The sequence below is a fragment of the Nuphar pumila genome, chromosome 17, assembly GCF_984573655.1.
Source record: "Nuphar pumila chromosome 17, dmNupPumi1.hap1.1, whole genome shotgun sequence".
In the NCBI taxonomy this organism is placed as follows: domain Eukaryota; kingdom Viridiplantae; phylum Streptophyta; class Magnoliopsida; order Nymphaeales; family Nymphaeaceae; genus Nuphar; species Nuphar pumila.
This window is the reverse complement of record NC_143265.1, coordinates 9,670,267-9,814,445: the sequence shown is the minus strand read 5'-3', so window position 1 is coordinate 9,814,445 and position 144,179 is coordinate 9,670,267. Positions and strand designations below refer to the sequence as shown.

The 144,179-nt window shown below is 38.4% G+C and overlaps 3 protein-coding genes across 5 annotated transcripts in view; all 3 read right to left on the bottom strand.

Moving 5' to 3' along the window:
- Positions 1-1,246, bottom strand: part of LOC149811596 (fimbrin-2-like) — a 7,410-nt gene extending 6,164 nt beyond the window's left edge. Inside the window, exons 1-2 of the mRNA XM_089992738.1 lie at positions 1,076-1,246; positions 769-936 (exon numbers count right to left, since the gene is read on the bottom strand). Of these exons, the coding sequence (XP_089848864.1) occupies positions 769-936; positions 1,076-1,162 (255 nt within the window). The 5' untranslated portion in view covers positions 1,163-1,246. The remainder of the gene's footprint in view (positions 1-768; positions 937-1,075) is intronic.
- A 15,339-nt stretch (positions 1,247-16,585) lies between these two features.
- LOC149811595 (rho GDP-dissociation inhibitor 1-like) lies at positions 16,586-19,035 on the bottom strand. Its single transcript, XM_089992881.1, has 6 exons — positions 18,859-19,035; positions 18,733-18,801; positions 18,498-18,564; positions 18,026-18,244; positions 17,047-17,171; positions 16,586-16,945 (listed from the first exon to the last, which is right to left on the bottom strand). The coding sequence occupies exons 1-6, from the start codon at positions 19,033-19,035 to the stop codon at positions 16,874-16,876; spliced, it is 729 nt and encodes a 242-aa protein (XP_089849007.1). The 3' UTR covers positions 16,586-16,873.
- Positions 19,036-39,421: 20,386 nt separating this feature from the next.
- Positions 39,422-124,185, bottom strand: LOC149811594 (phosphoglucan, water dikinase, chloroplastic-like). 3 transcript variants are annotated; one of them, XM_089993382.1, is made up of 19 exons: positions 123,865-124,185; positions 112,386-112,992; positions 111,771-111,857; positions 111,529-111,660; positions 109,910-110,035; positions 109,648-109,826; positions 73,391-73,475; positions 58,452-58,616; positions 58,292-58,344; positions 57,167-57,375; positions 56,955-57,073; positions 51,291-51,361; positions 50,966-51,083; positions 50,680-50,766; positions 50,478-50,564; positions 50,309-50,385; positions 40,956-41,124; positions 40,662-40,770; positions 39,422-40,443 (listed from the first exon to the last, which is right to left on the bottom strand). In XM_089993382.1, exons 1-19 carry the CDS (start codon positions 124,077-124,079, stop codon positions 39,542-39,544), a joined length of 3,597 nt encoding a protein of 1,198 aa, XP_089849508.1. In that variant the 5' UTR covers positions 124,080-124,185; the 3' UTR covers positions 39,422-39,541. The 3 variants fall into 3 exon arrangements, with proteins under 3 accessions (XP_089849508.1, XP_089849510.1, XP_089849509.1); XM_089993384.1 differs by having other exon boundaries at positions 40,956-41,115; XM_089993383.1 differs by having other exon boundaries at positions 51,291-51,358.
- Between the last annotated feature and the right edge of the window lie 19,994 nt (positions 124,186-144,179).

Here is a 144,179-nt window from a genome sequence, read left to right as displayed (position 1 = left end):
TCCTCATATTGCTCTCACTACAGCCAAAAGTGTTCACGTTTGTTCTGGAATAGAACATACTGAAATCAATAACATAATCTAATAACCATAAGAGCAAAATCAACCAGAACTTATTTGACTATATTTCTGCAAATACTTGGGCAACACTGTGCAATTGGAGTCGTAAAAGGACTTCTAGTTCTTTATTTATTTTTTTCGAAACAAAGTTAACTCAAATTAAAATATAGGAAGAATTAATACAAAAAAACAGGGAGTGATGAGGTATCATTCCCCGAGTTCTTTCCTTATTTCAAAATGGCTAAAGGAACATCATACTAAGTACGGCGAAATCTCTGGCTATAGTAACATGAAGTACAAAAACCAACATGCATCTATCTAATTTATGCATATCGCAGATGCTATAATGAAAATGCATGAATCCGGAAGTAAAATTACATACATTAAATTTTATTTCTTGACAGAAGATTTTTATCCGTGTACTCATGCCTTTAGTGTTATCCAGTAATTTTGATCATCTGGGTCATGCACAAATTTTCACAAACCAATAATCACAAACCCATACCTTCTTATTTCCACTGCCACAATGAGAATAAATTTTTGATGTCTAAGATACGCTACACTCAGACGAAACATTAACCAATGGGCCTAGATACGAGTTAATGCTCTATGCTTCTTTTGAAAAAAAAAAGGAATGAAAGAAAGAAAAAAGAATTGAGAAACCGTAATTTGCAATAATCGCCTAAAAAAAGGAAAGGAGAAAACGCTTACCCTGAGAAAGATCTCAAAGTCTACTTCATCTATATTCTTATAATTTTGTTCCACGAAGGATGCCCTCTCCTCCTCAGTCAGAGACTTCCCCACCTCTTTCATGTTTGACATCCTTGATGGCAGGTCCCCTATTGTCACTTTACCACATTCCCTCCTTATAGAAACAAACTTTAAAACACATAAACCAATCCAAAAAAAAACGAGGAACATGCCACCACCATCCAATCCCCAGTATCAGTATTCAAACACAATAAAAAAAGAATAAATGGGCAAACCCCAAGTCAAAATAATGACGGTTTCCACTCACATGAGACTTTAAACTCCTCAACTCCACTTGAGTGAACTGGTTCTGAAGCCATGGATCTGAAACCAAGACACCCACAAAGCCAGACATCTTGGGGGTGAACAACAAAGCCTTCAAAACTAAAACCCACAAAGATGTTCTGCACAGCACCTCTTTGCTAAGGCAAAAAAATGGAAACCCAAAAAGTTGAAAGCCACACAGAGCAATAAAAAAGATGTGGGCACCAGAGAAAACACAAAAGGAAGATGTAACATGAAGAGAAAAGAGATCTCAGTAGGGCGATAGGAAACCGACAAGGAGAAGGGTCGCCTTTTTCTTTTTTACTGTACTCTGCATAAAGGTTTGAATTTGCAGGAGCCATTAGAAAACGGTATTCTTGTACATTTGAATTCTGTGGCTCTTTTTCACCTTTTATTTATTGCCCTGTGCTTTCTTCTTTTTCTTGTTCTATAAAAGAGGAAAATGTTCAAACCAAAGGTCAAGATCACCTGGTGCCGATTTGACAAAATTGAGGGTATATTTGGAGTTTACTGGAAAATTTGAAGGACCATTAGAGTAAAACGCTGGCTATGTAGACATTGCAAATAAAAATCACTAGGAATTGTTTTTCAAACTCATTCATGGCTCATGATATCATTTTCCTTAGAAAAATATGCGCCTCTAGGGAAATTGATAGTTACACATTTTAATTGACCGTCATAGTAATGAAATTCATAAACTTTTGAGGGGAAAGTATATATATACCAAGTTTGTTGTGTCACCGATGGCAGTAATATCAAAATGAGCACAATGTAACAACGTGATATTGGTTAGGTAAAGGATGCTAACAGTTCTGATATGGATTCATGCCACCCTTTTGGATATGGACTCATGATTTGTCAAGACCAACAAAGAACCAACCACTAAGAAGGCTCACCAAGTTGTCATGGACTTTTTTTTTTATGATGAGGAACCCTCGCCGAGAATTGAGTCACTTAATAGGCTTGCCCCTCTGTGAGGTAAAACCCCAAGTGGGGTTCATGACCGCTCTGCCTTAACCCACCTAAGAAACAGACACACACGTACGCCAGCAAGGCTCGATGTGGTGTCTTCGTCTCAACGCCCTCACAACCAACCCCACCCCCTCCCACATGGCGGGGTGGTCTTGATCAGGTCCCTAAGTGCAACACACTAAGGAAAATATATTAAACTTAAAAAGCAATGAGTAACCACCAAGGTATCCCATGTGGTAAGAGGGATCGAGTGCCAAGCTGAAGGCCCAGGTTCGAATCATTTTGCCCATATCTGCTAGGGGTCTGTCTAACCCCAGCTTGCCTTAAAAAAAAAGCAATGAGTAAATGTAAACCTAGACGCTAAACCTTGGTATTCAAGGTAGATAGGCACATAGGAGCCATATTCAATAATAAAATGGTATGAAAAAAGGAAAGGAACAAAACTGAAAACCATTTTATTTGCAGTTCTCCAGTGCAATAATGAGGTTAGAAATACCAAGGGGGGCTCTGCTTGTTTGGTAGGAGCAGTTAGTGCATGTCACCTTGTGTTGGGACGTTGCAGGTTCAAAATCCAATGGTATAATTGTATAACTGGTGGGGGTCTTTCTAACCCCAGCTTGCCTTTCAAAAAAAATAATGAGGTTAGAAACTCGGTTCTATTGAATGAAAAGTAGTATACATGACAGATGAATTCCAAATTGTTTTTAGGCTTATATTGTTAGGGAACAATGGTGTTGCCCAAACAGTGTGAGGGGATGGAATTGGAAACTCCAACACCACATTTCAAAAACATTAGCAAGAGGATGTTTTTGGCAACTCCAACTCAACACCAAATTTAGGTAAAACTATACTTTGACAACACATAAAAAGGATGTTTATATCCCAAAGCAAGGCTCCCAAACAAAGCCTCATTCTTTTTATCATTTTCCTGCTTTCTTGAGGCAAGGGTGGCCTACACTTGAGACCAAGATCCTGTGCTGATCAAAAGGAGAAAGTGGAGAGTTTTACAACTGGATTTTGATAGAGATGGGACCCAAACACATTATTTCCTTAGGTGGGGTTGCCTGGAATTATTAACAAATAATAAATACCCAAAAAAATCCGAATGGCCCCGACCCTATCATCATGCCTTCCTCACACACCACAAATTAGCCAACCTTTCTTTTTTTTTTGTTTTTTTGAAAGGCAAGCTAGGGTTAGGCAGACCCCTGCTAGATATCTCTTAAGCCCCATGTGGCAGAGGGATTCGAACCTGGGACTTCAGCTTGGCACAGGACCCCGCTTACCACATGGGATACCACCTCTGTGGTTGGCCAGCCTTTCTTGCAACATTGATCTTCTTCCTCTCTTTACTGAACACCAACTATGGGTTATGGTTGGCTTGAGTTTCAGGACCTAAATTGATTGGCCGGTACCTTACAACGTTTGGCATTAGGGTAAAGTAGGGGTGGCCATCGGGCTGGGTACCGACGGGCTTTCAGGTACCCGGCCTGTTTCGAGTCCGGCTCAGGCTGCCAAATGCAGCTGAGGCCCGATTAAAACTGGGTTAGGCCTGGCCCGATTATTTAATCAGGCCCATGTGTAAACTGCACAAGGCCCGACAAGCCCGATCTCTATTCTTTAATTTTAGAACCAATAAATTAGGCTTCTCGTCTGATTGAAACTGGATGATTCTTGCACGAAACGGCGAATAATTAATGCAAATTTTGGTTTATTTTGGTAGCAGCAAAACAAAGAACCAATATATATATATATATATATATATATATAGAAAAATGAAAACCTACAAAATGGGTATGGTGCTAAATAAAGCATTTTAATGGATTTTCGATACTTTTTTGTTATTTTGAGCATACATATGTGATCTATAAGTTTGTTTTTTATAAGAATCACTTCTTGGATTCTTTGATTCCAATGCATGGATAGGTTTTTATAAGATTTCAAAAAATTAATGACCTACAATTTTTATAGTTTTTTGAGGCTCCAAATATCATTTTTTTCATCTAAAAATGCATGATCTAAGTGTTGATTTTTAGTAAATCAATCATGCTGAACACTTCTATAGGGTCGAATTTTAAAAAAATACCAAAAATTAGCATGTTTCATTTAGCAACATGCTCATTTTGTAGGTTTCCATTTCTTATATATATATATAGAGAGAGAGAGATGATCCAAGTAATTTTGGACTGGTACAAATCGAACCCTAATATTATTGATGTTTTCAATCTTTTCTTTACATTCATTTCATGCCTTTAAATCTGAACAAACATCAAATGGATTGACATTGGGTGGGGCTTGCCACCTGTGTTTCTTTGAAGATGTGCAGGATAGTTGTGCAAACTCAGGCCCTGTTAGAATGCATTTCCATTTTGTTAGAAGGATCTTGTGCCAAGGGAAGCCACCCATGGATTTAGAACTTGTGACGTCCCCTCAACAGTTGCCCCTACCAATTGAGCAGAGCCCTTGTGGGCGAAGAAAAAAAAGATAGCAAGCACTACTCTCCGTGCTGCTTCATAAAAAGCAAAATTGGAAATAATAGAATTTATACTCTTAAACATTTTTTGAAAATTGTTAGCTTGCAAGCCATACAATTAAACCATCACCTTATGATATAAAATATGTTTTATTACTAGTTAATGGCTGAGCTGAACTGAAAATTCATTGCTTGTGTTAGGCCTATTTTACGAGTTTGAGCCACCTCTTTATGAGCCGGATCGGAGCCGAGTCATGAGTAGCTCATTTGTTTCCCAACCCTTTATGTATCTGACTTTAGTTTAAGACAAAAGGAGTAAAAACAGTGGCACCTATGGTCACTGAAAGCAGATCAGGTGATCTAAAAGTCATTTGGTTGTTAAAATCAAAACCAGAATTATGATATAAATCAGATTTTCATATAACATGATATGTAAATAAAATATTTGATTAAAAACGTAACAGGGTTCAAGCATGTCATTTACGGTTTTAAACCAAAATCCAGACAAGAACAACAGATCAACCATATGCATTGAATAGAATAAAAACAACAAAGAAAGTATGTTATTATTCTGCAAAAGGCTAAGGCATATAAAAATACTTTTCTTTGAGAAGATTCTCCCCCACATACGGTGCAAAAAGGTCTGGCATCCTTCTCCCAGAATACAGTAGCCTCGACAATCTTAATCGGTGCACTCTGATGGTAGATCGTACTTCAAAAACAACATCAGCGAACGGATGATGCAAAACTTTCCTTTTAGGGGAACACCCACAGGAAAAACTGAGAGAGAGAGAGAGACATAGCAGGGAGAGAGAAAACCAAAAAATGGGTCTTCGTCTGTGTAACCCCAGCTCTCTAACCTCGTTTTATAACTCCTGAACGGTTACAAAATGCGGATGTGACCCATTATACATTACGAAGTGACGTGACCCAATAACAGATCGATTCGTTATCCATTTCTCTTAGCCTATTATTTAATCCAAATAAAAACAATAATGCAGGACAAAAAGAACATTGGACTTAGAAAGGATATGGCCCTAAAGGGCCAATTACCCGAACCCGGCTTGGCCCGGCTCAACACGGCACGGCGTGACGGGCGGGCGTGCACACGTGTGTGTGGTAGTCATCCCTTCCCCTTGTTCTTTAGAACAAGTGTTAGAATCTCTATGTAGGTTATAAAAGCCTACAACTTTTTTTAGATTCTTTAATATGGGACTATTCCACATCATCAAAGTCCAAACACACTCCATAAAGGAGTGGTCCCCATATGTTTTCTTTATTTGAATTACCTCATCATCTCTTCCTATATCCAACATTCTTCCACAAATTCAAAGAATGAAAACAGGAGGAAACAAAGATACAAGATGAAGTAATCTACAACAGGATATATCATGCTTTCAGTAATGGTACCTTCTGGTTTAAACCACTACCTTAGTTGACTAATTTTACCCTCACAAGAACAAAGTGAACTAAAGTCTTGAACTTGAACCTTTAGTGTAGAAGTGTTCATTAGCAACAACACGATAAAGGTTTTGGTTGTAATCTTTAGAGGCAGTGCGTTAATGGTCATGCGCTCGAATCCTGTTTCATGAGTGACTTTAGGAATAACCCAATTCCTTAAATTGCGGTCACACAGTTACACTCATATAGGTGGGCTTCTTCAGAGATGCACTGCTAACATCTCGCCAAGAAGGCTTTGAACTCATTCAAAGTTTTCACTCTTCCTAAACTTGCACCTACAGTACATTTCTATAGTAATCAGGGGAAAAGACACAGATACTTAGTATCATATTAAGAAGGTGATATCAAGTTCACTCTATAGCTTGTTATTACCACATTGAACCTAGCTTGTGGGATCTCCACTCAAATAGGTTGGGTTGCCACTGTAGATGAACTACTGATGGGTTTTAGTTTCATCCCTTCTCTGGATTTCAGGACTAATGACTTATCTAGTTCTTTCGTTAATGGATCATTTGTGTTCTCTTTGGATTCAACATAGTACACAGCAACCGCTAACTGAGACATCAGTTCTCTTACAAATTTTATTATGGCTTGGATGTGTCTTCTCTGTTTTTTATTATATTTTATGCTTTTGATCTTTGCAATTATGGTCATATTGTCATAATGCACATATATTGCAGGAATTGGTTTGCTTATTAAAGAAAGTTTCTCTAAAAGTCTATTTAACCATTTAGCTTTCATTCCTGTGATATCTAAAGCACAAAGTTCAGCCTCAAAAGTAGACCATGACAAGATGGTCTGCTTTACTGATCTCTAGGCGACTGCGTCGCCGCCCAAGATAAATATATACCATTTACGCCATAACTCTCAGAGTTCATGGCAATCTAGCTCGCATCACTATATCCCTCAAGAACGACATGGAATCTCTTATAGTGCAAACTCAAGGAAATAATTTCTTTCAGGTACTTAAGTATCGTGTCCAATGCCTTCCAATGAGTGTGATTTGGACAACTTGTGTATCTACTTAATTTTGTCACCGATAACGAAATATTTGGTCTCGTGCAATTTGCAAGATACATCAAACTTCCAATAATCTAGAAATACCTTAATTGAGACACAGGAACACCAGTCGTATTCTTATAAATAGGAGTAGAAGGGTCATATGGAGTTGCTACAGATCTTTCTTAGTTATAGCCAAAAAATTTAAGTACTTTCTCAACAAAGTGAGATTGAGAAATAGTTATTTCATCAGTTGAACGAGTCAGCTTTAAGACTAAGATTACATTCACAATTCCTATATCCTTCATATCAAATTTACTACTAAGAAACGACTTTGTCTCATTCACAATTCTTATATTAGAACCAAAAAATAGAATATCATCTACATACAAGCATAAAATGATACATACATCACTTTTAACTTTGCAATAAACACATTTATCAGATTCATTGACAACAAAGTCAAATGATAAGATAACTTTATCAAATTTATCATGATATTGTTTAGGAACTTGTTTTAGTCCATATAGTGACTTAACAAGACTACAAACTTTATTTTCATTACCAGGAGCCACAAAACCCTCAGGTTGATCTATATAGATCTCTTCTTCAAGATCGTCATGCAAAAAGGTAGTCTTCACGTCTATTTGATGAACCGAGAGATCATAAATGGAAGCCAATATTGTAAGCACCCTAATTGTGGTCATTTGAGTAATCGAATAATAAGTATCAAAATAATCTATTCCTTCTTTTTGTTTGAACTCCTTGACAATTAGTCTAGCCTTGTACTTATCAATGGATCTATTTGGTTTTAACTTATTCTTAAAGATCTATTTGCACCCAATAGTGGAGCTACCTCAAAGGAGGTCAACCAGTTTCCAAGTGTCATTAGAGACAATGGAGTCCATTTTACTCTTTATGGTTTCTTTCCAATGCCTTACTTCAGGTGAAGCCATTGCATCTTGGAAAGTGGGAGGATCATCCTCGATCAGGTAAGTGATATAATCATTTCTCAAATCCTTGGTAATCTGTGGCCTCTTGCTCCTTGGTTCAACCACTTCCTTGGACTTAGTTGTTCCAGAGTGAGAATAAGATGGTTCAACCTCCACATCTATTATTCTTTCCACATGTTTGAGACTGGAATCAGAAGTTAAAGGTACATCTGAAGAAGAAAGATTCTGAGGTACAACAACTTTCATGGGAAATACATCCTCAAAGAATGTAGTTTCTCAAAGCTCAACAATAGAGTTTATATCTATGTCAGATATCTCAGACTTAATTACTAAGAACTTATAGGCATAGTTGTTCTCTACATAACCCAAAAAGACAACATCTACAGTTTTAGGACTCAGTTTCTTCCTGTTGTACTCTGGGACAAGTACCTTTGCAAGGCACCTCCACACTTTATGGTATTTTAAGCTAGATTTCTTATTTCTCTAGAGTTCAAATGGGCTATTATCCTTATACTTCTAGAAAACTCTATTCAGAATATGGAAAGTCGTATTTAGAGCATCCCCCCACATATAGGTAGGTAATCCAGAACACCCAAGTAGAGCATTAATCATGTTAGTTAGGGTTCTATTCTTTCTTTCTGCAATCCCATTAAATTGAGGAGAATATGGAGCGGTAAACTCATGAACTATGCCAACAGTTTTGCAATATTCATCAAGTTTGTTAGAGGTATATTTTTCCCCTTTATCAAACATCAATCTTTTAATTTTTCTTCCAGTTTGTGTTTATGCTTTATTCTTAAAAATAAGAAATTTATCAAAAGCTTCATCTTTTGATTTTAGCAGATATACATAACAGTATTTGGTGTCATCATATACAAAAGTGATAAAATACTTTTTATGATTTCTAGTTAACACTCCATTAAACTCACATATATCTGTGTGCACCAGATCCAATATTTCAGAATCTCCAACAATCGTATGGAATGGTTTCCTACATTGTTTTGCTTGCACACAAATCTCACTTTTTTTTTGTTTTATCTATGGAATGTTCAGGAATCATCTTTAAGTTCATCATGCGTTTTACAGAATTAAAATTCACATGATCCAATCTATTATGACACAAGTGAGATGATTCTATATTATAAGCAACATTAGACAATGAATCAAAAGAAACATCATTCTCTAATTTATTATTGCAACCATGTTCAACACAAAGTTTAAACACACAATCATCTAAATACCCCTTGCCAATAAAGGTTCCAGAATGTAAAATCATAACTTTATTACATTTAAAATTAAATTCATAACCCTCTCTAACTAGACATGAACCACTTAAAATATTTCTTCTAACTACAGGCACATGGTGTACTCTGTGTAAAGATAAAATTCATCCTGAAGGAAACTTCAGGTCCACGCATCCAATCTCTAACACCTTTGCAGCCGTGGAGTTGCCGATAGGCACGGATCTGTCTGCAGCAACCTGGTATGAGACAAAGACAAATTTATCAGCACAAACGTGCACATTAGCCCCAGTGTCAACCAGCCACTCAGTCGGCTCATAAACATGATAGTAGGGGTGGCAAAATCTGACACGACCCGCCAACCCGCTTCTTAGCCGGGTTCAGATTTGACTTAAACGGGTTCGTGTCATAAACGGGTCAACCCGCCTAATCCGTTTATTAAACGGGTCGGGTTCATGTTAGGGGTATGCCAACCCGGCTGACCCGTTTAATAAATTGGTTAGGCGGGCGGGTCAACCCGTTTACCCGAACCCAACCCGCCAACCTGTTTACCCGATCCTGACCCGCCCGCCGACCCGTTTACCCGTTTACTCGAACCCGACCCACCAACTCGCCCGCCAACCCATTTACCCGAACCCGGCCCTCCAACCCGTCCGCTAACCCGCCAACCCATTTACCCAACTCATTTATTAAACAGGTTAACTGTGTTGTGTCAGGTTGCCCGTTTAATAAATGGGTTGTGTTCATGTTTGCCACAGCCGACCTGTTTAATAAACGAGTCGGGTTCGTGTTAAGGTATGCTGACCCGCCAACCTGTCGACACGACCCTCCAACCCGACCTGATTGCCACCCCTACATGATAGATTTGCGGGTTGACAGAAGCATACACAGTACTGGTCTCAACGACCTCAGTCACCATATTGACTTGAGGCGTACCATCTATGGTCCTATGAGCCTTGGCCTTCTTGGAAGGACATTCCTTAGCCCAGTGCTCAACCTGTCCATAGTTCTAGCACAATTTGTTCTTTACTTTCTTCTGGATTTTGGCCTTTGGTTTAATTTAGTTTTTCATTGCAGGTTTCGCTTTTTATCCCTTGCCTTTAAAATATCCGGCCATCATATTCACTTTAGGTTGTTCAGTTGGCATCACCATCTGTTTCTGACTCTTGTGCTCTTCCTCAATGACTATGGCAACCATAAGATCATCCAGAGATATATTTTCTATACGGTCCTTGAGAGACATGTCAAAGTCTACCCAAGTCTTAGGAAAATTGTCCACAATGGTCATTACTTGAAACTTCTCAGGAAGTTTCATATCAGCCTCAGCCAAACTATGAAGCAACAACAGAAACTCGTGTGCCTATTCAGTGACTGACTTTCCCTCAAACATCTAATATTTCAGAAACTTGGCAACCGAGTACTTCTCAAGACCTTGGTCTTTGATATTGTACTTTTTGTCAAGTTGATCGCATAAGGCTTTAGCAGTGGTAGATGAAGAACAATATACATCGAACAAAGTGTTGGACAAAGCCAACAGAATGCAACCATGACATATATCATCCTTATCTTTCCACTCTACAGCAACATTAACAACAGCAGGATCAAGATCAGTCTCAGAAATCGAAGGGCATTCGAGTTCTAGATCAGATAACAAGCTTATAGTCATGAACCAGATTTTTATGCGCTATTGCCAGTGCTTGAAATTCTGACTGGTAAATTTTTACGGCATACCGGACATGTATACTTTCGGTATAAAACCCGATGCAATTGACATGCTTAGAATCTTCTCTAAGATTGTTAGAATCAAAACCAGAATCATGATATAAATCGGATTTTCATATAACATGATATGTAAATAAAACATTTGATTAAAAACATAATAGGGTTCAAGCATGTCATTTACGGTTTTAAACCAAAATTCAGAGAAGATCAACAGATCAACCATATGCATTGAACAGAATAAAAACAACAAAAAAAGCATGTTATTATTCTGCAAAAGGCTAAGGCGTATAAAAATACTCTTCTTAGAGAAGATCCACCCCCACATACGGTGCAAAAAGGTCCGGCGTCCTTCCCTTAGGATACAGTAGCCTCGATGATTTGAATTGGTGCACTTCGATGGTAGATCGTCCTTTAAAAACAACCTCAACGAACGGATGATGCAGAACTTCCCTTTCAGAGGAACACCCACAGGGAAAACCACGTGTGAGAGAGAGATAGCAGGGAGAGAGAAAACCAAAAAATGTGTCTTCGTCTGTGTAACCCCAGCCCTCTAACCCCATTTTATAACCCTTGAATGGTTACAAAACATGGACGTGACCCATTACACATTACAAAGTGACGTGACCCGATCCGTTATCCATTTCTCTTATCCCATTATTTAATCCAAATAAAAACAATAATGCGGCACAAAAAAAGCATTGGACTTAGAAAGGATATGGCCCTAAAGGGCCAATTACCCAAACCCGCTCGGCACGGTGTGGCGGGCAGGCAAGCGCGCGCACATGTGTATGTTGTAGCCATCTCATCCTCTTGTTCTTTAGAACAAGTGTTAGAATCTCTATGTAGGTTATAAATCCCACAATTTTTTTGAGATTCTTCAATATGAAATTATTCCACATCATCAAAGTCCAAACACACTTCATAAAAGGGTAGTCCACACATGTTTTCTTTATTTGAATTACCTCCTCATCTCTTCCTGCATCCAACATTGGCATCCTCACCATCCACAGATTGTATAAAGATTGTGGGGCTCCTCGTGACTAAGGATGGCAGTGGACCGACGCAGGGGTGGGAGACTATCCTGCTCCATCTCAAAATTTTGCCTTCCATCCCTGCACAGGTTTTGATTTTAACCTCCATCCTCGGTCCATTCCCATTTTCATGTTTTTCATTTCCAATCCAAACTGGACAAGGCGGGATGGGACTCTGTTTCCCCCATTCTTCCGCCATTTCCGCCTTCCGCCATTAAAAGAATGAGAGGAGAAAAATGAGAGCTCGTTAGAAGAAGGATAGAGGAAAGATTTGAGAAAGGGTTTTATTTTAGAATTAGGAATATATATATATATATATATATATATATATATATATATATATAATTTTATAATATGTATAAGAGTATAATAATAATTTTCTTAACAGGAATTGAGGACGGGACAGGATGGGTGAGGGTGAGGGTAAGAGTAAGTCCATCCCTGCACAGGTTTTTATTTTAACCTTCATCCGACGTTCATTTTTTGTTTCATGTCCTCCATTCTTGGTCCAAACGGGGTGAGGCCAGCCTAGGCCCCATTTTTTCCCGGTCTGCCATCTCTACTTGTGAGATGAAGCAATGGACGGTGAAAATGTCAAATCATTTTCGATCACCTGATCTGCTCTCATAATTACTAGAGTAATTTTGACATTCCCACACCCCCCAAGGGGCGTATGCTCTTTCTTGAGTCTTGTAGTGGGTTTTTTGTGGGGTTTTATTTGGAATTGTTGTAAGAATCCACATTCACCAAGGGGTTGATTCTTGTCTTTTGGGTCTCGTGGATGTTTTCATTTTTGGTGCCCCCAACACTGTCATGTTCTTCGGGACCAGTAAACATTAAATTTAATTACAGATTGAGGAACAATTCATGTAACTTTCTGTTTTATGCAGTTATGCTTGTTTGTAGGATTTTGGCTGCCCCATTAGCACAGTCAGACATGTTGTCTTGGTCATTTAGTTAAAACTACAAGCTGATCTCACTCATGCAAACTCCATATGTCTTCATTGGTACAACACCCAAACACCAAAAATGCAGATCTAAGGGTGATGCAGGGGCCCAACGCAGGATCTCAAGAACTAAAATATGATCTACAACCAATTTTATTTAGTTTTTTTGGCTAAGCCAAGGGAAACAAATCCCAACCCTTCACCCCCTCACGAAATCATGGAACATTGGCTGGCCTCCAGTTGGTAAAACCCTTGAGGTCGTCCCTGCCCACCAGGGAAGGGAGTACATCCAGCTTAGACCTTTCCGGAAAAGGCATCCCCTGTGGGTTTTGAACTCATGACATCCCATCAACTTGGTGACCTTCACAAGTCACCCCTACATAAGCATAGCCCTTGTGGGCAATCTACAACTAATTTTATGCTAAACTATGTTCAATTAAAGTTTACTAAACATGCGTGTAATGTATTATAGTTCATTTCTCATGGATATAAGTTCAGTAAGTCGAGTCAAATAAGATCGCTGGTCCAGTTCACATTCGGATCCCATTAAGGGGAACCCTTAGCTTGACTATCTAAATTAAAAAAAACCATTGAAATTACCATGAACAAAAGTAACCAATACACCTCTATCTATATGTGATCATTGACAGTATAAACATCTCATGAACTTTTCCGAGGAGGCACTTGATCTTGGGGCCGTTTGTTACACTCCCACTCAAGGAAAGCCTTCTTCCTTTCAAAGAGCCATTTTGGAAGGAAAGTGATTTCTAAGGGGGTGGTATGAACCCATTTTTATATGAAAACTGCTTTTTGGCATTTATTAAGTGGGTCCCACTATATATTTCTCATAAACATGTTAATTTCATCCTAGAAAAGATGCCCTATTTTCCATGAAAGATAGTCTTTCATATGGGCATGAAACAAACACCCTTTGGAGAAAGGTAAAAACAAATTATGGTCGCATTGTGCCAACCCTCGCATTTCACATATCAAGTTCTTTTTGATAATCCAAGTAAAAAAAAACCCTCCATCACCCACCAAACATTGGCTGGACTCCAGTTGGTAAAACCCTTGGTCTCCCCTACCAACCAAAGAGTACACCCAGCTTTGACCTTACAGGGAAGCCACTCATGGATTTCAAACTTGTGATGTCCCGTCAACTAGGTGACATTTACAAGTGGCCCCTACAAGATGAGCAAAGCTTTTGTGGGCCATCGAGTGTATCCATACCAGGTACTGGCACACCTACTACAAACCTAATGTGAAAAGGTTATACTAACTGCAGTCCATTCCAAGGCGCAGGGGAAGGGTGGACTGGAGACAATCCTAACTTTCTATTTTTGCATGAGATGGTCACTCTTAGGTAGGTCTGGTAAACAAACCAAGCAGCTCGCAACTCAGCTCAGTTTGGTTTGTCATAAACTCATTCATGATTGGTTTGTATAGCTGGAAAGCCGAGCCATGAGCAGCTCATTTAGCTTAAGCGAGTCGAGACCGAACACCCTGTGTTTGGAGAGCTCGTATAGATAAACTATATATATTTTAAGTGTAATATATAAAAATAAGAATGCATAAAATTAATGCAAAAAGAGAATGATGAATGAAAAATATAACATAAAATATAAACTATTAAGTGTAATATATATATATATATATATTTATTTATTTATTTAAGAGTAATATATATATATATATACATATACATATATATATATATATATTTAAGAGTAATATATAAAAATATATATCCCATGCATAAATAATATGGAATGTTTTTACATGAGCCAGCTTGTGTTCGGCTCGACTAAACACAAACCCGAGCCGAGCCATGTGTTGGGTGTAAGAAGAGGAGGTGAGAGAGAATTCAAATGAAGAAAACGTTGGCTCTTTTCCTTTTTGGAAAAGGTTGGACTTGATGATGTGGAATAGTCTCATATTGAAGAGGTTTGAGTTTCTTGTGGGCTTTATAACCTACATGTAAACTCTTACACTTGTTTCTAAGAACAAGAGGATTAGATGACTACCACACACACGCGTGCACGTGCACGCACCCACCCACCATGTTGTGCCGAGTTCGAGCCCTTTAGGGCCATATCCAATCAAGACTAAAGTACATTTTTGCCCAAAGTTTTTGTACCTTTTTACTCATCGTAGTCCGTGTCCATTAACGGGTCTTGTCTCTTCGAACTTCGTAACGGATCTCGACTCTTCGGATTTCGTTAACGAGTCTCGGCTCCTCGAATTCCATAATAGGTCCCTTCCACGTTTTGTAACTGTTCGTAGGTTATAAAACGTGATTAGGGTTAGGGTTACGAATATGCTGTAACACAATTCTGAGGAAGAAAGCTCTCGCTCTTTCTCTTTCCTGGGTTCAGAGAGGTTGTCTTCGAAAGACGATCTGTCGGAGTGCACTGGTTCTAATCGTCGAGGCTATTGTATCCTGGGGAAAGGATGTCAGACTCTGTTTGCACTATATGTGGGAGCGAATCTTCTCTAAGGATAGTACTTTCATACACCTTAGCCTGTTATATAATATTAACATGTTTTCGTTGTTTTTATTGTGTTCTTTGCAACTGTTTGTTCTTGTGTTGTCTGGATATTGATATTATACAAAAATCGATATGCTTGCTCCTTGTTCCTGTTTCGATCGACTGTTAATCATGATTTTTATACTGCCGTATATCCTGATTTATGTCATGATGTTGATTGTGAAACTGTGTGATAAAAAATATGATCCAACACCATGAGCTCAGTCCATTGGTAAACAAGCCGAGCCAGGCCTTGTTCGTCTCTTTTACCAGTCCTACTCTCAGGACTCAAACCACTGATCTCTCACAAGCAGACCTAGCACTTCCACCATTGCACAATGAAAGAGTATTCTTGTTTAGAATCCATGTGCAAGAGTACCAAATATTAAAGAAATCCCAAACAAACTCAGAAACTAGTCTTAAATACTTGAGAAACTCCCCTTTCATATCTGTTTATTTTCTGATAAATGTCACAGAATTTAATTTTGCAATGACGAAATATCAATGTACTGCTTGACAAGTGATGCTGAAATCTGCCAATTCTCGTCTAACATGAAACTACAAATTGTTTTACTTTCAAATTCATTTGAAGTTGATAAGTCATAGATTTCATTAAATATAAAATAATTACTTTAAAATAGTTAATATTTTTATGTAACATATATTAAGCTATCATTACTTTGAATAACTCATCAATCTTTTGAGATATTCATACCAAACTAATGTTATTAAAACCTCTGCATAGTGCATACCAATACCAGTACCCGTACCCTGGCAACTATAAACAAAATCATAAATTGTCAGAAGTTGAAAAGGGACATTGTTGTCCCTAATCAGGTGACTGTCCCACACAGGAAAAGTAGAGAAATTTTAGATGCAAACAGAGAAACAAAAAACAGGCAAGATAGGTAACTGCAAAACAATAAGTGTCCAAATAAAGACAATATAGAGGTAGGGCAAAACATTTCTAACCTTGAAAGCTCTGCATGATTCAGTGAAACAATAAAACATCGCAAACAAACATTCCCCATAACAACAAAATCGCAGGACCAGTTGATCAGAAGAAGCCAACTTGATTGCTTAAAATTAGGGATTATCATGCTGCATGCATGTTCCTGCTTTACCATTTTGTTTTCAGGACAAGAAATTCTCCATGTACAGGCTGTCAAGCCAGCCAACACTAATTAACTACTGGTGGCCGGAGTGGCTTCGCAGCCAAAAAACCCGCCAACATAAAACTCAAGCGCATCTGAATCAGATAACCGAGCTCCGGTCACCACAATCATACAACTCAGTGCTACAACTATGAATATCTCCATTAAAAACCGTCCAATGAAAATGGTTAACAACATACAGGACTTAATCTACATACATCAGCAACTGTGTTGTGGTGAATTCTCAGATAAGTCAATCAATAATGAGACTTGTTGCCAAGATCAGGAAACTCAGGAGGGCTACGCCCATTCTTTTCTAATCTCAAAGTTGTAATTCATGTCCAAGTAAACCTTGCCATCATCATCCACGAACTGTGAAAACAAAAGAAGAAAGATTCAGGCATGAGTTCAAAATTAGTTAACAGATAGAGCTGACTGAATGAAAGGCTCACCAAACTGGAGTACCTACGTACCTTTGTTCTGGCTGAATAGGAGCCCCTTGCAAAAATTCCAGAAGGAGTGGTTTCTTCCTCTAGTTCATATGTGTACGGCTCTTGCTGTGGACTGAAGGTTCCCAGCATCACTCTTGTATTGTCCACTGCAACAGTTCATAACAAATGTCCAATTTCATAGACTAAATAGACTAAACCCCCGATTTTGAATATCATGACAGAGATCAATAGCATACTCTTCATTGTAAACAACTACAAAGAAGCAGCCTGAGAATTTGCCAATGGTTGTAGAAATGATCCACGTATTCCAAGAAATTCCATGATCATATTAGTAACACCTAAAAAGATGACCATAACAACAGCTGTGCATTTCTACTTTTATGTGTTCAGAAATACGCAATTTTCAAACTAAAGTAGCATGTACTTCAAGAAGAACCGTCAATCCTACTACCAGTAACAGAAAGCATGAAACAGTACATAATCAAAGGGGTAGCATATGATATCAAGCAATCAGCCATGATGTTTTATAAGACCATGAGGACACCTCAATCTTTCACATAAACCAAAGGTTAACAAAAAGACTATTCAGAACTGGATCTGATACACTTCAACAAGATGAAAATGCCAAACAGTCCAAGTATTGGAGGATCTCATTAAGACAACCAGCACATCAAGAAGCTGCTTTTAGTAGAAAACGTAAGGCCTGAGAAACATGGGTCTACCAAATGAGCTACAAACCAACTTAATAAGCAAGCAATGCATGGTTCAAATAACTCAAGGTATGAGTTCCTAAGCAGTTAGTGATATGGTATCCAGCTTAGCACCTCTTAGTCATAGCCCAAATTCAGCAAAGTTTTGCACTGAAAAAGAAAGCAGTTCTTAGCTCTCTTTACATAAATAAAGAATTACTGCACCAAATTTTCCTTCTGTTGAGGAGGAAGATAACAACCAGAGTAAAATCAGAGAAGTTAAAACCAAAATCAAGAATAAGAAATCTTGCCTCTCATGCCAGTCTTCCACACAGTATTACTATATTTAAGTCCAGACACAATGTTGTTGGAAACCTGGAAGGTGAACTTCAGATGATAGGGGCTTCCATCTCTAAACACAAAAGCACAACCCTTGGCATTGGGCTCAAAAGGAATCGGCAAACGCAGATCAGGCCGACCCGGCAACACTATTGTAAGACTCATTATCTTAACCTCTGGTTCAAGAGACTCTGTTCCAATGAAAAATAAAGAGCAGATCACACCTCCACTGAAACTTCTATCTTGTTGTATGAAGCTCAATTTAGTTTCATAAACCAAAAACAAAAACAGATAATGTAAAACCACAAAAAAAAGGAAAAAAAAACTAGTACTCTTCCAAATTATCAAAAAAACTGAAAAAGGAAAAACAAATGTAACACAAAAAATTAAATAAATCAATCAATAAATGAATGATGAAACTGATAATTAGTTACATCAGAGTACCTCCAACTTCTGATAAATCCACACTTCCAAGCAGTTGTTCTTTCCATCTCCTCAGACTCTCATCTTCCTAACATTTATACCCATGTTCACACAGCAATTTCAAACAAATCAAAAAAAGTATTAGAAAAAAATACATCCCAACAAAATTTTCCAAGAAAAAAAAAATCTAAGTAATAAAAGGAAACAATACCACATTAACACTTTAATGTCAAAATCCACACTTTTTTTCAGATACCTTATCTTTCTCAATTTGATCTTTGAGGGTGCACTGAGGACCAAGAACAATGGTCTTATCATCCTTGGACTTAACAGACTCACCATCATCATCAGCATCAGCATCAGCATCAGCATCATCTTCAACATCATCACCATCATCAGTAGAACACAAGGAAGCATGGCTGGGCCTCCTGGTTAGCTTCTCCGCACCATACCCATCACCAGAAGGGCCAGCAGGCCCACCGTTCTCCTCCAAGGCTTCATTTTTATCCAATTCTGCGCTGAACCCAACATTCTTCACGGCCTCCACGACAGCAGACATTCCTACCCTTCACTCTTCACCCAATCTATTTCACAAAAAAGCACCAAGAGGTACCCATCAAAGGAAAACCCAAGAAAACGAAGAAAGGGGCCACCTTTCACAAAAATAAGAGGATACCCATTAGAGAGAAACCAAGAAAAACTATGTGGGGAGGCGTTTATTCATCACCAAAGCCATGAAAACTCAAGCAGAGATGAGGAGAAGAGGTGGACCTTTTTTGACGGGTCTTTGCTAAGGGAAGGGGGTAAGTTTTGGTAGTTAAGAGTTCCAGAAAGAGCACTCCGGAGAGGAAAGTGCGGCCTGGTTTTGCCTGCCTTTTCTTGGATGCAATGTGAGTTTGGAACTCTCAGCAGCTAAATTTAGAGGGGGTGAACGGCCGCTAAATTTGGAGAGAGAGGAGGAAGTCCCGGATCTCGTCCTTGACCCGGTGAAGTGAGGATCAATCCAGGCCGATCCGGATGAAAGGATCGGTCCGATACGAATCGGCGTCTGTTCAGCTAGGAATAGGGTCCAGTGGGTAGGGATGGCAGTGGACCGGGGGGCTGAGGTCTTCACCCTCCTCCCGTCTCAAAATCCTACCCTCCTCCATCCCTCATGAGTTTTGATTTTAACTTTCATCCTCGGGTCTTCATGTTGGGTACGGTTTCTTCAGGTTATAAATCCAAAAAAAAGTAAGTTGGCTATTGTTGTTTGACATGGCTACCCGAAACGCTTTGCTAACCGTGTTTTACGAAGCAGGAAACACAATGTTTTATCGGGAGAGGGAGAAACTTATCAAATCATTTTCCTCTCGCTTCTCTTTTGCTTCTCACTGATCTCCTTCACTTTTTCTCTTGTTGTTTGTGTTTTTCATGTTAATATTCATTGTTTTCCATTTTCCACTCGCTTCTCTCTTGTTTTACTCACGTTTCTTACATGTCTCTTCTCACACGCTTCTATATTTTTTCCAAAACGAATCTCGCTTCACGCTTCACACTATTCAATACTTGTTTTCCCCTTCACTCTATCCATTTTCCATCCTGGTAATTATATATGGTTTGAGAGCCTAAGTTCGCATATAAGACAATTTGATGTAGTGTAGATTGCCGCTGCTCATGCTTAAATTCAAGGCTCACAAGCAATGTATTTTAGATCCTCAAAGATCTAAAACACATTTCCCATCAAGTCACGGTTCTTAGATCCAACTGGCCTCGGTTCTCAAAGCTAATCCCTTGGATTTGAAATCCATCAAACACGTCTTAAGCTCATCTACTACTAGAGAAGGAAAAAAAATGTATTTTAGATCCTTAAAGATCTAAAACACATTTCTCATTAAGTGGCTGTTCTTTCGATCCAACTGGCCTCCGTTCTCAAAGCTAATCCCTTGGATTTGAAATCCATCAAACACGGCTTAAGCTCATCTACTAATAGAGATGGGAAAAAAAAGTCCCAGCCAGAAAACAAGATAGCCGTTAAGAATCGTCTGGGTCACAATTAAGCTTTATGACTCCTCACGTAACGCTTAATCTCCTGGCTGGGTCAGCATCCACGGCTCGGCTCCAAGCTTAGCCGAGCCGTTTAATAGAGCGGCTCCGCAACCTCTTGACGACGCAGTGCCACTTCTTGTCTTTTAAATTTTGTTTAAAACGTCTGTTTTTCTCTTTTTTGTCTTCTTTTCCTTTTATCTTCGTGAACACAAAAGTCCTTTAAAACGTTCACTTGGACCCTCTTTGTGGGGGCACTTTTGTCTCAACGGCCATTATCTTTAATTATTTATTCCGCTCTCTCCAAGAAAGTTATGGGCAGTGTGATTTTTTTTTTAGATAGAGAAGGTAGACCCCACCTCATAGTTACAAAAGTTAAAAACAGCAAAATCTCGGCAGGCAAAAAACTCTGGAGATTTTGAAAATTTTCATAAATCTCTTGTTTTTTGGGCAAAATCTCAGGAATAAAAAATAAATATAAAAACATAAAAAGATAATTTATATAAGAAAATATAAATAAAGCACATTTAAAAATAAAATGTCAAGGGTTTTCACGATAAATATCTTTTAAAAATATAAATATCATGATATTTGTCATGGTTTGAAAATTTCGCAAGAAATTGCCATTTTAAAATTTTAGGCAATTTCTCGCGATATATCGGCAAGATTTTTTATAAATCTCGTGATATTTGTCGCATAGCCCTACCAACCATACCATTTTGGGGTTCTAACTTGCAACCTCACAACACAAGGTGACGTGCACTAACTGCTCCTGCCAGACAAGCAGAACCCCTGTTGGTGAGTCTCATTGTGGTTTTTGCATCTACCATAACTAAGTCACGAGATAGAAAATAAAATTTTTAGTTTATTTAAGAATCTGAAATCCTTTGGGGTCAATGTCACACAACTCTCCGTTATGGGAAAAATCTCACAATAAATTAGAAAATTATATTTTGGGAAAATCTTTAGAAAATATTGACTCATATAAAAAAAGAATATATAATTGTAAAGAATATTAAAAATATAAAAGTTATAATCTAGTATTTACAATGCATTAGTAACTTAGTAACCCCAACAAAACCACAATATCTATAAAATAAAAAAAAATTAATATCATTTTGTTTTTAGAACATAGCTCGTCCACTTTTGTCACATATGTCCGAATAATGGAGCCAATTCCTTATCAAACATGGAACAAACAGAGGAGTCAAGTGCAATGTGATTGCACACTTTTGTTGTACCCCTGCACTTGATCACCCACCATCTTTGGGATACAGCCCGTCAGTTGCAGGTTCCAACAGCATATGGAAGCTGATCAGCTACAGCAGCACACCAAAAGTGTACAAACACATTGCACCTGATCTGCTCTTGAACAAAGGAAACGAATATCATCCTAAAAGAGTCTAAGTACCAAGTTAGTGTCTGAAAAGATCGGGTGCAATATGATTGCACAAATATTTGTGCATTAATCACCGTCTCTCTTTGGGACAGCCCAGTCAGGCTTGAAAAGATCAAGTGCAATATGAGTGCACGTCTCCTTGTGGTGGGACGTTGCAGGTTCAAAACCCAGTGGTATGTTGAATAATAACTGATGGGGTCTGCCTAACCCAAGCTTGCCTTTAAAAAAAAATACCAATGGAAGGAGCAGAGCACACCGAATTGGAACGCCCATGATATTCTTCCACATGGACCGTGCCTTTAAACACTCCACTTTTATGGGTACATCAATTTCACAAACGACATTGTAAACACCGAGTGAAGCTTACCAAACTCTTTTTTGTTTACCGATTTCTTACTCGACATTTTTCTTTTTTCTCGTTGCTATCATGAGTGGACTGTGGAGGAATGAATGCACAGAGAGAGAGAGAGAGAGAGTATTAGGATGAGATGATTAATTTACTTTTTTTAATAAAATATGCTAATTATCTATGATCAAAGTAATGGAGTTGGTTAATCAAGGATATATATATATATATATATATATATATATATATAGATATATATATATATATATTATGTCATGGTAAACACTTGATTTATATAGATCTAAGCTCCAAAAGTAAAATCTAAATGTTGGGCCATCTTTAGTATGTTCTATTTATTATTTTCATGTGTCAAATGTAACTCAAATATTATGTTTTATACCATATTTTAAACCACCTCTTATTTTGATGAATTGTGAGCTGTTGATTTTCACCGTCTCAAAAAGTAATTTTTTTTTTGACAGAGAAAGCTGGGGTTAGGCAGACCCCTATCAGTAATACACTTATACCAATGGAATTCAAACTTGCAATGTCCCCAACACAAGGTGATGTGCACTAACTGCTCCTGCCAGACAAGGGGAGTCCCTGTTGGTCAAAAATATAATCTTATAGAGCATTGAACTTGATAAAATCTTCTAACATAATAAATAAACCATGTTAAACACATTTGCATGGTTAGATTTACTATTTTGTCTCTACATCTGTGCAATCAAATGTAGGCACTACAGTATAGTAGCATAGTTCATAACTAATATATATATATAGGAAAGTAGGACCATATGCCCAATCAAAAGAATGTCCACAATCTACAACCAACATCGATTGAATGGCTCCCCTTCTCCAATGATTGAGCATCTCATTGATTGATTTAACTTTTATAATTTATTTAGTAAGAAATATGTTTTACATGAAGACTTTATGGCATATAGCCATGCTTTTCGAAACATGAAAAATCAACACCTTACAATGCATTTTGAAACTTTACAATACAATGTAATGTTGGCCGTTTATTTTTAGAGCTTTTAAAAACAAATCTAAACATCGAAAATTCATAATTCAAAACATGTTGCTCACTAAATGAATAATAAAAATCCAATATGTAATTGATGAAAAATATGATCAATAGCGAAGGAATGTCGTCGATGATCATCGATATTAGATTTTGGACCTTCCTTGGTTGGACAGTCCTCCTTATATATATATATATATATATATATATATATATATATATATATATATATATATATATATAACTAAACATATTAAGCCCCATTTCTCGTTCTGCCCTATAGGTTTTAAGCGTTTTATGATAGATCTGAATCGTTAGATGTGTTTAGCATCATCAATTTAATGAGAATCGACTCTTGCATCATGCTTTTTTGACGAAAATACATGTTTTATAAATCATGAAAAACTGGTATCTTTATAGCCATTGATTTTGGATTCCCGAAAAAACCTGTATACAGATCAGATTCCAATGATTCAAAAGCCTGTTCCCACTAAACAAAACCTATAGATCATGTTTACGGAGTTAGGTCTGGTTAGGCCCCTTCAAAAATCATAGTTTTTAGCATTTTTTCGCACATCTAACACCGTGGATGTGATCTATAGGTTTTGTTTAGTAAGAACAAGCTTTTGGATCGCCAAATCTGACATGTATACAGTTTTTTGGGTGATCCAAAATCAATGGATACAAAGGTACCAGTTTTTTCTGGCTCATAAAATCATGTTTTTTTGTCAAAAAAACATGATCCAAGAGTGATTCCCACTAAATTGAGCATGCTAAACACATCTAACGGTTCATATCTATTATAAAACACTTAAAACCTATGGGGCAGAACCAGAAATGGGGCTTAATATGTTCAGTTCTCTCTCTATGTATAGAGAGAGAGACCTTAAACAGTGGACAAACATGTAACCAAGAAAAAGACAAGTCTTTTAATAGCCGTAGTGACCACAGTAAAAGGATTGTAACTAAAAATCTTGCTCCAAATTTTCATAATCATTCCCCTATTAGTATAGCTCTTGCACTTGTGCACCTTGGGTTGTCTATCATAATTTTATTCGAGCCAAAATGAAAGGAAAGTTTGTACTTTTGTTCTTCTGCGGCTGTTCCCTTGCATTGCCATTGCATGCTAAGTGTCATGACGCTGCAAAGTTTCTATTTAATCAGCCTACTCAGTCAAGTAGGCCAATTTTGCCCATCCCATTCATTGACGGGCTCCTCCTAACATGTCGAAATTTATGCATTAGAGTCTTGAGAATAGCACAGTCAATTTTGAAGCCAATTTCAAGGATAGGTTTAGTTCTAAAGAGACGAAAAATGGTTTGGATAGCTCAGAATTTTTGAAAAATAAATCCCCACATAGTTTCATTTTTTTCAAGTCGCCTGTCACTTTTTATATCCCTAAGCACCTAAGTTTGGTAGCATTGCACTGATAGTTTAATCTTTGGATTTCTATGGGGCGCTTGCTCTCACTTCACTGATTTATTCAAGTTCAACAATTTATTGGTGTAAGTCATTCCGTGACTAACAAATCACCTTCAATGATGAGAAGGGTGACAGGAAGACTGTTCTTGAAACTCACAAATTCGATACCAGGACTGAATTCTGAACTAAATTATCAGAGAAAAACTGAACATGAATAAAAATTAAATTATTTAAGAAAACTAAAAATAACAAGAAATAATAAAAGACCAGAAATTGTTTCATAATATATAAACTCTTACCCCTCTTATCTATTTATAGATGAGTGATTTCAATTCTAACAAACTATCTATTCTAATTAATTTTTAATAATAAAAAACTTTTAAATTGAGATAAGTTTCTTAATTCCATATATAGTTCAGATTTATAGATTTAATACCCAAATACAAAAGACCTCCAAAAAAATCCAAATATAAAAATGATTCAAAATGGATCTTGTGAACCCTGATCATGTCTCGCTCTCACTGCATCAAAAATTCAAGGATCCAAAAAATTCTGCATTTTCATTGGCTTCTGAAGGCGTTTACACATGCTGGAATCCACAATTCTAAGCTTAGAGGCTGGAAAACCTTCGAGATTTGCATCATGGTCAATTTGCCAAGCTTTCAAAAAGCCAAACAAGAACTAGTAAAATGCATGCTTGGAAGCATCATCATTATGGTATGTGTGCTTCTGAAGTCCTCATATTGTGCCTTTTAAACCAACTAGTTGTCTAAAGCAGCTGGTGAGAAAGAGTCAATTCCACCTTTTTCATGTCAAATAAACCAATCAGGTCACCAATGTGTCTATATCTCCAGTTTGGTTAAAGTCCATGGTGTCTGTGTTTATGAATGGTTCTTGTTTTGTTTGCACCATTATTTGCATGTATCCACCATATCTTCAAACCAACACAAGAGTTGTTTTTGGTTATATTCTCTAAGACACACTTTACAGAGCATTCTGGTTCATTATGGTGCGGTTCCATACAACTAGAAGTCAGAGAAGCCATCAATCTGAAAACAGGGTGCTACAGCAATTTCAACTAGGTCGTGTGGTTGTCGTAAAAGATGGACAGGACGAAATATGTTGCTTTGCTCTGTTATCGTGAAAGCTGTAAATATAATATACAATTGCTATATTACATGAATACAAACTTGCCTTTTCTCTCTCTCTAAAAGGGAGTGATATCCTAAACTAAGACTAAGTCATAACACCACAAGAGTTGCTCTTGCTCTTAATGTCCATGCTGCCTTTTGTTATTTCTGAAATTTAAGTTTTTAGATTTTGCTTACAAGGGTGTTGGATTTTGGCTCAAAACTACTTAAGTTTTTTCTCTATTTTGCTTATTTCCTTAAGGTTGTGGGTGTTATGTTATCTACAAAAGTTTAGTCTCGTATTAAAAGTAAAAACTTTTTTCGTCCTTTTGTATAAAGGGGTGGTACCTTAAAGAGCAAAGACCTTAGGGGCATTAAATCTTGGGCTTGGGCATCTTTTTATTCTTGAATCTTGATCTTTACTCTTGACCCTTAATCTTGGATTTGGATTCGAACCAATCAGACTTAGCTTTGACTTTTTTTTTATACTATCCTCAAGTCCTTTTTCACCTTTTACCTTACTTGTAACAGCAATTAATCTTATTCGAATCTTTTTGGATCTTATCTGAATATGTTTGAACCTTACTATCATAGTCTTGCATGGTTATTAAAGGACCAAACGGTCCAATAACCACCTCTTATTCTTGGCTTGTTTGATTGTTGACACCGTCAAGGTCAATCTTAAACCTTACAGGATCATTTTGAACCTCTTTGGCCAAATGTTTCGGCCTATTAAAGGTTATGGAGATCGGGGCGTATATAAACTCTAGCCCTCTCCCATTTCTATCATCCCTCAGCACTCTCTTCTCCTCTCCTCTATCTCTCGAGCTCTCCTCTCTCACGAGCTCTACTCTCTCTCTCTTCTTTCGGAGTTCATGTTTGGATCCACATTCAGTTGTAATTTGAATTCTTCTATAAGATCCAAATCCAATTGCAATTTGGATTTCTATCTAATTGTTATTAAGATTCATTTCTAAGTTCCAGATCCAGTTGCATTTTAGATCCATTTTTTAGATTCAAATCTAATTGTAATTCGAATATATTCTTGATATCCAAATTCAATTGTTGTTCGAATTCATTCTTAAGATCGTTACTGTTCGGATCTATACCCATATCTGAACTTTCATACTCAATTCGAGCTTACATCATCATATCCCAGTCAAGAGATTGTTCAAGGTGATTCATGTTAAAATTATTGGTCTAAAGCAGGGCGTTAATCAATTTTTTTTAGTAGGCAAAAGCTCAATTATATCTTGGAAACATAGTTGCACAAGTATACATTGCACCAAGAACTTGATTTTAAGTAGGGCAACTATCGCTTGAAGGATAGCTATGTGTATACGCATGCCTCTGTGCATACCTTACCCACTAAGTTAAAACATATTTTCCAATAAAGGGTTCTGTATACCGGGTTAAGTAAGTTGGCTTTAAGCCTTCAAATTTGAGGATGTCACGAGTTGATATTCATGGTGTGTGTCCTTTATTATAATGTCGAAGCCAATGAAAAACTATCCTGGGTGAGCAAGGAGTCCTTGTGAAGTTTTACATTATGGACACTGAAACAAAGTCATGGTCAACATGACAGTGATTTGTCCCTATTCTCAGAAAAAAAATCCGTAGATTTTGATTGATTTGCATGAGTTTGTACCTCAAGCAAAGCATCCCACGTAGTTTTTATCAGTGAAAATGATTCAATTTGGGCTTTTACTAAGTAGTTTTTTTTGTGTAGTACAATCACAAGGACAATAAGAATGGCCCATTCAAAAGATATATAACTCTTTAGTTGGAACCAAGGTTGTCTGACTAAGTGAAAATGAAAAACACAGAAAACTAAAGCTAAAAGCAAGGCATTTTAAAATTTGTAGGAAGAGAGAAGAGATGCATCAATGTAAAAGGGAAACTAGAATAAAAAAAAGTAATATGAGAATTAAATCGTAATTGATCAAAAAGCAAATAAAAAATAAAATAAAAATAATTATTCTTACCTTTCATAATTTCTTTTGCAGACACTCACATCGAAAGTGCATATTTCTTACTTGCGAAACTTCAAAGAAATCTAGATTCTCTTACACTTCTCGTACATGCTTCCTATATGTTTTTTTCATGTTTTTTATATGCTTCCTCTCATGCATCCACTCACTTTTTATGTGCTTTCTCTAAATACGAAGCTTCTGGGTTGGAAACTCATAGGGAAAAGTTGTTTTGACTTAATCAGACCTCACATATGTGTTCAACATGGTCAAAATAGTAGAAACTGACCATCATGGTCAGATGTGTAACAAAAATTGCAAAAAGTAAAATTATTACAATTCTTTTACTAAAAGGTTCCTTACCCACAGGGTTAGCAAACATTACCTCGTTCATAAAACAGGGGCACAAAGGAATAGAGATGACAAAAGAATATAAGAACATGTAAAAGCTCATTGGGAACGCATAGAATAGTCCAGTATCTCTTTATAATTGTGTAGTAAGAAGTTCTTGAATCTCCAAGGATATTGGTCTTTCAAGTATGATAAAATTCCTTAAAAACTCGACTCCAGGGCTAGACTAAGGAGGACTCATCACAGATCTAATCTAACAGTGGGATCATGTTTAGCATATTCTACTTATTTTCATGCGTTAAAGTTGACTCAAATATGATGTTTTATACCATATTTTAAAGCACCTTTTATTTTGATAAACTGTGAGTTGTTGATTTTCACCGTCTCAAAAATAGAATCTTATAGAGCATTGGACATCACAAATTCCTCAATCATAATAAATAAACCATGTTGAACACATCTGTCACCTCCTTAGTCGAGTCCTCCTTTCAAGGCCTAAGTGATAACTACTAGGGGTGGCAATAGGGTCGGGTCGGGTCCGCGGGTCAGCATACCTCAACACGAAGCCAACGTGTTTTATTAAATGAGTGGGTTGTGGCAAACACAAACCTGACCCATTTATTAAATGGGTAACCCGACACGACACGGTTGACCCGTTTAATAAACGGGTTGGCGGGTCGGGTTTGGGTAAGTGGGTAAACGGGTTGGCGGGCAGGTTAAATGGGTTGGTGGGCGGGTTGGCAGGTCGGATTCGGGTAAACGGGTTGACCTGCCCGCCTAACCCATTTATTAAACGGGTCAGCCGGGTTGGCGGGTTGGCATACCCCTAACACAAACCCAACCCGGTCAACCCATTTACGACATGAACCCGTTTAAGCCAAACCCGAACCCGGCTAAGAAACGGTCGTGTCAGTTTTTGCCACCCCTAATTACCATAAAATTTCTTCAAAATCAGTGACAACTCCCGATGCATTTTAAATTGGAAAGGCTCCACACAGACCCGTGGATCTCCTTCAAGGTGAAGGTGAAGGGTACCAGCAGAGACTTGAACTTCCAGGTCGGACAGGCTCGGGAGTATATCAGGCGATAAGCCCCCATTCTCTATTTTTTTTTTTTTTTTGACAGAGAAAGCTGGGGTTAGACAGACAAGAGGTAACGTGCACCGTCCCAACACAGACCCCTACCAGTTATACAACTTTACCATTGGATTCTAACTTGCACCGTCCCAACACAAGAGGTAACGTGCACTAACTGCTTCAGTCAAACAAGCGGAGCCCCCTTTGGTGATAAGCCCCCCTTGTCTTGAGTTATAGTATCCCCCACCTTAGCCAAGCAACCCGGGACCCCTGCCTCCATATTTGATCTCATCACGTAATCCCCACTCATTTACCTGCTCCACCAGAATATTATACCGATCAACAATTTGGGGATCTATAGCACAATCACCCTCAACGGATTCAATTCACCGTTCCTTTTAGAAGAAAAAAATACACAAAAATAGTGTCCCCTTTATCCATGCCCAGGTGACATGGGCCTTGGGTTTGTATTAACTATGGGGACATGAATGCCACATTCACCCAAATGGACAAGGTTTCTACTCTGGCTTTACTGTTGGAAACATTAAACAGATGATGCAAATGAGCTACAAGCAGAAGCAAAATTTGACAATTATTTATTTTTTACAAGAATAAATTGGCAATCCTTTTTTTTTTAAATCCAAGCTAGGGTTAGGCTTACCAGATTCAATTAAATAAACCAGTTACAATAATCCAAGAGAGCCAATTAGGGGGTTTGTCCTTTCAGAATTTCTGGATCCATGTAACACCCCAATTTGTGACCTCAAGAGTCAAAGTTCGGTTGGTATTACTTTTCAAAAATAAAACATACAAAGTTCACACAGAGATAACATGACTAATTTTTTTTTTTTAATAAAATCATTTTCTTTGACAAAGTTCATCATTCATAATATACAAAAATAATAATTAAATGAGTATTTAATAACAAGAAAGAAAACTAACAAGTACTTTGCTGCACATCCGAGTAGTTGATAATGTTTTGTCTACACTAGTGTGTTTGGAACCTACAATTATAATTATACATGGAGTAAGTTTATAACTCAGTAAAGAATATTTATAAGCAATAAATGACTTTAAATTACAATTGTAGTGAGCTTTAAGCCCTTAATCTGATTTTAGTTTTCCATTTGTATGTTTTATATTTTTTTCTTAACTCTCTCAATCTAACACTCACTCACAGTAGACTATAATACTAAGTTAGTTATACTGGTCATAGCCGTCTATGTGCGTAACAACATGGGTAAAACACTTCGATTCTACATTATTGGTCAAACTATGAACGATACGCTCTTAGTGATATTCAAATCACCAAGCACTATATTGAAACAATAAGACAGACCCCACCAGTAGCTAGCCGGGAAGTCAGGCTTAAACTCGACATAGTTCATGCTACATCCTAACCATAATGACTTTTAACCATCCATAATTGTCTAGAGTCTCAGATACTATGTGAATATAAAACTCTAAGTCATATCTTAGGCTCATTATCTTCAACCTTACTTTAAAGCCTGTGTTTCACTCATTCTCCCGAGTGTCATCGTGAAATAATCATGATGTATCGCATTCTTAATCTCAAAATGATATTGGGGTTTATACTTTGTATCATACTAAACATGCAACGAGATAGAATTTTTACGTCATTAAATCACTGGTTATTCACTCTCCATGGTGGTTGCACTCTGACCGCGAACCAAGTAGCCCTTTCCACGGGTCACCACTTTTAAGATTTAAGGGGTTAAGCATGTTAAGCTCAATATAAATTCAAATGACATTACCAAATTCAAGGAATTCAAGGGTAATCACAATCTCATCAGAATGCATGTTACTTGAAGATTATAATATAGATATGTTATCATAAAATAATCTTTTTCTAATATGCATAACATATCAGAACTTGCTTGTGTATATAGTCATCTCATTGCAAGTAACTCATGCATGATCATTCTATGCATATCATGTTCACACTCAAGAGCTACATTTATAAACATGCTAATATACAACAATAATAATAACATGCAACGCAATATGAATTATACAAAACTAATATTACTTATAATATCTCTTACCTCGAATATGAATGTTGTACTTTGGTCGCAATAAGTTTCAAATGGATTTAACAATAAAATCTAATCATCACACAAACATATTTATATTAATACATATATATTCTTTATATTTTGACAAAATTATCAAAATATCTCTCCCAAGTTTACTCATCAGACCTCGACTTATGTGCCCCTGATTTGACCAAAATCATAGGACAAAAAGATTTTTCTCTATTATGCGAGTCCAACGCACCAAACCTCACTTAATTTTGAGTTTAGAGTGCAAAGTTATACCCATTTTACTTAATCATAAATTGGGTACACACAAGGGTAATTTGGTTATTTTAACTCTTATGATTTGACCTGACTCATCCTAAGTCAAAAACAGATTTGGTCTGAGTTTAAAATACTAGGTTTACTGATCCTAGTCTTGACCCAATTGGGTCTGGTTTGAAACTCAATTGAATTCTCCAAAATTCATAATAAATTATAAATTGAATCCAAAACTTATACAAACAGTCTTGAACTGGATCTAGACCCAGTTCTAACCTAGATCCAGTATTGTTCCATCTACTCCATATCAGATCCAGACTCAATTTTTGTCTAGATCTGGTTCAACTTGGATCGGTCCAAACCGACTGAATCAAACTGGACCCAGATTCGATCTTATCAAGATCAAACTAGATCTAAACAAGGAACTAAGACCCTGTCAAACCTGACACGGTCAGAACCGATTCGGTCAACTGAGTCAAGTTTGAAACCGTTGACTAGACTTGGTCTGGACTGAACCGACTCAGTCTGGGTTCACACCCAAACTGGTTCGGTCCGACGGAGTCAAGCCGATTCGATCAACTGAATTTTCTTTTTTTACTTGGATCGATCTGGGTTGCATCCAGACTGACCCAGGACTCGGCAAACCCAACTCGATCTAGTTTACCAGCCAGACCGAGTTGGTTCTGTCGACCCATCTGGGGTTTAAGGGGGAAGGGGCACAACCCCTTCTCATCCTCCCTATCATGGGTTGTTGGCAATCTCTCTCTCTCTCTCTCTCTCTCTCTCTCTCTCTCTCTCTCTCTCTCTCTGTATATATATATCGGCAGCCATGGTTGCTGTTTTTTGTTTTTTATAGGCAAGATGGGGAGGAAGACATGGTAGTTACCTGCAGTGGTCGCCTCTCCCTCCTCGACATCTCGAGGTAAGCTCTAACTCTCTCTTTCTCAAACTCTATCTCATTTTGTTTCTCTCTCTATATATATCGAAAGGAGGGACAAGAGGGCGTAATAGAGCTCTCACGGTGCCATACGCTGATCATGGGGGTGAGGTTTATCCTCCCTTTTCATGGCGATTGAGAGAGACGGTTGGAAAAATGTCTTCCTCATTCGCTTGCCCTCTTTTTTTATCTTTTTATTTTTAACCTTCCTCCCCACCCGACCGTCAGGTGGGTTTTACAATCCACCAAACCCCCCCCCCTGGCTAATCTTGCTAGATATCTATCGGTATAATTGGAATTAAACTAGCGCTAATTTTTGAAATGTACACAAAATACGTCTGACCTCTTGCAGGATGCATCGAGGCTGATCTCTGCCTTCTAGGAACTTAACGGCTTTGATCACAAGGTCGACCCTCTCAGATTCAAAAATAAGCTTGGAGCTCTGCTCTAACTCCTCAAGAACTGAGGGCCATCCGCGCCATTCCTTGTCATCCAGGCTTTCACTTTTAGAAAAACAACCTGCTGCTATGAAATTTCCAGTTTGGTTTCGAATTGTGTATCCGAACTTCCATGCGTTTTGAAAGATCCCACATACATGGACCTGAATCCAATCCGGTTGAGGCGGGAACCAGCAGGCTAATCGCCTCCATCGTGTAGCTGCATCCTCTCCCGAGTTGTTGAGCACCTTCATGACATGATCTCTGATAGTAAGTATGCCCTCTCTTTGCAGCTGCTGCACTGTTTTCCCTTCACCACCAAAGGTATGCGAATTCCGAAGCCTCCATGTGGTCCAGATAATGACTTGGAACGTTCTCTCCCAGCTCCATCGCGTTGTCTTTCCTGTAACTTTCATTGCAAACCAAGATATTATGTCATTTTTAATTTGACCAGATGGCTTCCATTGGACTCCAAATAGGGTAGTCACCATTCTCCAGATACCTGCAACCACTGGACATAGCAGGAATAGATGTTTGGAGTCTTCACAAGCTACTTTACATGGTGGTGGAGTCGATCATGGGTGAGTAATCTGTCTTCTAAGGCCCACCTCAAGGTTATAGCCGCCCTGAAGAACATCTTTATCCAGATATATTTGAATATCCCATTTTTCTGTTCATGAACTCTAATGGACTCCCATGCTGATTTGATCAAGAATTCGCTTCTAGGTAACCATGTAAGTATCCAACGAACCAGCTTTGATTGTACACCTGGCAATTTGGTAGGAAACTTCGACGGTCGTTGTCTTTCAGTTTATTTACTTTTCCAGGGTTAAGCGTGATGATTTTTATGGAGAGAAAAGTTTGGTAAGCATATTAATCATGATTAAAAGGAATTATTGTGTGTGTTCCCTTGCGACTTACAGTGTACAGTTGCGCTTAGAGTCTGTTTTGCTTTTGTTGAGTCTGATGTAAGCTGCCCGGTTCAGGTGAATTAATACCCCGAAGGGGCAGCCCGTATACTTGAACTGTAATAGCCTGCGGGCAAAATTGTGAATGAATCAAATGCGTTGAGCTTTCTTTTGTTCACCCTCGTTGTGATTGCTTCTTGTGATTGCAACTTCTCTCCCTCTATTCTCTCTTGCTCTCTTGCACTCTGATCATAAGCTTCCGCGACCGGCAAGCGAGCTGACGAGTAGGCTTGCGGCGGTAAGGAAGGACCGTCGCGCCGCGCTGGCCCATTGAAGGAAATAGGCCCGTGACAAGTGGTACCAGAGCCCGTTCTCGTGCTGGGGAAGGGACTCCAGAGTCGGTGTCGACAGACACGCCGACAGGCTGCGATTTGTGAGCAAGACATCGTGGCGCCTTATCAACACTTGCGCAACACCAGAGGCAAGGCAGTTGCCGAAGCTGAGGAGATGGGTTCACCTCAGGGCCAAGAAGAGTTGGCTGCAACTGTTAATAAGCTGGTGGAAGATGTGACTTCGCATGATGAAGCGATTTCACGTGCATGTGATTCATTCAATGGATTGAATGATGTGGTGGCGAGCCTGCAAGAGCAGGTGAACTTACTAATGGGGCAGGTCACTTCGTTGACGACTACAGTGGCCGATCTTGAGTTGAGAAACCGTACGTTACAGCGGACGGTGACCCTGAATGGCGGAAATGGTGAGAGATCGTCAAGGATTGATGTACCTAGACCCGCAAAATTCAATGGTTCTCGCGACAGCAAGGCCATTGAGAACTTCTTGTTCCAAGTAGAAGACTACTTGGATATCCAAAATGTGACCCTTGAAGATCTGAGGATCAAGGCTGCAGCGGCCTTACTTGATGGTGATGCTATCGCTTGGTGGAGGCGGAAGCGCAATGACATGGAGAGGGGTCAATGTGTGATAGACACCTTTGACGACTTCAAAGTAGAGTTGCGCAACTACTTCATGCCAAGAAATGCGCAGAGACAGGCTTACCGGATGGTTCGTGAACTCAAACATACTGGTTCGTTGCAAGACTATGTCCGAACGTTCCAGAAGCTTATGCTGGAGATACCTAACATGCCAGAAGACGACATGCTCAACTGGTTCATTGTGGGACTTCAACCATGGGCACAGTCCGAAGTGGAAAGGAGCAACCCCCGTATTTTGGAGGATGCATATGTGGCGGCGGAGCGCTTAGTTGATACTCAGCGCAAACCTTTCACCCCATCAACCAAAGTTGGGAAGAAGCCTGACCACGGAGGCAAGAAGGATGAGCAGCGCAACGATAAAGGTGAGGCGTCGACACGCCATCAACCCGAAAAGAAACAGAACTACACGAAGCATAACAACAGCAACAAGGGTGCGGTTGTGACATGTTGGTTCTGTGGTGATAGACATATCGCCCGGCAATGCCCAAAGCGCCTTGTAAAGGACGACGGGCAAGCCAATGCTGCACAAGAAGAATGCAGCGATACTGAAGGCAGTGACGCTGAGACCATGCAACCGAGGATGGGCGCCATGCGATCGATTAACGCAGCTAGAAGTTGCGCAGCTAAGAACATGCAGGTCAGTAAGGAACTTATGTACGTAGAAGTCATCATGAATGGAAAGTCTACTTCGGCAATGGTAGACTCCGGGGCCACACACAACTTTGTCTCACGGGAAGAGGCAGAGCGGTTGGGCTTGAAAACTGGGCCAAAGCAGAGGACTATCAAAACAGTAAACTCTGAGGCCAAGCCCATTCTTGGTGAAGCAAGAGATGTGGCTACTCAAGTGGGGAGTTGGGTCGGCAAAGCCAATTTATCTGTGGTGCCCCTGGACGATTTCAAGGTGATTCTGGGTATGGAGTTTCTGCGAAGCCAGAATGTGATGATGCTGCCAAAGTTTAACACGTTGACGATCATGGGATCGGACCTGTCCCACACAGTGCAGTGCCTTACGCAGAAAGGCAAGTCTTCAGTGTTATCAGCAATGCAACTGAAGAAGGGTGTCAAGCATGGGGAGCAGACATTCCTAGTTGCAGTGCGTGCAGATGAAGGGAAGGTAGAAGCAGCAGTGCCGCCGACCCTAGCCCCTCTATTGGAGGAGTTTCGGGGGGTGATGCCTCCGGAATTGCCAAAGCGTCTTCCGCCAAGACGCGAGGTCGACCACAAGATTGAGTTGACCCCGAGAGCAAAGCCTCCCGCAATGGTTCCATACCGTATGGGGCCAGCAGAGTTGAAGGAGCTGCGCAGGCAGCTAGACGAGATGTTGGACGCAGGCATTGTTCGTCCATCAAAAGCCCCATTTGGTGCCCCGGTCCTTTTTCAGATGAAACATGATGGCTCTAAACGGTTATGTGTGGATTACCGGGCCTTGAACAAGGTCACGGTGAAGAACAAGTACCCATTGCCATTGATAGCAGACTTGTTCGATCAGCTAGGCAGTGCCCGTATCTTTTCCAAGCTAGATCTGCGATCGGGTTACTGGCAGGTGAGGATTGCCGAAGGTGATGAGCCGAAAACAACTTGTGTCACCCGCTATGGTGCTTACGAATTTCTAGTAATGCCATTCGGGTTGACAAATGCTCCAGCCACATTCACGACTTTAATGAACCAGATTTTCTACCCTTACTTAGACAAGTTTGTGGTAGTCTATCTGGATGATATCGTGATCTACAGCAGTAACATGGAGGAACATGTCGGGCACTTGCGAACAGTGTTTCAGGTGCTGAAGGAGAATGACCTCTGTGTTAAACGAGAGAAGTGTCTCTTCGGGCAGGAGGAGATCAGCTTCCTTGGCCACGTTGTGGGGCGTGGTGTGCTGCGTATGGATGGGCAGAAGATAAGGGCCATCCAGGAATGGGTTCCGCCAAGCAAAGTGCCAGAATTGCGGTCATTCCTCGGCTTGGCAAATTATTATCGGTGTTTCATCGAAGGTTATTCCCTCATTGCTGCGCCCCTCACAGATTTGTTAAAGAAAAATCGGGTATGGCTCTGGACAGGAGCGTGCCAAGATGCCTTCGAGGGCTTGAAGAAAGCCTTAGTGAGAGAGCCAGTACTGCGACTGCCTGATCATTCGAGACCCTTCGAAGTCCACACTGATGCCTCAGACTTTGCCATTGGCGGAGTTATTATGCAAGACGGGCATCCGATCGCATATGAGAGTCGTAAGCTGAAGGATGCAGAGAGGCGGTACACAGTGCACGAACGTGAGATGACCGCCATTGTGTATTGCCTCAGGACCTGGCGGCACTACCTTTTGGGTGCCGAGTTCGTCGTCAAGACGGACAATGTGGCCACGAGCTATTTTCAGACGCAAAAGAAGCTGACGCCCAAGCAAGCTCGATGGCAGATGTTTTTGGCTGAGTTCGACTTTGCCTTAGAGTACAAGGTTGGAAAGACCAATGTTGTGGCGGATGCCCTGAGCCGTAGGGCTGAACTGGCAGCTGCGCGTGCGGAGTCTTCTGAAGTGCATTTGGAGGGTGCACTGCTGAGCCGCATCCGCGAGGGTACGCAGCAGGATCCGACCGCACAACACCTTGTTTCTCTAGCGCAGGCAGGGAAGACTCGGCGATTTTGGCTACAAGATGGCCTCCTCATAACAAAAGGGGGACGCATCTTTGTACCACGGTGGGGAAGCCTTCGCCGAGAGCTACTCAAGGAGTGCCATGATACACTATGGGCCGGCCATCCTGGTCAGGAGCGGACCTTAGCACTCCTTGAGCGCGGCTACTATTGGCCGCAGATGAGAGACGACGTTGAGGGGTATGTGCGAACATGCCTCATCTGCCAGCAGGATAAGGGGACAAATCAGAAGGCTGCCGGTCTCCTTGAGCCTCTACCAATTCCAGAACGTCCATGGGATAGCATCTCCATGGACTTTATTGTTAGTCTGCCAAAGGTAGAGGGCCTCAGTTCTATTCTAGTTGTGGTGGATCGTTTTTCAAAGTATGTCACCTTCATCCCGGCTTCTAAGGAGTGCCCTGCAGAGAAGACTGCAGAGTTGTTCGTAAAGCATGTGGTGAAGCACTGGGGCATACCAAAGAGCATTGTGAGTGATCGTGATGCTCGCTTCACGGGCAAGTTCTGGCGTGAAGTATTTCGGCTACTGGGCTCTGAGTTGCTGTTTTCAACTAGCTTCCATCCGCAGACAGATGGGCAGACAGAGCGCATCAACGGGATCCTGGAGCAGTACCTTAGGCACTTTGTTAGTGCCAATCAGAAAAATTGGGTGAAGCTCCTTGATGTGGCACAGTTTTGTTATAATCTGCAGAAGAGCGAGTCTTCTGGCCACAGTCCGTTCGAGATAGCCACGGGGCAGCAGCCACTGACCCCGCACACTCTTGCCACACAGGAAAAGGGAAGGCCATCATTCGCCTATCAGTTTGTTCGCGACTGGCACGAGCAAAATGAGTTAGCGAAGGCATTCTTACACAAAGCGGCAAAGAGAATGAAGAAGTGGGCAGACAAACACCGTCGGCCCGCAGGGTTCCAAGTTGGGGACCAAGTGTTGGTGAAGTTATATCCTGGTCGCACAGGCATCTTCCGCGGGCGGCACCGCGGACTACTCAGAAAGTATGAGGGACCCTTCACCATCAAAAAGAAGGTGGGCAAGCTAGCCTATAAGCTGGAGTTGCCCCCAGACTTCAAGGTGCACCCGGTGTTCCACGTGTGCAACCTCAAGCAGTTCCATCCAGATGATGGAGACCCGGAACGCAATGTGCCGCAACGCGCTCCCATCATGCAGAGGGCCCCGGCAGCACAACGGGCCGAAAAGCACCTCAGTCAGATCCTTCGCCACAAGGTCAACTACTTGGGGCAAGCGAAGAAATACTTGGTGCAGTGGGAGGAAACAGCGGAACCAACGTGGGAGCCTGCATTTCGAATGAACAGCCGCTACCCGGCTGAAGTCAGGGCTTACCACGAAACAGATGGCGCCGAGGACGGCGCATGATTTGAAGGGGGGAGCATGTTCCCTTGCGACTTACAGTGTACAGTTGCGCTTAGAGTCTGTTTTGCTTTTGTTGAGTCTGATGTAAGCTGCCCGGTTCAGGTGAATTAATACCCCGAAGGGGCAGCCCGTATACTTGAACTGTAATAGCCTGCGGGCAAAATTGTGAATGAATCAAATGCGTTGAGCTTTCTTTTGTTCACCCTCGTTGTGATTGCTTCTTGTGATTGCAACTTCTCTCCCTCTATTCTCTCTTGCTCTCTTGCACTCTGATCATAAGCTTCCGCGACCGGCAAGCGAGCTGACGAGTAGGCTTGCGGCGGTAAGGAAGGACCGTCGCGCCGCGCTGGCCCATTGAAGGAAATAGGCCCGTGACAGTGTGATAGGTGAAGATATCTACATGTGCAGGAAGTTTACCAACGGGGCTCGGAGTGGTTGGTAGGAGCTGTCAGTGCACGTCTCATTGTGGTGGGGCGTTGCAGGTTCAAACCCCAGTGGTACGTTGAATAGTAACTGGTGGGGGTCTGTCTGTCTAACCCCAGCTTGCCTTTCAAAAACAAAAAAGGGAAGTTCATCAAGACCATCCATATCAAATGCTAACACAATGGCAAAACCTTTCATCTTATTATATCTAATTGTGTTTACATGAAACACCATTATTTTACATCTATTGTATGTTCGATATGTATAAGATCACCTCCGTGCTAGAATGCTGCACAAACTGTCCTCAAGGCTGTGGGCGTGTCTGAACAATGTAGATATCTTCACCTATCACACAACCTTCAACATCCTGTGGTCCACCAAACTTCTGTTCCAGGAAGAATCCAACAGCACCAAGCCTCTGCCCAAGCTGCCTCCGAAAGATCGGATCTACAGAGAGCGGCTTCTTGCTGTAATCAACTGTCAACCTCAGAACCTTCCCGTCTGCTGGTCCGGCCTTGTTCACTACCAACTCCACACTGAAATTTGCAAATGCTAACGTCGCCACGCTCCCATCAAACTTCCCCACTGCCAGACGCCAAGGCGTACCACGCGTTCCCGATGCCAGCGTCTCACCAAGCCCAGAAGCAACCTCTGCCTGAACCAGTTTGTAGTCACCATCAGTAGGACTCACTGTGTGCAAAACAAAGGAAAGGTCAGGATATAGCATCTCCTGAACAAGAACAGCCATGGCTGCCTCATTCTGAGGTATGCCAGCAGCTCGTCTACTTAGTACAGCTCTCCGTGTATACAATGATGACCACACTCTAGCAACAGCACCACCAAAAATGTCGATATTAGAAGGTTTTACATTGGGAATAGATTCATATAATCCAGCTGCTGACATTCCGGCCAAGTCTTCTACATTGGCACTCGAGCGCACAATGAGGCTGGAATCACTAGAAAAGCTTTTTGCAATCTCTTGGATGGTGTCCGGGGAGGGGCGTTGTGCTGATAAGAGTGACTGCAGCTCGGTGCATAACCTGTCCAGTTCACCGTCTTCCACTTCCGCTGTCTCCAGCTTTTTCAATAGAGATTGAAATGCTTCCATGGCCCCACTACTTCTGAGAGCAGATTCCATGGCCCCAAACGGAATGACTACGCCAAATGGAACACAAAATGATGCTGGAATGCCTTTATCACTGTAAACTGATAACAAAGGAGAAACAGAATCAAGAAATGGGCTGGCCAAAATGAGGCACTTTGGCAGCGTTTCATGAAGTCGGATAATGACCAGGAGAAGTGCTTAAAAGAAAGAGTAGGCCATAGCCTCATATCCACACTGTCAGAGTCAGAAACAAGATGCAAAAGGACCCTCATCCAGTATGGAAACAAGGCAAGAAAGGATTGCCAGGTCAGGGTATTACCCTTCACAGAAGCTGCTGCTAAAGACATAAGTTGACCGCAAGCAGATGCCTTTGCCCCAGCTGTCTCTACAGTAGCATTTGTTAGATCCAGAACTCCAATGTCAAATACCTGTTGATACAGCGTTAAACCAGACTTGGAACAGATACCACCAAAACAATAAAGACATAATTCCCACAATGGATGCATGGGCGTACATGTAATAGAAAATGAAGTTCTGCTCAATTTAAGTGCACAACTGTGTCCGAGTGTGTATGCATGCATGTGCTGTGTCTGAGTTTTAACAAGGATATGACCTGACTTAAGGCATCCATTGCAAACCAGGTAGAGGGACTAGCTTCAGATGCCTTTCCCTCAGCCAGGATTCCATCAGCCGTCAAATCAACTAAAAAGCTAGTCTCCTCAAAAACACCTGAACAGGCTGATATATCAACACCAGTGGATGATGCTTCCAACCTATACAAACTGCAAATATTTAGCGACAATAAAAGAGTAGATGTCATCATTTATGGGGAAACACCATTGAAAAGGCAAATATTCACATTATTCAATTATAATAAACAATTGCTCTCTCCCTACATATGTATATAGAGAGAGAGTAATGGGTATGTGCTAAATGAAATATGCTAAATGAAACGTGCTAAATGAGTTTTTCAGTTTTTTTCATTTTATTTGTAAATTCTGACCGTACAGATGTGATCTATGTACTTGATTTTTAGGGATCAACCCTTGAAGTGTTAGATTCAGACACATGGGTGGGTTTTTATAACGTTCGAAAAATCAAGGGTCCAAAATCTTTGAAATTTTTTGAGGCTTCAAATATCATTTATTTTATCGAAAACACATGATCCAAGTGTGGATTCCTAGTAAACCGACCATGCACAACACATTTATAGGGTCGGAACTACGAAAAAATACTAAAAGAGCAGAAAAAACCCATTTAGCACATACCCATTAGTCTCTCTCTCTCTCTCTCTCTCTCTCTCTCTATATATATATATATATATATATATATATATATAGAGAGAGAGAGAGAGAGAGTATATAGAGAGAGAGAATGAGCAGTGTAACATTGAACATTGTTTTTATCGTACCCCATCGAACACTGTTTCAGATTCACCCGCCTCCCCCTCCCCGATGCCACCCTCATCCCCAACCACACCCTCTGCCTCCCACCCTCCTCCGCCACCACTTCCCCGACCGCCGACGTCGTCCCATTCCCGGGCCACCCACGTCGGCACCAAGGCCCTCCTCGAGGGAAGCCACATCGTTCTGCCTCGCTCGACGCTACCCTCATCCCCAACGACACCCTCTGCCATCTCCGGCGAGACCCTCAAGATTATCGACGTCCTTTGACCACCAACATCGTCCCACCCCCAAGACGCTTGCACCGGCACCAAGGCCCTCCTCACGCTCTGCCTCACCCGACACCACCCTCATCCCCAACCACACTCTCTGCCTCCCACCCTCTTCCACCACCACACACCCGAGATCCGCGCAGGTGCGGCCATCCTCATCAAGAACCTCATTGACTCCCCAAAGTCTCACTTTGCCCTCGGTGAGACCCTCGAGATCGGCGGCGGCATTGTCAATGTCGTCCCACCCCCAGGCCGCTCACACCGGCAACAAAGACCTAGCGCTCTACCTCGCCCGACCAAACCGCAACCTCGCTGCCGTCGATGGCCGCATTGTGAATAAAATCGGACGGTCACGGTCTGTTCAATGGGCAATAAAAACAATGTTCGACATTACATTGCTCTCTCTCTCTCTCTCTATGTATATATATATAGAGAGAGAGAGAGGGAAGGGGACTGTCAAACCAAAAGAAGATCCAAAATCTACAGCCAATGACGATCGGATGGCTCCCCTTCTCCAATGCTTGAGCATCTCATCAATTGAATCTCATATATTTGTTCTTCATAATTTATTTAGTAAGAAATATGCTTTACACGAAGACTTTACGTCGACATATAGACACGTTTTTCGAAATGTGAAAAATCGATGCCTCACAATTTATTTAAAACTTTACAATACAAAACATTGTGGGCCATTGATTTTTAGTGCTTTAAAAAATGCATCTAAACACCAAAAATTCATAATCCAAAACATGCACAACACATTTATGGGGTCGGAACTACGAAAAAATACTAAAAGAGCAGAAAAACTCCATTTAGCACGTACCCATTAGTCTCTCTCTCTCTCTCTCTCTCTCTCTCTCTCTCTCTCTCTCTCTATATATATATATATATATATAGAGAGAGAGAGAGAGAGAGAATGAACAGTATAACATTGAACATTGTTTTAATCGTACCCATCCGAACACTGTTTCAGATTCACCCGCCTCCCCCTCCTCGATGCCACCCTCATCCCCAACCACACCCTCTGCATCCCACCCTCCTCCGCCACCACTTCCCAGACCGCCGACATCGTCCCATTCCCGGGCCACCCACGTCGGCACCAAGGCCCTCCTCGAGGGAAGCCCCATCGTTTCTGCCTCGCTCGACGCTACCCTCATCCCCAACGACACCCTCTGCCATCTCCGACGAGACCCTCAAGATTGTCAACGTCCTTTGACCGCCAACATCGTCCCACCCCCAAGACGCTTGCACCGGCACCAAGGCCCTCCTCACGCTCTGCCTCACCCTATCAGATTTGATTGCATATCAGATTTGATTTCGTATGTACCTGGTTCAGCTTCCACAATGGCGGGAGAGAGAGAGAGAGAGAGAGAGGAATGCACAATGGCTGGGGCGGCACTCGAATAGCTCGACCTCCAAAACCCTAAACATTTTAAAGAAAAACATATACAATGATATTACAAGAATGCCATTAATGAGGTTATATTGAGCATGTATTTTCATTTAACATGCGTATGGATCTGGATCCAGATCCATACGCAAGTTGTATTTTAACACCCTCCCTCAAGTTGTACGTGATTTTGGAGCATGTACAACTTGCTCTTCAATAGCCAAAATTGACGTCCTGTTAATCCCTTGGTAAACAGGTCTGCCACTTGATCTTCTGTTCGAACATGACATAGTTCTATCTCCTTCATCTCGACTTTCTGCCGTATAAAATGTTGATCAATCTCAATGTGCTTCGTTCTGCTATGCTGGATAGGATTACATGCAATGTTTATTGCGCTTTGATTGTCACATAAAAGAAATGATCGAATAATTGTCTCCCCAAGATCACTCAATAAGTGTCTAATCCATGTGGCTTCTGCCGTGCCTGCAGCTATCGATCTGTATTCAGCCTCTGTACTCGATCGTGCCACTGCCTTTTGTTTTCTACTGCTCCAGGACACTAAATTGTGCCCAATATATACACAATATCTAGAGACAGATCGTCTCTCATCTGGATCCCCTGCCCAATCTGCGTCTCTATAAGTGATGAGTTCATGTCCTCTATGCAGATTATCGTTCTTGCGATAAACAAGTATGTCTCCTATAGTTCCTTTTAAATAGCGTAGAATGCGCTTCACAGCTTCCATATGACCCTCCGTTGGAGCATGCATAAACTGGGATACCTGATTGACAGCATAAACTATATCAGGTCTGGTAAAGGTCAAGTACTGTAACATCCCCACGAGACTTCTATACATTGTAGGGTTGACACAAAGATGACCATCTTGAGAGCTCAGCCTTTGATGTAATACACTAGGAGTGCTGACTGGTTTGCAATTTGTCATCCTGGCTCTTTCCAGAAGGTCAAGAGTGTATTTTTGTTGCATGAGTGTCAATGTGTCTTGTTGTCTGTCAACTTCCACACCAAGAAAGTACCGCAACTCCCCTAAATCTTTCATCTTGAAAGTTTTCATTAAAAATTGTTTCACGTCTTGCACATGATTATCTGAGCTCCCAGTGATCACAATGTCATCAACATATATAAGAAGAAGTATAACAATGTCTGCCTTTTGGTAAATAAAGAGTGAGTGATCCAGAGAGCATCTTCTAAAACCATAACTCTGAATTTGCATAGAGAAACTTTCAAACCAGGAACGGGACGCCTGTTTCAACCCATACAGAGATTTCCTTAGTTTGCACACCCAGACAGTAGGATCCTTCTCGGCATAGCCAGGTGGTTGCTCCATATACACTTCTTCCTTTAAAGTTCCATGCAAAAATGCATTTTTAACATCCATCTGGCTAAGGCTCCAACCTTGATCGACTGCTAGGGATATGATGATACGAATAGTACCCATTTTGACTACCGGACTAAAAGTTTCATCGTAGTGTTCACCATATTGTTGTGTGAATCCTCGAGCAACAAGTCACGCCTTATATCTGTCAATACTTCCTTCAGGCTTATACTTTATTTTATAAACCCATTTTGAGCCAACTACATTCTTTCCTTCTGGCCGAGGGACTATTTCCCAAGTCTGGCATTCATGAAGAGCTTCCATTTCTTCATTCATAGCTTCAGTCCAATGACAGGATTGAAGAGCTTGATTAAAACAAGTGGGTTCATCCTGTTTTGTGTGCTTAGACATAAACAACTGGAAATCAAGGGAGAAGGTCTCATAACTCACCATCGTTGAATAGGATGCTTAATGCGTGACGACCTTTGAGCCGAATCATTGGCGATGCTTTCCACATTCCTCGGCTCTGTATTTTTGTCCCGTCTAGTGTATATTTGTCCAGAGAAACGTTCTACTGGGGGTGGCTCAACTGGAGATAATTCAACATGCATCTGTGAGTCATTCAACTCCCTACTCAAGCCGAAGGAAGGACAATTTGTTTGACATGTTTCTCCTGTATTAGCAAAAAGATCTGCGCTCATCCATGGATCATATACTTCTAATTCTCGAGGTAGCAACGCTGCAGAGTCATTGGCCTGAAAATTTTGTTCGTCAAAAACAACATTTCTGGAGGTCCTAATACGTTTTGTAGTAGGGTCATAGCATCAATAACCTTTGTATTCATCTGCATACCCAACAAATCTGCACTTGACAGCCTTGTCCTGAAACTTATTTCGCAGAGATGAATCAATATGTACATAACATACACAACCAAAAACACGCAGCTCGTCGTAAGAGGGGTGTTGCCCAAATAAAGTATAATAGGGAGATTTCCGATCCAAAAGTGCCATAGGAAGACGATTTATTATATGAACAGATGTGTGAAAAACTTCTGTCCAGAGACTAACAGGCACATTGCTATCATTTAACATGCTCATCGCGTTCTAGACAATATGCCTGTGTTTCCTCTCCGCAACCCCATTTTGTTGAAGGCAAGAAACCTGTCGACTTCTTCCTTTATCCCGAAGAAAGGCAATAAACTCGTTCGATGAATACTCTCCTCCACCATCACATTGTAAATGCACAATATCACAAGCAAACTTTGTTTTGACCATCGAATGAAATTCTCGAAATATTTGAAAACTTCATGCTTGTGTTTTAAGAAATATATCAAAGTATAACATGAATAAGAATCAATAAAGACAACATAGTAACGACTGCCAGAAAGAAAAGGAATAGGTGCGGGTCCCCAAACATCGGAACAAATAATCTCAAATGGCTTTGAAGCTCTTTTATTTATAATATGAAAAGGAAGAACATGGCTTTTGCAGAGTTTGCATGAAGAACATTTATTATTATTATCAAAAAATGAACATAAACCAGACTCTGGAAGGAGACCATCAGATACAAGATTTTCAACGAAAACTACAATGTCCCAAACGACTATGCCAAATATCTGACTTATTATAATGAGATGAATTAAAAACTTCCAATGAAGGAAAAAACAAAGACTCTGAAGGCGAAGACACTGAAGAATGCTTGGACGACTTCAACTGGAGGACTGGGTCTGAGGGCGAAGACACTGAAGGAATCTCCTTGAAGACGTACATGTTTCCTTGTCGCTCCCCCTTAGCGAACGTCTCCTTCGTTCGTAGGTCCTTAACATAAACAGAAGAGAGAGTAAATTCGACGAAAGAATTCATATCGTCAACAAGTTTAGCTACAGAAACAATGTTCTTTTTAATATTAGGAGCAAGAAAGACATTGGACAAGTGAAGTGTGGACTTTGACATAGGGATATGTGCACTGCCAGTATGACTAATGGAGTGATAAGTTTCATCTCTCGTAACTATACTACCTTTTTCAAAATAAGACAATAAGTGAGATAACTTACCCGCATTACCCGTAACATGTGTGGCGGCACCTGAATCAACATACCATTCGCCTTGTTCATTTTGCTTGATCGTCATCTGTGACAATGCTGATAACAAAAGTTGTTGCACATCTGTGGATGGCACTTTTGTGTCCACAGCAGTAGCTGATTCATTCTCAATTTTGTTTATTTTTCCTCTATTTTGTAGATTGAACCAACAATCAGCTTTCACATGTCCTCTTTTGTTACATAAGAAACAAGTGGGCACTCTCCTCTGATTCCCTGTATTAAAAACCCCTGAAATATTAGGTGTAGGCAAGATACCACGTCCTCCCTGCCCAAAACGTCCGCGGCCTCTGCCTCCTTATGCCCTCCATTCCCTCGTCCAAAACCAACAGAAGTGTCCATGGCCAAAACTGAATGAGGACGAGCTGATTCATTTCCTTCTGCCCTTTGCTTCATAATCATCTCATGCTAGAGAAGTTTCGCTTGGAGGTCGTCAAAAGTGGGCAAGTGAGGAAGGCATGATAAAGCTGTGGTAAACATGTCAAAATCAGGACCCAATCCATTGAGAAGTTGTTGAACTTTATCTTTATCTGCAATAGCACTTCCAACAACAGCCAATTGATCAGTAATATTCTTCAAGCGGCCTATGTATTCCATGACTATCATGGAGCCTTTCTTCAAACTTTGAAATTCATTTTTTAAGTACATAACTCGGGCTTCTGATATCTGAGAGTATGTCTGAGACAGCTTACTCCACAGATCTGCCGCAGTGCAATCATCTGAAAGAGTAACCAACACTTCTTGAGAGAGTGTTGACGTAATATAAGCAACCAAAGACTGATCCCGCTTCCTCCAAGCTGTATACTCTGGATTTTTAATAGAAATGGTAATTGTGTCACCCTTCTCATCCTTGGTTTCCTGCAAAATAAGTTGTGGTGGTATAGGAACTAAACCATCCAAATGTTCATCGAGATCCTGACTCCGTATAAAAGGAAGGATTTGCCTCTTCCAGGTCAAAAAATTAGAATGAGTAAGTTTTTCTGTAACGAGCTGACTCAAGAAATTGGCAGAGAGACCGGATGACGAAGAGTAATCCATATCAGTAGAACAATGAATAAGCAAACAAGATGAATGAAAGGAAATAAACAGATTTGAGATCACTGAATCAATCAGTAAAACTTTAATAAGGCATATACCTGTACTACCAAAAGTGTTGCACAAAGAACACTAAAACAACAATAAACGAAAGGAAAAACTTGTGGAATCAAAAGGCTGGTTTGAAATAAAAAAAGGGAGACTGCAGTCGGTGATGTTTAGGAAAAGATGGAACCAACACAGATCTGAAAAACCAGTCGTTGATGTTGAGGATCAGATGGAATCAAAACAGACGATAGAATGAAGAAGAAAAACATATACCAATGAACGAGAATAACAAGAAATGAGTAACAGAAAAGAAAGGATCGATGAGCACTGAGAGGAAAAGAGAAAAGGTACCAGCTGTTCACGCTGATCAGGGGTTTCAGAAGATGAAGACCTGTTCACGTTGTTCACGCTGGAACTGTCCACGCTGGGACCTGTTCACGCTGATCAGGGGTTTCAGAAGATGGAGACCTGTTCACGCTAATCAGGGGTTTCAGAAGATGAAGACATGTTCACGCTGTTCACGCTGGAGCTGTCCACGCTGTTTCAGAACTTCTTCACGCACAGGATTAACCTGAGCTCTGATACCATATCAGATTTGATTGCATATCAGATTTGATTTCGTATGTACCTGGTTCAGCTTCCACAATGGCTGGAGAGAGAGAGAGAGAGAGAGGAATGCACAATGGCTGGGGCAACACTCGAATAGCTCGACCTCCAAAACCTTAAACATTATAAAGAAAAACATATACAATGATATTACAAGAATGCCATTAATGAGGTTATATTGAGCATGTGTTTTCATTTAACATGCGTATGGATCTGGATCCAGATCCATACGCAAGTTGTATTTTAACACACCTGACACCACCCTCATCCCCAACCACATTCTCTGCCTCCCACCACTCACCCGAGATCCGCGCAGGTGCGGCCACCCTCATCAAGAACCTCATTGACTCCCCAAAGTCTCACTTTGCCCTCGGTGAGACCCTCGGATCGGCGGCGGCATTGTCAATGTCGTCCCACCCCCAGGCCGCTCACACCGGCAACAAAGACCTAGCGCTCTACCTCGCCCGACCAAACCGCAACCTCGCTGCCGTCGATGGCCGCATTGTGAATAAAATCGGACGGTCAAGGTCTGTTCAATGGGCAATAAAAACAATGTTCGACATTACGTTGTTCTCTCTCTCTCTCTCTCTCTCTATGTATATATATATATATAGAGAGAGAGAGAGAGGGAAGGGGACTGTCAAACCAAAAGAAGATCCAAAATCTACAACCAATGACGATCGGATGGCTCCCCTTCTCCAATGCTTGAGCATCTCATCAATTGAATCTCATATATTTGTTCTTCATAATTTATTTAGTAAGAAATATGATTTACACGAAGACTTTACGTCGACATATAGACATGTTTTTCGAAACGTGAAAAATTGATGCCTCACAATTTATTTAAAACTTTACAATACAAAACATTGTGGGCCGTTGATTTTTAGTGCTTTAAAAAATGCATGTAAACACCAAAAATTCATAATCCAAAACATGTCGCTCACTAAATGAATTATAAAAATCCAATATGTAAAGTTCGATATATGAAAAACTCGATCGATAGAGAAGGAACGTTGTCGATTATCGGTTGTAGATTTTAGACCTTCCTTATATATATATATATATATATATATATATATATATATATATATATATATATATATAGTCACTACAATATGAGAACTAGAAATATGGGCATTTCCAACACCTTTTTTGCAAATCCAACCATGTGGATGTGCTTGGCATGGTGAATTTGCTAGGAATCAACCATTGGATCGTGTATTTTTTATAAAAAAATGTGATTTTTGAATGTTTGAATATTTATGAAGATTATGAGCTATTGATTTTAAAGCCTTAACAAAATCTAGTTTATGCATCAAAATTGGATGATTCAAGAGCAGGTTCTTATAAAACTAAGCATGTAGATCACATCCGTATGGTTAGATTCAACAGAAAAGAACAAAAAATCCATGAAAATCATGGTTCACACATTAGTTTTTATATTTCTAGTTCTCATATTCTAGTGAATATATATATATATATAGTATGTGCCATGTGGATGCATGTATGCATGCACACGCAGGTACTTTTTAATCTTCTTTCCCTCTTGTTCACATGTTTGTGTCGTGTTCTACTCATTTTTTAACCAACATAAAACATTTCCAGTTGCAAGTTTGAAAATAGACCTAAAATGAATAACTCGTGCCAAAAACTCAGAACTGCAAGTAGGTTTTCGGTTTAGGCTATATTAAGGAGATCAAAGTAAATTCAAAACTGAAAAGTAATTCAAATATGTAAATCTACAAGCATTTTCTAGGATAAACAAGTGATTTAACTATAACCTGACAGATCTTCCAATAAGACCTTGAATGCCAGCAACTTTTTCCTCATCTTCACAACTTACAAAGACCACCTTTTCCTGTAAATTGTCACAAAAACATATATAGATTGCAGTTTCATGAAATAAGGTATATACGCATTTAGGTTTCTTGCATGAAGCATGCAACTTACTTGTCGAGCCCTAACACCTAAATGTGATAAATGAGGCAGCTCTTGCAGAAGTACCACTCCTGCAATGTTACTCCCAGCAGCCTTTACCTGAGCAACAAATTAAATCAATATTGAAGTATATCAATTTATCCCAAATAAGAACAAATCGATGGCTCTGAGTAGTCTGCAGAAGGGAAATTTTCCAGAAACAGAAATAAGTAACCTCTTCATCACCATCAGCTTTATTGACCAGAAGAATAACTGGACTGCTGGTCGAAGATGGTAAGGAACCAGGTGCAATACTCTCCACCTGATACACAATTTTCCAGTGTCAACAGAGATGAACAATTTTGTGGATAAAATGGAAAAAGAAGAGGATCACAGCAGTAAGCATGTAAAAAGGCAGTCAGCATGATACTATAGGTCCAAAACGCAGTCCAGTCTATGTTGAATAGATGCTTTTACCTACAAAATAGTTTGAAATAAAAGCAAAACAATCATTGAAATACCTGTACAAGAGTCCCAACAACTGTTCCTGGAACTAGAACATCCCAACCTTGTGATCCCAATGTAATTCTTAGTGCTTTTAAGAGAAGAGAGCACATTTTTGAGACCTGGAAAATAACACTGCAGCCAACATGACATATATTAGGACTAGATTGACAGTATAATATTTCAGAATTATATTGCCACATTTTGATCATGTTTCTCTTGCCTCACAGATACCTCATAAATAACTTAGTGGCACATGTATATGAATACATATTCAAAGGAATTTCAGCTTCAGTATTAGCCTAACCTAGCAAAGTATGACAACAAAAAGCAAGTTCATACCCGGATCGAATTTCAGCTTCAGTATATGTTCTTATGCTGTTCTCAGGAATCGCAAGAGCACTTCCTAACTTCTAAAGAAAGGTAGCATTTTGTTAGGAAAAAAGATTCAGGAAAAGTAAAACAAGTATTCACCAGTAAACTTTCCAAGAGTTTCCAAATAAGCAAATAATATGTACTTGATAAGAAATTAATGTAATGAAATGGATTCAACCCAATACACATGCAAGAACACAGCTTCAATCAAGTAGAATACTTGATTGAATAATCACACCACCCACACAAGGGTCAAATAAATTTGTTATTTCAAAAAGACACTCACAAAGGAGTTTAGAATATAAGGCCTAAAGAGACCTATTTATAATACATGAGGAGACAAATGGGGGCAACCCCATATGGCTGTTGAGGCAGCTCCAACGGCTATATGGAGTTGTCCCTGTCGAACAAATTTTTGTTGCATACTTAGTCTGTGACAAAAAATAACTACGAGGTGAGTAAGCCACTTCTATTTCAAGAAAATATCGCAAAAAACCAAGATTTGTCATATCAAAGTTGTCTTTAAGAACATCCTTGGTATGGTTAACTACCTGTTTGTCACCTCCTGTGAGTATCATATCATTTACGTAGAGTAGTAATATCATCATTCCTATACTGGAAGACTTAACAAATAATGTAATGTCAGTAGAACAAGATTTAAAATGAAGTTATGTCATCACACTACTGAATCTATCATACCAAGATTTGGAAGCTTGTTTTAAACCATACAAGGCTTTTCTTGACCGAAGGGTTTTTCCATATGCTAAGTTCAAACCTAATGGAGGATCCACATAGAACTCCAGGATCCATGTAGAACTCCTCATTCAGGTTACCATTCAAAAAGGCATTTTTTATGTCCATTTGAAAGATGGGTCATTTTTTAATTGATGCTATCAAAATGAGAGTTCTCACAGTAGTCATTCGAGCAACTGGAGTAAATGTCTCGTCATAGTCTATTTCATACTCCTAACTGTATCCCTTAGCTACTAACCTAGCTTTGTATCTTTCTAATGTTCAATCCCATTTAGTTTTTACCTTGTAGACCCATCTACATCCTATGGTCTTCCTTTCTTTAGACAATGTTTTGATTTTTCAAGTTTTTGCCTTTATCAAGGCTTTTAATTCATCATTCATTGTCTTAATCCATTCTTGATGATTTTTAGCCTCATGATAGGATTTTGGTTCCAAATATGAATGTAAGGATATTAAGCATGATCTATACCTTGGTTCAAAGGAATCATAAGACACAAATCTACTAAGATCTTTGAAATTCTTATGGATTTTCTAAGACTAGAAGAATCTATATCTTGATTTTGACAATACTTTTCTAAAGCACATGGTAGATGACTTTCGGTACGTCGAGTATAGCTTTGTATGTCATTATGAGATAGATCTATATTATTCGAATCATGAGTATCTTCATCTTCACGCTCATGCATGTCATGACGGTCTTCACACCCTTCAGGTTCATTGCTAAGATAAAAAAAATGAATAGTCACAGCTTTCTTGGATTTTTTCCTTGCTAAAACCAATTTCATTTTCAAGAAAGGTGACATTTCGATAAACATATAATTTGTCTCTTTCAATGTCATAACATTTGTATCATTTTTTATTTTCGGCATAGCCTAAGAAAATACAAGGAATTGCTTTTGGAAAAAGCTCATCATATTTATTGGTAAGGACAAAACATTTACATCCAAAGACCCTTGACCTTTTATAATCGGGAGATGTTTTAAAAAGTTTTTCAACAAGAGAGATATTTTCAATATTTTTTGAAGGCATTTTATTTATCAAATAGACTGTTGTAAAGGCGGTTTTGGCCCAAAAAGCTTTTGGAACATTTTTAGACACAAGAAGTGTTCTAGTGGTCTCAATAATATGTCTATGCTTCCTCTCGGCTAGGCCATTTTGTTGAGCAGTGTATGGACAAGATTTTTGATGAACAATTCTATATAGACCAAGATAATTTTCGAATTCTTTTGACACAAATTATCCCCCAAAATCAGTCTAAAGATTTAAATATTAGTTTTAAATTAATTTTTTATGTAATAATGAAATTTTTTAAAATAATCAAACACTTCCGATTTTTGTTTTAAAAAGAATATCCAAGAATGTCTACTATAGTCATCTACAAACACAACATAATAGGATACACCTTTGGATACAACTGGAGCCGATCCCCGTACATCCAAATGTAGTAACTCAAATAGATTTTTGGTTATAAAATGTCTTGGTCCAAAGAGCAAAGCCTTCATTTTACCAAGAATGCAATCTTCACACAAAATTTCTTTCTTCTCCTCTTCTATGGCCTCGCCCAGTCGGCTTCCCGGACTGGAGATCCTGTATTAAATAATCATTAAATAAAAATAATACTTTGCAACCATGATTCGTAATTTAAGAAACCAATAAAAGATTTAAATTTAATTTTGGTACTACTCTAATATTTGGTATGTGAAAGATTTGTGGTCTTTGAAAAATTCTAAAACTTTTGATTTTTAGAGACGTTTCATCGGCGGTTGAGACATAAGAATTATTTGGGTTAGAATTACATTCATATAATATGGACACATTTGGAGTCATATTAAAAGAGGCACTAGAATCTAGGATCCAAGAGGTCTAAACCAGAGTCACCACTTGTGGATACGGTCGCTCCAGAGAAAGAAGAGGTTTGAGCTTTAAGCATAGACTATAGTGCCTCCATTGGTTGAGCCAACGATAGCGAGCCAATACATTTGGAGTCATCTACATCACTCTTTCAATAGAAGCAACTCTTTTATCTTCTCTATGATCATCCTTCTTTCTTTTTGGACAAAAAGACTTAATGTGTCCCGGTTCATAACAGTGATAGCAAATAATTTTTACCCGTGATCACTCTTCTTTTCATTTCTTTCATAGTTGTTGGGGTTTCTTCCATTCTCATTTTTTACAAAATGAGAAGATTTATAGCTCTAGTATGGTTTCAGAGCTTCGACATAGCAAGCACGAATTCTTCATCTTTAGAAGTGGAATGCTTCTTCAATCTATTTTCTTCCATAGTCAATTCTTCAAGAGTTTCTACTATGGATGGTATCCCTCCTCTACGAATGAGAGCCGACTTGGTTCCTTCAAATTCGGGCCTAAGCCCATTACTAAATTAATAGAAGTGATCAGTTTGATTTGATTTTTATAGAGTTCTACATCTTGTGGGCAATGCCATTTTGGCTCAAAAAGAGTTAATTCATCCCAAAGAAGAGAAAGTGCATTGTAGTATTCCATAATGCTCATTTCTCCTTGAGTCATGGTTCTTACCTTGTTTTGAACATTACATATGCAAGCAATATCTTTAAGACTATACATATCTTTAAGATATTTTCGCGCATCACTAGCGAAATCAAATTTCGTCAAACTAGAACACTTGTGGATGTCCACACTATTGATGAGCCATCCAATTATCTTGGAATGGCCCATCCTCCATTCTTTACATCTTTTTTCGTAATTGAAAACGGCTTTAGCCATTTCCTCTCCTTGAAAGGCAACTTCCTTCCCATTCTCAATTTTAGTAAGAATGAGTTTAGGCTCCTTTGCAGAACCGTCCACAAAACCCCATAGTCCCTTTTTCCATATTTTGTGTTTTACTATGAATGCCCACATCACATAGTTTGTATCATTTAAGCGTACGGAAATGGAGACTATTACTTCCCTTTCATTCTCCATTCTTTTACAATGAGAAGAAAAGATATTAAGAGCGGGAAAAATAGAAGAGGAAGAGAAAGTGAATGTAATACAAAATTGCTTGAGAGATGGTGCGCTTCCCGATGCAACAATCCACGGTTTGTTGTACTCGCCAAGATCACGATCCTCCTCGTGATGTTATCATGATCTCCCTCTTGAAAGGTTGCTTTTTGAGCACCAAAGCTTTAATACCATGTAATGAAATGGATTCAACCCAATACACATGCAAGAACACACTTTCAATCAAGCATCATACTTGATTGAATAATCAAACCACCCACACAAGGGTCAAATAAAGTTGTTATTTCATAAAGACACTCACAAAGGAGTTAAGAATATAAGGCCTAAAGAGACCTATTTATAATACATGAGGAGACAAATGGGGGCAGCCCCATATGGCTGTTGGGGCAGCTCCAACAGCTATATGGAGCTGTCCCTATCATAAAAGGACAAACAGTAAAAAGGTAAAAAGACAAAAAAAATAAAATACAAAAGAGAAATAAAAAATATCAGCCCCTAATGGGCTGATGCCTATTCAGTGAAAAGACCAAAATACCCTTGATGGGTATTTCGGTTTACATTATATATATATATATATATATATATATATATATATATATATATATATATATATATATATATATATATATATATATTAACAATTAAAAGATGCTACATGGTATGGCATTTATAATAGATACATAGGTGTCCAATTGCAAATTCTCAAGTCAATGCAGCCTTCCTAAAATATAACCTACTTAAACAGAGAGCATGTTGTTTGTTGCCAGAGCTTGCATGCACCAATGGTTCTAGAATAGCATATGTACAACTACTTAAAGCAATGTTATCCATATTATATGATACAATACAGTGTATCATAGTATCTCTAGCCCATGTAACACAATATACCCCTTGAATCGGAAAATGCAGTGTATCGAACCATATCACACTGTATTTATGATACATGCCGTATTGGAAGATGCAACTATTTTCACATTTTTTTGTTGAAAATTTTCAGGTAATTTATTTTAGATTCTTTTTCACTTTTAGTGACCACTTTTTACATAAATAAGGGTTTAACATAGTCCTATCCACTTATTTCATAAACTTATAAGAACAAAAAAGTAGAAATTTTCTTCTTAATTTATTGTGATTAGTGAAGACAAGAAAGAAGAGAAGTATTATTATGAAAGAGCACACATTATTCAACTTTTGTGCTTATTGTGATTAGTGAAAGACATTATGAAACTTCTTTGTTTTAATGTTTACTACTTATGAAATGACCTATTACTTTCTTCTTCTTTTTACTTTTTAATGTTTAATTTCATACTATTTTGATATATGTAATGGATACATTGTTATAACATCATAATTATAGCTTTTATGATAATTGTTACTAATTATTTCATGCTCAATTTATTTCATAATTAAGTGTACTTAATATTGTAGTTTGACTACTTAAATGTGTTTTATTTCTCTTTGTGGTTATATTTTTTGTTTTTTATAGTTATTTTAAAGTTTATTTTATTTTTTATTATGTGATATAGTTTATTTACACAAACCTTTTTCCTTTTGTTTGTTATCTAATGTTTCTTTTTAATAGTAAACCTTTTGTTTTGTTAGTTGTTAGTTTGTTACAGTATCGTTTCACATATTATAGTAGTACATGTGTATGTTTAATTGTTCATAAATGCTTAAATTTGATTTCTTTTTTTATTTTATTCTATGACTCTTTTCTAAATTTTTCTGATTTTTTGGAAAATTTTCTATTTTTTTGTGATTGTTAAAATGGATTTTTTTCTGTATCTTAGATATGATAGGATACAGTACAATACACCTGTATCACCAGCCCTTCCGATACAGGTTCTGATACGATAATTACAACATTGACTTAAAGTAAAGAGTGGTGAGATTATGGACCTGGACTCTATCAGGCAAAAGTTGAAGAAGGATTTCTGAGTAAGCTTCAGTCAGCCTCCTTGATCTATCAAGAGTAGCCTTGATTCTCAAAGCCCAAATCTTCTTGCCATCTTCATTACCTACAGAAAGAAAAGGATAAAGATATTTGAGCATATATATCCCCTAGATAACATATACCGAATTTCTTTAATCAATTGAGGGAAAGAAGCTACCTTCTCTTTCTGATAGACCTTTCCCTTTCCAGGCAAGTAACTCATTTTCAATAGCAATACACTCCTTTGGCTGCCAGCCAGATAGCCCAATCTGGCGTATGCCAATTATAAGAGCATCCAAGGGATGATTCCATGAACTCAAATTCTTTGAGACCACACTTTGAGCAAGCGAAGATGAACCACCCACAGTCTCAAGAGCATTGAGCAGTCTGTCAAAATAACGCTAATTATAGCCTAACAAAAGACTTCCCTGTACCAGTGCAAAGTGTCAATTACATTCTAACCTTTCAAGAATGCATTTTTGTTTTCCTTCTATTAGTGGACATGCACACAGGTTATTGACAATTTGGAGTCAATTCCAAAAGTATACTTGGCATAAAAATTATGAGATATATTTGTCTTGTTTTCTAAGATAAGTACAGTCCTGGAAGCAACTCTCAAAAATTGTGGCTACAATGTGCAGAGATTCCTGTCAAGCAATTCTTACCAAATTTAAATAACGGTTCATTCTATAGGCTGCAAGAGTATCTTTGACATGGGTTCAAGCCTATTCAGGCATGCTGAAGGCAGTCTTTGAAATCAGATCTAAAACAATAAGTCTTGCACCAAAAACTAGAGAACATACACACAAGAAAAGCTGCTACAGGAGGCACTAATATCAATTTTTCTTGGAAAATTCATTTGTCACCTGAAACTCGATTATGCCTTAATCCATCTTTATATTTTACACCAACAACTAGAGGGATTACCATTCACTCTAGCTACAACATGCACAAGCAAAGTACTCACATGAGGCACTAACATCAATTTTTTTCAGAAAATTTATTTTCCATGTGAAACTGTGCCTGCAACTTAATGGCTTGGCTTCCTCATAGTGTATTTTCTCCATTTTCAAAACTTTTCTTTGAAAAAATAGCAAAATAGAGTTTTGAAAAAACAAGAAAAACAGAAAGAGAAAGAGTTCTCATCATGCCAAGCTAAACGATTCCATTTGCAACAAGATGCCACATAATCAATCTTACCAAAGTACCACATTTATCATTCACATGTTTTTGCAAAACAGCATGTGTTGTTTGTTTTAGAAATCACTGCACATAAAGAATAAAATGAGAATGCAAATCACACCTGCTCAAAAGAACAAAAGAGTAATCCTCAAGGCTGATCTCACAAAGCCGCCACTGTGTGAAAAGACATTCATGAGTCAAATCATAAATATTAATATGTACCCTGACATGATTCTTTTTTATATGAGATTTCATGCCTTAGAAAATAAAAAGACCAATACCTGTTGATGCATTGCTATTGCAGAGTCAGGAGCATCATTCCTGAGACCATTTTCCAGACCTTTTACAAGTTGAGCCTTTAATTCTGTTAAAGAATGCAAGGTTTTCATCAACACATCCACATCAACTTTCACAGAGTCCATAGACTGATCAAGGATGTCCAGACTCTGCAGACACATACAAGCAGTGAATGCTCACGTGAGTTAATCTGAAAATAGAAATGCACATTACAAAATCGAGGCATCATGTGACACCCACAAATTTAACAATAAGATTGCATATTTCAATTGAACTTTGTTTTGTAATGGAATCAGAAGTTTGGGGATAATAAACTCTATTGCACAATGGCTACATCTTGACATTGATTTTCTTGGAAGAGTTCAACCTTTTGTTTATCCAATACTGATATATACTATGCCTAAACAATCAAGCAAATCCACACTAGCATGTTGGGCCAATATATTAATTAGGTATGAGTGTGGTCTGAATTAGCACCTCCAAGAAAACCTAAGAGGATGTCTTTTATGAAAATGAAACAAGAAGAAAATAAGCTGAGTCCATTGATTTAAGATATTTATGAAATGAAATGGGGATCTTCGAAACACGAGCTTAGATTCACAAGGGCAAGTGTCAAGAATGACACTAAAGCATAACCCTTAAAAAGGGTATAACTGGAAACAAAATAAAAATAAAAATGTATTCTTTATTGATATGAAAAACCAATTGCTTAAGAAGCATTGGAATAAAATACAAAAGGGGCTGCACCCCTTTATATACACAGCTGAAAGAGGACTCAATAGAGCTGTTGGACACAGTCCAACAGCTCTATTTAGAGTTGTTGGAATGTGTCAGTCCAACAGCTCAACAGCTCTATTGCTAGTCAAGTCTGGACAGAACTTGACTAGCAACTGTCATTCTAGTTCAAACTGAACTAGATGACATAAAGACAAAAAATAAAAATAAAGGAAAAAAATTACAGAAAAGAAAGAAATGAAAATTGTATTTATATATATATATAATAATATAATATTATTATTATATATATATACAGTTTTACATTTTAACACTCCCCCTCAAACTTACGGTACAATGAGCGAAAGTTTATCTAAGAGAAAGTGAAATCGGGGAGCAGCGAGAGGCTTTGTAAAGAAGTCTGCTAACTGATATTCTGAAGTGACATATGGCAGATCAATTATCCCGTGTAGATATTCCGCTCTGACGTAGTGACAATCCATTTCGATGTGTTTGGTGCGTTCATGGAATATTCTGTTACTGGCAATGTAGATCGCACTTTTGTTGTCACAACACATTTGTGAAGCCTTTGTTGCTTCAGTTCCCATGTCAACAAGCAGTCGTCGGAGCCAAACTACTTTCATGGTCGTGGTTGTCATGGCTCTGTATTCAGCTTCGGTGGATAAGAGAGATACTTTCTGCTGCTTTTTACACCTCCACGAGATCAATGATTCTCCTAAAAAGACACAAAAGCCAGTGGTTGAGTGTCTGTTATTGGGATCACCTCCCCAATCAGCATCAGTATATCAATTAAATCAAGAGAAGAGGAGGAAGATAAGAAAAGTCCTCGTGAAAGTGAGGACTTGATGTATCTGATAATACGCATGACTGCTCCCATATGAACAGAAGTAGAAGCATGTTGAAATTGATTTGTTGTGTGAACAGCATGTGCTATATCTGGTCTGGTAATGGATAGATAGGAAAGTGCCCCGACAAGCTGTCTGTAAGGAGTAGGGTCTGCAAGAAGTTCTCCATCATCAATCTTCATTTTAACATTAACAACTTCTGGAGTGTCAACTTTCTTATCATCAGTAATACCAGACCTGAAAACAATATCAAAAGCAAATTTAGTCTGAGATAATAAATATCTTATAGGAGAATAAGCAACTTAAATGCCTAAAAAATATCTCAACAAGCCCAAATCAGTCATTTCAAAATGAGATTTAAGAAGTGTTTTGATTGTTTCAACTCCCCGTTTATCGCTTCCGGTGATGATCATATCATCCACATAGAGAAAAAGTGCAATGATCCATGCATCAAAATTCTTAATAAACAAAGCAGTGTCAGTTAAACAGAATTGAAAACCAATATCAATCATAACACGACTAAACCTATCATACCAAGCTTTTGGTGCTTGTTTAAGTCCATAAAGAGTTTTTTCTAAGCAAAGGACTTTACCCTTAGGAATACTTACACTAGGAGGGGGTTCCATGTATACTTCTTCAACTAGCTTTCCATTTAAAAAAACATTTTTGACATCCATTTGAAAAATAGACCATTTTTTGATAGAAGCTAAGGCAATTAAGGTTCGGACAGTTGTCATACGAGCCACCGGAGCAAAGGTTTCTTCATAATCAATATCATATTCTTAAGCATAACCTTTGGCTACTAAACGGGCTTTATATCTTTCAAGAGTACCATCACTCTTGGTTTTAATTTTATAAACCCATCGACATCCTATAGTTTTTTTTTCCTAACGGAAGATCTTGAATATTCCATGTAGAAGCCTTTTCAAGTGCATTTAATTCAGCTTTCATGGCTTCTATCCATTTGATATCATTTTTTGCTTGAAAATATGTGGATGGTTCTTCATATGAGTGAATTAATGCAATAATTGCCTTATATGTGGGTGAGAAAGACTCGTATGATACAAACTTTCCTGGAGGCCGCGAGACTCGGGATGATTGTCTAGTTAGAATGTTAGAATATTTTATGTTAGAATATTTTTCAAGTGCACATGGAGGATTAGACTCTTGTCGCCTGGAATATTGAATACTAGTATCTCTATGAACTTCTTCATTTTCAACATTAAGATCAATAATTCTTTGATCATCATCAAAGTTACAGTCAAGGTCATATTCATCAGATGTTGATGTTAGATCTAGCAAAAAGGAGTACTCAGTGACGTCTTTTAATTTTCTAAAATCAAAGAAGCTCTCCTTTTCGAGAAAGGAAACATTTCTAGACACATATAGTTTATTATTTTTGAAGTCAAAACATCTATAACCTTTATGGTTTTCAGCATATCCTAAAAAGGCACAGGGAATCGCACGAGGGGAAAGTTTATCATTTTTGTCAGTAAATATGAAACATTTGCACCCAAATATTCTTAGTCTAGAGTAGTCTGGAGAAATGTGTTAAAATATAGTTTGCGTATGGATCTGGATCCAGATCCATATGCATGTTAAATGAAACACATGCACAATACAGTTTCATTAATGGCATTCTTGTAATACCTCTGATATTAAAAGGCTCATTGTATATCTGTTTCTTTTTTATAAAGCTTAGGGTTTGGAGGTCGAGCCTATGTGTGCCGCCCCAGCCAATTGTGCATCTCCTCCTCTCTCTCTCTACTTTCCTATAAAAGTTGAACCACACATACACCCATACGAAATCTCATATGGTATCAGAGCTTGTGGTTGCGAAATCCTATCAGAGGCGTGTTCAGCGAGATCTGAAGAAACAGGTTTTGGTTCATCTTTCCCCCTTTTTATTCTCGTCTCCGAACCCTTCTATGCAACTCGTCTTTCCCCCTTTTTATTCTCCTCTCTGAACCCTTCTATGCAACTCGTTCTTTTCTGCTAGTTCTCGTTCATCATCTGTCTATCTTCTTAACGTGATACCAATCCCATCTTCGTCTCGGTCCCAGAACTAAACAGGTTCGTCTGCTACTCTTTTTTTTTATTCTCGTTCATCAACGACTGTCAGCCACATCAACGACTGCAGCCATCAACGACTATCAGTCATCGTTTCTTGATTCTCGTTCATCCACTCTTAACGTCTGTCACTCTTTCATCGACATCAACGACTGCAGCCACATTGCAGTCATCATTTCTAAGTGTTCTCCTATCTGATTGCAGCCTGTTTGGTTCGTTTTTTATTGTAGTCATCATTTTTATTCATTTTTTATTGTAGTCACCTCTTTGATTGCAAACAATCTCTTTGATTCCAGAAATGTTTCCTTCCTTTATTGCTATTTTAGTGTTCCCTGTGCAATGCCTATACAATCTCGATTCTGAATCTGCAAAAAAAAAAGGAATTATTTCAAGATATTGGTAGCACAGGTACATGCCTTGTTGAAGTTCTCCTGATTGATTAAGTGATCTCAAACTTGTTTGTTTCTTTCCATTCGTTTTGTTTGCTTATTCATTGTCCCATTGATATGGATTACTCCTCGTCATCCGATCCCTCTGCAAATTTCTTGAGTCAACTCGTTACAAAAAAACTTACTCATTCTAATTTTTTGACCTGGAAGAGGCAAATCCTTCCTTTTATACAGAGTCAGGATCTCGATGAACATCTGGATGTTTTAGTTCCTATACCATCACGGCTTATTTTGCAAGAAACCAAGGATGAGAATGGTGACACAATTACCATTTCTATTAAGAATCCAGAGTATACAGCTTGGAGGAAGCGGGATCAGTCTTTGGTTGCTTATATTACGTCAACACTCTCTCAAGAAGTGTTGGTTACTCTTTCAGATGATTGCACTGCGGCGGATCTGTGGAGTAAGTTGTCTCAGACATACTCTCAAATAACAGAAGCCTGAGTTATGTACTTAAAAAATGAATTTCAAAGTTTGAAGAAAGGCTCCATGATAGTCATGGAATACATAGGCCGCTTGAAGAATATTACTGATCAATTGGCTGTTGTTGGAAGTGCTATTGCAGATAAAGATAAAGTTCAACAACTTCTCAATGGATTGGGTCCTGATTTTGACATGTTTACCACAGCTTTATCATGCCTTCCTCACTTGCCCACTTTTGACGACCTCCAAGCGAAACTTCTCTAGCATGAGATGATTATGAAGCAAAGGGCAGAAGGAAATGAATCAGCTCGTCCTCATTCAGTTTTGGCCATGGACACTTCTGTTGGTTTTGGACGAGGGAATGGAGGGCATAAGGAGGCAGAGGCCGCGGACGTTTTGGGCAGGGAGGACGTGGTATCTTGCCTACACCTAATATTTCAGGGGTTTTTAATACAGGGAATCAGAGGAGAGTGCCCACTTGTTTCTTATGTAACAAAAGAGGACATGTGAAAGCTGATTGTTGGTTCAATCTACAAAATAGAGGAAAAATAAACAAAATTGAGAATGAATCAGCTACTGCTGTGGACACAAAAGTGCCATCCACAGATGTGCAACAACTTTTGTTATCAGCATTGTCACAGATGACGATCAAGCAAAATGAACAAGGCGAATGGTATGTTGATTCAGGTGCCGCCACACATGTTACGGGTAATGCGGGTAAGTTATCTCACTTATTGCCTTATTTTGAAAAAGGTAGTATAGTTACGGGAGATGGAACTTATCACTCCATTAGTCATACTGGCAGTGCACATATCTCTGTGTCAAAGTCCTCACTTCACTTGTCCAATATCCTTCTTGCTCCTAATATTAAAAAGAACATTGTTTTTGTAGCTAAACTTGTTGACGATATGAATTCTTCCATCGAATTTACTCCTTCTTTTGTTTATGTTAAGGATCTACGAACGAAGAAGACGTTCGCTAAGGGGGAGCGACAAGGAAACATGTACGTCTTCAAGGAGATTCCTTCAGTGTCTTCGCCTTCAGTCCCAGTCCTCCAGTTGAAGTCGTCCAAGCATTCTTCAGTGTCTTCGCCTTCAGAGTCTTTGTTTTTCCCTTCATTGGAAGTTTTTAATTCATCTCATTGTAATAAGCCAGATATTTGGCATAGTCGTTTGGGACATTGTAGTCAGGGTTTCGTTGAAAAACTTGTATCCAATGGTCTCCTTCCAGAGTCTAGTTTATGTTCATTTTTTTATAATAATAATAATAAATGTTCTTCATGCAAACTCTGCAAAAGCCATGTTCTTCCTTTTCATATTATAAATAAAAGAGCTTCAAAGCCATTTGAGATTATTTGTTCCGATGTTTGGGGACCCGCACCTATTCCTTTTCTTTCTGGCAGTCGTTACTATGTTGTCTTTATTGATTCTTATTCATGTTATACTTTGATATATTTCTTAAAACACAAGCATGAAGTTTTCAAATATTTCGAGAATTTCATTCGATGGTCAAAACAAAGTTTGCTTGTGATATTGTGCATTTACAATGTGATGGTGGAGGAGAGTATTCATCGAACGAGTTTATTGCCTTTCTTCGGGATAAAGGAAGAAGTCGACAGGTTTCTTGCCCTCAACAAAATGGGGTTGCGGAGAGGAAACACATGCATATTGTCTAGAACGCGATGAGCATGTTAAATGATAGCAATGTGCCTGTTAGTCTCTGGACAGAAGTTTTTCACACATCTGTTCATATAATAAATCGTCTTCCTATGGCACTTTTGGATCGGAAATCTCCCTATTATATTTTATTTGGGCAACATCCCTCTTACGATGAGTTGCGTGTTTTTGGTTGTGTATGTTATGTACATATTGATTCATCTCTGCGAAATAAGTTTCAGGACAAGGCTGTCAAGTGCAGATTTGTTGGGTATGCAGATGAATACAAAGGTTATTGATGCTATGACCCTACTACAAAACGTATTAGGACCTCCAGAAATGTTGTTTTTGACGAACAAAATTTTCAGGCCAATGACTCTGCAGCGTTGCTACCTCGAGAATTAGAAGTATATGATCCATGGATGAGCGCAGATCTTTTTGCTAATACAGGAGAAACATGTCAAACAAATTGTCCTTCCTTCGGCTTGAGTAGGGAGTTGAATGACTCACAGATGCATGTTGAATTATCTCCAGTTGAGCCACCCCCAGTAGAACGTTTCTCTGGACAAATATACACTAGACGGGACAAAAATACAGAGCCGAGGAATGTGGAAAGCATCGCCAATGATTCGGCTCAAAGGTCGTCACGCATTAAGCATCCTATTCAACGATGGTGAGTTATGAGACCTTCTCCCTTGATTTCCAGTTGTTTATGTCTAAGCACACAAAACAGGATGAACCCACTTGTTTTAATCAAGCTCTTCAATCCTGTCATTGGACTGAAGCTATGAATGAAGAAATGGAAGCTCTTCATGAATGCCAGACTTGGGAAATAGTCCCTCGGCCAGAAGGAAAGAATGTAGTTGGCTCAAAATGGGTTTATAAAATAAAGTATAAGCCTGAAGGAAGTATTGACAGATATAAGGCGTGACTTGTTGCTCGAGGATTCACACAACAATATGGTGAACACTACGATGAAACTTTTAGTCCGGTAGTCAAAATGGGTACTATTCGTATCATCATATCCCTAGCAGTCGATCAAGGTTGGAGCCTTAGCCAGATGGATGTTAAAAATGCATTTTTGCATGGAACTTTAAAGGAAGAAGTGTATATGGAGCAACCACCTGGCTATGCCGAGAAGGATCCTACTGTCTGGGTGTGCAAACTAAGGAAATCTCTGTATGGGTTGAAACAGGCGTCCCGTTCCTGGTTTGAAAGTTTCTCTATGCAAATTCAGAGTTATGGTTTTAGAAGATGCTCTCTGGATCACTCACTCTTTATTTACCAAAAGGCAGACATTGTTATACTTCTTCTTATATATGTTGATGACATTGTGATCACTGGGAGCTCAGATAATCATGTGCAAGACGTGAAACAATTTTTAATGAAAACTTTCAAGATGAAAGATTTAGGGGAGTTGCGGTACTTTCTTGGTGTGGAAGTTGACAGACAACAAGACACATTGACACTCATGCAACAAAAATACACTCTTGACCTTCTGGAAAGAGCCAGGATGACAAATTGCAAACCAGTCAGCACTCCTAGTGTATTACATCAAAGGCTGAGCTCTCAAGATGGTCATCTTTGTGTCAACCCTACAATGTATAGAAGTCTCGTGGGGATGTTACAGTACTTGACCTTTACCAGACCTGATATAGTTTATGCTGTCAATCAGGTATCCCAGTTTATGCATGCTCCAACGGAGGGTCATATGGAAGCTGTGAAGCGCATTCTACGCTATTTAAAAGGAACTATAGGAGACATACTTGTTTATCGCAAGAACGATAATCTGCATAGAGGACATGAACTCATCACTTATAGAGACGCAGATTGGGCAGGGGATCCAGATGAGAGACGATCTGTCTCTAGATATTGTGTATATATTGGGCACAATTTAGTGTCCTGGAGCAGTAGAAAACAAAAGGCAGTGGCACGATCGAGTACAGAGGCTGAATACAGATCGATAGCTGCAGGCACGGCAGAAGCCACATGGATTAGACACTTATTGAGTGATCTTGGGGAGACAATTATTCGATCATTTCTTTTATGTGACAATCAAAGCGCAATAAACATTGCATGTAATCCTATCCAGCATAGCAGAACGAAGCACATTGAGATTGATCAACATTTTATACGGCAGAAAGTCGAGATGAAGGAGATAGAACTATGTCATGTTCGAACAGAAGATCAAGTGGCAGACCTGTTTACCAAGGGATTAACAGGACGTCAATTTTGGCTATTGAAGAGCAAGTTGTACATGCTCCAAAATCACGTACAACTTGAGGGAGGGTGTTAAAATACAACTTGCGTATGGATCTGGATCCAGATCCATACGCATGTTAAATGAAAATACATGCTCAATATAACCTCATTAATGGCATTCTTGTAATATCATTGTATATGTTTTTCTTTAAAATGTTTAGGGTTTTGGAGGTCGAGCTATTCGAGTGCCGCCCCAGCCATTGTGCATTCCTCTCTCTCTCTCTCTCTCTCCCGCCATTGTGGAAGCTGAACCAGGTACATACGAAATCAAATCTGATATGCAATCAAATCTGATAGGGTGAGGCAGAGCGTGAGGAGGGCCTTGGTGCCGGTGCAAGCGTCTTGGGGGTGGGACGATGTTGGCGGTCAAAGGACGTTGACAATCTTGAGGGTCTCGTCGGAGATGGCAGAGGGTGTCGTTGGGGATGAGGGTAGCGTCGAGCGAGGCAGAAACGATGGGGCTTCCCTCGAGGAGGGCCTTGGTGCCGACGTGGGTGGCCCGGGAATGGGACGATGTCGGCGGTCTGGGAAGTGGTGGCGGAGGAGGGTGGGATGCAGAGGGTGTGGTTGGGGATGAGGGTGGCATCGAGGAGGGGGAGGCGGGTGAATCTGAAACAGTGTTCGGATGGGTACGATTAAAACAATGTTCAATGTTATACTGTTCATTCTCTCTCTCTCTCTCTCTCTCTCTCTATATATATATATATATATATATATATATATATATAGAGAGAGAGAGAGAGAGAGAGACTAATGGGTACGTGCTAAATGGAGTTTTTCTGCTCTTTTAGTATTTTTTCGTAGTTCCGACCCCATAAATGTGTTGTGCATGTTTTGGATTATGAATTTTTGGTGTTTAGATGCATTTTTTAAAGCACTAAAAATCAATGGCCCACAATGTTTTGTATTGTAAAGTTTTAAATAAATTGTGAGGCATCGATTTTTCACATTTCGAAAAACGTGTCTATATGTCGACGTAAAGTCTTCGTGTAAAGCATATTTCTTACTAAATAAATTATGAAGAACAAATATATGAGATTCAATTGATGAGATGCTCAAGCATTGGAGAAGGGGAGCCATCCGATCGTCATTGGCTGTAGATTTTGGATCTTCTTTTGGTTTGACAGTCCCCTTCCCTCTCTCTCTCTCTATATATATATACATAGAGAGAGAGAGAGAGAGCAATGTAATGTCGAACATTGTTTTTATTGCCCATTGAACAGACCGTGACCGTCCGATTTTATTCACAATGCGGCCATCGACGGCAGCGAGGTTGCGGTTTGGTCGGGCGAGGTAGAGCGCTAGGTCTTTGTTGCCGGTGTGAGCGGCCTGGGGGTGGGACGACATTGACAATGCCGCCGCCGATCTCGAGGGTCTCACCGAGGGCAAAGTGAGACTTTGGGGAGTCAATGAGGTTCTTGATGAGGATGGCCGCACCTGCGCGGATCTCGGGTGTGTGGTGGTGGAAGAGGGTGGGAGGCAGAGAGTGTGGTTGGGGATGAGGGTGGTGTCGGGTGAGGCAGAGCGTGAGGAGGGCCTTGGTGCCGGTGCAAGCGTCTTGGGGGTGGGACGATGTTGGTGGTCAAAGGACGTCGATAATCTTGAGGGTCTCGCCGGAGATGGCAGAGGGTGTCGTTGGGGATGAGGGTAGCGTCGAGCGAGGCAGAACGATGTGGCTTCCCTCGAGGAGGGCCTTGGTGCCGACGTGGGTGGCCCGGGAATGGGACGACGTCGGCGGTCGGGGAAGTGGTGGCGGAGGAGGGTGGGAGGCAGAGGGTGTGGTTGGGGATGAGGGTGGCATCGGGGAGGGGGAGGCGGGTGAATCTGAAACAGTGTTCGATGGGGTACGATAAAAACAATGTTCAATGTTACACTGCTCATTCTCTCTCTCTATATACTCTCTCTCTCTCTCTCTCTCTATATATATATATATATATAGAGAGAGAGAGAGAGAGAGAGAGAGAGAGACTAATGGGTATGTGCTAAATGGGTTTTTTTCTGCTCTTTTAGAGAGAGACTATGCCGAGAAGGATCCTACTGTCTGGGTGTGCAAACTAAGGAAATCTCTATATGGGTTGAAACAGGCGTCCCGTTCCTGGTTTGAAAGTTTCTCTATGCAAATTCAGAGTTATGGTTTTAGAAGATGCTCTCTGGATCACTCACTCTTTATTTACCAAAAGGCAGACATTGTTATACTTCTTCTTATATATGTTGATGACATTGTGATCACTGGGAGCTCAGATAATCATGTGCAAGACGTGAAACAGTTTTTAATGAAAACTTTCAAGATGAAAGATTTAGGGGAGTTGCGGTACTTTCTTGGTGTGGAAGTTGACAGACAACAAGACACATTGACACTCATGCAACAAAAATACACTCTTGACCTTCTGGAAAGAGCTGGAATGACGAATTGCAAACTAGTCAGCACTCTGAAGATGGTCATCTTTGTGTCAACCCTACAACGTATAAAAGTCTCGTGGGGATGTTACAGTACTTGACCTTTACCAGACCTGATATAGTTTATGCTGTCAATCAGGTATCACAGTTTATGCATGCTCCAACGGAGGGTCATATGGAAGCTGTGAAGCGCATTCTACGCTATTTAAAAGGAACTATAGGAGACAGACTTGTTTATCGCAAGAACGATAATCTGCATAGAGGATATGAACTCATCACTTATACAGACGCAGATTGGGCAGGGGATACAGATGAGAGACGATCTGTCTCTGGATATTGTGTATATATTGGACACAATTTAGTGTCCTGGAGCAGCAGAAAACAAAAGGCAGTGGCACGATCGAGTACAGAGGCTGAATACAGATCGATGGTTGCAGGCACGGCAGAAGCTACATGGATTAGACACTTATTGAGTGATCTTGGGGAGACAATTATTCGATCATTTCTTCTATGTGACAATCAAAGCGCAATAAACATTGCATGTAATCCTATCCAGCATAGCAGAATGAAGCACATTGAGATTGATCAACATTTTATACGGCAGAAAGTCGAGATGAAGGAGATAGAACTACGTCATGTTCGAACAAAAGATCAAGTGGCAGACCTGTTTACCAAGGGGTTAACAGGACGTCAATTTTGGCCATTGAAGAGCAAGTTGTATATGCTCCAAAATCATGTACAACTTGAGGGAGGGTGTTAAAATATAGTTTGCGTATGGATCTGGATCCAGATCCATACACATGTTAAATGAAACACATGCACAATACAGTTTCATTAATGGCATTCTTGTAATACCTCTGATATTAAAAGGCTCATTGTATATCTGTTTCTTTTTTATAAAGCTTAGGGTTTGGAGGTCGAGCCTGTGTGTGCCCAGCCAATTGTGCATCTCCTCCTCTCTCTCTCTACTTTCCTGTGAAAGTTGAACCACACATACACCCATACGAAATCTCATAAAATGTTCATAAGTTTTTCAATGGGAGTGATATTTTATAACGAAGAAGATGGGATCCAATTAATGAGATAGGTGGCAGTTAAGGCAGCTTCTGCCCAAAAGTCTTTCGGGACTTGATTTGCTATTAATAAAGTCCTAGTGGTTTCTATAACATGACGATGTTTTCGTTTTGCCAGTCCATTTTGTTGAGGTGTATAAGGACAAGATATGCCATGCAATTTAAGATAATTTTGAAAATTTGTGGATAAAAACTCTCCCCCTGAATTTGTGCAAAAAATAGTAATATCATTTTGAAACTTGTTTTTAACCATATTATGAAAAGTTTGAAAGTATGAAAATACTTCAGACTTATGTTTGAGAAAGTACATCCACGTATATCGGGAGAAATCATCGACAAAAATAACATAGTAAACAAATCCTTCTTTAGAAATTACTAGTGCAGGACCCCAAACATTCGAGTGTATTAATTCAAGTGGTCTTGAAGAGAAAAAGGTTCTGTTCTGAAATGGTAATCTTTTCATTTTGCCGAGAATACAACCTTTGCAATCAAATGATTCAGAGTTACAAAATTTCCCTAGATTTGGAAAATGTTGGATTTTGGCTATATGTGGGTGACCAAGTCTCTTATGCCACAGTTCCAACTCTATTTTTTGAATATTATAACAAAAAACTTTCTTCGGCATTTCCAAAAAAAACATGTAATAGAGTCCTCCTTCTCTATGGCCTTCCCCAATCAGCTTGCCTGACTAGCGATCCTATACCCAACAACCATGAGAAGAAAAAGAAATATTACACCCATAATCAGAAATTTGAGATACAGATAAAAGATTTAAATTTAATTTGGGAACATGTCTAATTTCTGAAATAGAAAATTTCTTTGTTTTATAAATTTTTTCAAAATTTCTTATTCCTTCTATTTCAAGAGAAGTCCCATCAGCAGTAAAGACCTTTGACACACTTGTTTTATTTCTAACACATTTGGATAGACTTTGATTATTTGAGGTCATATGAAAAGATGCACCAGAGTCAAGGAGCCAAGAAATTTTACCTAGATCAGAAAAAGATGAGGCTGCTGCGCCGGTTGAAGCTTCAGATGAGAAAGAGGCACCTTTGATGAGAGGCTGAAGAATCTCCATTAGTTGGGCCAGGGAAACTGGTGCATCCTGATCTTTAGGCTCTGATCCAGCAATTGCAGCTATTTTTTCTCTCAGCTCCTTAAGTTTGGGATATTATGGCCTGTAGTGTCCCGATTCATGACAGTGATGACAAATAACTTTCTTCTTATCATAGTCACCATTTTGTCGGTTAAAGTGAGGAGGCCTATATGATCGAACATGATTCCTTGGTCTAGACACGGCTAAAACGGAATCATCTTCAATTTTTAAAGAACTTTTCCGGAGACGATTTTCTTCCATTGTTAACTCTTCAATAGTTTCAACAATAGAAGGAATTTTTCCTCGGTGAAGTAGAGTCGATTTAGTGGTTTCAAATTCCGGCCTTAATCCAGTGATAAACTGGTAAAAATGTTCAGCATTGAGTTGTTTCTGACGAAGCTCGAAGTCTTCGGCACAATGCCACTTTGGTTCTAAAAGGGAAAGTTCTTCCCAAAGTTCGGACAACCCATTGTAATATTCACGAATAGTTTTGTCTCCTTGTGTCATCATTCGAACTTTTTCTTGGAGGTTGCACACGTGTGCAATATCTTTAAGGGAATACATATTCTTAAGGTATTCCCATGCCTTATCGGCATGATCAAATTTGGCAAGACTTGAGCATTTTTTAATGTCAATGCTATTGATAAGCCATGACATTATCTTCGCATGAGATATTCTCCATTCTTTCCATTTCTTCTCGTATGAGGCAATAGCCTTGATTTTCTCTTCTTCCGATAGAGGGACCTCTTTATCTCCCTCCTTTTTAGTAAGAGATAGCTTAGGTTCCGAATCGGAACCATCCACAATCCCCCACAGGCCTTTTCCCCATATATGGTGCTTCATGATTGAAGCCCATGTTCCATAGTTCGTATCGCTTAGTTTCATAGGCATGATGGTGACTTTATCATTGTCATCCATCGATTACAAGGAGAGAAAGAATAGGGATAGAAGAGAAACAAGAAGGAAAATGAAAAAGAAAGAAGAAAAAAACAATACAACAAGATGTGAAATCTTCCCCAACGAAGTGATAAAACACTTCTCTTCAAGTGGCGAACACTTTTGCAAATGGGCACGGAAACCAAGGCAGCTTTTCCTCAAGATTTAGTACTTCCGCGGCTCTGATACCATGAAATGAAATGGGGATCTTCGAAACACGAGCTTAGATTCACAAGGGCAAGTGTCAAGAATGACACTTAAAAAGGGTATAACTGGAAACAAAATAAAAATGTATTCTTTATTGATATGAAAAACCAATTACTTAAGAAGCATTGGAATAAAATACAAGAGGGGCTGCACCCCTTTATATACACAGCTGAAAGAGGACTCAACTATTAAGAGTTGTTGGACTGTGTCAGTCCAACAGCTCTATTGCTAGTAAAGTCTGGACAGGACTTGACTAGCAACCGTCATTCTAGTTCAAACTGAACTAGATGACATAAAGACAAAAAATAAAAATAAAGGAAAAAAATTACAGAAATGAAAATTGTATTTATATATATATATATATATATATAATACTATTATTATTATTATTATATATATATATGTACAGTTTTACATTTTAACAATTTATGCTCTGAAATAAGATTCGTAGCATCCCTAAAATGTAATGATTGGTGCAGACTTTCAATAATACATATGAAATAATTCCTTGGTTAACAAACTGAAAAAAATGAAAAATGTTGAATGAAGGTCTTTATGGTATGCCAATTTCATGGTTTGAGTGTTCGACGGGTTATGATTGGTGGCGATGGTGGTGGTTTTCATCCAATACATCTATATAATCTCCAAAATACAATTGTCATTGCTTTCTTTTCACAGTTTATTATCCAATGTACTACTGCATATATTCTTGGTAATCTTAAACAAAACATTCAATCTATGGTATGAAAAATAAAGCTGTTACTCAGGCATTTACCTTCTTTGACTCTAAGAAAACTGTGAGAGCTGTTAAGGATGCTCCATCCAAAGATGGCTGGATTGATTCAAGCTGTTCAGCAAGGCTGACATAACAAGTATATTAATAGCAAAAATATACTGAACAGTAATTAACATTCAATTTAATACATCTTTATCACATGTAGTTTGGGTGACATAAGAATATCTAAGCAACTCAAGGGCAAGGAAAGAAAGAAACAACCTGAAGGTAATACAGCCAAATAATTTGCATATATTAAGCATTAAGAATAATATATAGGAAAACAATGAACGAACTAACAAGTGAACAATCATGTATTATTAACTTGTTGGGCAAGGAGCTATACACACTTTGCATAAGTAATAAAAACCAGTGATAGATACTAAGAAATAAGAGACTATATAACAAAACAAATATGGAAGAAAATTAAAACCTTTAGCAGATGACCCGGATTACAATGTGTTCAATGCCTGTTGCTTACTAAAAATATGGAGGAAGCACCAAATCCCATTTAACAAGCTAAGGTAAAAGAAGTCAAGATTCCAGTCCTAGAAAGCATATGATTAGTAACAGTCCTACATACTTTGATCATTACATGCGATAAGATTGAAGAAATATTGTACTTCCATGTTTCAGTGCAGTTTCATTGGTTATGCAAATGATTGAGAAGGATATTCTAGCTACCAAATCTCCAACTCCAACCATGAAAATTGAGGTTTTGAAAGAGGGCACTATCCCTTTCTGTGCGTTTCAAGTTTTGTTGATAATATATATGTTAAATATATATATATATAGAGTGGTTTATTTAGAATGTATTTTAAGTTAAAATGTATTTTTATTTATTTTTATTTTGTATTTTTCTTTTTTGCAATTTACTCCTTTTATAAGGGGGTATTTTGGTCCACCTAGCTAGCTCTCATTCCCTCTTCTCTATATTTTGTATATAAAACCCTTCTCTCCATTATGCTTCTCTTGAGCATTTTGTGGATTAATAAAATTATATTTTTTACTTTGTGACTTTGGCCCTTTAGTGGCTTGTATGTGCTCGAGTGTTGCCTTCTAGCCCTTAGTGGCTTATCAGTGAAAAGAAGTCGTTTTTGGGTCTTGGACCCAAGTCGGGTCTGCGCAGGACCAGACCCGACTTTTGTACTGGATCGGATCCGGATCCAAATACACAATGTTGTAATTCTGTTTTTTATTAGAGGGTATTTTTGTACCCTAAAATTTTGTATCATCTTAATACATATAACTGAATACAATGAAATACGCTGAATTCAATTCAGACGTGATTTCCTGCAGCCCCTTTATCTATATTGTTCTTCTTCCCTGCTCAGGTGAACGTGGAGTTAATATTTTAACATGGTATCAGAACGGTGTTAAAACTGGGCCTGAGATTGTTTTTCCAAAAGGAATGTCCAAGGAGATGATCTGAGATTCCAAGTCAAGAAAATACGTCTTCTATTCAATCCCTGATTTCTGTGTCTTTTCTCTTTTCCCTGGTTTTGGTAAGAACATCAACATCTCTTCTTCTTTTCTTCTTCAGATCTGATCCTTTTCTTTAGGATCGTATTTCTTTCCTCTCTAAAAGTTTTAGAATCGGCTTTCCTTCTTGATTTTCTGAAACACTCTCTTTTTCTTTTTCGTTAATTTGAAAAGGTTGTCATTCCTTTTCGGTTTCTCGACATGAAGTGACGTTGGTTGGTCTTCTGCTATTGATCCGAATATTTCGTTCTCCACACTCAATATTTGTGTTGTTTCAAACTGCAAAATCGCTTGTCTTGAAATCTTCATATTCTTGTTTCACGTCATTTTCTCTATTCAACAAGGAACTTTTATTTAATCTAGGACCGATTTTGCATTGGTATATTCAGTTTTGATCAGACTTTTAATGTTTTCTGATCACGCTCGAATATAATATATCTGTCATATTTTCCAGCAAAAAAAAAGGACAATATTGGAGTGATTGATTTCTTCGTGAACTAAATTTTGGTCCAGAATTTTTCTTTCTTTCCTATATCCTTTCGAATGGATTCATCTTCTCCGCAGTCAGGTTTTTCCTCTAACTTCCTTAGTCAATTAGTCTCTGAAAAACTAAATAATTTCAATTTCTTGACCTGGAAAAGACAGATTATTCCTTTTATAAGGAGTCAAGATCTCTCTAGTCATCTGGATGGATCAATCCCACCCCCTCCAAAGTTCATTTCGCAGGAAAAGAAAGACGATAAAGGGGCGTCCTCTACTGTTCTTCTCAGAAATCCATATTATATTGCTTGGATGAAAAGAGATCTAGCATTAGTGGCATACATCAGCTCTACGCTCTCACAAGAAGTCCTTGTGGTTATTCCTGATGATTGTTCAGCCAAGGAGCTGTGGGACAAGCTAGTTCAGACATATTCGCAGATCTCCGAGGCGAGAGTCATGTTTCTTAAGCGATAATTTCAAATGTTGAAGAAAGATTCGATGTCCGTTATGAAGTACTTGAATAAAATGAAAAGCATCACGGATCAGCTGGCTATTGTGGGATGTGCAGTCAGTGATAAAGACAAAGTGCAGCAAATCTTAAGTAGGTTAGGGCTGGATTATCATGTCCTGGCAACGTCCCGGTTGTGTCTCCCAGAGCTTCCAAAATTTAAAGATCTTCGTGCAAAGTTGTTGCAGTATGAGATGACCCTGAAGGGATTTTCTGAGGACACCTATGTGCAGTCAGGGACTCAAGAAGTGCTGGTCACGGGGCTGACTTATGGCAGAGGAAGAGGAGAAAGTTCCTTTCGAGGAAGGGGAGGACAAGGAAGAAATGGTTTTGGCGTTCGTGGGTTGCTCCCAATGCCCAATATATCTTCCAATCAACAAGGCCAAAAGACCATTCCTACTTTCTTCCTATGTAATAAAAAAGGGCATATTTGATAGAAATCATAGATTCCTCCTGTCATACACAAGGTTGAGCACAAGTTGAAGGGAAAACACGTGAGAGCTGTTGAAAGCTGCAGAATCCTCTTTTATCAGAGGCTGCAGTATTGCCTTCTCATTAGATATAGGATGTTACAATTACTAGGGTACGAAAATACCCATTACACAACAAGAGGAATTTACAATATGCCATTAATGAACTTAATGAACATGTGCTTAAATGTGTAATTTAAATAAACGTGAATTGGGTTTGGATGATCCAAACCCAGTCGTGAATGGTGACTGCTTTTCATCCTCCCTCAAGTTGTACATGGTTTTGAACCATGAACAACTTTCCTTTCAATATCCAAAATTTGTCTTTGACAAGCCCTTTGGTAAACAAGTCAACAACTTGATCAGCAGTCCGAACAAATTCTGGTTCAATTTCCTTCTCTTCAACTTTCTGTCTCAGAAAATGTTGATCAATTTCAATATGCTTGGCACGACTGTGGTGGATAGGATTAAATGACATGTTGATGGCACTTTGATTGTCACATAAGAGAATACATTTAGATGTCGATTCTCCTATTTCTGTCAACAGATGTCTGATCCATGTTACTTCAACTGTAGCAGCTGTCGTTGATCTGTATTTAGCTTTTGTGCTCGACCTGGCAATAGCCCTTTGTTTCCTACTGCTCCACGAGACAAGATTTAGACCAACAAAAATACAATATCGTGACTGACCTACGCTCATCCGGATCTCCTGCCCAATCTGCATCCGTGTAAACAAGAAGTTCATGCATATGATGTTCATTCATACTCTTTATGTACAAAAGACCATCCCCAATAGTTCCCTTCAAATATCAGAGAATACGTTTAACAGCTTTCATATGTCCAATACGCGGTTCATGCATGAACTGAGATACCTGATTGATTGAATAGACAATATCAGGGCGAGTAAAGGTGAGATATTGAAGCATCCCTACTATCCTGCGATATCTTGTAGGATCCTCATACAAATCTCCATCTTGAGAATTGAGTTTCTGATGAAGTATACAGGGCGTGCTTAGAGGCTTGCAATCTTTCATACCTGCCTTGCTTAGAATATCAATAGTATATTTATGTTGGGTAAGTGTCATGCCTTCAATAGTTCTGTCAACTTCTACTCCAAGGAAATATCGTAGTTTACCAAGGTCCTTCATCTTGAACCTGTGATTCAGGAGTTCTTTGACCTGCTCAATATGTTCATTAGAGTTACCTGTAATGATGATGTCATCTACATATATCAATAACAAGGTAACTGTGTCTTTACATTTGAATATGAAAAGAGAATGATCAAGAAGAGATCGACTAAAACCATATTTCTCTATTTCAAGAGAAAAACTGTCAAACCAAGATCGAGAAGCTTGCTTCAAACCATATATAGCTCTCTTTAATCTACACACATATTCTTTAGAGTTTCCTTCTGCATACCCAGTGGGCTGCTCCATGTACACTTCCTCCTTTAGAGTTCCATGTAGGAATGCATTTTTTACATCCAGTTGACTGATAATCCACTGATGCTCAATAGCCAATGATAGTATGATTCGAATAGTGCCCATTTTCACAACCGGACCGAAGGTTTCATCATAGTCTTGTCCTTGCTCCTGGGTGAATCCCTTGGCAACTAGTCTAGCCATGTAGCGCTCAATAGTACTGTCTGGCTTATACTTTATTTTATACACCCACTTGGACCCAACCACATTTCGATCATGTGGTCTGGGAGCAATCTCCCAAGTGCCACATTCATAAAGAGCCTCCATTTCTTCATTCATAGCTTCAATCCATCGCTTAGAATTTGCTGCTTGATAAAACGTGGCAGGTTGATCTTCCTTACCTAAAGAGGTTAAGAAGAGTTGGAAATCCATAGTGAAATTCTCATAACTTACCCATCGATCAATAGGATGTCGGGGTCGAGTGGATCTTTTGGGAACGGATGATGGAGTAAAAACAGAAGAAGAATGCATCTCCTGATCAGAATTGGGGAGAATCTCCTTCTCATGTCGAGAGTAAACAATGCCTTTATACCTTTCGGGAGGCAAGAGTGGATCTGAAATGACACTTTCCTGAGTCCTTTATATAGGATCAGACATGTTGCCTTCAACTCTTTGATTACATTCTGAAGGACAAACATCACCAACACTAGAAAAGAGATCAGAGTTCAACCAGGGGTGATAAACTTCAATTTCAGGAAGAGTGTTAACATTGTAGTCAAAATTCAATTCATCAAATACAACATTCCTGGATATTTTGATACGCTTGCTCACGGGATCATAACATCTGTACCCTTTATGATCATCAACATACCCAACAAATCTGCACTTCAAGGCCTTATCCTGAAACTTGTGTCGCATTGAACTGTCAACATGAACATAACATACACACCCGAATACTCGCAAATCATGATAATTTGAATGCACACCATATAAAGAAAAGTAGAGTGATTTGTTTTCCAGGATATTCATGGGCAATCGGTTTATGATATGAACTGCTGAATGAAAAGCCTTTGCCCATAAGGTAATTGGAAGGTTACTATCATGCATCGTGCTCATTGCACTCTCAACAATATGGCAATGCTTTCGTTCAGCAATCCTATTCTGTTGAGGTGTATGAGGGCAAGACACCTGTCTACGTATTCCATTTGTCTGGAGAAAATTAATAGTCATTTGAGTAGAATTCACCCCTCCATCACATTGGAAACTGTTGCAACTTGGTTTGAGAAAAGATAAAAAGTTTATTCATGATTAGCCCTAATCACCCTTAACTAGTGATTAGGGTCAATAAAGAAAATTACAAAAGAGACCATTAAAAGTTAAAATATAAACAAGACCACCTGATAACTTTTCTGATTTCCAATAAACCCCTCACGATAATAACTCTCAACACTCCCCCTCAAGCTGGAGCATAGATGTCAATCATGCTCAGCTTGTTACAACACTTTGAGAATTCTGCGATAGGAAGAGGTTTGGTAAAAACATTTGCTACTTGATCTTCTGAAGAAACATAAACAGTTGATATATTTCCCACTTGAACCATATCCCGAATATAATGGCAATCTATCTCAATATGCTTAGTCCTCTCATGAAATACAGGATTATTAGCAATATACGTGGCTGCCTTGTTATCACACATCATCTTCATAGGTAGAGAAACCTTTATGCCCAATCCGGTAAGCATAGATTTTATCCAAATCATTTCAGCAGCAGTTTGTGCCATGGCTCTATATTCTGACTCAGCACTTGATCTTGCTACTACAGCTTGTTTCTTGCTTCTCCATGAAACTAAGTTGCCACCAACAAAAACACAGAACCCTGTAGTAGACTTCCTATCATCAACAGACCCTGCATAATCAGCATCAGTATACGCAACCACATCAAGATTTGCCCCTTTTGTAAACAATAGACCTTTTCATGGAGATGTCTTCAGGTATTTAAGAACCATCATAGATGCCTCCCAATGAACTTTTCTTGGTTTATCCATGAATTGACTCAACTTGCCAACAGTAAATGATATGTCAGGCCTAGTTACAGTAAGATAGAGAAGTTTACCAATGCTCGTCATACAAGAGTAGTTTAGGATTCATGGGAATAGTGGTTGGTTTTGCACCAAGCATCCCTGTATCCTGTAAAAGATCAAGCACGTATTTTCTCTGAGAAAGAACCATACCTTCTCTATTTCTTACTACGATTCCCAAGAAGTATCTGAGAGGACCCAAATCCTTTGTAATAAAGTATTTCTGTAGATATGCCTTGGTGCTTGAAATCTCCTGCTCATTATCTCCCGTTAAAATTATATCATCAACATAAACAACCATAATCACAAAACCTTTAGAGCTATTCTTTATGAACAAAGAATGGTTTGATGGTGACCTCTGGAAACCAAATTTAGACATCACCTCAAACAATTTGTGAAACCATGCACGTGGGCTTTGCTTTAGGCCATATATTGCCTTTTTCAATTTGCACACTTTGCCACACTCCCCCTGTCGTTCAAAGTCAGGCGGTTGTTGCATGTAGACCGTCTCAAATAGATCCCCATACAGAAAAGCATTCTTCACATCAAGTTGAGTCATACTCCACCCATGATGAACAACCACAGAAATAACTAAGCGTATAGTGCCCATTCTGGCTACGGGAGAGAAAGTCTCAAAGAAGTCCACCTCATATGTTTGGGTGTAGCCTTTGGCAACTAGACGAACTTTGTGTCTCTCCAAAGTGCCATCAAAATGATATTTAATAGTGTACACCCACTTACAACCAACAATGTTTGCATCAAAAGGAGGATCAACAAGCTCCCAAGTCCCTTGAGAAATCAAGGCGTCCATTTCTTCTTGCATTGCTTGTTTCCATTGAGGATCTAATAAAGCCTGTTGGTGATTGATAGGACGGGAGATGGCAGATAAAGCAGATAGAAAGTTTTGCATGCTCTTTCCAATCCTTTCTGTGGACACAAACTTTGAAATTGGGTGCAAAGTACACTGACACGTGCCTTTCCTCAGGGCTATGGGCAAATCATTTTCAATCTTAGGATCTGCTCTACGATCATTAGGATAAGCAATAGAATCATCAACATGATCAGGATTACTGACTGCAGGAGAAGAAGATGATGAAGGGTCACAAAAGGAGGCTTGACGGTGAGTATACACCAATCAAGGATCATGAAACTGAGTTAAAGATGGATCAGAACATAATGAAGGCAGCAAAGGAACTGACTCCAAAGGAATGGGAGGAATGGGTAAGGGAAAAGATTTGGACATATCAGGATTCACACGAGACGCAGACAGCGAGAAGGAATGGTCTCAAAGAATGTGACATTCGTACTGATATACTCTTTACGAGCAATGGGGTCAAGACATTTGTACCCTTTTTGGTTTTTTGGATACCCAAGGAAGACACACTTAGTTGCCTGTGCAGCTAGTTTGTCCCTAGTAGGTCCAAGTTTTTGCACAAAACAAACACAACCAAATACCTTAGGAGCAACTTTGAACAAAGAACAATCAAGATAAAGCTATCAGATAGGAATTTGGTCATTAAGAGCACTAGAAGGCATTCTGTTAATAAGGTAACAGGAAGTAAGAAGGGTATCTCCCCAAAAAGAAGCTGGCATGTTTGTTTGAATCATAAGGGTTCGAGTTACTTCCAAAAGGTGTCGGTGTTTTCTTTCAGCTACCCAATTTTGCTAGGACGTATGGGCATATGAAAATTGGGGGCAAATCCCATTATCCCAATAAATTTGTAATAGTTTGCTAGATTTGAATTCAAGAGCATTATCAGTGCGAACAATTTTAACAATGGAACCAAATTGAGTCTTTATTTCAAGAATAAAAGATTGGAGAATACACAGGACTTCAGATCTCTCCTTTATTAAAAAGACCCAAGACACTCTAGAGTAATCATCAACAATGACAAGGTAATACTTGGACTGAAACCTATTAGGAACCCGACTAGGCCCCCAAACATCAACATGAATTAGATCAAAAGGACTTTGACTAGAACAACTCTGACTTAAAGAAAAGGAACTACGATGATGCTTGCCCAACTGACATGCTTCACACTGAAAGGACGTTGTAGGAGAGACCAGTGGAATGACTCTTCGAAGCTTGAAAAGAGAAGGATGACCCAATCTGAGATGCCATTGGTAGGAATTAGAACTCGATTCCACACACGAAGTTGCTACTCCAACTAGTTGTGTAAGATAGTAAACACCTCCCTCCTCATGGCCTCCACCAATCTTCTTCCCAGATAGCAAATCCTGAAATACACAAGAACCCGGGTCAAATATAACTCGACAATTTAGTTCTTTTGTAAGTTGGCTTACGAATAATAAATTCTTAGGAAACGGTGGAGCATGGAGAACATGTTGAATCTGTAATGTAGGGGTAAGATGCACATCTCCTTGCCCCACCATTGGGGATAATCTACCATCTGCCAATTTAACATGACAAGGGAAAGATGTATAAACCAGTGTAGAGAAACTATGTGAATCTCCACAAAAGTGTTGAGAGGCGCCAGAATCAATAATCCATATCTTACCCCCATCATCCACCTGAGTACCCGCAGAGCATGCCACATCAGTCACTACAGTAGAGGCAGACACAGATGCAGAACTCTGAGAAAGAAGCTAATCATATTCTGCACGACTGAGAGTAATCATATTGGTTGAAGAAGTAGGCACAGGTTCAGTGATGGAAGAGACAACCTGAGTTGTTGCTTTGGGGAATGATAATGAGCTCTGAGGGCGACTTCTAGGGTTCTTATCCCAACACTGATCCTCAAGGTGCCCCTGCTTGCCACAATATGTACACTAAAGCCTGCTACGATCTCCACTGCCTCTTCCACGACCTCTGCCTCTGGAAGAACTAGGTAAACCATGCCCTCGTCCACCAGTGACAACAAGAGCTGAAGTTTGAGAGTCCCCATGAGGCGGAGGAAGGGTAACAACAAGACGGCTTAACCGGTTATAGGCATCAGCTAGAGTAGGGATCTCAGAGCCAATAAGCATTTGCACCTTGGCTACTGAGTAATCAGGAGATAATCCTGATAGAAAACGAGCCACCATAGTCAGCTTCTGATGGGTTTTATGATTAGTGCAGCAGGGAGGACGAACAGAGTTGAGCCCTTTATAGGCTGATTTAACTGATGCATAATATTGGGAAAGATTTTGATCACCCTGCTGCAACTGAAATGTTTCTTGCTCAACTTGCAAAATTCTACTGACATTTTTGTCTTGAGAGTGCATGTCACGTAATGAATCCCACATTTCCTTTGTGGTAGAATAGTAAATTAAGTCGTCTGCAATATGTGTCTGAACATTGTTCAAAATCCAAGACATAACAATGTCATTATCTTCCTGCCATGTGGCAGATTTCCCAGTTTTCTCTATTGGTTCCTTTTCTAACAGAATATGTTTTCAACGATGTCCTGACACAGACATCATAAAAATCCTCGACCACCTTTCATAATTATTGTCGTCCAGCTTTACGGACGACCCATAAGAGAAGGGATTAGCAAAAGCTTTGTACTCTGCTACCTTTGTTCGCCATCCCTAAACTTTATTTCAGCCATGGTATTCACTGTTGACAGTAGCTAGCCAATGAGCAGGATAATAATAATAACCAGAAAGTAATCACAAGCAATCTGATAGTAAAGAAATAGATTCCAGCTGAAATAAAATCCTTGTCTTGCAATATAAATATTTATATATATATATATATATATCACAGACGTCACCAGAAAGATAATAAATCTGATCACCACTGTAAAAATTAATTTCAGATGACAGAAATTGATTTCAGATCTGAACTTCAACAAAAAATTAATCAGATCTGATTAAATCTTATTCCAACGACAGCAAGCACTACAGATTTAACGCCTACCACATCAACACGACTCTGATAGGAGCAACAGTCAGTCAGCCACACCATTCAGATCTGATCCAACATCAACACTCCATGCTACATGACATCCAGTTATTGCACGATCTCAGATCTGCTCCACCCAATCACAGAATGATTGCTGATCTGATGCAACACGATCATGATGTCAGGTCTGCTCCACGCAATCACCATATGATGGTAGATCTGATGCACCACGAACCATCAATATTACTGAGGCGTCATCAACAAGGAGCAAAAGAGGAACACACGATCTAGGGTGTCTAATCAGATCTGCATATTGTGTAGAACTAGTCAGATCTCTGGTCGTGAGATAAAGGAAAGAACCTAGGGTTCGATCAGAAGGAAGATTGAACAGACTACATATAGGCTAGGAGGAGAGGGAAGAAAGAAATTCAGCCTAGGCATCAGATTCTCCCAAGAACGAGAGGCTCTGATACCATGTTAAAACTTGGTTTGAGAAAAGATAAAAAGTCTATTCACGATTAGCCCTAATTGCCCTTAAGTAGTGATTAGGGTCAATAAAGAAAATTACAAAAGAGACCATTAAAAGTTAAAATATAAACAAGACCACCTGATAACTTTTCTGGTTTTCAATAAACCCCTCACGATAATAACTCTCAACAGAAACAAAGGATATTATCAGAGAATTGATTTTGAACAAAAGAATGAAAAAACTGAAATAACTTGAATGTTTCAGATTTACATTTCATAAAGAAAATCCATGTATACCGAGAATAGCTATCAACAAAAATGAGATAAAATCTAATCCCAGACATGGAGGGAGTTGGGGTCGGACCCCAACATCAGAATAAATAATTTCAAAAGGTTTTGAAGCTCTTTTATTAATAGAATGAAATAGAAGAACATGACTCTTACATTGAAGACAACTAGAACACTTTTTATCATTGACATTTAAACTTAGACTTGACTTGGGAATAAGGCTACTTGAAGCAAGCTTTTCAATAAAATGACTACTACAATGACCTAGACGACCATGCCAAAGATTCGGCTTATTACACTCAGAAAGACTAAAATGTTTTCAGGAGGGACTGAAGAAGAAGATGATGTGAGCTTCAAGGTGGAAGGATTCTCTTGAAACACGTACATATTTCCTTGTCGTTTTCCTTCAGCGAACGTTTCCCTCGTACGAAGGTCCTTGACACGAACAGAAAAAGGAATAAACTCAACTGAAGCATTGATGTCATCTACAAGCTTAGAGACAAAAACAATATTTTTCTTGATATTTGGAGCATAAATGACATTTGAAAGAGCAAGAGAAGTAGACATAGGAATGACAGAGTTTCCAATGTGAGAAATACGATGGTGAGACCCATCTTCAGTGACTATACTATTTCTACCAGCATAAGGAATAAGAGTTAGGAGCTTACCAGCATCACCAGTGACATGAGTGGCTGTACCATAATCAACATACCAAGTGCCCTGATCATTTTGTTTCAAATTCAATTCAGCTAGAGCAGATAATAACAACTCCTTGACTTCACCACTATTCTTCAATTTATCTGGCCCTTTGCTGATCCCTGGTTGTTTGCCTTTATTTTGAGGATTAAACCAGCAATTAGCTTTAATATGCCCCCTTTTATTGCATAGAAAACAGGTGGGTATTGATCTTTGTCTCTGCCCATTGGGTGGAATATTGAGTGTAGGTAGTATGTCACGACTTCCTTATCCATTTTTTTCTTGACCCCCTCTTTCCCGAAAATCAAACCTACCACGTCCTCATCCATAGGCAACTCCTGTGGCAAGGACATCGTGTGCTCCAACTTGGGTATGAGTATCTTCAGAAAAACCCTTCAAGGTCATCTCATACTGTAAAAGCTTGGCACGAAGATCTTCAAATGTAGATAAATCTGGCAGACACAATAAATAAGTAACCATCATATGATAATCTGATCCCAGTCCACTCAAAGTTGGTTGAACCATATCTTTGTCGCTAACTGCGCATCCCACGATGACCAACTGATTTGTAATGATCTTCATTTTGTTCAAGTACTCCATGATAGTCATGGAGTCCTTCCTCAGCATTTGAAACTCTTTCTTTAAAAATAATACTCTGGCCTGATAAACTTGAGAATATGTATGAACCAATCGGTGTCATAATTGCAGTGCGGAGCAGTCATCTGAAATTGTCACAAGTACTTCATGTGACAATGTAGAAGTAATATAGGCGACCAACGCCTGATCTCGCTTCATCCAGGATACATACTCTGGATTTCTAACATAGGTAATAGAAAGATCTCCCTCACCATTCTTTTCTTGTGATATGAACTCTGAAGGAACAGGAACAGAACCATCCAAATGTCCAAAAAGGTCCTGACTTCTTATAAATGGTATGATTTGTCGCTTCCAAGTTAGGAAATTGGAATTGGTCAGTTTCTCAGACATGAGTTGACTAAGAAAGTTTCAGGAAAGACCAAGCTTAGAGTGAGGAAAGGAGTCCATATTCTATCAAAACCAAAAAGAAATAAGAAGAAATAGGGAATAAGAGATGTAATAAAATTCAGTAACTATTGAATTGTAAAAAAATTCAGAACAAAAACTTAATATCAGAGAATTTTGCTCCCACTGTCCTTTTTTTTTTTTACCCGAGGCAGAAAACCAGAACTATGCAGTGAGAATCTGTTCTGAATTAAAACTCAATCAAAGGGGCACGTTACCTTGGAAATAACGTATTTTCTTTAAGAATATGAGAGAATATAGGCAAGCAGTGCAAAACAGATTGCACAGATAGAAAACAAGACAGATCTGGGATCACTTCCAGATCTGAGTCGGATGTGCCCTCAAGATGCAAAAGAATATGACGTGATCTTATTGAAGCTTTGAAATACACAAAGATCAAATGATTCAAATCTGATCTTGCGTGACTTTCTGAAGCTATTAATATAAAAGAACACGTGCAGCAGTGAGACAATATGGAAACGTGAACAGGAAATCAGCAAACAGAGAATCTAAGATGAGAGAAGAGAAATACGTTGGGTTTTGTATGAAGGAGGAACCGTAAAGGAGGAACACGTTACTTGAACGATAAGAAGAATAAAAGAGGAAATTGGTAAGAAAAGAGGTAGAAGAAAGAGAGAGTTGTAGAAGAAAGAAGAAGATCTAGGAGATGAAGAAGCTTTACCGTTCATAAGAAGATCATGAACCTTTGGGTTTGGTTCTGATGCTCTGATACCATGATAAAAATCATGGATTCCTCCTGTCATACACAAGGCTGAGCACAGGTTGAAGGGAAAACACGTGAGAGTTGATGAGAGCTGCAGAATCCTCTTTTATCAGAGGTTGCAGTATTGGCTTCTCATTAGATATAGGATGTTACAATTACTAGGGTACGAAAATACCCATTACACAACAAGAGGAATTTACAATATGCCATTAATGAACTTAATGAACATGTGTTTAAATGTGTAATTTAAATAAACGTGAATTGGGTTTGGATAAGATCCAAACCCAGTCGTGAATGGTGACTACTTTTCAATACAACAACAACAACTACGCCTTCATCCCAAAATAATTGGGGTCGGCGATATGAACCAAATAAAAAAATCATTCTGGGTCTTCCACATGAATCCTACTCCAATAATTTCTATCCAAAGTCATGTCGTCGGTGAGGTTCAAAGCATTCATATCCTTTCCTATAATTTCCATCCAAGTCTTCTGAGGCCTACCCCGACCTCTTTTAACTAATATATTTTCTCATTTCTCCATCCTTCTAACTGGAGCATCATTAGGCCTTCGCCGAATATGTCCAAACCACCGTAAACGCTTCTCTCTCATCTTATTTTCAATGGATGCAACGCCTACCTTCTTACGTATCTCCTTGTTTTGAATCTTATCTTTTATTGTATTTCCACGCATCAATCGAAGCATACGCATCTCAGCTACACTCATTTTTTGAATATGATGTCTCTTGGCAGCCCAACATTCCGTACCATATAGTAAAGCAGGCCTAATTGTCGTCCTATAAAACTTTCCCTCCAACCGCAATGACATTCTAAGATCGCACAACACTCCAGTTGCACTTTTTCATTTCATTCACCCAACCTTTATCCTATGATTTACATCTTCATTAATTTCTCCATCCTTTTGAATGATAGATCCCAAATATTTGAAACAGTCATCCATCGGTATTTCTTGCTCACCAAGCTTCACTACACTCCCATCACTACTTTGTTGCTTACTAAACCGACATTTCATATATTTTGTCCTACTCTTACTCAACTTAAAACCTCTTGCTTTCAATGTCTGTCTCCATAATTCTAACTTAGCATTAACCCCAGCTCTAGACTCATCAATCAAAACAATATCATCAGCAAACAACATACACCACGACACATTTTCTTGAATTGATCTCGTAAGTTCATCCATCACTACAGCAAATAGGAAAGGGCTTAATGTAGATCATTGATATAACCCAACCGTTATAGGAAAATTGGTTGTCACCCCTCCACAAGTGCAGACATTGGTTACTACTCCGTACATATCTTTATCTATACTAAAGTACTTGAGAGAAACACCTTTCTTCATCATTATCCACCAGAGAACATCCCTAGGTACTCTATGGTATGCCTTCTCCAAATCAATAAAAACCATATGCAAATCTTTGTTCCTCTTTCTAAATCTCTCAATAAGTTGTCTAAGAAGATGTATAGCTTTCATAGTTGATCTTCCAGGCATAAAACCAAATTGATTCTCCGATATCATGACAACCTTCCTCAACATATACTCAATCACCCTCTCCCAAAGTTTCATAGTATGACTCATGAGTTTTATACCACGATAGTTTGTGCAATCTTGTATATCACCCTTATTCTTATATAGAGGCACCAAAGTACTCTTCCTCCACTCATTAAGCATCTTATTTGTCTGCCAAATCTTGTTAAAAAGATTTGTCAACCATTCTAAACCTTTCTCACCCAAGCATTTTCAAGCCTCAATAGGTATACCATCTGAGTCAACTGCCTTTTTTATTTCATTTTCTTCAAAGCCTCTGCAATTTCTTTCTTTTGAATCTTGCGCATGAAGTCACGATTCATCTCATAAAAAGGAATGGAGAAGTCTCCAAGATCCTGAGCATGACTTCCATTAAATAGCTTATCAAAATAATCTTTCCATCTCTCCTTAATCTCCTCATCTTTGATTAAAACCCTTTGCGTTTCATCTTTGATACATCTAACCATACCCAGATCCCTCGATTTCCTATCTCTCATCTTTGCAAGCCTATAAATATCCTTCTCGCCCTCTTTGGTATCCAACTTGTCATAAACCTCCTTATATACCTTACCCCTCGCGTTTCGAACTACTTTTTTAGCTTCCTTCTTTGCTATCATATACTTCTCCAAATTCTCATTATCACGACTCTTAAATTTCTATAACTCTCTTTTAACTTTAATAGCTAATTTGACATCCTCGTTCCACCATGATGTATCCTTACCTAGCGATGCACCGCCTTTAGACTCACCCAATACCTCCTTAGCCACCTTTCTCATGCTTTTCGCTATCTTATTCCACATTGATTCTGAATCCTCCTCGAGACACCAATCAACTTCCTTAACTACCTGCTCTACAAACATTCCTTGTTTAGCTCCTTTAAGTGCCCACCACTTAATTCTAGGATATATCCTATGTCTATCCCTTTTGCGGCATTGTCTAATTCTAAGATCTAAAATTAAGACTTTATGTTGTGTAACTACACTTTCTCCCGGTATAACCTTACAATCGATGCAACAACCCCTATCTCTCTTTCTAAGTAGGAAAAAATCTATCTGAGTCGTATTAACCCCAATTTTAAATGTTATTAGGTGAGACTCCCTCTTCCTAAACCAAGTGTTTGCTAAGATCATATCATAGGACAAACCAAAATCTAAAATCCTTTCTCCACTTTCGTTTCTTTCTCCTATACCATAGCCTCCATAGATACTCTCAAATCCATCCCTACTAATGCCTAAATGTCCATTAAGGTCACCGCCGATGAAAAGCTTTTCTTCATAAGATATCCCTTGTACTACTCCATCTAAATCTTCTCAAAATTGACGCTTAATGGAATCATCTAAACCTACTTGAGGTGCATAAACACTAATAATATTAATAATATCCGTACCTAATACCAATTTAATAAGTAAAATCCTATCACCCTTCCTACGGACCTCAATTACATTATCTATAAACTCACGACTAATAACAATCCCTACTCCATTCCTATTCTTATTTATTCCTGTATACCAAATCTTATATCCCCAAGGTTCTATCACTTTTGCTTTCTCGCCTACCCATTTGGTCTCTTGTAGACAAAAAATATCAATCTTTCTCCTACACATAACATCTACTAACTCTACCAACTTACCAATTAAAGACCCTATGTTCCAAGTGGCTAACCTAATTTTATGGTCTTGAACTATCTTCTTTACCCCCACCCGTCTAACAAAGTGAAGGAACCCTTGCCTATTTGACACCACACTCGAGCGCTGGTGTGACGTGTTGCTTCTGGGCGACGACCTAGCAACCCTTGCCCATTTATCATTGCCTCCGGACCTATAGAGTACAGCGCGTCGCTCAGTAGGGAACGCCCCAACGAAATTCTCATATTGGTTCATATTCATAGGGTGTGACTAAATTTTTTATGTTGGTTGTCACTGGCCTACCACAACCCTCCTCCTTTATCCGGGCTTGGGACTAGCAGTGTATAACTAAACAGTTATACACAGTCGGAGTTGTGACTGCTTTTCAATATTAAAGCAAATTGTTGGTTCAATCCTCAAAATAAGAGAAAATTCTCACAGACAAAGGCTAAGAAGAATTGAGGAGAAGTAAAGGAGTTGCTATTGGCAACCCTGGCATGGCTGAATATAAACCAAAATGATAAAGGCATCTGGTACATCGACTCTAGAGCAGCAACCCACGTCTCAGTTGATGCGGGTAAGCTCTTAAACCTTACTCCTTATGTTGGTAAAAATAGCATAGTCACAGGAGATGGCTCTCATCACTCCATCTCACACATTGGAAATGCCATTATACCCATGTCCAAGTCTCCCCTCAATCTTTCAAATGTCCTTCGTGCTCCTAATATTCAAAAGAACATTGTTTCTGTCTCAAAACTTGTCGATGATGTTAATGCCTCAGTTGAATTTACACTCTCTTCTGTTTATGTCAAGGATCTTTGCACGATGGAAACATTCATTGAGAGAAAGAGATGAGGCAACATGTACATCTTCCAAGAAGATCCCTCCTCCTCTGTTTATTCTGCTTGTTCATCCTTGAAGCCTCATCAACCTCCATTATTGGTCTCTTCCAAGTGTGTGTTTGTTGTTTCTAAATGTAATAAGCCAACTCTTTGGCACAGTCGTTTGGGTCATTGTGGTCGTCATTTTATTGAAAAACTTGTCTTAAGTAATTTCATTCCTAAGTCCAATCTGAGTTCAGAAGCAGCTGATATAAAGTGTCCTAGTTGTCATTTATGTAAGAGTCGTGTTTTACCTTTCAACTCAATTAATAAGAGAGCTTCAAGGCCTTTTGAGGTCATATGTTCTGATGTCTGGGGCCTACTCTAATTGCTTCCGTTTCTGGTAGTAGATATTACCTCATTTTCATTGACAGTTATTCACGCTATACTTGGATATTTTTCATGAAACACAAATCAGAAGTTTTTGGATTGTTTCAAAGATTTCATTCCTTTGTCAAAAACCATTTCTCTGAAAACATTCTCAATTTCCAATGTGATGGAGGAGGAGAATTCTCTTCTAGTAATTTTGTTGATTTTCTTCAACATAATGGAATAAAGAGAAGAATGTTTTGCCCACACACACCTCAACAAAATGGGATTGCTGAGAGGAAGCATCGACATATTGTTGAAAGTGCAATAAGCATGATGCACGATAGTAATCTCCCTATCGCCCTATGAACAGAGGCTTTTCACTCCACAGTACATGTGATAAATGGGTTGCCCATGACCATTTTAGAAAATAGGTCACCGCATTTTTCCCTATTTGGCATACACCCCGACTATCATAAATTGTGTGTGTTTGGATCTGTTTGCTATGTTCACATTGACAGCTCGTTGAGACATAAGTTTCAGGACAAAGCCTTTAAGTGTAGGTTTGTGGGATATGTTGAAGACTACAAGGGGTATAGATGCTATAATCCATTGATCAAACACATTAAAATATCGAGAAATATTACTTTCGATGAGATGAATTTTGATAACCAGCCTGCTAACACTCCCAGTTCAAGTTCTAATGTTGAGGTGTACTACCCATGGTTAAATTCGAAACTTTTTTCCAACATTAGCAATGGTTGTCCTACATACTGCAGTCTGAAAGAGACATGTGAAGAATCAGCAGATGCACCCCAACCAAAAGAGGTTGCTAAACAAAAATTGGAACCAGGAAGGTATAAGGGTGTTGTCTACACCCTGCAAGAGAAGGAGTCTCCATCCATCCCTTGTACAGATATTGATCCTCCTACCACTTCTCAACAGATGTTAGACATTAGAAGATCCACTCGGACTCGACATCCACTAAACAGGTGGGTGAGCTATAAAATATTTTCCTTGGATTTCCCATTGTTCTTAACGTCCATAAATAAAGAGGATGAGCCTCTCACATTTTATCAAGCTGCAAATTCTAGAAAATGGATTGAAGCGATGAATGAAGAGATGAAAGCCTTACATGAATGTGGTACATGGGAAGTTGTGTCTAGACCACTAAATAGAAATGTGGTTGGGTTGAAGTGGGTGTACAAGATAAAATATAAACCAGATGGGAGCATTGAAAGGTATAAAGCTAGACTTATAGCCAAAGGGTTCACACAGGAACAATGACAGGATTTTGATGAAACTTTCAACGTAGTAGTTAAGATGGGAACCATTCGTATCGTGTTGAGTCTAGCCATTGAACATGGATGAACATTAAGCCAGTTAGATGTCAAAAATGCCTTTTTGCATGGATATGCAAAACAAGATGTCAATTGGTATGTGTGCAAGTTGAAAAGAGCACTCTATGGCTTGAAGCAGGCACCCATTCTTTGTTTAAAAGTTTTTCACTGGAGATACAAAAGCATGGCTTCTCTCGGTCTCTTCTAGATCACTCATTATTCATCTACAAGGAATGAAATGCCACCACTTTTCTATTGATATACGTAAATGATATTATTATTATAGGGAACTGCAGAGACCATATTGAGGAAGTAAAAGAAATTATTAAACCAGATATTCAAAATGAAAGATCTGGGAGATCTGCTGTATTTCCTTGGGGTGGAAGTTAATAAGATGTGTGATGCACTTACCCTCACTCAATACAAGTGCACGATGGACATTCTTAGTAAGGCAGGCATGAAAGGTTGTAAGTTATTGGCAACTCCAAGCATCATCCATCAGAAACTGATTTCTAAAGAAGGGGACATATATGAGGATCCCACCAGGTATCGCAGCATAGTTGGCATGCTGCAATACCTAACTTTTACTCGACCCGATATAGTGTATTCTGTCAATCAGGTATCCCAATTCATGTATGAACCTCATATACCGCACATGGAGGCAGTTAAGAGGATATTACGCTATCTAAAGGGCAAGGTTGGTGATGGGCTGGTGTACAGGAAAAGTGAACTAAATCAAGGTGCACATGAGATCATTGGTTACGATGATGCTTGGGCGGGTGACCCAGATGAACGACGATCAGTATCTGGTTATTGTGGTTTCATTGGATCAAACATGATCTCTTGGAGTAGTAGAAAGCAAAAAGCTATTAATAGGTCGAGTACAGAGGCTGAATACAAGTCGATGGCTGCTGCAACAGATGAGGCTACATGGATAAGGCATCTCCTAACGAAGATGAGAGAACTGATTGCTAGGTCACTTCTTCTATGTGGCAATCAAAGTGCCATCAATATGTCTTTCAATCCCATTTATCATAGTCGAGCAAAGCACATTAAGATAGACCAGTTTTGTTAGGCAAAAGGTTGAAGAAAAGGAGATTGGGCCTATTTTTGTGCGAACTGAAGAACAAGTTGCGGATATATTCACCAAAGGGCTGACGAAGGATAGATTCTGGATGCTAAAAGGCAAGTTGTTCATGCTCCAGGACCATGTACAACTTGAGGGAGGCTGAAAAGAAGTCGTTTTGGGGTCTTGGACCCAAGTCAGGTCTTCGCAGGACCAAACCCGACTTTTGTATTGGATCGGATCCGAATCCAAATACACAATGTTGTAATTTTGTTTTTTATTAGAGGGTATTTTCGTACCCTAAAATTCTATATCATCTTAATACATATAACTGAATATAATGAAACACGTTGAATTCAATTCAGACGTGATTTCCTGCAACCCCTTTTCTATATTGTTCTTCCCTGCTCAGGTGAATGTGGAGTTCATATTTTAACAATGAGCATGTCACTTAGTGGACGTGTGTGTGCGCACATTCTTTCTTTATTTCATTTCATGGTATCAAAGTCAATAGGCTCTTAATTCTATTGGTGACCTATGCGGTGATCGAGCTTCGTCTTGGAGAACATGCCAAAGCTTCAAATCCTCAGCATTGTCTCTCTCTTGCCTCATCAACTCTTAATTATCATGGAGGAGTCTGTGTTTTTCATGCCCATAAAATTGAATGGCTTCTCTACTATGGAAAATCACATCTTATCTAAAGGCCTCATCAAGTACATCGAGGGAGATTGTTCGGAGCCTCAACTCTCATTCATAAAGATTGTAGATGAGAATGTGAAGTTCCTCAAAGAAGCCAAAAAGATAGTTGCCACTCTTGAGTTTGAAAGAAGACACATGGAGTGGCGAATAGATAATGCAAAGATTATTGCATGGATTGTAAGTAGTGTTGACGCTTCCATTCTTGATAGTGTGGCCCAATTCAAAGTGGCCAAAGAAGCATGGTAATTCTTGAGAGGCATGTACACTATGAAAACATGGCTCATTGGTGGAATCTACATAAGAAAATGATGTCATTAAAACAAGGCGATAAAATCATCCGTGATTACTATAACGAGATGGCCCTTCTATAGAGGGAACTTGTCATCTTAGAGCCTAAGTGGGAAACCACCAAGGATATATGCCTTAGACAAGGACAATTAAAAAGGTAACAATCCATTATGTTCCACAACAATCTAAGGCTCGAATTCGAAGGGATGAGGATGCCATAAATCCAAGATTCTTTTTCTTCATGAGACTTTTACAGAGTTGAGTATGAAAGAAGGAAGATTGAAGGAGGAAAAAGAAAAAGAAAAAGAAAAAATTAGTGACATTGTTCTTGCAGCTTCCAAACCCGGGGTGGCCACCAAAGCATATAAACCTCCACACTTTGGAAAGCAAAACTATAGAGGACCTAGGAAAATCATTTGCCACTTTTGCAATGAACCGGGACACATAAAGCTGGCTTGCCCAAAGTTGAAGAAAACGACTTTCATTGAAGACTCCTCCAAAACAAGTAATGGTGCCAACAAAGGAGGTGAGCTTAAAGATATCTCAATTGCACAATTGGCCACGACTCAACGATAGTTGAAAACCTCTACTTCCATATTGGGTGTCGCGCTATCAACTTTGTCTCCTCTTGGTATGTCACTTTGGATCCTTGATCCGAGAGCTTCTTTTCACATGACCCTTAATGCATCTCTATTATCTCATTGTCGTACCAATTAAATTTTTTCTAGTATTTCTATTAAAATGTAACATGTAATACATATATAATATATATTAATAAAATAATAATATAATATATATTTATAAATATATTTTTTTTATTTCTTTTATTTTTCTTTCTTTTCTTTTATTTTTTCTTTTTATTTTCTAGTTCATTTTGAACTAGTTAGTCAAGATAGATCTTGACCAACTATATAGTCGTTGGACCTAGTCCAACGACTCCAACGGCTATAAATAGAGTTGTCTTAGAAAGAGCTCTCCCACCTCACTCTCCTCTTGTATATATATATATATATGGGTGACCCCCTCCTTTGTATCTCAATGCTTTTTAAGCATCTCTTGTGAAGAAATAAATATTTATTATTTTAGTGCGTTCTTCCATTTTTATCCTTTTATGGGTTGTGCTTGAGGTGTCCCCAATAGACACTCTTTTGAAGGTTTCTCGTGCTTTTGTGGAAGACCACCATTTCATTACATGGTATCAGAGCCTTGAAGATTTTTAGATCTTGAAGAATTTACACTTCGTTTTTTGTGCCTACTTTACAAAGGGTGATTCATTCTCTTGTTCGTGACTCAAAAGGTCTATTTTGAAAAAGGAAAGCATTTAGAGGAAACTTGGCTACGGAAATTTGTATTTGTACCCATTCTTCCTTTCTCTTATCTTTCTCTTTCTCTCTTTTTTCTTCTCTCGTCTATTCTTTCTTTTTCTCACCCTTATAAAAGATGGATGACAATGATAAGATCACCATCATACCCATGAAATTAAATGACACCAACTATGTGATGTGGGCTGAAAAGGGTTGTGGGGTATAGTGGATGGTTCCGATTTAGAACCAAAACTAATTCTCACAAAAGTTGAGAATGACATGCACATCATCCAAATGATGTGGACTCGGTAAGCACTGATTCACGATCCAAGATCCAAATGGATCTCGATACGTGCGGAAGCGTTTCACGGGAGTGAGTCCGAACAGGACTCTGGGAAACAGAGTTTTTAGGACCCGTGCACTCTATTTCGACAAAGGCAGTTCAAAAAAAAGTTGTGTGTGACTCGCGCACCTTTCCAACGAATCAGAAATCACCAAATTCGGATCAGAAGTGTCTGCTCCACGGACTCGGAACTAGGACTTGTAGACAAGTCTGCGACAGACTCCAGGGCTCAGCAAACAGTCTGTTCGAAGGGGGTTTTGACCCCTTAGACGGCAGAGTTGGAGAAAACTCTCAATGAACGAAATGTAGGTCAAAACCAAATCTTTTCAACGAGCTATGATACGTAATTTTTGGCCTACTCTACGAGCGTCTACGAATTTTTTAACTTTCTGATGAACTAGTTGGCAATTGTCACAACCTACGATAGGAGGCTCTATTCGTGCACCCGAACCACCACAGATTCAGTCAGTCAAACACGAGATTCGGAAGAAACTCCGAACTTCACTAAGGCTCATCAGAGTGTTACCTAACCAAACTACTTTTAGTTTTGGGAAACATGCTATAAATACCCAGATATTCAAACTTATGTAAGCCTATGCATGATACTACAGCAGGAGATTCACATGCTTAGTTCTTAAACAGATGCTAAAAGAATGATATTTGCGAGTAACTTATAGCATGATTCAGCAAAATATGTAAACATAAAAGTTGTAGATTTGCATCTTAGCTCTCCACAGAATCAAACAGATCTGATTTTCATCGAGGAAATCGTAAGAAATCCAAAAAATACAAAACACTGTCTGGAGTCTTCTGGATGGGACAGGAGCTGACAAGCTTTGTCCGACCGACAGATTGACAGGGACTTTTCGAGACCCTGCCGGCCGAATCAGGCCGCGACCTCAACAACAATGTTAAAGGTTTGTATCTTGGCTTTCCAAAAAGCCCGAGAACAATGGAATCGGACCAGTATCTAATCAGATACATACGATTCTTTGGAGTTGTTTCTGACAACTCTGGAATCGAGATTATGATTTTTTGATAGAAAAATGAAATTGCCCAACCACAAACTACAGGATGTAAAACAACTTTCAAGAATCCTTATGAACATAAAAACATCAGGCTTTCATTCTATATCATGAACAAGTATTAGCTAGATGCCAGAAATCAGAAAGAATCATCAAGTTGGAACTACAAAATGAGAGAGTTCAACAAATGCAAACTTCGTCGGTAAGATGGACGGTACAGCTGGGTAGCAACCAGCCACCCGCATCAGCTCGTCGAGGTTTGGAGGTTGCAGAGTTCTCCACCGTGGATGTGACTCCTGTAGCTCTCATCCAGCCAGTGTGACCTCCCTCAACGATGCTTCAACCCAAACTCGAGTCTCACTCTTCCTTCACCAAATTCACCCACAAACTTCTTTGATGTCGTTAGTAGGCAACTTGTCATGGACTTTATCGACTTAACCGAGCCAAATCAAGCCAAATAGTCAAAAGCAAACCTGTAGAGCAAAATCTTAGCTTTCCATCGAGCTAAAGAGCATGCAATTTGGACCAGTATCTAGGGAGATATGACCAAAATACCAAGACTGTCTTCAACCTTCAAACATTTCCTCTCTACTCCATTTTCGGATTCTTTCTTTTTCAAAACAAATACAGCCAGACCTCCATGGTCGACCACCATGAGGGTCTTAAGCCCTTAAGAGGGTGAAATGATTATGCCAACCCCCCCAGCTCCAATCACTCACAAAGGGGGTGGGCTTCTCCAAGTTGTCGCCCACTTGCCTAATGCATGGGCTCCTTTTGAAAAGGGCTATCATTGCCTTCCAACAGCCATATGCCCTTTTCCCAGTCAAACTTGGAGTTTGACTAGGGTCCTTGGTTGTCCATATGAGGTGGTGCCAACTAGGATTGGACCCCTAAGTGGTTTGGATCTTGTGTAAGATCCAAACGTTCGATAATCCGGATCCAACTCCAAAAATGCATTAAAAATAAAATGCGAGAAAAAAAATCTACCTGACTTCCCCATACACCCTCTAGTGCCGCAAATCAATCCTAAAGGACACTAGAACTATCCGGATCCGTAGAATCCGGCACCTAAAAAAAATAAAATAAAATAAAATATCAATTATGATTCCCAATGTGCCAAAATGGAATCAATATTATAAAATATAACAATTGATAGAAATGGATAACTCTGAGGATCCAATTGGACCTGACAAGTCCTGAATGAGATTGGATCATCTTGGGAATCGTATTTCGGATCGGACCTGGAGAGTTAGATTCGCATCCAACTCGCCTTCGATGCTCAGATCATTTGGATGTTTTGCATCACAAAGAAGTATCTCTCACGAAAAAAAAGAAGAATAAGCCCTTATCAACCTATAAAAAAAAGTGGAAAGAGTGGAGGATAGGACACGCCAAAATTACGTCATGGCTAATTAATAGCATTGAAATTAAGAAATACTCTAACCTTGCTAAATTTGAGCATGCCGATAAAGCTTGGGAATATCTTAAGAATATGTATTCCCTTAAAAATATTGCACGTGCAATTTTCAAGACAAAGTCCGAACGATGACTCAAAATGATAAAACTATTAGGGAATATTACAATGAGTTATTCGAACTTTGGGAGGAATTGGTTCTTCTTGAGCCAAAATAACATTGTTCCGAAGATATCGAGCTTCGCCAAAAGCAACTCGATATGAAACATTTTTATCAATTTATAAATGGTTTAAGACCGAAATTTGAGTCAACCAAATCTGCTCTTTTACATCGAGGAAAAGTTTCCTCTATCATTGATACTACAGAGGAACTCACTATGGAGGAAAACAAACTTAGGAAGAATATTCCAAAATCTGAAAATGATTTTATTCTAGCTGTGTCTAAATAGAGTAACTATGTGCGTACTTATAGGCCACCTCATTTTGGTAGACAAAGTAGTAATTTTGAAAAAAAAAAATCATTTGCCATCATTGTCATGAGTTGAGGCACTATAGGCCTCAATGTCCTAAGCTAAAAAGAAAAGATGAAAAGAAAGTTGCATCTGGCAGATCGGAATCAAAAGATCAAGATGAACCGGTATCTATGGCTCAATTAATGGAGATTCTTCAACCCTTTCTCAAAGGGGCATCATCTTCAACTGGAGCAGTTGTTTCATCATTCTCTGATCTCGGTAACTTTCTTTGGCTCCTTGACTCTGGTGTTTCTTTTCATATGATCCCAAATGTCAATAGTCTATTCGAATATCTTACAAATAACTCAAGTGTGTCAAAAGTTTTCACAGTTGATGATACCTCTTTTGAAATAGATGGAATAGAAAATTTTGAAAAATTTCATAAACAAAGAATTTTTTATTCCAGAAGTTAGATATATTCCTAAACTAAATTTAAACCTCTTGTCTGTTTCTCAAATATTTGATTATGGGTGTAACATCTCCTTCTCTTCTCATGATTGTTGGGTACAGGATCGCCAGTCAGAAAATTTGATTGGAGAAGGTCATAGAGAAGGAGGACTCTATTACATGAATTTTTTTGAATTGCCTAAGAATGCTTTCTGTTATAATGTTCATAAACTAGAGTTGGATTTGTGGCACAAAAAGACGTGGTCATCCTCATATGTTTAAAATCCAACATTTTCCAAGTTTAGGAAAATTTTGTAATTCTGAAGGTTTTACTTGTAAAGAATGTATTCTTGACAAAATGAAAAAATTACCATTTCATTATAGAACTTTTGTTTCTTCTAGACCACTTGAATTAATACATTCGGATGTTTGGGGTCCTGCACCAGTTATTTCAAAAGGTGGATATATATATTATGTAATTTTGTCAACGATTTTTCTAGGCATACTTGGATTTACTTAAGTATAAATCTGAGATTTTTCACACTTTCAAACATTTCATAAAATGGTTAAAAATAAATTTTAAAATGATATTTTCATTTTTCGCACTGATTCAGGGAGAGAATTTATGTCCAAAGAATTTAAAGACTATCTCAACTTCCATGGCATCACACATCAAAGATCTTGTCCACACACCACAACAAAATGGTCTAGCCGAACGTAAACATCGACACATCATGGAAACCACTAGGACCTATGTCACATGGGTGCGGGTGCGGGTACAGGTGCGGTGATGCGGCACTTTAAAAAAACTTGGGTGCGGGGGTGCGGGAGTGCGGGGGTGCAGGGTGTGGGAGGGTATATATATATATATATATATATATATATATATATATATATATATATATATATATATATATATATATATATATATATATATATATATATATATATATATATTTTAAGTTTTAACAGTTAACAAGTAACACTAATGAAAATATCACCCACATTTTGAAAATATTGCGATAAATTAGTGATATTTTCAAATGGCAATATTATAACAAAAAGTACTATTTATTATTTTTAAAATATTATCTATTTTTAAATATCATGTCTTTAACCTGGTATTAAAACAATAAAAATACTTTTGCTTATTGTTTATACGATATGTTTATATATGTTAATATACTAATATTTTCTAAAATATTCGTGCGAATGTGATTGGGAGAGAGAGAAAGAGGTACACACTAAGGGAAAAGAAATTGAGTTGAGAGAGAGAGAGAGGTAAGCAGTAACAGAGGAAAAAGGGAAAACTGGAAAGAGATTGAGAGAGACAGAGAGAGGTAGTCGAGAAGAGAGATTGAGAGACGAGGGGAGAGAGAGATTGAAGGAGAGAATGCGTACCTGGGTTGAAGATGGAGAGGAGGCATCGTCGGACGGTGGTAGCTCGTAATCGTCGCCGACGTTGGGGTCGAGAAGAGAGGGCAAAATTTTTTTGCCCTAATCCTCCTCTTAGCCCCTTTTGATCTGGCTTTTTTTTTAAGTCCAAAATTTGGATATTTATGACCCTGGGTGTATTGACCACACCTAAGGTCGGGTTGACCGCATCGGATGTCACACCCACATCGCATCGCATCGGCGCAGGTGCGGCACCTAGTTGGCCGAATCCCTGTGACATAGACTAGGACTTAATTAATAACAAACCAAGTTTCAAAAGAATTTTGGGCAGAAGTTGCCCTAACTGCTACGTATCTTATTAATTGAATGTCATCTTCTTCTTTAAAAAATATAATTCCAATTGAAAAACTTGTCAACTTATCTCTTGATTATTCTACATTAAGAGTCTTTGGATGCAAGTGTCAAGTGCTTTGTTTTCACCAACAAGAATGACAAACTCTATCCCTGTGTGATTCCTTGTGCCCTCTTAGGATATGCCAATAATAAAAAAGGCTATAGGTATTTTGATTTTCAAAATGAAAAATTATATGTATCAAAAAATGTATCTTTGCTAGAGAAAGTTTTTTTAATTTGAAAAACCCAAGGAAGTCACTGAATATTCCTTTTTAATAGATTTGACTTCAAAATCTAATGAATGTGATCTTGAATGTGATTTTGACAATAATCAAAGTTCTATTGACTTTGAACATAATGTTGATAATGAAGAGCAAACCCATAGGAACGTTAGTCTACAATATTCAAGACGTAGAGAGTCAAATCTTCCATGTGCATTAAAAAAATATTCCAAAATACCAACCAAAAGGTCATCCAGAATTTCTAGACCTCTTGAAAAATTTGTGTCATACGAATCTTTTTCACCCACATACAGAGCAGTCATTGCATTAATACAATCATATATAGAACCGTCATCCTATTCTCAAGCCAAAAATCATATAGAATGGGTAGATGTCATGAAAACAAAATTTGACGCATTAGAAAAGGCTAACACTTGGACTATTCAAGATATTCCTCTAGGTAAGAAACCTATAGGTTGTCGATGGGTTTACAAAGTCAAAACCAAGAGTGATGGAACTCTTAAAAGGTATAAAGTCCGATTAGTGGCCAAAGGATATGCCCAAGAGTATGACATCGATTATGAAGAAACTTTTGCCCTAGTTACTCGTATGACCACTGTAAGAACATTAATAGCTTTGGCCTCCATTAGAAAATGATTCATATTTCAAATGAATGTCAAAATTATTGTTCTCAATGAAATCTAGTTGAAGAAGTGTACATGAAAGCCCCACCTGGTATTAGTATCTTTAAGGGTAAAGCTCTTCATTTAGAAAAAACTCTTTATGGTCTTAACATGCACCAAAAGCCTGGTATGACAGATTTAGTAATGTTATGATTGATATTGGTTTTCGATCTTTTTTTACTGACACTGTTTTGTTTATTAAGAATTCTGATGCAGGGATTATTCTTCTTCTTCTCTATGTGGATGACATAATCATCACCGAATGTGACAAATAAGGAGTTGAAAACATTAAAAAACTTCTTAAAACTCATTTTGAAATGGTTGATTTAGGTTTTTTGAGATATTTCTTAGGAATTGAAATTGCTTATTCCCCTCGGGAGTATTTGATATCTCAATCTAAATTTACTTTTGATATTGTTTCCAGGTTCGAACTTACAGATGATAAGAAAGTAGACACTCCAGAAGTTGTCAACGTTAAAATGCGAATTGATAATAGAGAACCTTTTGATGATCTCACTCTTTATAGACAGCTTATCGAAGCACTTTCCTATATTTCCATTATTAGACTAGACATAGCACACGTTGTACACACAGCTAGTCAATTTCAGCATGCTCCTACCTCTGTTCGCATGAGAGCAGTTTTACGTATTATTAGATACATAAAGTCCTTTCTTTCATGAGGCATCTTCTTGTCTGCTTCATCTTCATTAGATTTAATTGCCTATACTTATGTTGACTGGGGAGGTGATCCCAATAATCGACACTCAACCACTAGTTTTTGTGTTTTCTTAGGTAAATCCTTAATTTCGTGGAGGTGCAAAAAACAGCAGAAGCTCTTTCTTTCTCGTCCACTGAAGCTGAATACCATGTCATGGCAACCACAACAATGAAAGTAGTTTGGCTAAGACGTCTGCTTGCTGACATGAGAGTTGAAGCAACACAAGCTTCACAAATGTGCTGTGACAACAAGAGTGTGATTTATATTGCAAGCAACCGAACATTTCATGAACGCACCGAACATATTGAGATAGACTGTCACTATGTCAGAGAGGAATATCTACATGGGACCATTGATCTGCCATATGTTACATCAGAGTATCAATTAGCGGACTTCTTCACCAAACCTCTCACTGCTCCCAGATTTCACTTTTTCTTAAACAAACTTTCGCTCATTGTACTGCAAGTTTGAGGGGAAGTGCTAAAATGTAATATGTAATACATATATAATATATATTTATAAATATATTATTTTATTTCTTTTATTTTTATTTCTTTTATTTTTCTTTCTTTTCTTTTATTCTTTTTTTTCTAGTTCATTTTGAACTAGTTAGTTAGATCTTGACCAACTATATAGTCGTTGGACCTAGTCCAATAGTTATAAATAGAGTCGTTGGACTAGGTCCAACGACTCTTAGGAAGAGCTCTTCCCACCTCACTCTCCTCTTGTATATATATGGGTGACCCCCTCCTTTGTATCTCAATGCTTTTTAAGCATTGCTTGTGAAGAAATAAATATTTATTATTTTAGTGTTCTTCCATTTTTACCCTTTTATGGGTTGTGCTTGAGGTGTCTCCAATAGACACTCTTTTGAAGGTTTCTCGTGCTTCTGTGGAAGACCACCATTTCATTACAGTTTCTACTGCCGATGGCACTTCTCTAGAAATTACAAATATTGGAGATTTAAAAAATAACTTCAAAAATTTCTATATTCCAAAAGTACGTTATTCCCAAACTAAACTTAAATTTACTTTTTGTTTCTTAAATATACGATCATGTATATGAAATCTCTTTCTCATCTAAAGGTTGCTTCATGCAAAATCGTTAGTCAGGAAAGTTGATTGGGGAAGGCCATAAAAGAAGGGATTTATACTATATAGATTTTTTGTGTATACCAAGAAAATAGTTTTGTAACTATGCTAGAAGACTAAGTCATCCAAGTGTACTTAAACTTTCTCTTTTTCTGTTTTCAAAAAAAAAATATAATGAGAAAGAATGTGTGTAAAGATTGTATACTTGAAAAAATGAAATTGCTTCTTTTTTCTTCTAGATCTCATGAAACTAAAAGACCTTTTGAATTGGTGCACTCAAATTTATGGGGATCCATTTCAATCATATCTAAAGAAAAAATCTCCTATTATGTTATTTTTATTGATGATTATACTAGATATACTTGGATTTATTTTCTTGGGCAAAAATCGAAAACTTTCTTTCTTTAAGGAATTTCATAACCTACTTAAAAATCAATTTCAAACTAACATTCATATTTTTTGCTCGGATTCAAGAGGTGGATTTCTATCAAATGAGTTCAAATGTTATTTGAAAGAAACTGGAATTTTACATTAAAGATTGTCAAAGAACCCTTCAACAAAATAGCCTTGCTAAAAGAAAACATAGGCACACTATGTCACAGGGATTCGGCTAACCAGGTGTCGCACCCGCGTTGACGCGATGCAATGCAGGTGCGCGTGCGGCACCCGGTGCGATCAACCTGACCCTGGGTGCGGTCAACGCACCCAGGGTCATAAATGTTCAAATTTTGGACTTTAAAAAAAATAGAGTCCGATGAAAAGGGGCTGAGAGGAGGATTAGGGCAAAAAAAAATTGCCCTCGCCTCCCAACCCTGACGCTACGACCCGTCTCTCGACCCCGACGCTGGCGACGATTACGAGCTACCACCGTCCGGCAACGCCTCCTCTCCAACTCCAACCCAGGTATGCATTCTCTCTCTCATTCTCTCCTTCAATCTCTCTCTCCCCTCGTCTCTCAATCTCTCTTCTCAACTACCTATCTCTCTGTCTCTCTCAATCTCTTTCCAGTTTTCCCTTTTTCCACTGTTACTGCATACCTCTCTCTCTCAACTCAATCTCTTTCTCCTTTCTGTGTACCTCTCTCTCTCTCTCTCCCAGTCTCATTTTCACGAATATTTTAGAAAATATCAATATATTAACATATATAAACATATTGTATAAATAATAAGCAAAAGTATTTTTATTGTGTTAATACCATGTTAAAGACGTGATATTTAAAAATAGATAATATTTTAAAATAAATAAATAGTATTTTTTGTTATAATATTGTCATTTGAAAATATCACTAATTTATCGCAATATTTTCAAAATATGGGTGATATTTTCATTAGTGTTACTGGTGTTAACTGTTAAAACTTAAAAATTATATATATATATATAATATATATATATATACCCTCCCACACCCCCCGCACCCAAGTTTTTTTAAAGGGTCGCATCACCGCACCCGCACCCGCACCCATGTGACATAGTAGGCACATCATAGAAACCACTTGAACCTTACTCGTTTAGAAAAAATGTTCCTAAAAATTTTTGGGTTGAAGCCACTCTCACCATAACCTATTTAATAAATAGAATGTCATCTTTGACTTTGAAAAACATCTCCCCCTTTGAAAAGCTCATTGATATTGAACCGTAATTTAAAAGACTAAGGGTTTTTTATGTAAATGTTTTGTTCTTTATGAATGAAATGATAAGTTGTCCTCTATGGCCATTGAATGTGTCTTTCTTGGTTATGAGTAACATAAAAAAGGTTATAGATGTTATGATTTAAAAAATGAGAAACTATATATTTCGAGAAATGTGGCTTTCCTTGAAGATGAGAGTGGTTTTGAGAAAGAAATAATTAAAATGGATAATGATTACTCTTTCTTATTTGATTTATTGTCTAAGCAAATGAATCATCAAACATTGTGAAGTATATATAATTAATATTGATAATTATTACATCACTAATGAACCTAGTACTAATAGTGATGATCATAATGATATTTTTTATAATGTCTCTCAAGACATTGTTGGTAGTGATGATAGTGTTAACAAGACCAATGATGTTCAAGAGCTTAAGGTTTATTCCCGACGAAACAATGAGGAGCACCCATGTGCACATAACAAGTATATACAAAATCAATGCATAAATGAGACATACCTTAGGAGGTCTGATCGAATATCCAAAACCCCTCGTAGATTTGTATCCTATGAGTCCTCTCTTAATTATATAGTTTGTCTATTAGTTATTCATGCCTTTTATAAGCCATCAACATACAAAGAGGCCAAAGATCATTTTCACTGGGTAAAAGCTATGAAAATTGAATTGGATGCCTTCCATAGAGCCAAAACTTGGGAAATAGTGAGTCTTCCCTTAGCAAAGAAAACCATAGGATGTTGATGGTTATTCAAAGTTAAAACTAAGAGGAATGGAATGTTAGAAAGGTACAAAGCTAGGTTAGTGGCTAAGGGGTATACTCGGGAATATGGAATTAATTATGAGAAAACCTTTGCTCTTATAGCTAGAATTACAAGTGTTAGGACTCTTATAGCAATAGCTTCGATTAAAAAATGACAAATTTACCAATTAGATATTAAGAATGCATTTCTTAATGGGACCTTAATGAAGAAGTGTACATGGAACCTCCACTTGGGTTAGACCTTGAGGAAGGTAAAATACTTTGACTTAAAAAAGCTTTATATGGTTTCAAGCAAGCTCCTAAAGCCTGGTATGACCGTTTTAGTAAAGTTATGATTAATCTTGGTTTTATTTCTTGTTATACTGACACTGCTCTTTTTGTCAAGAATGCAGGGACAAGTATTATTATTTTACTATTATACATAGAAGATAAGATTATTACTAGTAGTGATAGAAAAAGAGTTGAAGATATAAAAAATATTCTTAAAATATTTTTGATATGGCTGATCTTGGTTTTTTAAGGTATTTTCTAGGTATTGAAGTTACATATTGTCCTCAGGGTATGTTTTATCTTAAATGAAATTGGCATCTTAGATTGTTGCTAGGTCAGAATTGTCAGAAGAAAAGATTATAAACACACCTAAAGTCATCAATGGTAAATCGAGAGCTAACGATGGGGTCCCTTTAGATGATCCAACGTTGTATATACAACTGATTAGATTCCTTATTTACTTGTCTATTACTCGACCTGACATAGCACATGCGGTACAGAGCGCCAGTCAGTTTCATCATGCACCCACTTCAGTATATGAGTACAATCATGTTGATCATCTTATACATCAAGGGCACTTTAACTAAAGGATTATTTATCTCTTCTTCTTGACTAAACTTAATTGCTTATACTGATTCATATTGGGGAGGCAATCCTAATGATCGTATTTCTACTACAGGTTTTTATGTTTTTCTTGGTGACTCTTATTTCTTTGAGGTACAAGAAAAAACAAAAGGTGTCGTTGTCTTCCACCGAAGCCAAGTATCGTGCAATGGCAACTACTACATCAAAGATTGTTTGGCTGAGAGGTCTTTTGGAAGATATGGGTATTATCATCTCTACTCCATCAAAGAGGTGTTATGACAACAAAAGTGTCATCTACATCACTAGCAATCACACCTTCCATGAGCGCACGAAGTACATAAAGATGGACTGTCACTATGTTCGAGAAGAGTTTCTCAGCAGCACTATTGAGCTTCCTTATGTTACATCTGAATATCAACTTAGGGACTTCTTCACTAAAGCATTGTCAGCACCTCGTTTTTTTCTTTCTCCTTATCAAACTTTCGGTGATCTCACTGTCAGTTTGAGGGTGTTATATATATAAATATATATATATATATATGAGTGGTTTATTTAGAATATATTTTTATTTTTATTTTTTTATTTTTTTGGTAATTTACCCCTTTTATAAGGGACATTTTTGTCCACCTAGCTAGCTATTGGGACTAGCCCAATGGCTAGCGCTCATTCCCTCTTCCCTCTATTTTGTATATATAGGGGTTAAAACCTATGTCACATGGGTGTGAGTGCGGGTGCGGGTGCGGCGCAATTTCAAAAATTTTGGACACGGGGACTCGGCTATATATATATGACTGTGCACACAGCACAGTCACTGTGACCTGTGACTGTGCACACAACACAGTCTGTGCACACAGCACAGTCACTGTGACCTGTGAGTGCACAGTCTGTTTATATCTATATATATAATCATTTTAGTTTTTTACCCTAAAATGGACGAATATAGACTCGATCAACATTGTCCGAGTCCAAAACGTGGACGGACTCGGCCTCGATGCGTTGACCGAGTCCGACTCTTCGTTGACCGTGTCTGGCCCGTGTCTGAAGCCGCACTCGTGTCGGGACATGTCGACGCGGGTGCGTCGACCCCCTAGCCGAGTTCGTGTGATAGGTTAAAACCCCTCTCTCCATTATGCTTCTCTTGAGCATTTTGTGGATTAATAAAATTAATATTTTTTACTTTGTAAGTTTGGCCCTTTAATGGCTTGTGTGTGCTCTTGAGTGTTGCCTTCTAACCCTTAGTGGCTTATGTGCATGTCCCCTAGTGGACTTGTGTGTGCACATTTTTTCCTTGTTTCATTTCAATATGTAGCCATCCATCTTTTTGTTCATTTAAGTACAATCTCATTGAGCATTCATTTAACTAGCCTGACATGATAGCAAACATGTGCACAATCCATGGTGACTTTGTAACTGGCTAGTTTATATTTGGTTAATGTATTTGTGAATCTCTTTTGGTAGTAAGATACTTATGATATTTAAGTTTTGGATTTCATAGAATCACAAAAAACATGTTCCTTCTGACCTTTTATCAGTTGCCCCAGTTATCCTCCCAGGAAACTAAGTTGAGTAGGCGCCTTTCTTGGCCAGTCATTTCTTTGATGCCTTGAAAGTTTAATAGTGTATAAAAAAGTGGAGTGATCACAATTCCCATTACACTGTCCTTAATGTTGTAATGAAGAATATGAAATGAAAGAATGAACTAGAGGTTCCTGGTCCTCTTTAGTGCAGGCAAAATCGAAAGAAAAAAAAAAACACAATCTCTCACCTGCTATGAAGAAAAAGAAATTACTCTAAAAGATGTATAAGACAAACTGTTCACATAAAAATCTAACTTTATAAGGAAGAAAGTTGACCGACTTTAAAAGTTAACAGTTCCCTAAGCAATAAAATATGTTTAATGTGCAACAAATCTAGCTTGAATATTTGACATGGGCTAATTACTCTGTATGTTCAAGGTGATGAATATACCTCATTGAACATATAAACTACAACCATATGTGACACTTAAGCATAAATATTTACAGATGAACTCCAAATGCAGGGTATTTGCTAATCATAACCGTTATTACTTGATGATTTTGAAGAAAGATAGGCACATATTCAGGTCTGCGATGAAGCACCTATGTGGGTGCAGGTAAATTGGTTCTTCACTCATCAAACACTGACAAGTAACAGAAGCATTAACATATCTGCAAGTCAATAACCGCAATAATCACAGATTACTGTAATCAGACCCTCGTTAAGAGCATACCTTCCAGCATTGAAGAAGTCCTTAAGCTCACGATGGAATATCTTAAACTGTTCTACAAATGCTTCACTGTATTCTCCTGGTTTTTCAGTTATTCTGGCAAGCATGGCCTCTGTGGCAATCAAATCTTCTGGACCAGCATTCCTATGGAGCTTGTTTTGGATGGTGTGCTTGATTTCTTGCTGCCATGAAAGAGAAGATCAGATTACGCAAAATAAGGCATCAACATAAATATAAACCTCTAAATTTTGCAGAAACAGTAAACCTTAAGATCGTGAGGTATATCATTTCTGTGTGCGATATCTCTTATTCGAGTTAAAGGGACAGATGCGGTGAATTCTGACTTGAATGAAGGCAAACATGGATGAATCTTGCGAATAACAAGTATTTCCTGCACATACAGAACAAGAATTTTGCTAATGGAACAAGGGGTGAAAAATGCAAGAACTATGTTCAAACTACTAAACAAAAATGAATGTGAAAAACTGGACATTATGCAAAGATCAACAGGAATCTCAGAAAGGTTGCCTAAGACATCAAAGAACAGAAAGTAAAAATGTTCAACAAAAGATGTACTATCGAAAGCATTGTTATTTTCTTCTCTTTTGAACGTCACAGAAAATGAATTTACTGAGAAAGCAAAAGGAATGATCATATAGAATAGGTGAGATAAGGTATCACCCACAAGAAAAGGTACAAGGATATCCATAGCTATTCATGTGGCATGAATCCCATATGAAGAATCAACCAATTGGTGTCATATCTGGGTTGTTTCAAATTGAGCAGTATTGTTAGCTCATGAGTTCATATAAACAGTAGTAAATCAAAAGATGTGTAAGCAATAGCTAAGTAATGACAAGTGAACTGCCTTTTGCATCAGATGATAGACCGCACTAACAATTTTTTCCACAGATGCATTTTCCTTCCAATGAGTGGTTTCATCATGGGTCAATGGCTGGCCGTTGATGGCATGACCACAATTATAGTGTTAAAAAGAAACGTGAAGAGCTCCAACCATCAAAAAATTAGAAATCATGAATGTTTCACATGTTGACCTTTTATTGTTGCCTTTTTATATTAATCGTGATTGGACTGGTAACACAGAAAAAATAAGATTTTTTAATTTCTACAGATTTTATCAACCAAGAAATTTGAAACTAAGAATGTCAAAGAGTTTTCCAAGATTCTATGTTATCACAACTTTTCTGAAAGCCAAAAATTTGTTACAAAATGTCAAACGGATACGGTTGTAAATATGGTAGTACAGCCATTTTTATGAGATTTATAATATGACAAATATATAAGGGAACACGGAACGGGTGTCAAAATGGAGTATCCATGTGACACAGGTCACAAATTTTGAAAGTACATTTAATATCCTAGTTTTCACAATATTATCAAGACTAAAATAGAAAATTATCAAGATTATTTTCCCATGAGAATTGCCTTTCTCTTAAGTGTTACCAAGAATTTCCCATGAAACAAATTCTGGAATTGGCTTGGCAAAATTTCCTAGGAAAGATTTATACAAACTCCAAAGATATGTATCAGCTTATGTCTCCAAATATAAATTTACCTTCCTCTCCCAAACAGGGAAAAGAAACACAAGTAAAGAATTTAACAGATATGAAATTGATTTACTTCATTTTCCACTGAAGCTAAATGATATGATGGGGATAAAATGGTAAAATAGGCCTAGAAAAACAAGGTGGCCATAAAACATCACACAACAAGCTCCAATCAATTTAAACAATAAATGCACTTTAACATATGAAAGTTGAACCTCTTCAAATAAGTTGTCCTTCTAGCATGAGTTAAAAGACACGAAGGTTATGAGAAATGTCAAATTTGCAATGTAAAATCATTGCACATTATATGAGGTACCTGTGGTGACGTATCTTTTCCATAAGTAAATCTCTCCAACTCACGAAAAATAAGTCTTGAAATTTCAGCATGCCTATTTGGCCGATGATGGCCCCCATCTTCAAAGCAACGAACTTGACCTGTGTTGATCCACTATTTGAAAAAAGCTCATTAGCACACATTCCCAGATATCATCATCGTAAACCTAAATTATGTTGAATCTGTATAGACTTTTCCACAAAATAATCTCAAAACAGAAAAACCTTTAAATATATGGCAGAATAAATGAGAGCCTCCAAGCAGTCATTCCTCTCTAGGTTTCCTATTAATAGCTCACGCACAACTTCCAACTGTATCAAGGAAGAAAAGAAAAGAAATTGATTCTTAGATGAAATTAATGGTGCATACAACAGCTAAACATTCCAATGGAAAATATAGCAAAACTAAATAATTACATAACAAATAAAACATGAAAGCTTTTATCATAAATCAAATCGATATTTTTCTGAAAGATCTCAATTATTTCTTGTTACATCAACATGAGAAAGCCATAAAATACATGTAAAATGTTTTCCATACATCTCAAACACAAAAAGAGAAAATGGCATCTATTTTTTCTGGTTTTCTTTGTTGAACCACAAAGCTAACATCATAAACATGAAAAAAATAGGAAAAAAAGAAACAAATATTTAATAGAAATCATTAAAATTGCTAGAGAATGAGGTGGAAACTGAAAATGCACAAGGAGTGATCATTTGGTGAAACTCAAAAGATGGGGAAGTCATCATAGTGAAATACTCAATACTCCCAAGTATTATTGTACATAAGCTCAAGAATATAACAAAGCTCTATAAATCATGAAAAAGAAAATGCCATACCTTTCGTCGCCAATTCCTTGAATTCCGATCACCTTCAACTAGTTTCAATGCCACGCCCTGTAATCCATCCATGTTCCATCTCCTTTCAGTTTCTCTTGCATAGTGTTCATTAGACCTCATAAATGTGACATCACTTCCTTGCCATTCTTGGACAAAAGAGCTAGGCTCATCGACTGAAACGGGAGTACTAATCATATACCCATTACTGCTTTCTCTCATCTCCTGTGCAAATGCTTCTTGGGATGAAGCAACTTCACTTGGCACTCCAATTAAAACCACAGCCTCATTTGTCTTGTTCCAATGACAAATCATTTCATACTTCCCTTCCATCGGTAATTCCAATACTCGGTTATCACCCTTTTCCCACAAACTATTTTTCTTGGCAGTTACAATTACAAATTTATACTCAACAGTCTCACCACCTCTCAGTTCCAAATCTGACACCCATCCATCTTCTGTCCATGACATTTTTACCTTCTTTTTCCAAGATCCAAGCTCCTTAGAAGAACCCAGAATAGCAATGTATTCACCAAATTGCACTTGGTGGTCCAACATGACATGAAGATCTACTTTTCCATGTTCCCAACCAGATGCCGTCATTACTTCTCTAGCCACATAAGTGAAAAACTCAGAAAAATTGATTTTTCTTTATGACTAAATTTTATCATTGGTATGAGTATGCACGAGTGTGTGTATGTGGAGAGAGAGAGAGAGAGCATCATAAGGCAATAATGAGGACCATTAACCCCGAAGGAACTTCTGATTTCATCAGCCTTTTTTTCCTTCTTTCAGTAATTAAATTGAAAGGTCAGATACGCTTTCATCTTTTGAATCATTTGATTTCATTAGTAATTCATTTTCAATAATTAAATAAGCATTTGATATAAACAAGGGAGAGCACATAATAATGCACTGGAAGACAAGAGAAATGGCATTCGGGCATCAGGAATCAGTCACCAGCGAGGAGGTAGAGGTATGCTGGTAATCCTCAAAGAAAAACTGCATTTAAAGTTCATCAGATGATCACAGACGTGTCCAAGTCTGTGTCCAACCATTTTACTGGAGTCACCTATGTCAGTAGGTGATTCCACATATTCTGATTGCTAATCAAGGATGCTGGACATCCCATGCTCTGTTGGTTAGTCTCCATAAAAATTCAAAAGGGTGTAGACTAGGACAGACAAAATTTTCAGAATGTACAAACACAAAAACCACTAAAGCACCTAAACTAAACAACGGAGCACCAACGGCACTAAAGTTTTAATCTTATGGTGAGTTATTTGACTAGCGCAAATAAAAATAAATATCACAAAAAACAACCATTAAAAACCAAGAACAGAACCAACTGTTCACTTGTTAACCACAAATTCTTCAATCTAGTATGATTTCATCATCAGAAAGTAAAAAAAAAAAAAGCCTAAATTCTGCAATACGGTCAAAATCAACTATCATACAGAAAACTATAAAAGCTTGACGCAGGAAGTGTTGGAAATTTTACCTTAGTGGGTCAGGCAACTAAGATTGCACCAGTGAGCTCAAAGGCACGCGTAAACGTGTTCTCTTTTAAGTGATAGTTGCCCCACTTAGGATCAAGTCCTCGATGCAATGGGTATTCGTGCCAAGGTTTTAAAACCCGTGACTCGGGACTCGACTCGTTCTTTATTGACTCGTGACTCGGCGGGTCAACTCGGTGACTCGGACCGGGTTTTGTTTACTTTTGATTTTAAAAGAAAAACAATTTATAATTTGTCTCAAACCATGTTTTTCAGTAAACAAGAGATCCTTGGGTTGTGTTAAGGCATGTAATCACTGAAATTGGGAGAGAGATGTGACTCTTTCTTAGGTTGCTTTTGAACTGATAACAATTGGCATCAACTAAATTAGCATGGTTTTTGCTTGTATTACTTCCTGGGTTTGTCATTTTCTAGTTAAACCATTCATAGAGAGCAGTAGCATTGAAAAATGCATAGGCTGATCTCTGCCAAACTATCTCACAGGAATATTCCCAACTTACCAGTTACCCTTGTGTCATGCCCCCTTATACAGTATTCTTAATGAAAAATTGAACAACAATGGCATGCCATGTGTCCTTTTTGTTGTCCATGTGACCATATATAAATGTACATCCTTGACAAATGAACAAAGGTCATTAAAAGCAACTAATGTTGTAGCAAAAAACTCTAGGATAGCCTGCTAAATAGCCTTCAAATTTCTTTTTTAGACAAAGGACTATGGAGTAAGTTGAAGAATAACTATGGTGTAAGTTGAAAAATATGAAATTAAGTGGCATGACAAAAATTCTCGAAAGAGATGCAGCATATAAAATCCTGGTTGTTCACTCCCAAATAGAGCTAAAACTCTTTTCCCTATGAACACTGGCTCCTAATGTTGTTTCTTATGAATTAGCAGGATTTTTGTATTTTGATGGTTCTGTGCATTGTCAAGCAATCAAGAACTTATGTGAAGCTCTGTTGACATTTGTCTTATTGGTAGAAATTTATGGAAACGTTACGAATCCTCTCTTGAGTGACTTCTAGCTACTAGCTACCACAAGGCCAATTACCAGTTTCCAACATATACTTAGTTCCTTAATTTTATGCTTCTGATAATACATGATGAATATTATAGTTGACTATGCTATGATAGTGATACCTAGTACCTGTTACGAAGTTAACACACACACAGGGAAGATCCAAGAGCACACATACCACAAATCCAATGAGCACATCAGTCCACCAAATCAGCCAACACAAGGACCACTAAGGACACACTCACAAGAGACCCTAAGGGTCTGTCTGATTGCTTGTCCAAGATTGGACAGACCCTTAGAACATAACAGACAAAACATATGTTCTGTCTGTAACAACCATACTTCATCCCATGTTTGTTTCAACTCAAATAAAAAATCAAATTTCAAACATCCCAGAACTCGCCCGAGTCAATCCGAGTCAGGCCCGAGTCAAGCCCGAGTCTTGGCAAGCCGAGTTTGCCTTGTCGGGTTGACTCGTTGGAGGGTCGAGCCGAGCCGAGTCAACGAGTTGACTCGGCGAGTTTTAAAGCCATGATTTGTGCAACTACGCTCCCAAGATACAATCGAGCTTTCGTCTTCTCGCGAATAATCGGACCACGCCATGCACTGGGTGAGCCCAACAACCTCAGCACGGTCCACCTTGAACAGCTTGTTGACTAGGGTTGAATCGAGTATGGATCTTGGGTTTGGATCTAGATTCTAAGAATACAAACAACAACTGGATATGAGTCTGATCAACAACCAGATCTAGATCCTGGATAGGAATCCAAATGAAACCGAATATGGATCTTGAACAGATATCCAAACTATAACGAATCTGGATCTTAAGAATGGATTTGATCTAGGAATCTGGATCTGAACTACAACTAGATATGGATCTTAACCACAACTGGATCTGGATCGGAACCGAGGCTGGATCTAGGTTCAACCAGATCTAGATCTCTCTAAGAAGATCGGATCTCTACCTGAATTTAGGTCTAACCCACGAGAGAGAAAATCACCAAAATTAGAGGGAGAGAAAAAAAATCTCAACTCGAGAGATAGAGAGAGAGGAGAGCACAACTGGAGATAGAGAGGAGAGAGCAGTAAGGGATGAGAAATGAGGAGGAGGAGTTGGGTTTATATAGGCTCCCAGCCCCCAGACCCAATTAAAGGGTCCTAAAGAGGACCAAACGGTCCAAAATAAACGGTGAAACAGTCCAGCAGGTAAGGTCGAAAAAACTGGATAAAAAGGGTATAGATTGGGTCCAAATTGACCCTGTCAGACCCTTAATCGTCCCTATACTGGTCAAAGTCAACGGTCAACAAGTCCAGGGATAAGGGCAGCAGATCTAAGAATGTTTAGGTCTTAAAGGCCATGCAAATCGGTTTGGTTAATATCCGAACAAATCCAAATATGATAAATGTATAGTATTATGGCTTGGTCAATGGACATATATGGACTTGGTATCAAAACCGTTCAAGTGCCAAAAAGGCTAAAGCCTAGCCAAACACAACCGAACCGAGCTGAGCCAGGTCAGGTCAGAGTCCAAATCCGAAACCACAAATCCAAACTCAAACCCAAATCCAAATCCAAATCCAAATATAAATATATATTGTTTGTGATCCAAGGTTTGTTCAAGCCCAAAATCTAATTCCCTTGAGGGTCATGCCCTCTAAGGCACCACCCTCCTATATAAGGACAAAGAAAATTCTTATATCTTTCAATATGGGACTAAACTTTTGTAGGGAACCCTATACCCACATACTTAGAGAAAAATAGAAAGATAGACGATATACTTCGGTAGTTTTGAGCCAAAAATTCAACAATCCCCCACGTGGATTAAAACTATAAGAAGAGGACTTAAGAGGCTATTCATGAAGATTCGATACATAGACGAAGGTACCTTCTGGTTTGAACCCCCACGTTAGTGTTACTTAGTCTTAGTCAGTCTGGGACCTTAATAGCGTTAGCTTTTAATTGAGAATCCTAATTGACCTTCCAAATGTCGTAACACACACTTTCACTTCATGTGGTCATAGTGTGTCTACCAATATATAGAAGTTACACATTAAGGGTCATGTGTTGTATCCCAGTTTCATGAGTGTTCTAGAGACAAAGTCCAAGTCCTATAAAAAGCAACCCCCACCTTCACACTCATATAGGTAAGTTTATCAAGGGTGTAAATCTATTTGAAACACCCTAACCATAAGGCATATGGATCTTGTTAAGAGCTCAATTTGAACTCAACTTCCTTACATAGATTTCGAGCACTTAACATCAGTAAGGATGGCAGTGGACCGGGGGAAAGCGGGGCCCCGCCTCGCCCCGTTTGGACCGGGGATGAAGGGTATGAAACGGGGATGGAGGCGAGGGTGGAGGATAAAATCCATCCCCGCCGCGGAGGCGGGGCGGGGGTGGACGTGCACTTTTCCCCGCCCCGCCCCGTCCCCGCCACGATCCCCGCCTCATCCCCGCCCCGACCACTTTTCGCCGCAATATCCCCGCCCCGCCTCATCCCCGTTTGGACCGGGGATGAAGGGTGTGAAACGGGGATGGAGGCGGGGGTGGAGGATAAAATCCATCCCCGCCGCGGAGGCGGGGCGGGGGTGGAGGATAAAATTTTGAGGCGGGGCGGGGGTGGAGGATAAAATTTTGAGGCGGGGCGGGGGTGGAAACCTTGTCCCCCGCCCCACCCCGCCCCGCCCCACTGCCATCCCTAAACATCAGGAATGAAAAAATTATTAAGTGCCCAATCCAATCATTCAGAGACTTGTTCTTCTCATTGAACCACTCGACATGGTTTGACCCTTATCATGTGATTGGGTTTTCATCAACGGTGATTGCTTTTATAGACTTTAACTTCATTCCCCTCAATGTCTTAAATACAGTATATCAAAAAAGTCCTTTTGTCAACTGCTAAGTTTTGACAAGATTTTACATATTTAATTGAGATTACTCCTTGCTTGAGTAAACTATTCACATAATTGTTCTTTAGACTAATATGTCTAGATTTTTCACCATAAATATTACTTTCCGCTTTGTGGCAGCTTGACTATCGCAACGCATAGCTATCAAGGGTACTGGCTTATCTCCTAATGGTATCTCCATTAAGAGATTCTTTAGTCACTCAGCTTTCATACTAGTTGTTGCTAGTGCTATCAACTCTGCTTTCATTGTAGAATGAGTTATCACATATTGCTTCTTGGATTCCCAAGCAATTGCTCCAAATCCAAGGATAAATATCCAACCACTTATGGATAATGACTCATTAAAATCAGAATTTCAATTTGCATCATTGTACCCTTCAAGTACAGTGGATTCTCTTTTATAGAATATTTTATATTCTAGAGTTCCTCAAGTACTTCAAGACTCGATATATTGCATTCCAATATTCTTGTTCTAGATTACTCATGTATAGGCTCAACTTGCTCACGTTGAAAGCTATGTCTAGTCTAGTTTCATTCATAGAATACATGAGATTGCCAATAATATTTGCATATCCAATTGAGATATACTTCTTCTAGTGTTAATTGATAGCTTAACACTATGATCAATCGAAGTAGCAACGAGCTTACAATCATAATGATTATATTTTCTCAATGTAGTGGGATTAAGTTAACTCCGCCTGTGTATAACTGTTTAGTTATACACTGCCGGTCCCAAGCCCGGATAAAGGAGGAGGGTTGCGGTAGGCCGGTGACAGCGAGCATAAAAACTTAGTCATGCCCTATGAATATGAACCAATATGAAAATTTCGTTGGGGCGTTCCCTACTGAGCGACGCACTGTACTCTTTAGGCCCGGAGGCAGTGATAAATGGGCAAGGGTTGCTAGGTCGTCGCCCGAAAATGACGTGTCACACCGGCGCCCGAGTGTGGTGTCAAATAGGCAAGGGTTCCCTCACTTTGTTGGACGGGTGGGGGTAAAGAAGTTAGTCCAAGACCATAAAATTAGGTTAGCCACTTGAAACATAGGGTCTTTAACTGGTAAGTTGGTAGAGTTAGTAGATGTTATGTGTAGGAGAAAGATTGATATTTTATGTCTATAAGAGACCAAATGGGTAGGTGAGAAAGCAAAAGTGATAGAACCTTGGGGATATAAGATTTGGTATACAGGAATGAATAAGAATAGGAATGGAGTAGGGATTGTTATTAGTCGTGAGTTTATAGATAATGTAATTAAGGTTCGTAGGAAGGGTGATAGGATTTTACTTATTAAATTAGTATTAGGTACAGATATTATTAATATTATTAGTGTTTATGCACCTCAAGTAGGTTTAGATGATTCCATTAAGCGTCAATTTTGAGAAGATTTAGATAGAGTAGTACAAGGGATATCTTATGAAGAAAAGTTTTTCATCGGCGGTGACCTTAATGGACATTTAGGCATTAGTAGGGATGGATTTGAGAGTATCTATGGATGCTATGGTATAGGAGAAAGAAACGAAAGTGGAGAAAGGATTTTAGATTTTGGTTTGTCCTATGATATGATCTTAGCAAACACTTGGTTTAGGAAGAGGGAGTCTCACCTAATAACATTTAAAAGTGGGGTTAATACGACTCAGATAGATTTTTTCCTACTTAGAAAGAGAGATAGGGGTTGTTGCATCGATCGTAAGGTTATACCGGGAGAAAGTGTAGTTACACAACATAGAGTCTTAATTTTAGATCTTAGAATTAGACAATGCCGCAAAAGTGATAGACATAGGATAGATCCTAGAATTAAGTGGTGGGCACTTAAAGGAGCTAAACAAGGAATGTTTGTAGAGCAGGTAGTTAAGGAAGTTGATTGGTGTCTCGAGGAGGATTTAGAATCAATGTGGAATAAGATAGCGAAAAGCATGAGAAAGGTGGCTAAGGAGGTATTGGGTGAGTCTAAAGGCGGTGCACCGCTAGGTAAGGATACATCATGGTGGAACGAGGATATCAAATTAGCTATTAAGGTTAAAAGAGAGTGTTATAGAAATCTAAGTAAGAGTCGTGGTAATGAGAATTTGGAGAAGTATATGATAGCAAAGAAGGAAGCTAAAAAAGTAGTTCGAAACACGAGAGATAAGGTATATAAGGAGGTTTATGGCAAGTTGGATACCAAAGAGGGCGAGAAGGATATTTATAGCCTTGCTAAGATGAGAGATAGGAAATCGATGGATCTGGGTATGGTTAGATGTATTAAAGATGAAACGCAAAGGGTTTTAGTCAAAGATGAGGAGATTAAAGAGAGATGGAAAGATTATTTTGATAAGTTATTTAATGAAAGTCATGCTCAGGATCTTGGAGACTTGTCCATTCCTTTTCATGAGATGAATCGTGACTTCATGCGCAAGATTCAAAAGAAAGAAATTGCAGAAGCTTTGAAGAAAATGAAATCAAGAAGGGCAGTTGGCCCAGATGGTATATCTATCGAGGCTTGGAAATGCTTGGGAGAGAAAGGTTTAGAATGGTTGACAAATCTTTTTAACAAGATTTGGCGGACAAATAAGATGCCTAATGAGTGGAGGAAGAATACTTTGGTGCCTCTATATAAGAATAAGGGTGATATACAAGATTACACAAACTATCGTGGTATAAAACTCATGAGTCATACTATGAAACTTTGGGAGAGGGTGATTGAGTCTAGGTTGAGGAAGGTTGTCATGATATCGGAGAATCAATTTGGTTTTATGCCTGGAAGATCAGCTATGGAAGTTATACATCTTCTTAGACAACTTATTGAGAGAAATAGAGAGAGGAACAAAGATTTGCATATGGTTTTTATTGATTTGGATAAGGCATACGATAGAGTACCTAGGGACATTCTCTGGTGGACAATGATGAAGAAAGGTGTTTCTCTCAAGTATATTAGTATAATTAAAGATATGTATGAAGGAGTAGTAACCAATGTCCGCACTTGTGGAGGGGTGACAACCAATTTTCCTATAACGGTTGGGTTACATCAAGGATCTGCTTTAAGCCATTTCCTATTTGCTATAGTGATGGATGAGCTTACGAGATCAATTCAAGAAAATGTGTCATGGTGTATGTTGTTTGCTGATGATATTGTTTTGATTGATGAGTCTAGAGTTGGGGTTAATGCTAAGTTAGAATTATGGAGACAGACATTAGAAGTAAGAGGTTTTAAGTTGAGTAAGAGTAAGACAAAATATATGGAATGTAGGTTTAGTAGGCAACGAAGTAGTGATGGGAGTGTAGTGAAGCTTGGTGAGCAAGAAATACCAGTGGATGACTGTTTCAAATATTTGGGATCTATCATTCAAAAGTATGGAGAAATTGATGGAGATGTAAATCATAGGATAAAGGTTGGGTGGATGAAATGGAAAAGTGCAACTGGAGTGCTGTGCGATCGTAAAATGCCATTGCGGTTGAAGAAAAAGTTTTATAGGACGACTATTAGGCCCACTTTACTATATGGTACAGAATGATGGGCTGCCAAGAGACATCATATTCAAAAAATGAGTGTAGCTGAGATGCGTATGCTTAGATGGATGTGTGGAAATACAATAAAAGATAAGATTCGGAACGAGGAGATACGTAAGAAGATAGGTGTTGCACGCATTGAAAATAAGATGAGAGAGAATCGTTTACGGTGGTTTGGACATATTCGGCGAAGGCCTAATGATGCTCTAGTTAGAAGTATGGAGAAATGAGAAAATATATTAGTTAAAAGAGGTCGAGGTAGGCCTAGGAAGACTTGGATGGAGATGATAAGAAAGGATATGAATGATTTGAACCTCACCGAGGACATGGCATTGGATAGAAATGATTGGAGGAGAAGGATTCATGTGGAAGACACAGAATGATTTTCTTTGTTGGTTCATATCGCCAACCCCAATTGTTTTGGGATGAAGTAGTAGTAGTAGTAGTAGTAGTAGTAGTAGTAGTGGTAGTGGTAGTGGTAGTGGTAGTGGTAGTGGTAGTGGTAGTGGTTGTTTGTTGTTTGTTGTTTGTTGTTTGTTGTTTGTTGTTTGTTGTTTGTTGTTTGTTGGTTGTTGGTGTTGTTGGTGTTGTTGGTGTTGTTGGTGTTGTTGGTGTTGGTGTTGTTGGTGTTGTTGGTCAATTCATTTCGATAATCTTTCCAAGATAGAAGCAATCTCCTAATGATTGCAACCACCTAGAATGATTCATCAAGGTTCATATCCTCAGACTTGATCTGATTAGCCAAGATTTGCATCTCATGGACTTAAGGTAACAGTGGCTTATCATCAAAGAATTTGAAATCCATATACTTATTAACCAAAAGCTTACGATTTCCTGCATTCTCTGTTTTATACTTCCTTCCAAGGGCTTCTCACAGTTTCTTTATTGTGCCGACTTCTGAATAGAGGTCGAACAGGGTGTCGAAAAGTGCATTAAGTATGTGTTCGCGACACACAAAGTCATCATGTTTTCACTTTAGTCTCCTGCGGTTTTCAGCAATAGTTTTGTCTTCCCGTTCTTCTTGATAGTCCTCTGTGAGCACATGCGCCACTTTTGCAACCGTGAGGAAGATGAGCACATTGTATTGTCATCGTTTGAAATTGGTGCCATCGAACTGAGACAACTTTGGCACCTCCTAGTTTCCAACCTTCACAGCCGCCATTTGCAGAACTATTGTTTGAAACTTGTTGAAAAATTTACCTTACTTAGTAGTTCAGGCAATTGAGATTGAACTAGTGAGCTCGTGACACGCGTAAACATGTCTTTCAAGTGATAGTTGCCCCACTTAGGATCAATTCCTCGGTACAATGGGTATTTGTGCAACTACGCTCCCAAGATACAACCGAGTTTTTGCCTTCTTGCGAATGATTGTACCACACCCTGAAATGGGTGAGTCCAACAACCTCGACACAAACCACCTTGAAGAGCCTCTTGACTAGGGTTGAATCGAATATGGATCTTTGGTTTAGATTTGGAATCTAACTGTAACTAAGTCGGCTAAACCAAATCTGGATCTCTACCTGAATTTAGGTCTAACCCAGGAGAGAGAAAAGCACCAAAATTAGAGAGAGAGGTGAGGAATGAGAAATGAGGAGGAAGAGTTGGGTTTATATAGGCTCCGAGCCCTCGAGCCCCATTAAAGGGTCATAAAGTGAACCAAACAGTTTACTAGAAATAGTGAAACGGTCGAGCAAGGTATAAGTTGGGTTCAAATTGATCCTGTCATACCCTTAATCATCCCTAGATGGGTCAAAGTCAATGATCAATAGGTCCAGGGATAAGAACAGCAGATCTAGGAACGTTTGGGTTTTAAGGGCCATGCAACTCGGTTTGGATAATATCCGAAGAGATCCAAATGGGATAAATGCATAGTAAGCCCAAAATCTAATATCCTTGACGGCCATGCCCTCTAAGGCACCACCCTCCTCCATACGGACAAAGAAAGTTTATACGACTTTCAATATAGGACTAAATTTTTGTAGGAAACCTACACCCACATACTTAGGAAAAATAGAAAGATAGAGGATATACTTAGGTAGTTTTGAGCCAAAAATCCAACAGTAAGAATCATCCATCTTTTCAAGACAGATTGAAATAAAATAATTAACGAACACATTCCGCCACTATTACATAAATGTCAGCTAAAATTTCACACAAGAGATCAAAATCATTTCTCAATCTGCTTTCCCCCCCTTCACAAGAATCACATTCTCGCTAAATTACCCGAAAAGAACGCAGAGAAAAAGAGATTAAACAGAAGATCAACACCAATCGTAAATGCCAGCTAAATTTCACTCAAGAGAACAAAATCGTTTCTCAATCTGCCTTCCTTCCATTCACGAAGAATCAAATTCTTGCTAAATTGCCATAAAAGAACGCAGAGAAAAGGACATTAAGCAGAAGATCAAGATAACTGCACACAGCACGCAATCATCCGAAGCAAGAAATCTTGTGTCATTTAAGCGAATAAACAACCTGTTGATCAAAGCAACCACTAGCTCAAAACTAGAAGTAAAGCAACCGACAGAGAATCAAAAAGCAAGGAATTTGAAACCTCTCGGTCGATGAAATCTCCGCGCCCCTGCAAACAACGATAGAGGAACCCCGGAGAGATCTCCACTGAGGTCCGACGAGAACCAATCCTCCGGAAGGGAGGTAGACGCGAAGCTTCCTCTGGAAGATTTTCTTGTCCGAATTTCCGGGGGTTTTCTTCCAAGAGGAGGCGTTATAGAGGGAAGAGGAGCAATGCAAGACGTGGAGAGACGACATCTTGCTTATGAGAGAATGATCTAGGGCAGACGAGCGAGAAGGGAAGAGAATAGTGGCATTCCCGTAATCTTTCGATCTTTCTTGTCTTCCCTCAGAAGGAGGGAGGGAGGGAAGAGGAAGAGGAGGAAGAGAGTTGCAGAGTGAGCGAACGTGGAGATGGGGTTTATATGGGGAGAGCAACGGGTATGGTATCTGACACTTGGATATTGAAGTCGGGATCATCAGGTATCGTGTAAGAGTTAAATTACTTTCGGAGAACACCTGAGTAACATTAAAGTATTTTTTAATCAAGCTCCGTAAAAGAAATTATGCCACGTCGGGCCCCAGAAGATATAATCCATCAATATCTTGATGACTTGTTTTTAGAGTTACAGACTTTACTTGGATGACAAAATCAAGCTTACGACTGAAATCGCACGTTAGGAATCGATAAAGGATGCGGAAAAGGATATTTTAAAGTAATTTACGTATAGCGCCTGATTTATGATACATTTACGTTTAGCTGCCTTAGCTTTCAAATATTTAAGATACGACAGAACTTTTTAAAAATTTGCTCCATTGAATGCCTGAGTTTCTTTTTTATATCACCTAACTGTAGTCAACTCTTTAAAATGACACTTTTAACATTCTCTTTTCTTTAAATGATTGATTTTTAAATTTTAAGCTTCTCATACTTGTAACTACAGTTGAGGGCAAATAAGGAATTTTATTGGGTGGGTACTTTATCAGGTATGGCTGCATCCCATCCGAAGTTGAAAAGGTAAGTCTTTTATCTTAAGGGCATGTTTGGAAGCAAGAAAACTTTTCATAGGAAAGGAAAATTTTTTCTATGAGAAGTTTTGATATAATAATTTTTTAAACTGAAAATTTTTCACTTTTTGTGTGCATGAGAAAAATAAAATGGAAACCGTCATTCTTTTATTAACGTTGCCACAACTTCTACTGGAGAGAAGCTTCTAGAATTTTCAGGGTCAGTTCGCCCATGGCCTCTGCAACTCTCTCCTCGCCTCACCAGCTGAGCCTCCACTTGTCTGGTAGGAGCAGCTAGTGGACCTTGAGTTGGGACGTTGCATGTTCAAAACTCAATGGTATAGTTTTATAATTGGTAGGGGTCTGACTAAGCCCAGCTTACCTTTAAAAAAATATAAAAAGTGACTATGAATACAAATCATTAATCAGTTCTGTATCTTTGAACCGTTGTATAATCTACCTAACCCCAGCTAGTGCAGTTGAGATGTTGCAAGTTCAAATCCCAATGGAACCGTTGTATAATCTACCTAACCCCAGCTCGCCATTCAAAATAAAAGAAAAGAAAATAGAACACAGAACAGAAGGTTCAAAAGAAGGGGAAAAAAAAAGTAACTGCTACAAAATCGGTTGCAACCAAACGTCACAGTCGAGCAATCCTTTTCTCACAATTGCACCAGAAACTACCATACTTTCAAAAGTATACCAGTTGTCTTTCAATGTTTATAAGCACTTGGAATTTTCCAAGTACAACTTCATAAAAACTTCAGTGTCACCGTCAGAGTTGCAAATGATCATCATCACTTTTGTGAAAAAATATAAAAAAAAAAATCCTATAATTCCAAAAAATGACTACACTTTTCTAAAATAAAAATCAGCCAAACTTTTCTTGAAAATAAATCAAATAGGGACCTCAAGGCAACATCTATCATATTGAAAAATGTTATTGCTTTTTCTTTTTTTTATTGTCTTTTGAAAATTAAAAAATAGTAGTTCATCCTCGCCAAAAATGAAAAAGTAAAGAGTTTGAACTCTTCACGATGAAGGTTACTATTCAGGGGCCAAAGCAGTAATCTAGACTAAGGTGAGCACAAATGCACCTAGAAATTATTTTTATATACATACATGTAGAATAAAAACTTTAAATTATACAAACACAAAAAATGCAACTAGAGTTAGAAAAAACCAAATCAAAACCCTAACTTCTACAAACATAAAAAATTATGTATTTATGCTAATTGATAAAAAAAACTTAACATTCTAACCAAAATCAAATAATGCAATATTTATGAATTCTTGCCTAATGGTAAATAAACAAAAAACAAAAAATCATAACAAAACATTTATGTCATTCTAAAAAACCAAATCAAAACCTTGATTCATAAAAACATCATAAGTTATACGTTTATAGTAATTAATAAAAAAACCTTAATATTCTAACCAAAATCAAATCATGCAACATTCATGAATTAATGTATAATGGTAATTAGAAAAAAAAACACAAACAAACCCTAAAACCATAACTAAACATTTATGTCATTCTAAAAAGCTAAAATCAGTACCCTAATTGTTACAAACATCATAAATTGTGCATTTGTGCTAATTGATTAAAAAAACCATGATATTTTAACCAAAATTAAATCATGAAATATTCATGAATTCATGCATAATGGTAATTAAAAAAACATACAGAAAAACCTAAAATCATAACTAAACATTTATGTTCTTCTAAACAAACCAAATCAAAACCTTAGTTTCTACAAACATCATAAATTACGCATTTATGGTAACTGATAAAAAAATGCCTAATATTTTACCCAAAAATAAATCACATAATATTCATGGATTAATGTTTAATGGTAATTAAAAACATAAAAAAAATCCTAAAACCATAAAATATACATTTGTGCCATTTTTTAAAGAAACCATTCAAAACCCTAAATCCTAATAAACAACACTCATAGATATGTTAATTAGAAAAAATATATAAAACAAAACCCCTAATTAAATATTTATGTCATTTGAAAAATCATATTCATGTCATTTGGAAAAATCCAAATCAATAACCTAAATCCTAAAAAAAATCATAGATTTATGCCAATTAAGAAAAAATAAAACCCTTAATATTCTAACTAAAACCAAACATTTATATTCATGCCAAATGCTAATTAAAACCCTAAAACTCTACTTAAAATTTCATGCTATTTAAAAAACTAAATAAAAACCCAAACTCCTAAATACATTATGTTAATTGAAATTTAAAAAAAAAAACTAAAATCAAAACCCTATCTGGCATTTTAGAAAAAAATGAAAACAAGAAGACCCAACCATCAGGGCAATGGGTGTGCGCTAAAGAGGTCGCCGAATGGCCCTAGTCTAGTGCAAGCAGCAATATATGCGGTGCACAGAATGACCAAAGGTTGCCTCTGGAGCCCTTCAAATGAGGTTGGTGGTGGTCAATGGCCCTATGGATGCGGAGTCGGGGGAAGGGTACATAGAAAGTCAAGAGAGAGAGAGAGAGAGAGAGACAAAGAGGTGGGGTCTGAGGAGCTCAAAGAAAGAGAGAGAGAGAGAGAGAGGTGGGTAGTACAGTAGTAGGTAATAGCCACTCAGGCTCAAGTGGGCCCTTTGGTTTGGACATGAGTGGTGCCCACAAATACCTAGGGCACTGCCCACCTGCACTCCTACCTGAACCCATTACCCCTTAAGAGATTTTCCTAGGTTAAGGTTAGGCATATGCCCACCCTACCCACAACTCGGCTTCGCACCTGTTATTACTGTATTTGATAGTTTCTAGAAAAATATAGGCTGATATTTGAAATTTCAAAAATATGTAGCTATATTTGGTATTAGAGGCAAAAACTTGACCCTTAAATGAAACTTTGCCAAATATAAATCATGAAAAATGTGATTATCCATCATGATCACTGAATTTAGATGAATTTCATAACCAATAAAACCTTGTGAAATCATGTCTGGTTAGTGTCTTATTTTTGAGTTTGTCATACAACACCTATTTCTTTAAGTATAATAAATATATTCGACTTGAATTGACTTCATTTAGTTATGGTTGGGCATTAGGCTGGTTTGGCTAGACTAACTCATCCAAACTTTGTTTTCATATTTTATATGGGGAAACCGCCATCCAAGACCCAGAGACTTAGTCATCATCCTTGGTGGTGTAAAACGCAGTAGCCTCGGGCCCCAGACCTATGCTAGGCTTCGGCTTATGCAAGGGAGTAGCGCCCATGGAAATCAAACCTTGACCACTCGAAGCCAACTCCAACTATAGCTTTTGAGGAAGCATTAACTCAGCAAGGCCTATCTTGAAGATGTAGGGGAGGAGTTGTGTTTAGTCTTTTTAAAATTTTGACATAAAAGCAAGCTCATGATATTTAATTATGCTAAGATTTTGTTATTTTTCTTGGTGTTCTTTGAAACATGGCCAGAATGTATAAAAGCAATAACACATACTGGTAGACGCCACAGATAAAACGAGCATTGGCGCAGCAGGTGCACGGCATTCTACTCAGCCTATCAACGCCCACGACGAGCCCAGGCTGTCAAGTTAATGTTGAGCAGGACTCTAAACCCAATTGAGAGAAAGAAGACACCTTGGTTGCCCTCATCGAGCAACCATGCCTCAATTTATAGTGGGAGGAGAGTGGGGGGTTATATACATGGCATTCATGTATGTGAACCCTTCACATGCTATATTAAATATGAATTCTTCACATTCACGGAACCCCTTCTCCACTATCTCCCCACTAATGCCTTTATTAGTGTCTTGTGTCAAACCGGATCACTTAGGGTTGGACCCGATCCAAAATATTTAACATTTTCCCACTTAACTCATTAACACAGAAAGGCACAAAATCGAGGTTCTTTACCGTTATCTCAAACCGATTTTCACATGGGTTCACATGCTATCCAGTCTCATAAGAATGAATAACATATTTTCATGTTGTATAATATAATTCATTTTTAGTGCTCTAGCATGTTAAGATTACATTTATAAATAGGTTGATCTTTAACCCATTCTATTGGTCCTTTAATATTGTTATTATATTATTCTCTCCACCCAAATGAGAGATCTTTTATGGAGAATCAACAATACACAAAGCCATAGATAAGTAATTTAGTTTTATAAATATGATCACATTTAACCATAATGTATTGTTATACATCAGAAGAAATCAAACTGACCCATCCCCTTTATATGTTAAGAATATAATCCATGTTCTAGTCCTTTAGTAAGGGAATCCACAGGTATTTCCTTCGTACCGATTGTATCAATACACAGTAGATGATTCTCAGTCATTTCTTTAACAACAAAGTACTTTAACTCTATGTGTTAACACGAGGTTGAGCTCTTGCTGTTATTTGAGAAGGTCATAACAACTTTATTATCATAAAATATCTTTAGTGATATCTCAATAGAGGTAACAATCACAAAACCCATAATAAAGTTTCTTATCCAAATGCCTTGAGATGAAGTCTTGTATAGAGCACTAAATTTTGCCTCTATTTTATGAGCAACAGTTGTAGACTATTTTAAGCTTCTCTATGAGATGACACCACCTGCCAGTAGAAAGATGTATCCAATAGTGGACTTTCTACTGTTGAGACATCTTCTTAAGTCCATATCAGAGTATCCAATAACTTCTAGGCGGTCAACCTTTCAGTAGGTCAACGTATAGTCCTTCGTTCCTTGCAAATAGTGCATGACCTTCTTCGATGTCTTTCAGTGTACAATGCCTGGATTAGACTGATATCTATCAAGCATTCTTACAACAAATGTGATATTTGATCGTGTGTAGGTTAATGTGTACTGCAAACTCCCAACCACCGAAGCATATGAGACAATTGTCATCTGAGTCTTTTCATTATCATCCTAAGAACAATCCTTTAGAATCAATTTATCCCCTTTCATTGTGGGTGTCAATCCAAGAGAGCAATTTTTCATCCCATATCTTTTAAGAACCTTGAGAATATAAGATTTCTAAAAGAGGCCAAGGTCACCCTTAGTTCTATCACGGCGGGTCTCAATTTCAAGGACATATACAGCTTCACCCATGTCCTTCATGTCAAAATAAGAGAAAATAAAATCTTTTATCTCATGTAGAATGCTCAAATAATTAGTTTTAAGAAAAATATCATCAGCATATAAAACCGAAATTATGAACTTACTCACATTAGCCTTAAGGTATATGAACTGATCAATAATGTTTTCAGTGAATCCAAAGTTCAAAATTACCTGATTGAACTTTTTATACCACTGGCGAGAGGTTTGTTTAAGTCTATAAATTAATTTCTTCAATTTGCAAACTAAATTATTTGAGTCATCTACACTAAAACTAGGAGGTTGTTGCATATATACTTTCTCTTCCAGATCTTCATTCAGGAAAATAGTTTTTACATCCATTTGATGTAGCTCTAAACTAAAATGAGCTACAAGGGTCATGATTATGCTCAACGATTCCTTAGTTGAGAAAAGAGAAAAGGTCATATTATAATCAATGCCCTTCATTTATGTGAAACTCTTTTCAACGAGCCTAGTCGTGTACCTCTCCACTTATCCTTTGAAGTATGTTTTTGTATTAAAGACCCATTTATAATCAATAGGTCTTACTCCATCAGGTCGAGGTACCAGATCCCACACTTGGTTATTTGTCATAAAGTCAAGCTCTTCTTTTATGGCATTCATCAAATGTGTTGATCTTTCACTTTTAATGGCTTTTACAAAGGTAAATGGATCACCATCAATGTCTATAAAATCATTTGCCTTTTGCAAATACACCACATAGTCTGGATGGATAGCAAATTTTTTTGTCCTCGTAGACCTCCGTGGTTCAGAATGAACCTTTGCATCATGTTGTTGTATATCCTCATCAACAACTTATTCTATTTGGGATTAATGTTCATTGATCAAATTTTTTCTCGCATTATCTAAAGGGGTAATGAGAGAAAAAACTGGGTTTTTTTTCTTCGCAGATATGAAACTTGAATCCTATATTTCCTCAAATTTGAAACTTTGAGATGCATCTATCATAATAGAACTATTTTCAAGAAATCTTGCTTTATCTTTTTTCATTATCTGTGGTGTATCAGATGGACAATAAAACTTAAAGCACTTTAATTTTTTTAGATAATAAATGAAAAATTCTTTAGTAATCATCAAATCAAAGACTTTTATATGTGGGTTATACAATTTAGTTTCCGTTATACATCTTCATATGTACATATATAACAAAGAAGATTTTTTACCGGTATATAACTCGTAAAGAGTCTTTTGGACAACCTTCGTAGGGATCTTATTCAAAATATTCATTGTTGTCCTAAGAGCTTCACCCCACAAAGTCAAGAGAAGGTTTTAGTGATTCAACATCGCTCAGAATATTTATTTAATCGTATGATTTCTTCTTTCAGCTACATCATTCCGGTAAGCACTATCAGGCATAATATATTTAGGTACAATGCATTTCTCTTTTAAAAATCGCATTAATGGTCATTCATTTTATCTCATCTTAGTGAAACAACTATAATATTTGCTACCACTATCAGACCTAACTACTTTAATAACTTCGCTGGTTTATTTCTCTACTTCTTTCTTGAAGTCCTTAAAAACCTTAAAGACTTCAAATTTTTTAAATAATAAGTAGAGATACATATATCGTGAGTAATCACCTATAAAAGTGACAAATTATTTTTCACCCGTATAACACAAAAAAAAGGCCCACAAAGATTCGTATGCATGATTTCCAATTTTTCATTATTGTGTTTGACATCTTTCTTATATGTGTTAGACTACTTGTCATTTATGCAGTCAATACATGTTTATGTATCTGTCAAAATTAAGGGATCCAAGAATTTCTTCTTTCACAAGTCTTTGGACTCTCTCTTTTGAGATATTTCGATGCCAAAGCAAATAGGATTAATCATCTTTTATGTCACGTTTATTATCAATCATTATGTTCTCAATGAAGTGAGATTCTCAAATTTGATATTTGGTTTTCGAATAATACAAACCATCACACACATACGCAGAACCTATAGGAATAAATTTTTCAATAGTAATAAGCATGGAGTTTTCAAATTTAAAAACAAAAAAAACTTATCAAGTTTTGAAATCGAAATGAGGTTTCGACTATAGGATGAAACATAAAATGTATTAACAAAATCCAAAATGAATCTTTACTCCAACACAACTCTGCAGGTCCCAACGTTCTTTACATGTGAACACATCTTATTTCCAGAGAAGATGCTTCTTTCATATTTTATTGGTTCTCTTTTATTTAAAAATACCTATAAAAAGTTGGCAATGTGCACCATGACACCATAATCAATTCACCAACTATGCAATGAGACGTAAATTAAATTACACTCATGATAAATAAATGACTTATTACCTTTATTCTCGAGTCATTTCTTATGCTTCAGACAGTCTACCTTCTTATGTCTCTTCTTCTTGCAGAAGAAACACTTTATAAAAGAACCTCCTACCTCAGATTTGACTTTCGCTTCAGAGTTTGAACTCTCTCAGAGTTTTTTGTTTTGTTCTTCTTCTTGAAGGAACTTTTCTTTGCACCCGGCGTATGTTTTTCCTGATGAAAAGTTATATGTGCACTCGACACCCTCTTAATAATCAGTCTTTCTTCCCCTTCAACACACTTGGTCAAGATGTTATTAAAAGACCACACATTGTTACGTGTATTGTAGGAGATCTTGAATGATCCATATTCCATATTCAATAGACAATGAGGTCAAAATCAGATAAACTAAAAAGGAGACTGAAATGATGAACTTCGTGTCATTCAACTGAGATGCAATGTTTCTCATCTCCAAGATATGTTGTCAGATGTGACTATCACTAGAATATTTTATAGACACCAAATTGGACATCAGTGTACTGACGCAAGCCTTATTAGAACAGATGAACTGAGCCTCAAGGCTCACAAGAATTCTTTCATTGTCCTGCAATAAGGGATTGTGGCTCGAATATTCTTAGTCACTTCAGATTGCAAAAGCAACATGCTAAGTCTATTCAAGCACTCCCACTTCTCAGAAGTAGCCTTCTGTTTAGTCGTACTCTGCTCTATAAGAGTAGGAGGTTCGTCAATCCTAAGAGCCAAATCCATGTCCATGTAGCCCAAAGTGAATAATACTATTTCTTTTCAATCCAAGAAATTAGATCCGTCTAACATGAGGATGTTATCAGAACTGTCAATGATGAAAGAACCTGGTACAACAAGAAACAAAAGAAAAACACCTTATAATTGGTCAAACAAGACTCATGGTAAAAAGGTAAAAACTCAGACCCTTTATTATTTACCTTTTTTCAGACAAACATAATTGGGCCATTATCGTTTCACTTTTATGAAAACGATAATACTTATAGTTGTTTCGTCTCCTTAATTCAGAAGGAATTGACTTTAATTGGTGAAACTAGCAGATTATGTAACTAGAGACAATTCAACATTGTACCTTTGGGTATTAACATGCTTCATGGGCTGGTGTACACATCTACTATTATACCCTGTGTAAATTTGGAACACAATGACCCATTTTTGGGTAAAATCATTGTTTTATAAAGTCACACACAATTATAATGTTGAGTCTTAACATGATCCAAAGAATCCTCAATCAACATAACTCAGATAACTTTAGTGATTGTTGAGTCAGTTAATTGAGATTTTTTACAGTAAATATATTCATATTATAGAGAATGCTCATGTACACATGATAATGCATGTATATTCATGATAAAATATATATTATATCATTGAAAAATATAAATTCATGCTTCAACTTATATGCACAGATAAAGTTTTGATGAAAACACTTCGCATATATCATGAATTTAGTCATAACTCATGCTTAAATATCATGCATAACTTAAATAACATCAAATGCATGTAAAAAGTTATGCTTCCATGATAATAAATGCCTATAAAGCATGAAAAAATGACAAAAATATGCTCTTAAGGGTAAAACTCAGGGTCCTCATGTTGAAATCGTTCTAAAAATTGATGCAGAGCATCCAGAGACAAGTGGATTTGGATCCCAATCCAAATCTTCAGACCCGTTCTGGACATCGCTACTTAAGGCAATCCACACGCTTGCAGAACATCCCTGGTTAGCCGATGCTTGTCGTGCTCCTTTTATTGTCTTGATTCCATTGTGGAATCATATTTTGGCTTTGTTTCAATAATTGTCATGTCATGTAATCTTTTTTTTTATTTTCTTTTTAGGAGCCAGATTCTACAGATTCAGATAGTTCTGGTACCCTATAGGAACTTTTTGTAGTAGTAGAGGGTGTATGGGGTCAAAGGGTAGTTTTTATTTTTTCGCAAATTCGCTTCTCTTTTGTGTTGGTGCAGGATCCAGTTCGCAGCCTATTTGGATCTGGATCATGATCCATCTTCATGAAAGGGGGGTCCTAGGTGACACCACCTTGGTGTGGTCCATCTTGGACCTCATTCAAATTTTGTTGACCAGTCTAGAGTCAAAAAGTGGGTTGTTGAAGATTTAATAGCCCTTGGCAAAAATGAGGCCCATGCAAGCTCATTTTTGGCGCAAGGCTTGAAAGGCCCATTGCCTCTTTAATGTGACCCTTCCTAAGCACCAAGGCCTTTAATTGGGAGAACTCGACCAAGGCAATGGAGGTTGCTTCCTCTTTGAGAAAATTGTGAGTTTGGGTTTGTGGTGGCTGGTTGTGTGTTAAAAAAAAAAAAACTTATGAGTGTGGTGCTCTTGTGAGAAAGGAAGGTTCGTGCATCTTGTGAATGAAGTGTGGAACTCATGTGTGGTTGCACTCGTTGAGACTATCCTAAGCTTGTTTATGGTGGTTGAGGTTTCACCCCTTTCGTTTGTGGTTCATCCTGTGGCGTCGATTGCTTCCCAATGACGACCATTTCCAACTTCAAACCGGATAATCGTTGGTTCTTCATTTTGCTTGTTTACTTTTATCGCTTGTAATGTGAGTTGATCATTTCATTTGCTTGTAAGTGTGACTAATTCATTGTTCCTTTTGAATGCATGATTAGGTCATTTTTATGTTAAAAATTGGATTGTTCAATCAAGATAATTCCTAGAATATTCAACGTGGTTTTGGAATTCGTTGTTACAACAAAAATCGTGAAAACACCATTTCGGTTTATCAGAGACACCTTCAAAGAAATGATTGTATCGACCTCGATACTAATCCAATTTGAAAGTTCTTTAGCTTCCCAGAAAGCTAAGACAATTTTATATAACTTCGTAGTTGAACATTTTTCCAGATTAGTTTATTTGAGCCTCTGAATCTGGCTGTCAAGACATCGAACTGACAGAAGTCCACTGTCTCTTTTCTGCTACAGAAATTTTATAATATTGTTCAGTATATTTTTGTTATCTGAAGATTCCTTGCATGAAATTTAAATTTTTTTTTAATTCTGTGAAAATCTAAGATTTAAATCTACACCTTTCATGTTTGTAGATTTTGTTGAATTTTTGTTTTTGTATTCCAAAAATATCAAATTTTGCTACTGTTATTTTGCTTGGAGTTTTTGTTTCATGCTCATTAGATATTACCATTTTATAACTTCGAAAATTCATAGCGGGTTATAAAAATATTGGAAAATTGCAATCTTTAGTGGTTTGAAAAGGTCTAAATCTGACCTTTGTTTCGTCAGTTGTGAATTTCAGCAAAATCCATCATTTGAGGGGTCGAAAACCCCTTCGAACAATCTGTCTGTGGAATCCGATAGTCTGTGTTGGACTTGTCTAGCAGTCCCGGTTCTGAGCCCGTGGAGTGAACATTCCTGCTGTGAACCTGGTGTTTTTGGATTTGTTGGAAAGCTGTATGAGGCACGCACAACTTTCATTTGGATCATTTATGTCGAAATCCAGTGCTCAGGTCCTGAAAACCCATTTCTCAGAGTTCTATCCAGTTTCTCTATCATTTAAGCTTCTGCATGCGTTTGGATCCGTTTGGATCCTGGAGCGTGGATCGGTGTGTACTAAGTCCACACCGTACCATTGCATCAAAAATGCTTTGAAAAGGTCTAAAAATGCTCCGAGCTGGTTAACTAAAGGCGTGAACCGGTTCCGAAACAATCGAATCGGTTTGAAACATGTACAAAAGCCTATAAATGCTTAAAATCGAATAAGAAAATCCTCGTTCCTTTATAGATTCATGGAAATAAGGTTTCTACATTCAGGAACTAGTGAAAAACTGATAGAAACCGATCCAAAATGGCTCTGAACCGGTCTCAGAATGCCCTATATCGGTCACAAAATCGTTTTAGTTTTAAATATGTTTAAATAGTAGAGGGATCTTATTTCAGACCTGATTCGATTCAATCTGAATCCAGATCTAGTGCCAATGGATCCCTAGTCAGATCCCACAAGTCTGAACCCAATTTGGATCCAGATTTATTTATTACTAGGTCTCGGGTTGGATGTCATGATCCAAACCCACCCCAGATTTGGATCAGGATCCATAACATGGTCCAAATCTCGACCTGGTCCAAATAGGATATGGGCTAGATCCAAGAATCTGACCCGAACCCGATCCATAAAAGATCCAGGTCAGATCTAGAACCTAGATCGGGTTAGATCGAGACCCGATATCTCAAATGGGTTCGGGTCTCGTCCCACCTAAAGGATCAGGTCCTGACCCGATCCACTTGGTTCCCTAACGGATCTGATTCGTGGATCGAGCCTACAACCGGGTCAGGGTACCCGATCTGACCCAGATCTCACGCACCTGATAAGGCCCAATGGCCTTTCAATTCCTGAGAAAATTGAAGGCTTTTGGTTTCTCAGAAATTGAAAGCCACTTCGGCACATCTTTAACCCCCCCCCCCCCCCCCATTTTGGTTGACAGCCAGCGGCACCGACGAGTCCGCCAGCGACAGTGACCCCCTCCACCAACAACATCAGGGAAGGTAAGAGAAAGTTTATTATATATATATATATATTGCAGGCAACCTCAATCGGTTGCCATCACCACCGGCGGCCAGCCAACCGACGATGACGGCTAGTCCATGGTGACCAGCCACTGTCCACCGGCAGTTGCAGCAACAAAGGGCAGCCAACCCGATAGGGAACTTCATTCCCTGTGGCGTGCGCCCACCAAAACAAACACCATTGTCGACGGCGGCCGGCGGCCGGTCCTGAATGTCACCGGTGAACGGTCAGCCATCGGCGCCCTGGGCCAACCGTTGCAGTGGTGGAGGTCAAAATAAAAAAATGGGGTTCTCGCCCTCTGCTTTTATGCTCCTCTATCTGGCGACATCCTACCTTCGCCGTTGGCCATCACCATCGGCGGTCAACCGAGGGTAGCCACCAGCGTCCACTGACTAGCAGTGGTCGACCCTCAATGCTAGGGTCATCTGCAGTGCCGACTGACCCCATCGAGCATGCCCCTTAAAGGGGCATAAAAATAATAATAATAATAAATAAAAAATTGTTGAAACAGGGATTCAGTCAACCTTAATCGCAGGTGACAACCACCGCCTTCGCGGGAAGGCTGTCGGCCAATGCACCGGTCTTCTTCTTCCTCGTCACCATCTGATATCCCAAAGACTGAATGGGAGTTCGGCGAGGAAAAAAAATAAAAAAAAATTGGTAGGCATCTGGAAGAGTGCACCAACACACTCTCACGTACAACAGCTGCGTGGGCCAATAACCCAATGTTGGCATTCTTTAAAACATTGCTAGAATGTATAAAAGTATACGCCATAGATGAAACAAGCTTTGGTGCAAGTGCATGACATTCTCCTTAGCTTATCGATGCCCATGATGAGCTCAAGTCATTAAGTCGATGATAGCAGAATCCTGAACCCAAATGAGAGAAAGAAGATACCTTGGTTGCCTTTGTCAAGCAACCATTCAGTCAATTTATAGTGGAAGAAGAGTAGGGGGTCACATACATGGCATTCATGTATGTGACATGCTATATTGGCTGTGAACTCTTCACATTCAACTAACCTTTCTCCACTATCTCATCACTAATGCCTTCATTAGTGCCTTGTGTCAAACCTAGTCATTCAGGGTTGAACCCCAATCGAAATATCCAACAATTTTTATATGTTATTATTTTTAAATTTAAATATTTCAAGATTTTATAAACATTTTTAAAACAAATGTGTTACAACAAGAATTTTCTTAACAAGAGAACTTTGGTGTTGAGATCTATGACATTTATTTGTAAATGATGTCTTATTTTTCATCTAGGACAAGAAAAGAGTACTTGAATACCTTTGGTCCATTACCCATGATTTTGTAAAAAAAAGAGTGGATTATAAGGAATGATCTATTTTATTCGTTCAACTTAATCAATCAAAGTGTATATCAAGTGCAGGAGTTGTTCCAGTGAAACCTAAATATGATTCCCATGATCTTATTCACCTCATGAATCGGAATTCTATTTGCAAACCTAAATATGAGGAGGGCAGAAGACAATTTTTAGGGAAGCTTTTCATAAGTGAATCTAGGCGTGGAACTGGGTCGGGTTAGGTATACCTAATCCGAACTGATGTCCTGAACTGACAAGATTTTGATAGACCTATGCATTCAGGTCAGGTCTAAAATCCATATCCGTTTGAAAATAAGTTGATTTTGGGTATGGAAAATATAGACCCGAAGTGGATTTAGACCTGACCCTAATGATATTATGCAATTTATACCGGAATTGACCTGAATCCAAACCTTGTATGTACCCGGAACCTTTTCATACCCAAGTCATTTTCATACCTCAGCCAAATGGTTCTATACAATAAATACCCAAACCAACCCGCACCTGAAACCATCTTAGACCCGACACCCAAACTAACCTTAACCCGAACCTAATGTATACTGACTATGAGAAATTTAAATATAACTACCGTGAATAAAAATATAATCATCATTAATCCAATATGTTTTGTTTATGATAACTTTTCTAACTCTAAAAAGTTAGAAACCCTAATATAACTTACTTGCATTAAAAAAAGAAAAACAAAAACAAAAACCACCCGTTTATACTCGACCTAATTTTTATAATAACCAATACAACATATAAGTCTACAATGTTAGTAAAATCTAGACCCACTGGAACATGAATCAGATTAAGACCTGACCCGTTTGGAACCAACCCGTTTTTTGCCTAAACCCTTTAACTTATATGGGTCTACAATTTTCAGACATACTCGAACCCTAACCCAGGCCTGAATCAAACTGTGTCAGGTTTAGGTCTATTTGTTAGATTCGATTAAAAAACATGTCTATTTAACACCCATTTGCAGCCAAATCTGTCAGCCCGCATGGGGTCTTTGAATTTCGCCATACTCGAACCAGCACCTGGACCTAAATCAAATTGATTTGGGTTTGGTCTAATTTTTAAACCCGATTCAAAAACAAGTCTGACAAGACTCAACATGAACCGGACCCCGTTACCCCCTTAAGTGAATCTCATGAGGGCTGATTACCTTTAGCTTGAGTTCACTTGGTCCAGGGTACTGGGGAGGGGCATACTTGTGTCGGTCCTGAACAATGTTATCAGTATCGGTGGGTCGGCTGATACACATCGTATCAGCAGAAAATTCGATACGCTTCACCCCTGAATCACTCATTTTTTAATAAATATAAAAATATATAAAATTATTTTTTATATTATTTTAATGATTTTAACAGGCGTCATGTTGTGGTTGACACATAATATTTTTTTTAAATTTTCTGGCCAGAACGATTTACTTGAGTATCAGTATCGGGCTGATACAGCTGAATCGGTGGCCAAACGATTCAGGGACGAAACCGATACTGACAACATTGGTCCTGACCATTGCACCAAGAAATGGGTTCTTATTATTTTCCCCACGTCTTCTGCATAAATTCCAATTTATCGTAATCATTCTCCTTACTGAGAAAATCAAGAGAACTTATTTGCGTTTATGTTTGTGGTAAATATAGTAACCTAACATTTGAAAGAGTAAAACACTTCAGATTTTTTAATAAAGTTGTATATCTAGATTTTATGACGTTCCATTTTTTTATTTTAATATTTAAAAAGATATACCATAATAATCACATCCAATATTATCATTTTGTATTTGTTATATACTTAGGGGATAAATATTTTTTTAGAATCAATTGATTTTATGTACAATCTAGTAGAAAACACTATGCCTTTTTTTTTGTAATTTAACCTTATAGACGTGATATGCACAGTTAGCTTAGTACAACATATTTTGGATCATGTGACTAGGGGTGTCAACGGGTCGGGTTTGGTTTGGACCCAGGTGGAACCAGACTTGGACTTGATTTTCAGGTATGGTATCGGGTCCAGACCCAGGTTTAATCGGGTCAACTATAAGAAAACCATACCCGGACCGATAAGAACTTCATGAACCATACCGGGTAAAACCGTTTTTTTTTATCATTTTTACATTGAAAAATTGCGGGTCTTAATCGGAACTCGGGTCGAGTCCGGGTCTGGTATAAAATTGCACAAACTATATCTGGGTCCATGTATTAATTGGACCTTTGGGTCCGGACCCTTGTCTTAATTGGGTCTTATTATTTATCACTATACCTGGACCCTCTAGGGTTTGGTTCAAGTCGGGTCCTGATAAACCCGACCCGTTGATACCCCTACATGTGACCCTACCGTGTAAGTAGGTTTTTTAAGGGTTTTAAAAAATCAACAGCTCACAATGCACAAAAAATTAGCCACTTGGAAGAAAAACATTGCAATGACAATTCAATATGTGATCCTTAGGAAAGAGAACCGAGTCCGTATGCTAGGATATTGTGGGGTTAAACCAGTTGTAGAATTAGTTCTACCTTGATAGGTCTAGACCTTAAGGCTCTGTTTGGGAGCCGCTGTTGTGAACAATGATGAATTCGGCAAATTTTGCAACAATGTCATTGTGAGGACATTGTTGATATCCCCCAATTTATAACGTCATCGCCTCTACCAAAATCATGCAGCCACATGAATTTAAGCTAGGGTGGGCACAAATGCACAATTAGAACCTCAAGTGCTAATTGAGAAAAATAAAATAAAATTTTTATTTATACTAATTAAAACAAAAAAAAAAATCTTAAAATTTCAAGTTCTAACCAAAGTCAAGTATTAAAAAAAATACATCATAAAAGTATAATCCAAAATTTATGTCATTTAAACAAATACAAAATCAAAACTCTAATTTTTATATCATCAATTATGCATTTATTTTATTCAAGCACGTAGAATTGTGTTTAATATTAATTAAAAATACAAAATATCTAAATTAAATATTTATCTTATTTAAAAATAAAATAAAAATCTAAATGCTATTAAAAAATATAAATAATTAAATATTCATGTCATTTTAAAAAAATTAAATGAAAACCTCAATCCTAGCAAACATCATTCATAATTTTCATACATAAGCTAATTAAAATAAAAAATAACAAAACCCTCAAATTTCTAACTAAAACTAAGCATGTGGATGACATGTAATGTTTATTAAAAAAATATATAAATAACTAATTAATATTCATCTCATTAAAAATATAAATGCTAATTGAAAAAAAAAACATAAAGGACTCTAAACCTAAATGTTAATCAGAACCATAATTCTTACATCATCAATTATGCATTTATGCTATTCAAGCATGTAGAATCATGTTTAATGTAATTTAAAAAATATAAAAAAATACTTAAATTAAATATTCTTCTTATTTAAAATAAATAAAAATTTAAATATTATTAAAAAATATAAAAAAATATAAAACCTAATTAAATATCCATGCTAAAAAACTAAATGAAAACCTCGATTCTAGCAAATATCATTTATAATTTTCATACACAATCTAATTAAAATGAAAAAAACAAAACCCCCAAATTTCTAACTATAATCAAACATGTGGATCATGTATAATATTATTTAAAAAATACATAAATAACTAATTAATATACATCTTATTAAAAATCAAAATACCAATTGAAAAAAATATAAAAAATCCCTAAACATAAATGCTAATCAATTCTGAATTCTTACATTACAATTATGCATTTACGCCCTAAATACAATAGAGAGTGTAGACCTTATTTTGTACGTGTTGTGGTTGTTGCATTCACGGTGCGTCGGGCGGCCGAAGGCTGCCTCGGTGCCTCCGAAAGATGGTCGATGGCGATGGGCTTGTGGTTGTGGCATTGTGCCATTGTGAGGTCTGGTCGTCAAGAAGAGGGGGCCACACAGAAAGTCAAGAGAGGGGGGGGGGGGGGGGGAGCTTGCTGTTGTGGCCTGTGGGGTCGCAGGGATAGGTGGAGCAACAGAGGGCAAGAGAGAGAGGGGGCCACATGTGAGGTTACGGGGAGGGCAGAGGCAGGGACTGAGAGGGAATCGAGAGAGAAAGAGAGTGGGGGGGAGGGGGGAGAGCTTGCTGTTGTGGCCTGTGGGGTCGCAGGGATAGGTGGAGCAACAGAGGGCAAGAGAGAGAGGGGGCCACATGTGGGGTTACGGGGAGGGCAGAGGCAGGGACTGAGAGGGAATCGAGAGAGAAAGAGAGTGGGTGGGGGGGGGGGTGTGCAGCTTGTTGGCTATTGTAGACTGTGGGGTCGTAGGCAGGGACATAGCCACGAAGCGGGCCAAAGAGGCAGGGTGGCACAAGTGAGGTTGCATGGAGGTTTGGAAGGAATCAAGAGAGAGAGAGAGTGTGGGAACTAGCTTGCCTGTGGGGTCATGAATGCTCGCCCATCGGCCCTCTTTGGGTCTGGCACCAGTGGCCACCTTGACCCGGTCAGGGCTGGCACTGCCTACATTTTCTGCAGGTCAGGGTGGATACCCCTACCCCCAATAGGGATTTCTGTGGTGGGGACGTGACCACCCTCCCCGTAATGTGGCAACACCCCTGGGTGTAACCTCTTCACATGGTGATGGAGATCAAACTACATAAATCCTACTCCTACTACTACTAGTTATTCTATGCTACCATGAAAACTTAGGGAAATAATTTTAATTAAAACAAGAAAAATAATAATTCTACGTCAACCAATCCTAAAATGTGGATCTTGGGTAGATCCAAAGTTCAATAATAGTCCCAAATAGAGAAAATAAATAAAAAATAAACTAAATCTAATAACTTGATAACTTGGATCTGAATGGATCCTGGATCCTTAATAGCCCTTTGCCTTCTTCTTACCCTTCTTTTTCTTAGTGGATCAGTTCAGTGTCACCCCACTACTGCATCATTCTCCTCGGGTTGAGAAGAGTTCAGCTCCGATGAACTAAGTGAGCCATAATCTAGCATGAGGTTTCATACATCTTGTGGACGAATGCAAATAACATCTTCTTCTTGTTTAGCCTTCTCATCCTGCGCCACGTCTGTCTCTACGTTCCTATCCCGCTCGGTGAAATGGACATTCTACATTCCCGTCCCATCCCATTGCAGCGAAAACAACATTGCCCTATGTCAGTTGCCTTCACTCAGCCTCAGGTGTTAAGATCCAAACCCAAGTTGTCAAGTGGCTTCTCATCCATCCAACCCATAACCATCTCATCAGCATAAGTTGCTCGGCCAAATTGGAGGAGCATCCTTAGACCAAGACCACAAATCTCTCTGAAGTATAAGCCTTGAGTCCATACATATAATTAGGAAGGATAAACTTCTCTTGCATACACATTCACATCCTCTTGATCAACCTGAGATTGCTCTAGTTGTGCCCACCATGCTTATACTAATTCATGGAAACTAGCAGATATCAATATCGCCTTAGATGCTAAGGGATCAAATATCATTGCTTCCAAGTAAAGAACTCATATGAATCCAAGTTCCCACAAAACTATGGGAACTCCATCTTCACCATGAAGTGGTGGTCTCACTTTTGCCTGCCTGTGTAAAATGGGTCTATCAGTGAAGCAAGACCCATATCTCGACTTATGCACTCACCCCGTGCTCCTACACTTCTTTGGAGTTCAAATGGATCTTGATTTGATAGCACCAGTGGATTACAGAACTTGTTTGGTTCCAAGGGTGGGTTTGGGCTATTTAAATAGGTTCTAGGAGGGTTATCATAAGGAAAGGGTGGCTGGTTTGGGTAGGTTTAGTGTTGGTTTAGTGGGTAACAAGTTTGGGTTTGATTTGAATACTGGTTAGTAGGGTTGGAATATGGTTTTTCGGTTGGATATGACCAAATCATGGTTATTTGGTTTATACGTCAGACCTGGATTGGTTTGGGTTGAGTTATGGATTTGACTATGTGGATTCAAGGTTTGGTCTCTACCTGATTCGTACCCATTAACATATTGGGTCTAGTTTCAACCCAGCTCATAATCAAAATGGGATTTCATCCAAGTCCAACAAGACCTTGTTTGGGATGGGTCATATTGATTAGGAAGGAAA

Coding starts and splice junctions, on each gene's coding strand:
- LOC149811594 (XM_089993382.1), bottom strand. CDS start 124,079: ATGTCGTCTCTCCACGTCTTGCATTGCTCCTCTTCCCTCTATAACGCC. Junction 50,767..50,965: donor TTGTTGGGACTCTTGTACAG/GTATTTCAATGA, acceptor ATTGTGTATCAG/GTGGAGAGTATTGCACCTGG. Junction 40,771..40,955: donor CAATGGATGCCTTAAGTCAG/GTCATATCCTTG, acceptor CTGTATCAACAG/GTATTTGACATTGGAGTTCT.
- LOC149811595 (XM_089992881.1), bottom strand. CDS start 19,035: ATGTCTGCTGTCGTGGAGGCCGTGAAGAATGTTGGGTTCAGCGCAGAA. Junction 18,565..18,732: donor ATCAAATTGAGAAAGATAAG/GTATCTGAAAAA, acceptor TATAAATGTTAG/GAAGATGAGAGTCTGAGGAG. Junction 16,946..17,046: donor CCTATTCAGCCAGAACAAAG/GTACGTAGGTAC, acceptor TTGTTTTCACAG/TTCGTGGATGATGATGGCAA.